At 50.5% G+C, this 121,735-nt stretch overlaps 8 protein-coding genes, 1 long non-coding RNA gene and 2 other non-coding genes across 25 annotated transcripts; 5 read left to right on the top strand and 6 right to left on the bottom strand.

Annotated features, from left to right (window-relative positions):
- Window positions 1-16,545: 16,545 nt before the first annotated feature.
- TBCB (tubulin folding cofactor B) lies at window positions 16,546-24,719 on the bottom strand. The gene is made up of 6 exons (XM_007165184.3): window positions 24,508-24,719; window positions 23,987-24,130; window positions 20,537-20,633; window positions 19,598-19,786; window positions 16,978-17,050; window positions 16,546-16,822 (listed from the first exon to the last, which is right to left on the bottom strand). The coding sequence occupies exons 1-6, from the start codon at window positions 24,619-24,621 to the stop codon at window positions 16,708-16,710; spliced, it is 732 nt and encodes a 243-aa protein (XP_007165246.1). The 5' UTR covers window positions 24,622-24,719; the 3' UTR covers window positions 16,546-16,707.
- A 342-nt stretch (window positions 24,720-25,061) lies between these two features.
- Window positions 25,062-26,506, top strand: POLR2I (RNA polymerase II subunit I). Its single transcript, XM_007165186.3, has 6 exons — window positions 25,062-25,356; window positions 25,434-25,488; window positions 25,781-25,854; window positions 25,942-26,016; window positions 26,124-26,175; window positions 26,407-26,506. Exons 1-6 carry the CDS (start codon window positions 25,298-25,300, stop codon window positions 26,467-26,469), a joined length of 378 nt encoding a protein of 125 aa, XP_007165248.1. The 5' UTR covers window positions 25,062-25,297; the 3' UTR covers window positions 26,470-26,506.
- Window positions 26,507-26,524: 18 nt separating this feature from the next.
- On the bottom strand, window positions 26,525-28,506 carry OVOL3 (ovo like zinc finger 3). Its single transcript, XM_028165255.2, has 4 exons — window positions 28,413-28,506; window positions 28,274-28,338; window positions 27,284-27,485; window positions 26,525-26,772 (listed from the first exon to the last, which is right to left on the bottom strand). Exons 1-4 carry the CDS (start codon window positions 28,504-28,506, stop codon window positions 26,525-26,527), a joined length of 609 nt encoding a protein of 202 aa, XP_028021056.1.
- Window positions 28,507-33,824: 5,318 nt separating this feature from the next.
- On the bottom strand, window positions 33,825-79,886 carry WDR62 (WD repeat domain 62). Of its 5 annotated transcripts, none has more exons than XM_007165183.2 (32): window positions 79,549-79,886; window positions 76,690-76,781; window positions 75,267-75,329; window positions 71,058-71,115; window positions 70,649-70,819; window positions 69,642-69,779; window positions 69,044-69,226; window positions 67,202-67,362; window positions 65,591-65,780; window positions 56,952-57,089; window positions 55,156-55,334; window positions 53,474-53,565; window positions 51,820-51,945; window positions 48,524-48,591; window positions 48,322-48,443; window positions 47,439-47,514; window positions 46,544-46,655; window positions 46,394-46,457; window positions 45,667-45,792; window positions 44,174-44,307; window positions 41,944-41,996; window positions 39,745-39,963; window positions 38,006-38,133; window positions 37,559-37,662; window positions 37,096-37,203; window positions 36,653-36,787; window positions 36,245-36,359; window positions 35,979-36,120; window positions 35,837-35,897; window positions 34,974-35,657; window positions 34,264-34,421; window positions 33,825-34,170 (listed from the first exon to the last, which is right to left on the bottom strand). In XM_007165183.2, exons 1-32 carry the CDS (start codon window positions 79,723-79,725, stop codon window positions 33,907-33,909), a joined length of 4,641 nt encoding a protein of 1,546 aa, XP_007165245.2. In that variant the 5' UTR covers window positions 79,726-79,886; the 3' UTR covers window positions 33,825-33,906. The 5 variants fall into 5 exon arrangements, with proteins under 5 accessions (XP_007165245.2, XP_057389251.1, XP_057389252.1 ...); XM_057533268.1 differs by having other exon boundaries at window positions 34,974-35,600; XM_057533269.1 differs by lacking the exon at window positions 56,952-57,089.
- Window positions 79,473-92,655, top strand: THAP8 (THAP domain containing 8). Of its 4 annotated transcripts, none has more exons than XM_057533411.1 (4): window positions 79,473-79,532; window positions 89,774-89,966; window positions 90,129-90,521; window positions 92,078-92,655. In XM_057533411.1, exons 2-4 carry the CDS (start codon window positions 89,820-89,822, stop codon window positions 92,216-92,218), a joined length of 681 nt encoding a protein of 226 aa, XP_057389394.1. In that variant the 5' UTR covers window positions 79,473-79,532; window positions 89,774-89,819; the 3' UTR covers window positions 92,219-92,655. The 4 variants fall into 4 exon arrangements, with proteins under 4 accessions (XP_057389394.1, XP_057389392.1, XP_057389393.1 ...); XM_057533409.1 differs by lacking the exon at window positions 79,473-79,532 and adding an exon at window positions 80,202-80,495; XM_057533410.1 differs by lacking the exon at window positions 79,473-79,532 and adding an exon at window positions 80,202-80,509 and having other exon boundaries at window positions 92,154-92,655.
- Window positions 92,656-94,165: 1,510 nt separating this feature from the next.
- Window positions 94,166-106,661, top strand: CLIP3 (CAP-Gly domain containing linker protein 3). Its single transcript, XM_007165181.3, has 14 exons — window positions 94,166-94,324; window positions 94,641-94,864; window positions 97,879-98,018; window positions 98,104-98,197; window positions 98,384-98,545; window positions 98,941-99,059; window positions 99,569-99,805; window positions 102,098-102,233; window positions 102,380-102,508; window positions 103,475-103,618; window positions 103,686-103,809; window positions 104,017-104,081; window positions 104,459-104,531; window positions 105,126-106,661. Exons 2-14 carry the CDS (start codon window positions 94,699-94,701, stop codon window positions 105,178-105,180), a joined length of 1,644 nt encoding a protein of 547 aa, XP_007165243.1. The 5' UTR covers window positions 94,166-94,324; window positions 94,641-94,698; the 3' UTR covers window positions 105,181-106,661.
- Window positions 96,768-96,840, bottom strand: TRNAR-CCU (transfer RNA arginine (anticodon CCU)). Its single transcript has one exon. It is a non-coding gene; the product is annotated as a tRNA-Arg (tRNA).
- LOC130705653 (uncharacterized) lies at window positions 101,783-105,128 on the bottom strand. Its single transcript, XR_009006006.1, has 3 exons — window positions 104,971-105,128; window positions 104,478-104,629; window positions 101,783-102,170 (listed from the first exon to the last, which is right to left on the bottom strand). It is a non-coding gene; the product is annotated as an uncharacterized LOC130705653 (long non-coding RNA).
- TRNAV-AAC (transfer RNA valine (anticodon AAC)) lies at window positions 104,848-104,920 on the bottom strand. The gene has a single exon. It is a non-coding gene; the product is annotated as a tRNA-Val (tRNA).
- A 376-nt stretch (window positions 106,662-107,037) lies between the features above and the next one.
- Window positions 107,038-112,146, top strand: ALKBH6 (alkB homolog 6). 4 transcript variants are annotated; one of them, XM_007165174.3, is made up of 7 exons: window positions 107,038-107,128; window positions 107,855-107,937; window positions 108,239-108,307; window positions 109,646-109,706; window positions 110,090-110,241; window positions 110,445-110,561; window positions 111,725-112,146. In XM_007165174.3, the coding sequence occupies exons 2-7, from the start codon at window positions 107,857-107,859 to the stop codon at window positions 111,986-111,988; spliced, it is 744 nt and encodes a 247-aa protein (XP_007165236.2). In that variant the 5' UTR covers window positions 107,038-107,128; window positions 107,855-107,856; the 3' UTR covers window positions 111,989-112,146. The 4 variants fall into 4 exon arrangements, with proteins under 4 accessions (XP_007165236.2, XP_028021009.1, XP_057389395.1 ...); XM_028165208.2 differs by having other exon boundaries at window positions 110,483-110,561; window positions 111,725-111,862; XM_057533412.1 differs by lacking the exon at window positions 110,445-110,561.
- Window positions 112,147-112,573: 427 nt separating this feature from the next.
- On the top strand, window positions 112,574-116,345 carry SYNE4 (spectrin repeat containing nuclear envelope family member 4). 5 transcript variants are annotated; one of them, XM_007165177.3, is made up of 8 exons: window positions 112,574-112,705; window positions 112,899-113,049; window positions 113,549-113,692; window positions 113,925-114,119; window positions 114,191-114,439; window positions 115,225-115,302; window positions 115,984-116,031; window positions 116,127-116,345. In XM_007165177.3, exons 1-8 carry the CDS (start codon window positions 112,578-112,580, stop codon window positions 116,325-116,327), a joined length of 1,194 nt encoding a protein of 397 aa, XP_007165239.2. In that variant the 5' UTR covers window positions 112,574-112,577; the 3' UTR covers window positions 116,328-116,345. The 5 variants fall into 5 exon arrangements, with proteins under 5 accessions (XP_007165239.2, XP_007165240.2, XP_007165242.2 ...); XM_007165178.3 differs by having other exon boundaries at window positions 115,984-116,042; XM_007165180.3 differs by having other exon boundaries at window positions 114,191-114,449; window positions 115,199-115,302; window positions 115,984-116,042.
- The last annotated feature ends 5,390 nt before the right edge of the window (window positions 116,346-121,735 follow it).

The raw sequence follows: 121,735 nt of genomic DNA, 5'->3' as shown, positions 1-121,735 counted from the left end.
CGGGTCATATGTCCTCATAACGGTCCTGTGGGATGGATGCTATACATTATCTCCATATTACAAATATGTAAACTGATTCTGAGGGTAAACTCCCAAGCCTGTACTCTTGAGCACTACTGAAACCGAGCAGGACCCTGTAGGGCTCCTGGGCAACGGAAGCCTTTCTGTGTCCCCCGTTTCTTGTTTGTAGGAAATAGGCTTCAGCCTCCATGACCTTCCTTGAGCTCCAGAGGGCAGGTTCAAACAGCTGCTAATCAGGGAAGGGAGGGGATGCAGAGACAAGGTAGGAGCAGTCAAGAAACAATAGTGCAGCCTTGGGACAGGATCCTGGTTGCACCTCAAGGAATACACATAACAATATCTTTGAGCTCTTCTGCAGAACTAAAACCCCCAACAAATGGAAGATGTTAACTATTTGATGAAGCATTCTTCATTCCAGAGAAGTGCATCAGGAGACCACCTGAGGCCAGATTAAAGAAGTACAGGCCCTGCACACACCCTGATCCTTATCACCAACCCTGCCCTTGAACCACTGCTATTAAACTCCTCACCAAATCCCCCGGGTTGGGACACAGTTTTTGAGGCCATGAGCCTGTTGTGTCCCCGTTTGCCTGGCAAAGCAATAAAACTCTTCTTTTCTACTTCACCCAAAACTCTTGTCTCCAAGATTTGATTTGGCACCAGTGCACAGAGGCTGAGTTTTCAGCATCATTACCCTAACGCATCATTGACTCTTCAATAATATAATTAATATGATAATAGCTCAAATAACAAGCACAACAGACAGAACCCCAGTCACAGCTATGCTTCCTGAAGGCTTGCTGGGGATGCTACCTAAGCCTTATCTATGAGGCAGGAACTAACAGGAGAGAAAATGGAATCTCTGAAGGCAGGGTCACTTGCCTGAGGTCACAGAGGGTGGCAGGACCAGGTCTGAACCTGGGCTTGGCTGATGCCAAAAACTTTTGGTGATGACTAATCTGGATTCCCTTCTGACCACGCCCCTCCCTGCCAGTCTGAGTAGCTTCCTTCTCTGCCCTCTCCAGGGCCCACTTGCTGACAGGCCTTTGCATGGGCTGTGCCCTCTATCTGTAACACTCCTTCTGCCTTTTTTGCCTGGTTTTTTAGCCACTCAGGTTTTGGTGTCAGCTCAGGAGTCACTTCTTCTAGGAAGCCCTCCCTGTCTGAACCTGAGACTGAAAATGAAGCTTGCAGTTACATGCTTGTAACATACTTTCTCATAGCACTCACTGCCAATTACAATCATATTGTCATCTAGGTCTGGCTCCCTGACCTCTTAACCCTGGCCAGCTCTAAATATTAGTCCTTCTCTCTAGTCTACTCATGCCATCATGGATCTCCCTCACATGCATGGCTAAAATTCTATCTCTAGGCAATTCCCTGGCGGTTCAGCGGTTAGGACTCCAAGCTTTCACTGCCAAAGGCATGGGTTCAATCCCTGGTGGGGAACTAGGATTCCCCCAAGGTGTGCGGTGCAGCCAAAAAAAAAAAAAAAAAAAGAAATCCATCTCTAGGTTATCAACACCCAAGTTTCTATCTTCAGCCCAGATAGTTCTATCTTCAGGATCCTACATTCTGCATCCTACTCAATATCTCCATGGGGGTCTTAGAGATGTCTCAAGCTTGACACATCTTAAACTGAGCTCCTGACCTTCCTCCCAAACCTGCTCCCTCCCCACCTTCCCCATCTAGGTTAAGGGCACCTCTATCCTTCCAGTGACTGAGACCAAATATCCTAGGTTCATCCTTGACCTCTGTTTCAGACGCACTCCAACTGTCAGCAAACCTTGGTGACTCTACCTACAGAATCTAAACTCTCCTCCCCTTCCCCTGCCCCCAGCCTGGCCCAGCCTCTACCCTCTCCTGCCTGGACAGTTAGAGCAGCCTCCTCCCTGATCCCCCCCACCACCCCCCACCCCCAACCCACCCCCCACCCCCACCCCCCCACCCCCACTCCTGAGCCCGCCCTCACAGTCTTTTCCCCAAACACAGCCAGAGGGAGCCTGTGAACACCTGAGGCAGATCAGAAACCTACTGGCTGAGCCCTCCCTTGGCTGCATCTCACCACAGTAAGAGTCAAAATCCTAACAAGGCCACCAAATCCCTCGTGATCTGCCCTGTCACCTCTCTGCCCTCATCTCCTCCCCCTTAAGAAAGTGAGAAGAAACCCTACAGGCAGCTTGACCTGGATGTTCCCAGTTGAACGAAGACAAGACATGGACGAGGAGGCTCTGCAAATGCAGCGATATCCAAAGAGCCCCTCTCTGGTCACGCTTGGGGGCCGATACTCCATTACCAAGGCCCTCTCTAGCCCCTCCTTAGCGCCTTACCTCTTACTGCCTCAAGACTACACACCTAGTGATCTCAGGAGGGTCCTCTCAGATCTCTGCTTTAACCCCACACTCCTCATCCCACCTGACACTGCTCTTACCATGTATCACCTGCTAACATAGTGTACAGTTTAGGGACTTCCCTGGCGGTCCAGTGGTTAAGACTCCGAGCTTCCACTGCAGGGGGTGCGGGTTCAATCCCTGGTCAGGGAACTAAGATCCTACATGCCATGTGTCATGGCCATACTGTACAGTTTATTTATTTACTCAGTTTCTTGTCTGTTTTCCCCACTGGAATGTGAGCTCCTCGAGCACAAGGATTTCTGTCTGTCTTGTTCACTGCTATCTACCCAGTTCCTAGAACAGTGCCTGGTTCATCTTAGGTACTCAGATATTTGTTGAAAGAATGAAATGTTTTGTGTGGATTTTCTCTTTGAATTTTCAGCACCATCCATGAGATAGTACAGCAAGCATTACTAAAGTCTCCCACCATCTTCCAGACTCCTTTGAACTCAGATATGGTTATGTGACTTGCTTTGGCCAATAAAAACGTGAATGGAAATGTTGGGGGTGTCACTTCCCAGTAGTAGCACTTAAAGGCCTGTGCAAGATGCTCCATGCTCTAATTCTTTAATGCCCTCAGGTTGCCTAGGCAACTCTTGAAGCTCTGCAAGCACAGAGGTGCCACGGGAAGGAAGCTAGCTAGATCCCTGAGCCGTGGCATGGAGGACATCTGCTAATTTCTGGAACAAGAAATCAATTTTGAGGTGTTAGTCCACTAAGGGTTAGAACTCATTTGTTACCTCCACATAACCTAGCCTATTCTGACTGATGGTAGAAGTTATTATCATGCCATGAGTTAACCGAGAGATGGGATTACTTGTCCAACATCACACAGCTAATAAGTTCCAGAGTCAAGATTCGAATCCAGGAAGGCTGACTTTGTAGCTTATGCCTCCCCCTCCCCCGGCCCGCCTCCTGGCATGTGGGACCTTAGTTCCCTGACCAGGGATTGAACTCACGCCCCCTGCAGTGGAAGCACTGGAAGTGCAGAGTCTTAACCACTTGACTGTCAGGGAAGTCCTGTAGCTTATGCTTTTAATTCTCACAATTTGCTGCCTCAACGATGTTAATGTTATAATGCCGCCACAAATTAATAAACTCAAAATAGTCATAACTCTCCTAGCTAATGCCGCCTGAGGGTTTGATGGGACCAGGCTGGAGTAACTGCATTACAGGCATGTCTTTCAAGGCCTCTCACAACCCTTTGAGAAAGGAACTAACATGAAAGGAAGTGGAGGTTCAGAGCAGTAGAGTCCTTTGCCTGAGGGGATGGCATAGCCAGTTTGAACCCAAGCATGGTTGATGCCAAATAGTTCTGTGATGACTACTCCAGTTTACTGTCCTTTCACTGTCCTCCCTTCACCAGTGTATTAGTCAGGGTTTTCCAGACGAGCAGAACCAATAGGATATATAGAGAGAGAGAGGAAGAAAAAGATTTATTATAAGGAAATGGCTCATGAATGATTATGGAGGCTGAGAAGTCACATGATCTGCTCTCTGCAAGCTGGAGGCCCAGGAAAGCCAATGGTTTAAGTCCTGGTACAAGTCTGAAGACTGGAGAACCAGGGGAGCCAATGGTGTAAGTCCCAGTCTGAGTGCAGGAGAAGTGGAGAAATCTGATGTTCCAGCTCAGTGGTCAGGCAGAACATGAATTATTCCTTCTGAAACTGAGCAGGATCTTGTGTGGCCTTCCTGGGGACAGACACCCTCCCCTCACCCGTGTCCCCTGCCTCATGTTTGCAGAAAAGCTTTAGCCTCCTAGGCCTTCCCCGAGTTCCAAAGAGCAAACTTAATCAGAGAAGTGAGAAAATGCAGAAACAAAGGAAAACAGTCAAGCAAGACAAAATAATAATAGTTTAGCCATAAAACAAAGTCAAGTACCTTTAGTTCCTCCTCAAGGGCTATAGATAATATCCTGGCCATATCCTTCAGTTGTTTTTCAGATACTACCCTCATCAGGTGGAAGAAGCTAACTGCATGATGACCATGAGCATGTAGTCCCCAGAATGGATGGAGCCTGAGAATTGATAATGCTGACGCCTGTGATCTCTTGTGGTTACCTCACCACCCACCAATCAGAGAATTGTGCACAAGCTGATTACCTACCTGGCAACCCTCTCCCTCACTGTGTCTTTAAAAACACTTCCCTGAAGGAGTTCGTGTCTGTTGTGCATAACCTACCCATTCTCCTTGCTTGGCCCTGCAATAAATGAATGCTGTACTTTCATTCTCCATAACTTGGCGTCAATAGACTGTCTTTGCTGTGTGTGGGGTGAACGGATCAGTTTGGTTCAGTAACACTTTTTGAGTCTTTTTGTTCTATTCAGGTCCTCAAAGGATTGGATGATGTTTCCCACCTTAGGGTGGGCAATCTGCTTTGCTTAGTCTGCCAATTCAAATGCTAATCTTATCTGGAAACACCCTCACAGACACACCCAGAAATAAAGTTTAGCCAAACAAATATCTGGACACCCTGCATCTCAGTTGAGTTGGTGCATAAAATTAGCTCAGCAGAGGGGAGTCTGAGGACCTAGAGGTGAGCAAAGCCCAAGGTGGAAGGAGCCTGGGTCTCTGAAAGACTCTGTGGAGCAGAATGACCCCACCAACTTGCATTGGACTATGGTGTGAATTTAAAAAATAGATTTATTAATGGGGAATTCCCAGGCAGTCCAGTGGTTAGAATTCCACGCTTTCACTGCCGAGGGCCTGGGTTTGATCCCTGGTCAGGGAACTGAGATCCCACAAGCCATGCAGCGCAGCCAAAAAAAAAATTAAGAAAAAAGATTTATTAAGCCACTGAATTTGGGGGGCAGGGTTATCTTCAGTTAACAGCAGCTAGCCTTATTTACTTTAACTAATACACTCCATGAAGAAAGAGCTCTGTGGTAGACTGATTGCAAAAATAGCTCTATTTTCCACCCCTCCATGTATCCTTGCCCTGTACAATCTGACTTTGCAGTTTCTCACATGAAGGGGTAGAGTCTATTTCCCTACTCTTTGAAGCCAGATTGGCCTTGTCATTAACCAACAGAATGAGGTGGAAGGACAGTGTAATACTTCCCAGCCCAGGCCTCAAGTGGCCTTATGTTCTTTTCTCTCTCTCCCCCCGTGCTCTCAGACAATGCCATCATAACTGTCCAGCACCAAGTTGACCCTCTAGCAAATGACAGATGCAAAAGTAAGCCCAACCAAGATCAGTCAAGCCTGGTCCAGATCAGCAGAACCATCCAGCGAATCCATACACTTTTTTTTTTTTAATGCAATGTTTTCTTTTATTAATATTTATTTATTTATTTTTGGCTGTGTTGGGTCTTAGCTGTGGCACGTGGGATCTTCGTTGAGGCGTGCAGGCTTCTCTCTAGTTGTGGTGCATGAGCTCAGTAGTTGTGGCACGCTGGCTTAGTTGCCCTCAGGGCATGTGGGATCTTACTTCCCCAACCAGGGATCAAACTTGTGTCCCCTGCATTGGAAGGCGGATTCTTTACCACTGGACCACCAGGGAAGTCCCTAATCCATAGACTTGTGAGAATAATAAATGATTATTTATTATTATTTTTTAAATTTATTTTTGCCTGCATTGGGTCTTCCTTGCCATGCGTGGGCTTCCTCTAGCTGCAGCGAGCGGGGCTGCTCTTCGTTGCGGTGTGCGGGCTCTAGGAGCGCGGGCTTCAGTAATCATGGCATGTGGGCTTAGTAGTTGTGGCTTGCAGGCTCAGTAGTTGTGGCTCACAGGCTTAGTTGCTCCACGGAATGTGGGATCTTCCCGGGCCAGGGCTCGAACCCATGTCCCCTGCGTTGGCAGGTGGATTCCTAACCACTGTGCCACCAGGGAAGCCCAACGACTATATTTTTGAGGCACTAAGTTTTGGTGTGGTTTGTCACATAGCAATAGCTATCTGATACAGGCTCCATGACCAAACAAATTCAGAAAATAATGCCTAGGAGATTCCCTCTTGTAGAGTTATCATGGACTCTAGCATGTTAATGAAAATTCCTGCAACGAAGCAGTTCATCTAACTTTGTTCAAGACAGCAAAGCCCACATTTCTTTTATCAAGGAACCCTTTTATCTTTGAGTATTCATTAACATCTCCTTGGAAATTTGTGAAGCTTTTTTTTGCTTTGTTTTTTCTTGTTATAATAATACAAAAAAAAAAAAAAAAGGTGCCATGGCAATCCTTTCACAAACCTTACCCACTTCCCTGATTATTTCCAGGGGGCCAATTCCTAGAAACATTAATGATGGGTCAACAGATGTGCACATTTTCAGGCTTTGGTCTCAGGCTGCACAGTCATTCTCCAGAAAGGTGGTTGCCATTCACATCTCAACCATGGTGGATGGGTCCCTTGTTGCCCTGAACGGTCCTCAGCTTTGGGAAACCAAAATTTAAACATCTTTGCTGATATGAGACAAAAGGAGTTATCTCAGTATTTTAAGTGACATTTTTCAAATACTAGTGGGGGTAAACTTGGCTTTCACATTTTGTTGGCCATTGGGATTTCTTCTATAAATTGTCTTCCTATTCTATGCTCATTTTTATTTATTAGCTTTTCATGTTAATTTCACATTACTCTATTAATATCTTCACTCCTTAAGGGTGTTAACCAAATTTCTATCATTTTTTTGGTTGCAAATATACTTCTCTAATGCATATTTACTTCAATGTTGGCCATACCTTTTTTTAAAAATTTATATCCATTATCTCTCTTTTTTTAATTAATTAATTAAATTTTTATTTTATTTTTGGCTGCATTGGGTCTTCATTGCAGCGCGTGGGCTTTTCTCTAGTTGCGGCAAGCAGGGGCTACTTTTCGTTGGGGTGCATGGGCTTCTCACTGCGGTGGCTTCTCTTGCTGTGGAGCACAGGCTCTAGATGCACGGGCTTCAGTAGTTGTGGCATGTGGGCTCAGTAGTTGTGGCACACGGGCTTAGTTGCTCTGTGGCCTGTGGGATCTTCCCGGACCAGGGCTCGAACCTGTGTCCCCTGCATCGGCAGGCGAATTCTTAACCACTGTGCCACCAGGGAAGCCCAGCCATGCCTTTTTTAGACATATAAAACATTCGGCTTTTTATACAGTTAAATTCATCTATCTTTTACTTGGTGGTTTGTTCCCCCACTACACTGAAGTTCTGAAAGTCTTTCCTCATACAGGGGTCATTTACTATTTGCTGGTGAAAATCTTTAGCTTTTCATGGTGTAATCTCCCCCCACCAAATAAAATACCTAATTGATATTTTTCCCCCAAAAGATGAGGGATCAACCCAATTGGTATGACATGATGCTTCTATTCTATTATAAATTCTTACATTCTCCAGTCTGGCCAATGATTCTTTTATATTACCCAATAGATTGTTTTTACACTAAAACCACACTTTAAATTATGTAAGCTCCATGAAGACAGGAGTTTTGTCTGTTTTGGTCACTGCTGTAGCCACAGAACCCAGAAAGGTGCCTGGCACGTGGCAGGATCTCAATAAATATCTGTTGAATGAATGAGTGAATGAATGAGTGGATTGATGGGTGAATGAATACATATTCCAGGCCCTGTGCTGGTATTGTGATTGTTTATATTGTGAAAAACATGTTATCCCTTCTTCTGCAAACCCAGAAAACACTTCCTTAATCCTGCATCAGTTAGCTTTTGCTCCATAACAAACCATACCAAAATTAGTAGCCTAAAGGAACAATAATTTTTATTACTTTTCATGATTCTGTGGCTCAGGAATTTAAACAGGCACAGCTTGGTCTTTAAGCAACATCTAAGACAGGAGCAGGGAGCTATCTGGTTGACAACCAATGTGTACATCAGGAAAGGGTCTGGGCTGGAGATAGGGCTGGGAATTGCATGTAGATGGTGATTAAAGTCACCAGAATAGATCAGAGGAGAATGTGTAGAATGAGGACAGAGAAGGACCCAAGCTAATGCTTTAAAGAATGTTCTTTACAGCAAGGTGGGACTGTTTGAAAAATGACCACCAGGGCTTTGGCATTCCTTGTAGCAAGAATTCAGATCTAGGGGGACTTCCTGGTGGCCCAGTGGTTAAGACTCCATGCTCCCAATGCAGGGGTCCAGGTTCAATCCCTGGTCAGGGAACTAGATGCTGCATGCCGCAACTAGAGATCCTGCACACCGCAACAAAGATCCCGCGTGCGGCAACTAAGACCCGGCACAGCCAAATAAATTAAAAGAAAAGAATTCAGGTCTATGTGGCCTCCTCTTGAGTCTGGGTGGTTTTGTAATCACTTTGATCAATAGACAGCAGCACAAGTGATACTATGTGACTTCTGAGGCTGGGTCCGAAAAGGCCATGCAGTTTTTGCCTGGTTCTCCTAGAACACTCGCTTTGGAGAAGCCAGCTATCATGTAAAAAGTCCAACTACCCTGGGAGAGCCATTATGGAAAAAACATGTGAGGTGCTCTACTTATCGTCCCCACTCAGCTCCCAGCCAACAGCCAGTGTCACTGCCAGCCAAGTTGCTGAGTCATTTTGGAAATCCTGCCTGGTCAAGCCTTGAGATGACTCCAGCCCCAGCCAACTTCTGATTCAAACACAGGAGAGATCTCAAGCCAAGCTCATCCCAAATTCCTGATCTACAAAAACAGAAAAACAGGAAAAATAAAGTGGCTGTTTAAACTTGCTGAAGTTTAGATAAAATTTAATGCAGTTACAGATAACTGGAACACAGATGCATTAGGTAGTTATTGCTGCTAACAAATTAAAACCAAAATTTAATAGCTTAAAACAATATTTATTATCTCACATTTTCTACAGGTCAGGAACTCAAGATTTTCCTATTCTTATTGGCCTACTCCTGGCCTATGCACAGGGCTGTTGGCAGGAGTTCTCAGTCAGTTCCTTGCTGACTCTTGGCAGGACTCAGTTTCTCATCTATAAGGATGCTTGAGTTTTATCACATATGGAAAGCTGCCTTCTTGCAGAGCCAGTGATCCCAGAGAGAGAGCAGGATGAAGATACAATGCTTTTTATGACCTGATCTTAGAAGTCCCACACCATTACTTCTGTTATGTTCTATTCCTTAGAAGGAAGGCACTAAGTCCAGCCCATGCACAATGGGAGGGCTCTTAGAGAAGTGTCAAAGAATTTGTGGACATATTTTATCTTTTATTTATTTATTTACTTGTTTCTCTTTTTTTAACTGAGTTGATGTACAATATTATGTTAGTTTTGGGTGTGTTGTGGACATATTTTAAAACCACCACCCATAATTCAAAAGGACACAGGTACCCCAGTGTTCACTGCAGCACTATTTACAATAGCCAGGGCATGGAAACAACCTAAATGTCCAACGACAGATGAATCGATAAAGAAGGTGTCGTACATATGTACAATGGAATATTACTCAGCCACAAAAAGGAATGAAACTGGGTCATTTGTAGAGACCTGGATGGACCTAGAGTCTGTCATACAGAATGAAGTAAGCCAGAAAGAGAAAAACAAATATCGTATATTAATGCATATATGTGGAATCTAGAAAAATGGTACAGATGAACTTATTTGTAGGGCAGGAATAGAGATGTAGACGTAGAGAACAGACATGTGGACACGGTGGTGGGGGGAAGGGTAGGGTGGGATGAACTGGGAGATTAGGTTTGACATAAATACACTACCATGGATATGGGAACATATGTATATGTATAACTGATTCACTTTGTTATAAAGCAGAAACTAACACACCATTGTAAAGCAATTATACTCTAATAAAGATGTTAAAAAAATATACACTACCATGTGTATTTATAGATAGCTATAAATAGATAGCTAGTGGGAACCTGCTGTATAGCACAGGGAGCTCAGCTCGGTGCTCTGTGATGACCTAGATGGGGGGGGGAGGGGGGAGGGAGGTCCAAGAGGGAGGGGATATAAGCATACATATAGCTGATTCACTTCATTGTACAGCAGAAACTAGCACAACATTGTAAAGCAATTTTACTCCAATAAAAATAAATAAATAAAACCATCACAACAGGGATTACAAATTTTTTTTTTTTTTTAAATTTTTTGGCTGCGCTGCACGTGGGATCTTGTTGGCCCCGACCAGGGAAGGAACCCGCGCTCCCTACATTGGAAGTGCGGAGTCTTAACCACTGGACCACCAGGGAAGTCCCAGCGATCACAAATTTAACCTCTAACTCTAATCCTAAAGCAGCCAGACACGTCATGTAAGTCAGTAAGCAGGGTCGGGTGTCAAACAACAAGTCATGGTGGGAACCCCGATGCAGAGGGGGTCCCATGCTGTGCTGCTCTGGGCTGTATATATCCCATCTGTTCCTTGCCCTCCCGTTTCTGTTCCAGGCCACAGTTCCCAGTCTCCCCTTCATCTAGACGCACCTGGGGTTCTGCCAATGGGAAATGTGGGCAGGAGACCAGAGAGAGGGAGGAGCTCTAGCAACTTCCTGCTGAGCTAATTTCCCATTGGTTTACTGGCTCCTGTTTGGCCCTTCATCTCCTCCAACGGCTGTATAACTATCTCCATGTGTTAATGTCCCTGTTTTTTCATATAGGAGTGGTTTCTGTGTCCCAGTTAGGTCCTGACAGCTACAGCAGATCCAATAGAGAAGTGGGCTCTGTGTTGTCAGATATCCCAGTGTGGAAGCCAGAAATCAGGATTGTCACGGGGAATGTTTGGATATTTCAAACACTGGGTACACCTGGGTGTCCTTGAGACCTTTTCAGGGGGTCTTTGAAGTTAAAACTACTTTCATAATAATACTAAGACTTTTTTTCCTTTTCCATTCGAATTCTTTCACGAGTGTACAGAGGAGTCTTCAGAGGTTATATGATAATATTCAACAGTTTGCATGCAAAAGCAGATATGAGAATCCAGCTATCTTCTCTTAAGCCTGACATTAAAAAGTTTTTGTTTGTTTGGCCGTGCGCGGCTTGCTGGATCTTTGTTCCCCGACCTGGCCCTCGGCGGTGAAAGCATGGAGTTCAAACCACTGGACCACCAGGGAGTTCCCTAAAAAAGATTTTCAAAATGTAAAACCATGCCACTCTTCTTGCTAGATTTTTCAAAAGTTACTTTTTATAAAAAATTAATAATGTTAACATGTAATCGTTTGTTACTTTTAAAATGAATGTTTAAACATTTTAATTTCCAAAGTGGTAAATAGCTACAGATATAAGCCTCATAAACAAAAGCTCTTTGAGGCCTCAACGATTTTTAAGAATGTAAAGAAGTCCTGAGACACAAAAGTTTGAGAACCACAGGTCTAAATGTCAGCTGTCATTGCAGGACCAGTAAGCTGAGGTGAAGAGTTGCCTCTTGAGTTTAGCAACAAGGAAGGGCTTTATTTTTCATTTATTTTAAATTTTATTTATTTATTTATTTATTTATGGCCGTGTTGGGTCTTCATTGCTGCATGCAGGCTTTTCTCTAATTGTGGTGAGCGGGGGCTACTCTTCGTTGCGGTGTGCAGGCTTCTCATTGCGGTGGCTTCTCTTGTTGTGGAGCATGGGCTCCAAGGAACGCGGGTTTCAGTAGTTGTGGCATGTGCGCTCAGTAGCTGTGGCGCATGGCTTAGTTGCTCCGCGGAATGTGGAATCTTCCCAGATCAGGGCTCAAACCCGTGTCCCCTGCATTGCCAGGCGGATTCTTAACCACTGCACCATCAGGGAAGTCCCAAGGAAGGGCTTTAGCAATAGAAAGAGTTTAGTTCTTGTGGAGTTAGGAGAGGGTTACAGGAAGGACCATGTAGACACCTCTTTCCTGAAGTCTGGCTGTGGTTTTATAAGGGATGGATCAGGCCGACAACACAAGAATCCAACATTGGATCTTAACATCACAAAAAGAGAGAGAACCTGATGGTATGTGCCTCCTGATGGAAAAACTCAACACCACCCATGAAGTATATTTATCCTAAAATCGAACCTGGATCTGACCCAGTTTTTGGATCTACAAGTTTGTAGAATACACAGGGATAGAGGAATATATTAAAGGACAACAGGGGGGTACAATCAGCCAAATCAGACAGTGGGAGATCCCACAGGGAAGTTGTAGAATAGAAGACTTAGAGCTCTATCAGCCAAATGCATTGCCTGAAACCTACTTGGATTCTGATTTGAACAAGCCAACAGTAAAAAGACAGTTATGAAACAAATGGGGACTTTGTTTCATATATAATAATATAACACTGACCGTATATTAAATCATATTAAAGAATTATTGCAATTAGGTGTGTTGAAGACCTCACACCTTTTAGAGATACATATAGAAACACATTTCTGGATGAGATGATATGTTGCCTGAGATTTTTTTTTAATTAATTAATTATTTATTTAGGCTGCACTGGGTCACGGTTGCCGCATGCGGGATCTTCTCATTATGGCATGCTTACGGGACCTAGCTCCCCAACCAGGGATCGAACCCGGACCCACTGTACTGGAAGCGGAGTCTTACCCGCTGGACCACCAGGGAAGTCCCTGTTGTCTGAGATTTAATGACGGGAGAAATAGGGGGAGGTCAGAAAAACTGAACACGATTGGCCAAATGCTGACAATTACTGAAGTTGGGTGACAGGTAAGAGGGGAAAAGGGATATTTTTTCCTTTAAGATGGGCGCGCCATGACCCAGCTTGAGAGTTAACCGGGACCCTGGAGAGTGACCGGTGGAGATGCAGGAAAGCGGGAGGGAGGGAAGAAAGCGCCAGCCAAGAAAACAGGTCACCTCGGTTCTTCTACTGCAGCCGGAAAGTCAGCTCTGGCGCCCCCGCCAGGACATTGGTTCTCACTCTCTGATTAAACCACGGCGGGTTCGGCAGGCCTCCTGCACCTGCGCAGCCCCATCCTCCGCGAGGGAGCCAAACTCCACAATTCCCCGCGCCGCAGGGCGGGAGCAAAACCTCCGCTTCCAGACTTGAACAAGGTTAGACCGAGGGTGTCGCATGCTTTTCTGGGAAATGTAGTTTGCCTGTTAGGTTGGGAGACACCTGTCAACGCCAGCGAGACTACGCATCCCACAATGCGCCGCGCGCACGGTGCGCGGAGCAGTGCGCTGCTGCCTCCACGTGGCGACTGAGAGGTTATTGCCCGAGCCTGGGACAGTGCAGAGGCTAGGGTTGCTGAGGCTGCATGGAGTTGGGAGGCGGGTGCCGTCCTGGGAACCGCTCTCGGGGAGGGTGGCCCCAGAATTGGGCCAGGAAAGATGGGGTGGGGAGGTGAAAACGGTGAAGAAATTGGGGACAGGACCCGCTGTGAGGATTAAATGAAGCCAGCATTGTAACTGTTGACTGTATATAGGCATTTTTATTCCTATAGCTTATACAGCACTTACCTGCGTGCCAGGCTCTGAATTTAAGTGCTTTACATGTACTAGCTCATTTAATGCTCACAGAATCGTTTGGTAGGTACTATTATCGGCCTCAATTAAGAAATGAGGCTGAAACCCAGGGAGAAGGACTTGTCCAGTGCCCAGCTGGTGACACAGCTGGGGTTTGAACCTAGGCTGTCTGGCTCTTCCTCACTAAGGTTGCACCACCTGTTAACCTACTGAATTATCCCAAGTTTGTAACTGGTACACGATTGAACTCAAGTGGGCCATTAGCATATTGAGTTAGCAATTCAGCTCAGTTCCAGGACAAAGGTTGTGTTCAGCCTAAATTTAGCACTGGGATCGTTTCTGATCAGCATGAATCACGGAAGGGATTACTTCAAGCCTACAAAGCCCAGTCCCCTTTTGTTCACATGACTCCTATTCGAATCTCCTCCATCCCATCCCTTCCCTCCTACCAGCACCACCTGGCAGATGTAGTGATTTTATTCTCCCTTCCCCTACTGCCAGCAACCTTATTCATAATGAAATATCACAGTCAAAAAGAAAAAGAAAAAAAAGAGGAAATGTTTGGTAATTAATTACCTGTTTGTCTGCCTTCAACTCCCAAGCCAGTACTGTGTTCATTTCATGAGTGTGTTTCCAGCATCAAGCCTGACATACAGTGGGGATGGGGAGGGCTCAAAACATGTGGGGAAAGAGTGCTGGACATTCACTGTCTTCCATCTGCATTGACCTGAGGATTAAGGGCAGGGTGGTGGATGGTGCAGGTCAGGCATGGGCAGTTGGTTGGGGGACAGGAGGATTTAATGGGCCTGGTGGGTCCCATAGCCCTTTCCTGCCGCTTCCCCTGAGGTTATGGATCTGGGGACCTGGTAAAGGGTGGTCAATGCTGGAGCCGCCAAAACCCACAGTCCATTTTCATAGTAGTGGCTGGGAGGGAGCTGCTCAGCCCAGGAGTATGTTCCAAAGCCCGCTCTGCATCTAGGGTGGCTGCATGACTGACACGTTCTCACCAATACAATATGAGCAGAAATGGAACACGTAGAACATGTTTTTAAAGAAAATGGTGAAACGTCCCCACACTGTCTTCTCCTATTTGCCACCTGGAAGCAGATAATTCCAAGCACATGGAGATGATGGAGCCCCAGTATGGAGTCTGGGTGTGTGAATCATAGAGATTGCTGTCAATCAACCAGAAACTCTGCACTGGACTGTGTGTGTAGGCGGATATTTGTTACAGCAGCTGGTATTGCCTTAACACATTGACCACTGTCCCCCTTCCCTTCTGGACCGCTTAAAGCTTAAGCACCAGGTCATTCTGTAAAATGTGTCTCCCCAATCCCTAACTGTGGTTGACTTTCACACAGCAAGTGTAGGTTTCCTAATTAGAAATTACCAGCATGATCCCTTCCATTGTCATCAAAAATTTTAATGTTTCCCCATGTTCTGATGGGGACAGCTTCTTCCACGCTGACAGCTGGAAGGCATTAAAGCACACCCTGGAAGTCTGTGCTTAGATCTTCCACTGCAGTTTGACAGATCCTCATATACACTGATGCTGTGACCCTTGCTTGGAGCTCGGAGGTATGATTTTGGGTGATCACTGTGTCCAGGAGGGCACGTGATTGTCTTCCTGCCCCTATTCTTTGGCCTCATCACATGGGGGTGCACACTGGGCCTGATCTTAAAGTGAGCCTCAGGTCCTCAATGCTCAGCTAATTCTGCTGAGCTCTGGCTGAACTAAGGTTGGTAGATTGTGGTTGAGAATTTGGGGACACCCCCTCTAATGCTCCTCACTCTGACAACTCCCTCATGTGAAAGGGATCTAAGCCTTGGAGCCCTTTTATAAAGTAACCAGTTTTGTTTTGTAGATTGACAACTTCATTGATGTGTGTGTGTGTGTGTGTGTGTGTGTAGGTGTATGTCTATCCTAGATGAGTGTTTGATGTGAATCTGAGTGTATCCTGTGTGTGACTCCCCTGTGTGTGGGGGACAGAATCTCTGTGCACTGACTATTTCTGCACATGTGACCTCTAGTGTCTGTGTTTTGGGCGTGTCTCCAGCGTTTGAGTGTGAGTCCAGGTGTGTGAATGTTCTGTGTATCTGAGTGGGTCCATGTACCTTACAGTGGGCATGAGAGGATGTATGCATCAGGCTGTATGTGCATGTGAGCAGCTTCCCCAAGGATCCCTTCAGCTCTCAAGCATTTCAACCTTATTCTGTACTGCGGTTGCTCCCACCAGAGCCAACTTCTTCTCCAGAAGCTATAATAAAGTAATTTTAACAATTAAGTAGAATCTCCCGAATAGTCATTCCATCAGGAATCCCTTCAAGGAGCTAATGAGGGGTTACTGCACATGCAGACATACACATGGTGGAACAGGCTCCCTAGAATGCCTGGGCTGCATGCACACGTCACATACCTGAGGGCACAGACCTCTTTGCCCAGCTCTACAATGCTGTGAGGGGCCTCATGCTACTTCTAAAGACTTGAAATGTCTTTCTTCTTTTAAATATTAAGTGAACAGGTCCCCCACCTAAAGGGACAGTGGTAGAACTACTTGTTGACCCCAATATCCCTTTTCCCCAGCTTCTGTAGCACAGGAACGTCTGATATTTGGCTAGGAAATGGCCACCCAGTATAAAAACTACATTTCCCAGCCACCTTTGCAACTACAAGTGGCCATGAGACAGAATTCTGGCCAATGAAATAGGAACAAGTTTTGAGTTGTATATACATATTCCTTAAAAACATGGGGTATCCCCTCTCCCTCCCCTCACCTACCCAGCTGTCCCCAGCCCCCCCTATAATCACTGAGTCTTCCAAACACTTCCCAGGTTTCCGGCAAATTTAATACATGTGTCTCAAAAGTCAATGGCGAGGGTCAAGTGAATAAAATAAAAACGGGGTCGTGGGGAGAGGGCCATGGACACACACAGGGAAGGGCAATAAGTAGGTGAGTTAGCTGGAGCAGGGGGGGTGCCCTTCCTTGGGCATCACATCTCGTCCAAACCGTAGTCCTCCTCGGGGAAGTCTCCCACTGTCACAACGGATGGCTTGACGAAGGCGCCGTACTTGGCCTGGCATTCAAAGTAGCGTTTCCCATTCACACTGCAGGGCATGATGGGGAAGGCAGTGTCAGAGGGCTCCTACTCCAGATGCTAGCATGGCTGGGCTCCCCCAGTAGTACATGCATGCACTTACACATAAATGCACACATACGCACACACAGGCACACACACAGACACTACAGTGGGGATCTCTACCTGCCATCGTTTTTCCCTAGCGGCTCATCATAGCGGACACCGATCCAGTAGCCAGGCTTGAAATCTGTAAGTCCTGCCCAGGGGAGAAATCCCAATGAAACCTCCTTAAGCAGCTCACTCCAGATTCGCACCTGCCCACTGAGTGTAAAGCCTGTCCTGGCAAAAACCACTCCTTGCTACCACCCAGGACAACCACCATCTCTTGCCCACATCAATATGGTAGCCCCCTTCACTCGTCTCCCTGTTCCTACCCTGACCCCCTATTCACTCAACACCCCTAGTCAAAGGGCGCTCTGTAAAAATCGAAGGGAAACAGCACCACTGCCTTGTCCCAAATTCCTCAAAAGCTGCCCATCCCAGTCAGCATAAAACCCATACTGCTTATGGCCAAATGATTTCTGACAAGGGTGCCAAGACAGTTCAATGAGAAGAGAACAGTCTTTCCAACAAATCGTATTGGGTCAACTAGATATCCACATGCAAGAGAATGAAGTTGGACTCCTACCTCACACCATAACCAAAAATTAACTCAAAATGGGTCAGAGACCTAAATGTAATATGTAACACTATAAAACCCTTAGAAGAAAACACAGGTTTAAATCTTTGTGACCTTCTATTAGGCATTGATCTCTTACATATAATGCCACATGTATAAGCAAAAAAAGAAAAAAAAATTGGACTTCATAAAAATCAAAAATGTTTGTGCTTCAAAGGACACTATCAAGACTGTAAAAAGACAACCAACCCACAGAATGGGAGAAAATATTTGCAGATCATATATTTGATAAGGGAATTGTATCAAGAGTATATAAAGGACTCTTACAACTTGTTATGGGCTGTACTGTGTCCCCGCCAAGTTCACATGTTGAAGCCCTAACCCCCAGTAGCTGAGAATGTGACTGTATTTGGAGACAGGGCCTTTAAAGAGATAACTAAGTTAAAATAAGGCCGTTAGGGTGGGATCTAATCCAGGCTGACTGACATCCTCATAAGAGGTTATCTGGACAAAGACTCCAGGGATGTGCTAGCCCACACAGGAAAGACAATGTGAGGACACACAGAGAGGGTGGCCATCTGCAAGCCAAGGAGAGAGGCCTAAGAAGAAATCAAACCTGCCAAAGCCTTAATCTTAGACTTCCCGCTTCCAGAACTGTGAGAAACAAATTTCTGTTTTTTAAGCCACCTGGTGTGTGGTACTTTGATATGGCAGCCCTAACACACCACTCAACAACAAAAAGACAAACCGCCCAATTAAAAAATGGGCAAAAGATCTGAATAAGCCATCTCTCTAAAGAAGATATGCAAATGGATGTTAAGCACCTAAAAAGAGGCTCAGTATCATTAGCCATCACAGAAATGCAAATCAAAACCGTAATGCTCTACCACTTCATACCCACTACAATGATTATAATCAAAAAGATACATAATAGTAAGTGCTGATGAGGACGTGGATTAATTGGAGCCCTCATACATTGCTGGTGGGAACGTAAAATGGTGCAGCCATTGTGGAAACAGTGTGGCAGTTCCTCAAAAAGTTAAACAGTTACTCTGTGACCCAGCAATTCCACTCCTAGGTACAAAGAAATGAAAACACATGTCCACACAAAAACTTAAACAAGGATACTCACAGCAACGTTATTTGTAATAGCCAAAAAGTGGGAAGGACCCAAATGTTCTTCAACTGATGAATGAATAAATAAAATGTGGTGTTGCATACAATGCAATATTATTTGGTAATAAAAAGAAATGAAATACTGCCACATACTACAACATGGATGATCCTTGAAATTATGGTTCTAGTGAAAGAAGCTAGTCTCAAAAGACCATATATTATATGATTCCATTTATATGAAACTTCCAGAATAGGCAAATCTACAGAGACATAACATAGATTAGTAGCCAGCTATGTGGACTGGGGGCGCTGGGGTTTCAGAAATGGGGAGTAGCTGCTAATGGTTACAGGGTTTCCTTTTAGGGTGATGAAAATGTAAAACCGACTGTGGTGATGGTTGCACGATTCCCGTGAACTAAAAGCTAATGAATGATACTCTTTAAATGGGTGATTTTTGTTTCTGGCTGCGTGGCGCAGCTAGCGGGATCTTAGTTCCCCAACCAGGGATTGAATGTGGGCCCTTGGCAGTGATAGTGTGGAGTCCTAACCACTGGACCGCCAGGGAGTTCCCTAAATGGGTGAATTTTATGGTATATAAGTTATATCTCAATAAAACTGTCATTAAAAAACCCAAAAAACCCCCACACTGCTCCCTCCTGTCTCCGAGGCCCAGCACAGTCCAGCCTTGCCCATGGCCCGGGCGTGCCCTGATCACTTCGGTCTGTGCTTCCCCCATCACAGGCCTAACAATTCTGCCTGTCTCCCCATCTCAGCTCTGACCACTGTGCCCCAGGCTTCCACCTCAGAATTGATCCCTCTGGCCTCCACTTCCTCCATCACAACTCAGGTCATATGGCCTCTGCTTCCCACTTCCCTGCCGTGAACATACCAGGCTGTCACAGTTAGCCCCTGGGTCCATCTCCCTTCCTGGACTAGATCCCCTTGAGGGCTGGGTCCCCAGCACTGCCCACCTCAAGGCAGGACACGAGGCCTCGGTGAGCCACGCACCTACATACATGACGGTGCCCCGGCGAGGGGGCTGCCCAGGCGCCTGCACCTCACAGCGGCTGCCCACGGGGATGGTACCGGCCTGGGCCTCCTCGGTAAGGCGCTGGGAACTCTCGGCCTCCTGCTGTGCCCGCTCTTCTTCACTGTATCGACCTAGCTTGTTGCGCTTCAGGAAGGAGCGGACTGAGTCTGTGGGTGGGGTAGGGGGTGAGGGTCAGACATGGGAGACCACCTGGGTCGACCTCTGGCCTAATGAGATAATCTGCCACCCTCACGGGGCCAACACTCCGAAGGAAACCCTTCCGTGCTGGGTGTTGAAGGACTGTCACCCAAACCCCCCAAGTCTCCCACCACAGCCCTGGCCTCTCCCCAGGACCCCTTGGCCTCCCCACAATCCCAAAACTAAAGGGAAGGTGCCTGCCTGCAGTCTTTTGCGGTTCCCCATCCTCCCGTCCCTTCAGTATCACGCTTGCCTCCACCCAGGCCCGGAAACCTTCATCTTCCCCACCACATATTCTCATCTGTCCTCACATGCCTGCACCTCACTGTCCTGTTGGTTCCACATATTCTACCATGCTCTGCCCCCTACACCGTGCCCCAGTGTGACCCTGACCGCCCCCCCATCTGACCCCACATACACATAGACACCCCAGACCTTCCTCTCAGGCCCCCTCTACTTTCTCATGGCCCTGTCTGCCTGCCCACAATCGGCCACACCCCCCAGCCTCCATTCACACCTCATGACCGTCCACCCGACTGTTCTCCCATGAGCTGTCTGTCCCCACGCCAACCTCACCCCACCCCCTCGACTCCCCCACGCTTGCCTGCCCCACTGCCCACACCACCGACTCGCCCTCAGTGTCCCCATCTATCCTGTCTGCTCCCCACCGCCTCCCCTAGCCCCCACGGGCCCCCACCCCCTCCTTGTGCACCCCGTACTTTGCCTCTGGTCGTAGGCTTCTTGTGAGAGCTCGTATTTCTCCACCTTGGACATGTCCTCATACTCCCCAAGACGGGCACCGCTGTGGTCAATGACCTGCAGTGAGGGGAGGGAGGTCAGGGGATCAGGGTCTGGGCAGGGAGGCCTGGGATGCTGCGGGGGGTCGAGTGTGGCTGCACGTTGGAGCATTCCGTAGATTTAAGTCTCTCCTGTCTCGGAAAAACCACATTCCTCTACCCTCACCTTTACTCCAGCCTTCTCGCCGGCCCGGAGCCCAGCCGAAGGGGTGAGAGCAGGTGTCTACAACGGCCATCTCCCTCTCCACCACCCATCCAAGGCCCTGGAGGCTGCATCTGCTTCCAGATGACCCCTACATACTGGCATCCACATCACTGATGGCCCCAGGACACTGGAACCGAAGGGCAGAACTCAGGCCTTGCTCATGAACCCTCTGGGCAGTGTGTCTATCCTCTCTGGACCTCTGGGACCCTCCTAGGCTGACCCCAACTTCCAGATCCTGGTGCATCTCTTCCTGTACCACCCCCAACATTTACTCACTCATCGCCTGCTCAGCTCCTCCAAGGCACCCAGCTGGGCCCCGTGCTGGGTACTAGGGACACGGTACAAAAATAGATCAATCCCTGCCCTCAAGGAGTGCTCATTCTGCTGGGAGGCCAACCAGAAACAAATGCACAGAGATGGGTGTTAAACACCAGATGACGACAAGGTTCTATGCAGACAAATACAACAAAGAGGCTTCTGGAAGGAGGGGATGTCTGAGACAGGCCTGAAGGAACAAGCACAAAGTCCCAGATGTAGAAATGTCTTTAGCCCCTTTGAGAAACAGCAGGGCCAGCACGGCGGCAGTGGAGTGAGCCAGGGGGAGAGTGGGAGACACAACAGATCACTGGAGACTTTGGCTTTTACCTAGAATGAGATGCAGCCAGGGAAGGGATCAGCCAGGAGGGCTCTGATCTGACACAGGTGTTTACACGCTCCCTCAGCTGAGTGTGGGAAGCAGACGGAGGGGCACAGGGATGGGAGCAGGGAGACGGCTTGTGTGATGGTCCAGGAGGGAGAGGATGGAGGCTGGGCCAGGGTAGGGGCAGTGAGGGAGAATCTGGATTCTGGATAGATTTTTGTGGGTGGAGCCCATGGATCTGTGGACAGATTAGATGTGGGTGTGAGGGAAAGACAGGGGTGAGGAACACCCTAAAGTGTTTGGCCTGAGCCACTGGGCAAAATAGAAATGGCCCTTATCTCTGGCTAACGATCACTAAGAATTTCCACTTTCTATATCAGGGGTTTTTCTAAGTTTGAGATTGCTGTCATTCATTGCTGCAAGAAATATGGGTGAGGGCTTCCCTGGTGGCACAGTGGTTAAGAATCCGCCTGCCAATGCAGGGGACACGGGTTTGAGCCCTGGTCCGGGAAGATCCCACATGCCGCAGAGCAACTAAGCCTGTGCGCCACAACTACTGAGCCTGTGCTCTAGAGCGCGCGAGCCACAACTACTGAAGCCCACACACCTAGAGCCTGTGCTCTGCAACAAGAGAAACCACCACAATAAGCCTGCGCACTGCAACGAAGAGTAGCCCCCGCTCGCCATAACTAGAGAAAGCCGCATGCAGCAACGAAGACCCAACACAGCCAAAAATAAATAAATAAATTTTAAAAAAAGAGAAAAAAAGAAATATGGGTGATATTTATAAACAGAAAAAGAATTTTAGAAAAAATACAAATTCTCCAGAGGCTCCACCTCTGGGAAACTTTCCTTGTATGGCCTCAGAAGTCAGCAGCCTGTCTATACCTGAATCCATGTGTGAAACCCTCCTGTTTGAGGACGCCACTGCCCTGCCTGACCCACCAGCATCCCAATGCTGAGACTGCCCAGGTCAGTCCAAAGTCAGTCCTATGGGCTCAGCACAGTCCCGACCTGCTCCCACAATGGTCCAGGACCCATCACCTCAACTGGACTATGGAAGCAGCCTCCTCCTTGGTTTTCCTACTCCTCTGTCCTCCACAGTCTGTTCCCCACACGCAGTCAGAGGGAGCCTGTGAACACCTGAGTCAGACCAGGACTCTCCTGGCTCAGAGTCCTCCCCTGGCTTCCACTTCCCACCAAAACAGGACAGGTCACTCTTCAGCCCCTGTACCCCACTCTGCTCCCTCCCACCTCAGAGTGTTTGCACATGCTGTGCCCTCCTCCTGGAGCACGCCTTCCCCTTCTTCAGTTAACTTCAGGTCTCTGTTCAGCAGCACCTCCTCCAGGAAGTCCTCCTGGATCTCATTGATGCGTCAGGCTCCCCAGTATAGGATCTCCCAGCTCTGTGATCTCCTCCTGCATGGCCCTCATCTCACCAACCCTTTACATTTGTTCCTGTGAATATTTAGCTAACGCCTACTGCACTCACTGGACAGAGCTAAAACACAGACCTTCTCAGACTTGATTCACAGCTATATCCCTGGCATAATGTGGATGCTCAATGAACAGTTATGAATAACTGAAAGAAACAAAAAAGACCTAGTTCTCTGGGTACACTAACTTCTGGAGCCATGCAGATTGAGGTAAAAATTCTAGCTATTTTTCTCCTCAGGAAAGTAAATTCCGTACTGAAACTAAGTTTTCTCTTCTGCAAAATAGGGCTAATTACGTCATTTTCCAAGTATTATTTTATACATTCAACTCATCATTCAACAATGTTTCACCGAGCATCCTCTCTGTGCCAGGCACTGTTCCAGGTATTGGAGAAAAATCCATAGTATGCCACAGGTGATTAGTGAGAAGGACAAAAATCAAAGAAAGTGGGAAAGGGAGGAGGTTTAAATTTTACACTGAGGGCAATGAAGCCCTCACACCCGGAAGGTGACATTTAAGTAAAGACTGGAAGAAAGGAGTGAGCCATGTGGGCATAGAAAAAAGAACCATTCAGGCACAGAGAATAGCACATGCAAAGTTCACCTGGGATGCTAGGATGTCTGCAGAGTTTTGGCGGGGCGGGGAAGACTGAGGACAGAGAGGATGATGTGAGCTGATGCATGCAGAGGTCCTCTGTGTTCTGGCTTCTCCCAACATGTGAGCCTCTTTGCTCACCCTGACCCAACTCACACTCTGTTCCCTCTGCCTGGCATGCCCCTCCCACCTCTTCTCTTAGGTCATCCTTCAGATCTCAACTCAGGCATCCCTAACTTCAGGAAGTCCCTTATGATACCCCGAGGTGGGGTCAGGCACCTCTTCTGGATGCCTCCAGTCCCCTAGGCTTTTCTCAGCCCAGTCCAGACCAATCTGGCTGCCAGTGTCTGGTGATGGGTCTGTCTCTCTCCCTGCTGGACTGGGAGCTCCATGCGGTTAGGGCCTATTTTGGTTATCACACAGCGCAAAGCACAGCAAGCATCTATTGAATAAATAAATGAATGGACGGAAGGGATCCCAGGTAGGGAGGCCTCACATGGATGCGACAGCCGTCATCTACGGGGTAAGAGCCCAGCAGTGCATCCTCCTGATCCAGCTTGCTGTAGAACTTGTCGTCAGGTCCATACAGCTCCAATTCCATGCAAGAAGCAGGGCTGCCCACAACCAGCTGTAGTTTACACTGTGAGGATACAAGATGGGGAGGCGGGGACGAGGTGCAAGGCTGTCAGTGGCCCCACTCTCTGCCCTGAGACTCCGCCCTTTGTATCAATAACCATCACCCCTTCCTCGCTCCTCCAAGAGACCTACCATTTAGGACCCACCTGGTTATCCCTGGCCCCACCTCCTCTGGTCTTGCCCCCACTCCCTGCAACCTCTGATTTTCTCTGGCCCCGCACCCATTCTCTGGAACCTCAGGTTCCCTGTGGCCCCGCCCCGCTGAGGTCCAGTCCCGAACCTCTGCAACCTCGTCTTATCTCTGGCCCCTTCCCTGCGCTGGGGAAGACCCTCCATTTCTTCTTGGCCCCGCCCCTCCGGACCCCGCCCCCACGGCCACACCTTGAACTCAGCTATGGTGAGGCTGCGACTGTACCGCTTCTGGGAGCGAAAGGTGTTGAGAGAGCTGCTGATGAAAACGTTCACTGTAGGCGCCGACAACCCCGTCACCTCCATCTCGCCGCGCCCTGCGGGGGCCCGCAACCCACTCGGCCTCCTCACACCAGCTCCGCAGCCGCCGCCGCCGCTTCTGGGATATCAGCCCCTCCCCCTGCTCCCGGACCTGGCCAATCCACGCCCTCCCGCCCGGGGGGGGGGGGGGTCCGCCAATCGCTGCGTCTCTTCGCCGCCGCCAGGAAGAAGTCCTGGGTAGGCCCAGCCAATCCTGAGAAGTCTTCCACGGTGCACAGTTCTTCCAATAGCGTCACGGGAAACGGCCTGGCGGGCGAAGGCTGAAGCCTAGAGGAAGGACTGGCAAGAGCTACCCCTGTCCGCGAAGGGTAAACTCGCGCATGTGCACTGGGCTTCAACCTGCAAAGGGCCGAGGCCTCTCCATTTACACTCAGCACTTTGCGGGTTACGTGACGCATCATTTTTCCCGGTTCTCGTACCACACTATTCTGTAAACTGGGGAAGAAAGGCCCAGAAGTTGGAAGCCATATTCTAGGATATCAAAAGATTGAAGCAAGTAATTAATCAAACCTCAGCTCACATCAGCGAGCACAAAGCCGCTGGGAGCCATTACATGTGCACAGCTCCTCCCCTCTTCTGGCGAAGCTAAGAGATCTGACCCTTCCCGCGACCTGTCGCGCGGCGGAGCAAGCGCTGAAGGCTAGGCGGGCAGTGAGTCGCCATGGAACCCGATGGGACCTACGAGCCGGGCTTCGTGGGTATTCGATTCTGTCAAGAATGGTGAGACCCGGCCAGCACTGTGGAAGGGGAGCAAGTAGTGGCCCCAGTACTGACCTCTGACCTCCCCCTCCCCACAGTAACAACATGCTTTACCCCAAGGAGGACAAGGAGAACCGCATTCTGCTGTACGCGGTGAGCGCGAGCCAGCCGGGCGCCCCGGTGTTCCGTGACCGGCCCACAGGTTCCCAACGTGGCCCGGCCCTACTCCCAGTGCCTCCCCGTCCTGGTCTAGCCTCCCAACTGTCCCCCTAGTGAACCCGACTTTCTCGCCTTGCTCCTCCGCGAGGTGATTCTCGATTACACCCAATGATCCCAATCTCAAGACTCCATCCCCTAGTCATCCCCTCGGGGGAAGACCATGCCCTCCCAGTCCCATCGGGGATCTCTTTGTGACCCCCTTCCCGCCACTCTCGCCCTCTCTCAGTGCCGGAATTGTGATTACCAGCAGGAAGCCGACAACAGCTGCATCTACGTCAACAAAATCACGCACGAAGTGGAGTGAGTGGCAGGGCCCGAGCTCGGGGACGGGGTTGTTGCCTTGGGAGGCCCGGTCTAAGCATACTTATTCACCCTCTATTCCCTCAGCGAACTGACCCAGATCATCGCTGACGTGTCCCAGGACCCCACGTTGCCGCGGACCGAAGACCACCCTTGCCAAAAGTGAGGGCGCAGCTGGTATTGGGGAGGGAAGGTGGCTCATCCTCACCAGACGGAGAAGTGAGGAGGGAAGGGTATGGCAGGCTCTGAGTGGCTGACTGTCCCCTCAGGTGCGGCCACAAGGAGGCGGTGTTCTTCCAGTCACACAGTGCCCGGGCCGAGGTGAGTGGTGAGAGCAAGGCTTTCGGAGTGACCTGGGCCTGGTCCTTCCCGGGGGTGGGGATACCAGTATTGGGGAGATCGTGCCCTTCTAGACATCCCGAGCTGGACCTTTAGTAGTGGGGAAAGCCCCCTAGTCTGTTCTTTTGGGGTGAGGCTTCTCTGGATGGAGGTTCGTGTTGTACCCTGCCCTGTGGATCCAGACCCTTCCTAACCATGCATCCTTTCTGCCAGGATGCCATGCGCTTGTATTACGTGTGCACGGCCCCACACTGCGGCCACCGCTGGACCGAGTGAACCACTCTCCCTCTTGTGTAATAAATGCTGTGTTCTATGCGTGCCTTTCCTCTGTTTATTTCCCTCTCATGGGTTGGACACGGGGTTCCCAGTCTGAAGCAGCGCAGTGCAGGGCGCGGTGCTGCACGTAGGCGTCAGGCCTCGAGCTGGTGAAGCCGCAGTCCTCACACACATGTAACTTCTCACGGCGCTCACGATAAGCGTAGCTGGCCGGCTGTCCGTGTACGTTGGCAAGATGCAATTCTAGTGAGCAGCGCTGCGTGAATGCTTTCCCACAAGCTCCGCAGCGGAATGGCCGGATCCCTGCGCAGGTGGGCCAGAGGGAGAGAGGACAGGCAGGGCAATGGCCCCCAGACCAGCACCCCCTGACCTCACCCTCCGTGAGCATTCCCCCTTTCCTACTCCAAGTTCGCCAGACCTCGGCCTGCTTCCCACCGTCTGCTACCTCCGCCCGGTGCAAACATGGGAGCTGTGTGTCCCCACCCTCCTCACCAGGATGTTCCTTCCCCTGGAGGAAAAGGAGGGAGGCTTTCCCTTGCACCCTTCAATATGGGACCTGAATCCTGTAACCAGTACTTGTTTTCTCTTTGTATCCCTCAGCAGGCCCCCACCCTGGCACCACCCCGACACCCATTGGCTGGGAGCTGAGGTGCATGGTATTCCCAGCCTCCTGAGGGCTGAGTCTCTGCCCCAGTAACACACGCCCCGCTTGTGCACGGAACTCAAGTGCACAGAAACTCCACATCCCATGCACCTCCCTCCAGTTCGTTCCATCTCCCCCCAGCAGCGCCTCCCAGTCCCTGCCACTGCTTACCCGTGTGAGTCCTCATGTGGCGCTTGAGGTCAAAGGTGTTGTGAAAGCCCTTGCCACAGCAGTGGCACACATGGCGGCGGGCAGGGCTGTGGCACTTGAGGTGCCGGGTCAGCATGCGCTGCAACGGGAAGGCCTTGGGGCAGAGCGGGCAGCCAAGCGTCCCAGGGCCCCTAGGAGTGGCAGTCAGAGTGCCCTGGGAGGGCTGTGGGAGGGACATGGGAGTTAGGACCCCACCCCATCCCTCCACTGGACCAAATGGAGTGCCTAGAACTGGGAACCAAGGAGGTCTGGGAAGGCCGGAGACTGCAGTCTGTGCGTGCTCATGCCACCCTCCCCCCAAGGCCTTCCCTGACCACCCTGCCCCCATCGCCCTTACTTTGCTTTCTATTTCTCCATAGTACATGCCATCTTCCAACATAATATCTTTTTTTCCTAATTTTATTATCTATACCTGCAGCTCCCACCAGATTATAAGCTTCAGGAAGGAGTGAGTTTTTGTCTTACTCCTAAACACACATTGCCTAGAACAGTCCTGGCTCCCAATAAAAACTGAAATAATCTCCAGCACATTTAGTCCTCCCTAGGGCTTTCCTTCTTCCACTGCACGCACAGCTGAGTATCCCTTCTGAGAGACCCCAAACCTCCTCCCCCATCCCCCATCCAGCTCCTGTTGCCTTGTCTGATTCTCTGACATAAAGCAAACCACCATCCACTTACTGGCTTGAATCCTGTTCTTCTGCCCCACTGGGCAGAGAATCCCTGGGGGCAGGGCCTGTGGCTGCCCACGCTGGGGAAAGGGTACTTGGGATGGGGGCTAACAATGAGCCCACTACTAAGAAAGAAAAGGCATTCCCAGCAGAGAGGACAATGGGTGGAAAGGTCCTGAGGCCAGAGTGGCATGAGGGGGTAAGGGGCAGGCAGGTTCTCTTGAGGCTGAGAGCGGGCAGGGGTGAAACTGAGCAGGGTCTTGTGGGCCAGCTGCACACTCACCGCTGCCCAAGAGTCCCCGAGGCCAGAAGACTGGTGTGCCGGTGGCCCTCCCAGGCTGCTGCAGTCTGAGGAGAGAAGCCAGATGGTGATGCTTTGTGTCTCCCCTGCCCCTCACCTCTAGGCCCAGTGAGGGGCCCACCTGGGACATAGGCATCTCCCCGGAGGTGGTCAGGCAGGTGGCCCCAGTCGGGTGGCTGTGGACGCCGACTCCTGACCAGGAAGGCACGGGGCATCACCACCGGGAACAGCTCCCCACACACAGGGCTGCTTCCTCCGCCTGCTGTCAGACCTCAGGCCCAGGAGGACTATTCCAGGTGGGAAGGGAGGGGGAAGCCACGGAGAGGTCTCATTCTCTCCATGCAAATTTTGTGACAGGCCCAGGGGGCAGACTTAGCTGGCTCCAGTTACCTCTGCCTTGGGCCCTGCCATTCCTCCCCCTTCTCCTCTGCCCGGTTCCTGAGGGTACTCTCCAGCCTCCAGGGGAAGACAAGCACTAGGGCCCCCAGGGAGGTCAAGCAAGGGCAAGACTGGAGCCTAAGCAGCTCTTGGGGGTGGAGAGAGGAAACAGAGACCCCAGTGGGGCTGAGTGTTTTTCCATAGTACCAGCAGGGCCAAGGACCTGAGGGTCTGTTTGTCAAGCAAATCAGTCACTACCGGACCTCCAACAGCCTGCTTGGTTATTCAAATCACAGCAGCCGTTCGAGGAAGCAGGGGAGGGGCTGACTGTGATTGCTTGCTCCAGAGGGTGGAGAGACAGCAGGGTCCAATTGGTAAGGTCAAAGTGAGGATCCAGCATGTGCATCTTCAAGCAGGAAACTCTACCTCTCTGATCCGCAGATGCCCCGAGCTGACGTCCAGCCGGAAGCACTGTTCAAGTGTACGGGGTATCACAATACTGGTTTGTTACTAGTCCAGCTCCTAGTAACTCCCTCACTCTCCTACGGTCCAGGAACTATAAGGGGTCACCTGACACAGCCAGGGGCTCCCAGGACCCTTACCCCAGGACTCTGGCTAGGCTCCGTTCTAGATTGGTCATTGGCTTCTTAGCCAGGGGTTAAGGATTTTGAATATTCCCCATGCAGTTACTTTCACTTAGTCACCCAATGATTTTCTGAGCTCCAACTATAGGCCAGGCCTAGCTCAGCACTGAAAATGAAGACATAAATGTCCGTGGGGGAGACACAGCAGTGACAGTCCAGCATGACCAAGGCTCTGATGGCGGAAGCACAGGCAGAGTGGCCCAAGCTTCAGTGGGGAAAAGCCAGGGGGCTCAGGGGACCCAGAAGAGGCTCCTGATCCAGTCTAAGGGTTCAGGGATGACTTCCTAGGTGTGAGCCTTGAAGGAAGAAGAGGTTTCTGGTAAACAGGGAGGGTTTTCCAGGCAGAGGAACAGTGTATAAAAGGCTTGATGGTGAAAGAAGCAATATTTATTCATTTCTTCACATTTCCTGAGAGTCAGTCCTGCTAATTCATTTGCGGAAGCAACAGAGGAAGGGCTGGAAGCCTGCTGGCCCAGAGCTTTGCCACTTTATCTCTGTAGGACCTGGGGCAAGTCACATCTTGTCTTGCTGAGCCTGTTTCTTTCTTTCTTTTTTTTTTTTAACATCTCTATTGGAATATAATTGCTTTACAATGGTGTGTTAATTTCTGCTTCATAACAAAGTGAATCAGTTATACATATACACATGTTCCCATATCTCTTCCCTCTTGCGTCTCCCTCCCTCCCACCCTCCCTATCCCACCCCTCTAGGTGGTCACAAAGCACCAAGCTGATCTCCCTGTGCTATACGGCTGCTTCCCACTAGCTATCTATTTTACATTTGGTAGTGTATATATGTCCATGCCACTCTCTCACCCTGTCACATCTTACCCTTCCCCCTCCCCATATCCTCAAGTCCATTCTCTAGTAGGTCTGTGTCTTTATTCCCGTCTTGCCCCTAGGTTCTTCATGACTTTTTTTTCCCCCTTAGATTCCATATATATGTGTTAGCATACTGTATTTCTTTTTCTCTTTCTGACTTACTTCACTATGTATGACAGACTCTAGGTCCATCCACCTCACTACAAATAGCTCAATTTCGTTTCTTTTTATGGCTAATATTCCATTGTATATATGTGCCGCATCTTCTTTATCCATTCATCTGTTGATGGACACTTAGGTTGCTTCCATGTCCTGGCTATTGTAAATAGTGCTGCAATGAACATTGTGGTACATGACTCTTTTTGAATTATGGTTTTCTCAGGGTATATGCCCAGTAGTGGGATTGCTGGGTCGTATGGTAGTTCTATTTTCAGTTTTTTAAGGAACCTCCATACTGTTCTCCATAGTAGCTGTATTCTGAGCCTGTTTCTTCATCTGGAAATGGGACTAATGAGTCTTCCTACCAATGGTTTGTGTTGAAAATCCATGTAGATCACCCAGGGAGAGGATCGCCATGGCATGCAGCAGACATAAATGCGAGTTGCTCAAAAGTCTTGAAGGGTGGGGTGGCTAGGCAAGCATCTGAGTTTCAATCACCCCATGTAAAATGGGATTTTTTTTTTTTTTTTTTTTTTTTGGCTGCACTGCACGGCTTGTGAGATCTTAGTTCCCTGACCAGGGATCGAACCTGTGCGCCCTGCAGTGGAAGGGCAGAGTCTCAACCTCTGGCCTGCCAGGGATGTCCCTGTAAAGTGGGATTTTAAGTGTCTCCATCTCCCAATTGTTGGACTTCACGCAGCTGTCACTGGTGTGCCTGGCCTGGGTCGGCAGCCCAGTATCTAGGACCTGACTGACGTAGGCCCAGATGCACTGGGGCCAGATGCGCTGAAGAACAAGCCAGTGAGCGGGTTATGGGAGCCATTTTGTTCGTCTCAGGTGCCCAGTTCTCCATGCCCAACACCATGTCTCTTGGAACAACTGGTTTCTGAGTTGTTGCTGAAAACACATTAGGGAAAAACCCTGGGGCTGGGTATCTTTACTTGCCCCCAAGTCCCTTTTCTGTCCTGCTCTGTGTCCTGGGAGGCTGACCTGGGTGGTCAGTATCACTTGGGCTCCTGGGCCCTCTGGCTTCCAGTGGGGTTTAGACAATGAGGAGCCCGGCAGAAGATGGGGGATGGGTTCCCCCAACTCCCTCCCTGTGGGGTTGCCAGGAATGCAACTCCCCTCAGGGCAGCTCTCTCCAGGATTCGCTTTTCTGGGTTCCACTTTGCTCCCTTGTGCCTTGTGTGGGGAGTAACACCTCTCCTCTGTTATCGGTCTAGGGTAATGCACTGGCCCTGAGGTTTCCCTGTTCCCTGTCCACTTCTCTGCAAATGATCCCTCTGCTAAACTCTCTTTCGAATATCCCACGTGAGCATGCTGTCCTCTTCCTGCTGGAACACTGTCGCATGCACACACATTCATCAGCAGTGGTTTCTTAACCAGTCGGTTTGTCTGAAGAAAGTCTGGTCCTTCCAGGGCTGAAGAGCTTGGCATTAGGAGGTGGAGACTGGCAGACACACTGGATCCTCTCTACCAGCCCACCTTCCTTTTGTGCTGAGAGAACCCAATTTTGTTGCGACAGTAACAGGCCCAAGACAGGGGAGGTGGCTGGTCCAAGCAAATTAAAGCCAACTCCATTCCTGTTGCCTGCAACTGCTCTGAAAGGGGAGGCATCTAAGAAGGCTTTGCACTTTTTCCCCACTATCCAGGTGGCTGCCCTGCTTTGTGTCTTTGCTCCTGGGTGGTTGAAGGTGTACTGCTGGGAGCTATGGCAGCCATGTTGCCACTGTGAGGGCCTAAGCTGGAGAGTGAAACTCAGACTCACAGAGGGTGAAATAGAGCAGGAACAGAATCAAGAGTAACAAATGTCTCTATAGCTTGGGGCCCCTTAAGCCAGGTGTTTGCTACCTGGAGTTGAAGACTTAACTATGATACAGGGTGGGAGGAGGGGTAAAATCCATGAGGGAGCGAGGCTCAAGGTGGTCCCCTGGGTGTCCATGGGCCTGGAAACCAATCGCCTCAGAGATCTTAGGCACCTGTGGCCGAGGCAGGCAGGGGCAGGGCAAGTGGGTCTCCAGTCTGCAGGGGTGGTCAGTGGGCCGGGGCAGGGAGAGGGAGCCTTGAGAAATAAACAATACTGGGCATCTTCCCAAACACCAAGATCAGGGATTTTATTTAGGGGAAAAAAACTGTATTGTGAATGTGTCTTGGATTTAAATGTCATGAAACAACAAGGCCCTGCCCAGTGGGACCCATTCTTCCTCCCACCTCCTCTCCTACCCTCACCCTGAGCTCACTCCATTCCAGCCTCCTGGCTTCACTGCTATTCCTTTCATGTACATCTGAGCTTGCCATGGGGCCTTTGCACTGGCCTTTGTCTGCCTGGATACTTGCCCGAGTGTCCACACGGCCTGTGCCCTCTATCAAGCCTCAGCTCCAACATCACCTAAGAAAGGCCTGCAACCAGCACAGGGAATGCCCTCAGTTTACCTACAGTTAGACAGTTATTTTAATTTCTGTCGTGTTTCACTTTCTAGAAGGTGAATGCCACGAGGGCAGATGCTTTGCTTGTCCTGTTCCTCGCTCTACCCCTACCGTGTAGAGCAGTGACTGCAGCTGGGACCAGCAATTCCTTGGGGCTGGTAGGATTTTTTTCAACAACTGCATAATTGGTTCAGTGTTTGCAGGGCCAACAGAGAGCCACGTCCTCACGTTGAAGTCTGGCTCTACCACTAGGCAAGCCTCATTTGACTCTCAACTCTATGGGACCCGAGGCAAGGCACTGGATCTCTCTGAGCCTGTTTCTGGTGGGCCGTGATCACCAAACAGAGGAGGGAGGAACTCACAGGCAAGTGGGGGTTCAGGCCAAGCAGGCTGCATGGTACGACTGTGCTCTAGGAGGGTCCTGCTCCTGCCGGCTTCCTTTTTACAGACTTGGGACAGTGAGGGCTTTTGTGGTCACAAGAGTGTCCTTCTTAGCAGACATGCCACGTGGCTAGATGCCTGCTGCCTAGGGAAGCTGGTACCAGTGCTGGGAGCTCACGGGATGTTGAAGCTGGACACAGTCTTGCTGGGAAAGGAATTACTGGTCCCAGTTGCTGGGTGGCCTGGGCATGCTCCCTGGATTTGTCCTTCCTCACTTTACCCTGCTGCAAATGGGAACAAAAGCCTGGAGCTCACAGGATCCAGCATGGGCCTGGCCCAGGAGCTGTAAGCCAGTGTTGTGGCAGTATGTGAACTGGTGGCCCGGGTCTGGGACATGGTGATCACAGAGGCTCCAGTGGGTTCTTGCGCATCAGTAGGGGGCAGGGAAGAAGGGCTGGCCCCTCCCTAGAGTACAGCTGGGCCCCACTGGGCAAGGACCACACGTGACTCCACAGCAGCTCAGTGGGCTGGGGACAAGTGACGTGGGAGCCAGGTGCTGGGGTCATCATTACTGCAGTTCCCCAACGGTCCTGTGTTCCCCACGACAGAGCCCTGGAACAGGGCCTGGCACTGGGGCATCTGTGAGTTCCCTGGGCTCTCTACCCTCTCTCCCTGCATCCATCTGAAGGGGGCTTTGTGGGTGCGCCAGAACAGGCACCAGGAACCACTCCTCCAAGCTGTCAGTTTATTTGCGTAAAATATTTCTTCAGAAGCAGCAGGGCTGCGGTGGAGGGGGTGCTGGCTCTCAGTCCCCCCGTGCCTTCCTCCGCACGGCCTGCACCAGCAGCTCTGAGTAGTGTTCCAGCAGGGCACGCAAATCTGGGCTGGCCAGGGGGCACAGTGTAGGTGGGGAGGGGGGGCCTGGGCTGGGCAGGGCCTGGGCTGGGGCCACATCGGTCCCAACCAGCCAGCCGCTGGCCTCTAACTGGCTGTGGATCCACAGGAAAGCGGAGGCCAGCTCAGTCCGTGCCTGCCGCTGCTCGGCGCTCACCTCGTCACTGGAGACCGTCTGCAAGGGGCGCCATCCTGTTAGGGGCCACCTGGGCCAGGCAGTGCCAGGGAGCCCCTCAGTCCTTCCCCCTGACCCTGGGGCTCGGCTCACCAGGTGGTAAAGGTCCAGGGCTTCTTGGAAGGTAGTCTGCAGTCTGTGCACGACGGTCCCCACATTGCTCAGCTCAAGGGGATGTGGGGGCAGGACCCTGGCTGGCCCCCTCGGTTCCCCGCAGTGTCCAGGGCAGCCCTGGACTGGACTGAGCACATCTGGGGGTGGAGGGGACGAAATGAGAAAGACACTTCTGCTTTTTAGCTGGTCTAAAGAGGCCAGTGTTGCTGGGCCGACCCCAACTGTTGTCCCTCTGCCTGGGACGCTTCCCTCAGTCCCCAAGGCTACCTTCCCACCCCTCTGGCAGGTGTCTCCTCAAATGCCACCTTCTCCCTGAAGCCTTTTCTCATCATCCTGTTTAAAACTAACCACTGCTCCCACCTGTCACTCCCTAAACCCTTTCTTTCTCTTCTTTGTCTCAGCACACATCGTTTTGTGATACACTTAACACTTTCCTTATAGATTTAGTCTGGGCGTCTCCCCCAGTTAAGGTGTCAATTCTCTGTAGTCTTGTTTACCACCAGGTCCCACGTCCCCAGGGCCCGGAACAAAGCCCAACACAAACGAGGTACTCACTAAATATGTAAGGCAATGAATGAAAGAGTGGCACAGCGCCTGTGGCCAGGTCAAGTGCCCACCTTCGGAGCTGAGCCAGCTGTTACATGGGATGAGCTTAGGGGACAATCCCTTGTCCCAAGGATGGTACTCACCAGGGGTGGGCTCCAGGAGGGAGGTGATGCTGCCAGGGACCCCAGGCCTGGCCTCTGGAAGTGGGGGGCTGTTGGGACGGGCAGGGGTATTGAGGGACTCAGGGGCCAGGAACCTTGGGAGAAAGGTGGCGTTGTGGAGCCTTGGGGCGCTCCCATCCACAGGGCTGGGGGCCAGGAAGCTGGCTGTTGTGACCATGACATTGGGCTGGGTGGCCACAGGCTCCTGGGACCAGACACACGTGCTGGGAGGCTCCAGTTGGGGTGGGGGCAACACGGGCCTGTCACAGATGCTTGACAGGGTGAGTTTCAGGCTGGCGCGGGCCTCATGGTTGCCCCGGGAGGGCAGGGCAGCTTCTTGGCCCTCACTGTCAGAACTGGGTGTCACTGTGGTGGTGATGACCTGGAGCTCCTGGCCCAGGGAGGCCAGCTCCCCCAGGGACGAGGACCTGCACAGAGGCCTGGCCGGCTCAGCCAGGACAGGGCCCTCACTGTCCTCAACGGAAATGCTGCGTGGTATCTTGGCACAGGAACTGGCAGTGGCCTCCACGCAGGAGCGGGCGGCGGGGGTGTGGACACCCTGAGCCAGGCCTGGAGTGGGTAGAGCTGCGGGTGTCGGAGGCTTCTTGTCTGTGGGCGGCACAGAGGAGGGCAGAATGCAGGGCGCCAGGCCCGTGAGGCAGGGGGCTGGAAAGGAAGGGGCAGCTTACTCTCACACCCCCGCTCAGAGCTGATGGACAGGGAGCCCCGGCCAGGGTGGCTGCAGGGTCAGTGGATCCTGTCCATCCCCACAGTGGCTCAGCTAGGCACCCAGGGCCATTTGCTGAGAAGGCTAGGGCTTTTCACCCGGGGGTGGGGACACTCACTCAGTGGGGACCAGGCTTCCAGGGTCTCGAGGGGCTCCTCAGCCTTCCCCCCAGAGATGACCTGCAAGCACAGCCTTGAGGTGAGGATGAGGCCACCAGGCTCCCAGCCCTATGTCTCGAGGGAAGCGGTCCCAGTACTCACGTTGGTCCTGCCTGGGCAGGTGTAGCCAGTACCTGCTCTCAGGGGCTCTGCTCTGGGCGGGCTCCCCCCGAGATCCGTGAGTTTGACCTCCGGGGATTTCACGAGGTGCAGGGGCAGCCGGGAAGGGAAGGTGTGGGTGAACCTGTAGGGGGGAAAACAGGTGGTTGTGGCTGCCCTAGGGGCGCCTGAGGGCACACAGCCCCACTCCTCGGGGAGACAGAGAGCTGGAAGGCGGGGTGGGGGTTCACTAGTTCACCAGCTCCCACCTGGATGTCTTCTGGAGGCGGGAGAGGAACTGGCCTGAGATGCTCAGCCGGGGATTGAAGAAGTCGTCCTCGGCCTCAGAGGCCTTCAGGTCTCTCAGGGATCCGTGGAAGAGCTCTAGGACAAGATGCCGAAGGCACCCTCAGAAGCCCTCCAACCAGCCAGCCGTGGCCCAGGCAGACCCCCAGACCAGCAGACAGATCCTCAGAAACCCTCATCAATAGACAACACACACTTTGGGAGCAAATGGAGCAGGCAGAAGAAACCATGCAGCTGGGCCCCTAAGTAAAACATACGCCCTCCCACCACCCTCGCCAGCCCTGCCAGGGAAAGCCTTACCCCAGAGGAGCCCACACTGAGCCCAGTCCTGGATGCCGCCCAGTCAGGGGTCAGAGAGGGGCATGGCCTACCCTCAGGGTGGGCGTCAGTAAGTGTCTCGAAGTGGTGGCGGAGGAACTTCTCTTGCTCAGGGGTCTGGGGCAGGGAGCCGTTGGATATGCTTGGCACCTCGGGCTGGGACAACTCTTCTGTGGTACCTGGGCATCCTGGGGAGAGGAGAAGGGGGTCAGGGAGAGGGAGTGGGCAGGAGAGAACCATCAACACCATGAATCATGGCAGACGCTCTGAAAAAGCCACTGGCCACTTAACAATGGAGAAAGCTGGACTTGCCCATCACACACCCTGTTGCCACCAGGCGGAGAAGGAAGGGCTAATGCGTCTGTCTTCCAGGGGAGGAAACTGGTGCTCAGTGGCCACCAAATGCAGGGTTGATGTTGGGCCAGTGGTTATATATCATGACCATCCCCTGGCCAGGCCCACGCGCTGCTCTTCCCCACATCTGGCCCCTACTTACCTGGTGTAGGGGGCGTCACATCAAACTGAGGGTCTGGGTCTGGCTGTGGAGGGGAGGAATGGATGGTGGTAAAGCTGCACTCCAAGTCGGCCTCTGACTCCCCTGAGTCTGGAAGACAGGGTGGGAGGGGTCAGGAGTCCAAAGGTGGGCCCTGACTGAGTCAGGTAAGGCGCCCTGGGTCTCAAGGCTTCAGTTTCCTCATCTGCAGAAGGGTGATGATAAGACCCACCCCCTATTTTTATGGACCAGCAAGGCTACACTTCGAGGAAGGTGCAGAGCTGGGCTCCCACTGGTGGCAAGTTGGGCTCCAGAATTCTAGAGTGACAATAGCAGGGACCATGTCTGTCTCTGTGACAGACTCTGGGCTTCAGGAAGACTTGGTCAAGGTCACCATCAGTGCCCAGAAAGGGACGTGGCCAGATGAACAGACTACTGCAGGGTGTACTGCCTGGTGCTCACTCACCCTCAGGTGGGCTCTGGTCCTTCGAGCCGATGGAGGGGGCCCTGAGGTAGGAGTCACCTTGCTGGTCTCCTGGCACCCTCTCTACCTCCTCCGCACAGTACTTGCTGCAGTGCCCGTGGGGGTGGGGAGAGGGAATGATAACGTACTGGTTAGTAAACAAGTGGCCCCCACCCGGAACGCCTAGACATCTGCACCTGCTCCTGCTGGGAGTACAGCCTCACCTCTCCTGCCGCCTCCAGGGGCCCCCGCACCTCCTCCTGGAACCAGGGAGACAGGCTGCAGCAGAGGCTGCAGGGCTGGGCTCCTGCGCCATCCGGGCTTCACCCCCCGCCCGCCTCCCTCCCACAGGCCCACTGGGAGAGCGGAGAGCAGTTCTTCCAGGATGTGCCTATCAGCTGAGGTTTCCTCTCTCCCACTAAGGTTCCCCTTGGTGCCAAGGACACCCACCTGTCTGTCCCTGTGACTGTCACCTCTGTCTCCAGAGGGTAGATGATGAGCTCGCTGGCCTCAGAAGACTCCCTCTGTAGGGGTGGTAAGGAGGGAGGCCCGCAGCCATTGTCCTGGGGACTCTCTGACTGTGGGGGAAGACAGCACAGCCATCAGAGGCAGCCGTGGCAACCAGGGCTCCCCAAGCTGCTAGGTGTTCCGCCAACACCGACGGTAATGGTAAAGATGTCGGTAGTGATGGCAGCCCTCACTGTTGGATGCTCCCTGTGAGCCAGGGCCTGGGCTGGGGCCATGACGAGCTCACTCTGTGCTGCCCCTGCATTATCATCAGCCCCTTTACAGATAAGGAATAGGTATGGCTCCAACCCTCTAAGAGTCTATTCATATGAAATTCAAGAACAGGCAAACCAATCCATGGTGAGAGAGGTCAGAATGCTGGTTACCAGGGCTTCCTTGGTGGCTCAGTGGTTAAGAATCCGCCTGCCAATGCAGGGGACACGGGTTAGAGCCCTGGTCCAGGAAGATCCCACATGCCGCGGAGCAACTAAGCTGGGCACCACAACTACTGAGCCTGCACTTTAGAGCCCGTGAGCCACAACTACTGAGCCTGCGTGCCACAACTACTGAAGCCCGCGCGCCTAGAGCCCGTGCTCCGCAACAAGAGAATCCACGGCAACGAGAAGCCCGTGCACCGCAACGATGAGTAGCCCCCACTCGCCGAATCTAGAGAAAGCCCGCGTGCAGCAACGAAGACCCAATGCAGCCAAAAATTAAAAAAAAAAAAAAAAAAAAAAAGAATGCTGGTTACCTCAGTGGGAGTACTGATTGGAAGAGACACAAGGGGGTCCTCCAAGATCCCCTTCCAAGAGGTAGAGAATGCTCTATATTTTGACTTGGGTGGTGGATACATCGGTGTGTACACAGGTAGCAATTCATCAAACTATATATTTATGATTTATGCACATAACTATTTATATTATGCCACATAAGCAAACTTATATAATAGAATAAAAAAGAATTTTGTTTGAAAAATAATAGAATAAGAGCTAAAGTTGCTTCAGCACCTTTTAGGGCCCAGACCCTGTTTCTAGAACTGGATTACTATAAAAGCCCCCTGTTCACTTTTTCTTTTATGACCATTTTTAAAAATGACCTTTTCTGAAATCTTTTTTCTTAGTCACCTTTCTTTTTAAAAAATATTTATTTATTTGGCTGCACCGGGTCTTAGTTGCCGTGTGCAGGATCTTTAGTTGTGGCATGCAGGCTCTTGGCTGCGGCATGACCAGGGATCGAACCCAGGCCCCCTGCATTGGGAGCACGGAGTCTTAACCACTGGACCACCAGGGAAGTCCCTTTTTTTTTTTTTAAATGACCATATTTTTGAAAATCAAAGCCCAGAGAATCAAGCTTTGCTGCAAGTTACAGAGTCGGGAAGGGGTAGGGCCAGGGCTCCACCTGCTCAAATGCCCCCCCACTCAGGCATAGGCCTGCCCTCAGGCCCAAGCTCTTAACCCCCAAGCGACCCCACCTCCCCGCTTTCCGGTCTGCCCTGGGAAGTTTCACTGTGCACCAGGTCCGAGGCTCACCCTCCTGCCCTCTACCATCTCATGTAACCCTCTCGCACCCCTCGAGTGGGACAGTCGGCTTTATTTTCAGAACGAGAGCACTGAGGCCCCAGGTCCTGCGCCAGCAGTCATGGGGCAGGGGCTGTAGGCTGGGCTGGGGCAGGCAGTCTATACCTCGCTCAGGAGGCCCGCCAGTCTCTGCGACTCCACTGTATCTAGAACAGAATCCTCTAGGTTCTCGGGCTTCATGGGGGTAAAGTAGCAATCCAGGTCCCGGGCATCCAGGATGGTCTTGAGAGGCTCCTGGTCAGCCCGCTCCGCCCAGCGGCCATGTGGCTGGTAGCTGCGCTTGGCGTGGAAGGCCGAGCTGTCTGCCACATCATCATCTCCTAGCTGAGGGTGACAGGGGACGGTCAGGCAGCTAGCCAAGTGCTCGCCGACTCCAGTGAGGGCCTGGGACACTGCACGGACCCGCATCCAGCCTCGTGGCTTTAAACATCAATCAGAAACAACTTCCAGATATTTGTTTCCAGCCTGAACCTTGTTCTTAAACTTCAGAAGTGCACATGCAACTGCTCCACGTCTCCACATGGATGTTTAGTGATCTTTCAAAGCAAACATGTTGAAGGCAACAACTGACCTTCCCCCTAAACCTACTCCTCCTAACGCCTTCCCTGTCTCAGTGATTCTTTGCAGCTGCTCAGGCCCCAAACCTTGAAGTTCTGCTTCATTCCTCTTATTCTGTCCCTCACACTTCACATTGTATTTCTTCAACTCTGCCACCCAAACACATCCAAGATATGGCCACTTCTCTTCCACGGTCCCCTAACCCTAACTCTGGTCCTGCCCACCACTGCCTCCTACCAAGACTTGCTTGAGAGACAGTGGAGGGTGGGTGCTTGAGAACGTAGGCTCTGGAGCCAGCCTTCTAGGGTCAACCCCACCTCCCCTAATTCCTAGCTTGACCCCAGATAAGTTACTTAACCTCTCTGGGCCTCAGTTCCCTATCTGTGAAATAACAAGGGATATGAAAAGCCCGTACATCCAGGAGGATTAAACAATACATATAAAAGACTCAATAGAACCTGTACAGAGTAAGTCTTCTGTGAATATTTGTTGGATGTAACTCCAATTGTAATATGCACTGATAAGGGAAAGCTTGGGGGCCTGAGAGAGCACAGCCACATGCCTGACCTGGTCAGCAGTGCAGGGGCTGATGACAGGGAGGATTTCCCTGAAGAGCTGACATTTAGGCTTTGATTTGAGGTCTGACATTGTTCCTGAAATAAACCCTTCAACCTGGGGTTTAGGATTCTGCTGCCAACTTCTAACCCACCAGCTCCTGGCCTGCCCCTCCCTCAATTAATGATCACTCATTCAATCCTACCTTCATCTTGGTCCCTCTCTTTCTCTCACATCCAGTTGTTTGGCTCCACCTTCAAAATCCATCCAGAATCCAACCACTTCTCCCCCCAGGTCCAGCCTCCAACCTCTCCTGCCAGGATTATCACAGCAGTCTCCTCCCTGGTCCCCCTGCTTGCCCCTCAGGGTCTGTTTTGCACAGGCAGCCACAGGGACCTGTTAACACCTGAGTTAGAGCACGACCCTCCTTGGCTCAGAGCTCTCCCTCCTGTCCATCTCACTCAGCGCTACAGGGGAAGAAATAAGTGGAGAAGGACAATAAGGGGTGTCGAGGGGACGCAGCAAGCCCACACGGTTCCTCACCACCTGGCCCCCACTGCTTCTCCGAGCCCTTCTCCGCCATTCTGCCCTCATTCACCCTCGACCCAGGCATCGGGCCTCCCTGAACTTCCTGGAACATGCTAATAAGCATGATCCTGCCTCACGGCCCTCACCCTTGCAGACTGGTCTCTCTGCCTGGAACATTCTTTCCCAGGATCTGTATTTCTCACTTGCTTTAATTCTGCTCAAATACGTGAAGGCCTCCCAGTGAAGCCTTTTCTTTTTACCCTAAAATTGTCACCACCCCCAACACTTTGTATTTTCCTTCTCAACTTTTTTGTCCTCCATAGCGCTGATTATCAGTTCCCCAAATACTATATAATTTACCTGTTTGATGTGGCTATTGTCCACCTCCCAAACTAGAGAATGAGCCTGTGAAGGCAGAGACTTCATCTGCCCTGCTGGTTGCTGTATCTAAGGGCCACAGCAAGGCCTAGCACAGGGTAGGCACTCAGTAAATATGTGTTGCATGAAAGAAGGACTGTCTAAGCGGAGAGTGGAAGGATGACAGGGGTTCTCCAGGGAAAGGAGACGTGGAGGGGAAAAGTGTTCCCAGAAGAATGAGGAACATGGAGGAGGGCACCCCTTCTTTGTCAGCTCCTAGGCGTCCCACTCTCCGGGCAGACTCACCAGCCGCTTTGCCCAGAGTGGCAGCTTGCCGTTGGTCAGCAGGCACCGAGGATCTGGAGAGACACATGGAATCCATGAAAAGAGAATAAGCAACCCAAGAGACAACAGGCAACATAAACAGCAGTTCTCCAGAGACAACACAGGAAATGACAGACATCCAAAGATGGTCAACCTCTCTAACTGTCAGGGAAGTGCAAATTTAAACAATGGGATATAATGTTTTACCCATAAGACTGACCAAAATTAAAATGCTTCAAACTATCAAAAGTTGGCAAAAGTGTGGGGAAACGGAGGGCTTAACACTGACTGCTGGGTGGGGCAGTAACTGGATTTGGAGGGCCCTCGGTGTTCTCTTTTAAAATAAAAAGTATATCCGACTTCCCTGGCAGTCCAGTGGTTAAGACTCTGTGCTCCCAATGCAGGAGGCACGGGTTCAATCCCTGGCTGGGGAATAAAAATCCCATATGCCACGTGGCACAGCCAAAAAAAATAAAACAAATCTTAAAAAAAAAAAAAAGTGTATTAACCCCAGGATCTAGCAATGCCAGTCCTCGGCCTGAGGCCGAGGAGTGGTCAGCACAGCGTCATTCACAACAGTGTAAAGTTAGAAAACACACAAATGCCCACCCAGAGCAAAATCACTGGTTATGCTGCTGGTTAAAAGAGGGAGGCCTCTGTTTTGTATTCACCAACCTACAGGTCAGTAAGATAGTTTTGAGAAGAAAAAGATACAGAATGATATCTGCAGTATAATACAATTTGCTGACACAGATGTTTCCTATGGATATGCACACATGTATATTAATGATCAGGAAAAGGCCTATAAGGATTCACACCAAACTCATTGAAGTGGCCACCTGGGAGAGGACGCTGGATTGGATGTGAGGGTGGTGACAAAGAGAATGAGCTTACTCTCTATTTGATTGCTTCCCAAGGCTGAATCCTCCCACTGCTGTTGCCTACCGGTCAGCCATCCAGTTGGCCCCTGCCTGTTTCCTCCTTCTTGGCAGCCCACTACCCTCGCTAAGAGCACCCAGTGCTGGTCACTGTTCCCAGCCTCTCTCACAGCTGGAGCAATCATGGCCAATGGGACCTGTGAGAAGCCTGCAGGGGCTTCTGGGAGAGAGTTTCCTCTCTACAGGAGATTCCAGGAGGGAATGTCCTCTTTCAACCATGTCTCTGAGGACACAGTGGGGGAAGGGGAAGCTGGGACAAAGTGAGAGACTAGCACTGACATATATACACTACCAAATGTAAAATGGATGGCTAGTGGGAAGCTGCTGCATAGCACAGGGAGATCAGCTCGAGGCTTTGTGATGACCTAGAAGGGTGGGATAGGGAGGGTGGGAGGGAGGCTCAAGAGGGAGGGGATATGGGGATATATGTATACATATAGCTGATTCACTTTGTTGTACAGCAAACTAACACAACACTGTAAAGCAATTATACTCCAATAAAGATGTGAAAAAAAAATGTCTCTGATGCCTGGAACTTAAGCAGCCATCTTGTAACATGAGGGCCTAAGCCAAGGCGATATGCGGAGGGGCAGAAATTTATAGAGGGCCTGGCCTCTCATAAAGTCGCTGAGCTACTACTCTCCCTTCTGCCTGAACAAGAGAATCTGGTCTGTATTCTGGTTAATATCACCCTGTTTTTCCCCTGGGACACCCCCTTACACCCACCCCTCGCCTTTGGTCAGGTGGTTCAAGTGGAGCTGACTAAAGCCTCCTACCCTCAGGGATGACCACATAACTCAGGCCTGGCCAATCCCAGTGACTCAGAAATGGGCAGGTGACTCACAGCAGGAACATGAGTCATGAACACAGTACTTTGAGCTACTGGGAAAGAAGTGCTCTCTTTTCTAGAGTGTTATAACCTTGAGCTGCTGGGGATACTTTGCCCCTTGTACAGGGAGACTCTGCCTGAGAGCAAAGTCAACATGGAGAAAAGCAGAGCCAGGAGATGGAGAAACATCTATTTCTTTAACATCACCTGACTACCTGGATCCAGCCATGCCTGAACCAATACTCTCAAATTTCCATTTACAAGAACCAATAAATTCTCTTTCTAAATTAAGCCAGTGAGAGTCTAGGTGCTATTACCCTGAAAAAGTCCTGACTGATGTGATTATTGAGCTTCAACATGTGCCAGGCTGTGAAAACAGAGTAGGTGGCCAAAACCCAGCAATGATCCCTACACTGAGAGGTCAAAATAGGGCCCCTTTCCCAACCTGGATCCAAACTCTCTTTTGATGGTGTCTTTAGCAACTCTTCAGGTTCACATTCTTCCTCCAGCTCATCCTCCGTCTGCTCTCCAGGGCTTAGGGAGCAAATCTCGTTGGGCATGGATGCATATGTCTCCTGCCTGAAGCCAGGAAAAAGGACGGCAAGGAGAGAAACATAGGTAAATGGGGTGGTAGAGGGGACCTGCCTAGGGCTGGGCCCTGTGCTGGGGTCCATGTGAACATACTCTTGGCTTCTGGTCAAGACGGTGCTGGAAGGTCTCACCTGCCACACCCCCTCTGCTAGAAACATATTGCCACAATAAATGAGATGTAACAAAGGCTGGGCTCAAGAAATAAGACAAACTCTTCAAGGGCCACAGCAATGGAACAAAAAGCAAAGCAGATGATAGTAGGGCATGAGTCCTAAGCTGCTGGCTTCTGTTCTGGGAAGTGGGGTTAGCAATGAGGTTTTAGCTCCACAAGCCAAAGAGCTGCCCACTCTCTTGGTGCCTAGATCTGCATTACCTCAAGATCACTGCAAAATATGGCCCATGCCAGGCCTGGTCCCCGTGGGGAAGCAATGCAAAGCCTCAAGACACAGAGAGAGATAGGGATAGCTCCGGAGGCGGGAGAGAAGAAAATTCAAAACCTCCCACTCCAACTGAAACTTCCAAACCAAAATCCCAAATCAAAAACCAGAACAGGAATTCGCTCCAAATAAAACTGGTCTTGCAATATAAAGACTTAAGAAATATGTTTAGGAAACTCAAAGATATAAGTGAAGGAATAACTTCCATTAAAAGATTAAGAAGATGGGACTTCCCTGGTGGCACAGTGGTTAAGAATCTGCCTGCCAATGCAGGGGACACGGGTTCAAGCCCTGGTCCGGGAAGATCCCACATACCACAGAGCAACTAAGCCCGTGCACCACAACTACTGAGCCCGTGTGCCACAACGACCGAAGCCCGCACACCTAGAGCCCATGCTGTGCAACGAGAAGCCACCGCAGTGAGAAGCCGGCGCACTGCAACGAAGAGTAGCCCCAGCTCACCGCAACTAGAAAAAGCGCGTGTGCAGCAATGAAGACCCAACGCAGCCAAAAATTAAAAACAAACAAAAAGAATACCTTAAAAAAAAAAAGATTAAGAAGACATCTCTGCTCCACTGGACCCTTCTCTGATCTCCTCCCTCCCCACCATGGGCTGGGTGGGCTGGGTTGGGGCCTCCTCTGGTCCGCACAGCCCCCTGGGGCTTCCCCACCAGAGTGCCCATGGGCTCTCCAAGCACTTTTGCTTTTACACTTCAAAACCCTTCTCATATGCATTATTGTAACTTCCTATTCAAAGTACATCTCCCTTCTAGGCCCCGAGGGCACAAAGGGCAGGGCCTAGGGCTGTCTGGGCCGTGGTTGTTTCCCCAGCCTCTCTCCTCCCGGGGCCCAGGGCAGGAAGACGGCCCTCTGGTGGACGGACAGGGGCTGGACAGGGGGTCGCCAGCACCTGGAGCGGCTGCTCCAGTTCCTGTCCTTCGTGTCCTGCTGCTGCTGCTCACAGCGGTCCATCTCCAGCAAGTGCTGCTTCATGCAGTTGGTGATCTCCGGGCCCAAGTGCCAGATGAACACGCAGCTGCAGAGGCCAAGGAGGGATGTAGAAGAGGGAGGAACAGTGAATATGGAAGCCATCTGACCCCAGAGCCACCTGGTTCATCACTGCCAAGACCTTATTTCCTGGCCCGGAAAACAGCCCTCGTCAGCTTAGCACAGGGCTTCGGACCAAGTCAGGTCTACACCCTGGGAGGGGTCCAGGGCATCCCAGCAAACCAAGGCTGCTCTGAAGACTTTGAGACCCAAGGAAGGGGGCTGTGAGGAAGGAGTGTAGTATTGATAAATTGAAGAGAGCGCCAAAAGGGACTTCCTTGGATACCAACCATGCGCTAAGAAACTTATGTCATCTCATTTGACTCTCACCATACGATTTTCAAGGTAGATGGGGTCATCTCTCTTTTACAGAGTCAGAGAGGGGATATTAAGTGGCAGAGCTAGGATTTGAACTCAGGGCTGGGCACACACTATCCGAGGAGAGTAAGCTGGCACACTCAGAGAGCTCTCTGCACAGGCAGGCTGTGGGCATGGGGTTCCAGTGTCTGAGCCCTTGCTCTCCCCGCAGGATAGGTCCCACCCACTCCCAGAGGGAGGCCCAGCCGGGGCAGCCTCCAGGCCTTTCCCACCTGTCTCCAGATACTGTGATCAAGTGACGACAATCGTAGGTGAACTTCATGCCGGTGACGATTTCTGCAAGCAGAGCAGAGAAACCGTGCTGGCCTTCTGAGCCAGAAGGCTGGGTTGGGGAGGTGTCCCAAGCAGGGAAGCACACCCACCTGAATGGCCAAACATCTTGGCAATGCACTCGCCGGAGTAAAAATCAATCACCGAGATGCTTTTGTCAGAGCAGCTTGTGGCCAGGAAGGTGCCTGAGGGGTCCACGTGGACCTGCCGAGAAGAACACCCACGTGACACTTGGGCTGCCTCCTTCTGGAATAGGCCTGGGTCTCAACACACAACCCCACTGACTGAGGAACGCCTCGTGCTGGGCGCTTGGCACATGGACTCAGGTAACCCTCACGACACACACCGTGGTAGGTAGAAGCTCCTGCTCCCATTTCACAGGTGAAGAAATCAACAACCACAACAATGGTACTAATGGCAGCCAGGCCCTGTGCTAAGAGCTGTACATGTGTGAACTTATTTCCCCCACAGAACCCTGTGATAGAGGCAATTTTTATTTGCATTTTACACATGATGAAACAGGTTGGAGAGGAGATGACATTTGCCCAAGGTCACAGTCAACCCGAGGCAGAGCTGTAAGAGGGTCTGACCCTGGAGCCTGAACTCATAACTCCCCTAGTCCAGAGCCTCTTGAGAAGGTCCCCACCTCATCCTGGATAACACAGGCGGGGGCAAGCCTGGAGAGGCCTCTCTGATTCCTCCCACCACACTCTATTGCCACTCACAATGGAAACCACTTAAATGTCCCCACTTGGGGAAGGATTCAGTAAATAACGGTAAGAGCAGTCAGGGCCAGCCCTGGGTCCCAAGCATCCTTGGTCAGCCAGGCCTGAGTAGATGCTGGCCAGCAGGGGATCCTTTGATCCCTCTGATCAGGTGCCAAGGAGGACCCAGGTGTCAGGAGGCCCAACAGGGCAGGAGACAGACAGGGGGGCCTTGTGTGTGGGTGTCTGTGGACAGTTTTCACCCGGGGCCCCAGCTCCTCACCTTCAGCAGGGACCCTTCGTCACCCTGGGAGCCCTTGTAGCACTTCTTCTGCTTCCCGTTCATGGTGTTGTAGACTCTGGGAAGGTGAGAGCAGAAGTGGCTAACATGGCCCTGCCCACTGCCCTCTCTTGCTCCCTTGTTCCAACCTTACCTGCTGCCCTCCTCTCCCCTGGAAGCCCCCAGTACCTCCTGTCCCCCATCCGATGCCTGGACTTAGACCCCGTATCAGGGAATGAGACCCTGTCTCAGGCTGAGGTCACAGAGGTTACGTCTTGGGGTGTCCACTGAGTTAATATCCATCTCCCTGCCACACAGCAAGCTGAGTGCCTGGCACCCAATTTGAATGAGCAAATGAAGGAGATGGAGAGCCTCTTTCACATGCTTATTCCTCCACATCCTTCCCAGTTTAAGCTCAGATGTCCCTTCCAGCGACCCCAGGTAGGGTCGGATGTCCTCCCAGGGCCCCCCCAAAGCCCCTGGGCTCCCCTCATCCCAGCCCTGACCACTCTGTGCTGTCACTGTCTGGTCAGTCTGTCTTCTCCTCCACTGCACTGTGAGCTCCACGAAGGCAGGGCCTGTGACTCCCCCACTGTCCCTCCCAGACAGGAGCTCAGGGAACGAGGATGAGTGAGTTTATGAGCCACATCAGCAGCTCTTAGTTGCCTCACACAGGCTCCTGAGATCTAGGAGAACCCTCTGTTTGACCTGGAGACTAGGCCTGGGTGAACCCAGCTCCTAAGAAACACCCACTGGGTCCCACCACTCCACCCAGCTTCTCAGGGACCAGGTGAGCAGGGGGAGGAAAGCAGAGCGCTCATGAGAAGACAGACCCAACCAGGCCCCACTTAGTCTGGCTGACTAAGAGTCCAGGGCAGTTCCTCACCTTACGTTGCGGTCCTGGCAGGCCACAGCCACATACTTTTGGGTAATGTCAATGTCCATGTCATACAAGGTGGTCTTCTCTGCCACGTGGTGGGTACGGACAAAGTGTAGTCCATCTGAGGCCTGGCAGGGCAGGCAGGGCCTTCAGAGGACACCCCTGACAAGCCCCCTACCCAGCCCCCAAGGAGGCTGCCCCACTCTACCCGCTGGGCACTGCGGAAGTAGATGCTCTTGTCGGCCCCACAGCTGATCATCTGGATGTCCCTGTGGCCTGGAGGAGGAAGCAGTGCCTTAGGCAGGGCTGGGCCACTGCTGGGCCCAACTGGGGCTGGGGATCCTAAGAAGGGAACTCTACTATCAGGGCATTCTGTTGCGGGTCAGAGAGGGCTTCCCGGAGGAGGTGAGGTGAGTGCTGGGTGCCAGTAGGACTCTGTAAACTGTGAGCTCTGTGTGAGGGGGGCACAGATGGTGCAGTGGGCAAGGCAGGAATCTGCAGAGCAAGAGCAGACAGGGTAACAGAAGCCAGGGACACAGCAGGGGCACCATGTTTAATTTGGGATTTGGAAAGGTGACTCTGGCCTCACAATGGAGGCGGGAGTGAAGCAGGGAGCAAGAGGAGACAGGCAGACCGCTGGGAGGCTCACGCCCTCAAGAATGATCAGAATATCCACACAGGGGCTTCCCTGGCAGCCCAGTGGTTGGGACTCTTCGCTTCCACTGCAGGGGGTACAGGCTCGATCCCTGGTCGGGGAACTAAGATCCTGCAAGCCATGCGGTGCAGCCAAAAAAAACAAGGAATATCCACAGACTTCGGGCCAGGTCCTGTGCCACGTGTGCCTCCCCTTCCTGACTGTCACCAGCCACTTGTACAAATGTGAACCCAGGGGCTCAGAGTCACACCGTCCTTGTCCCAGGGTGCAGAGAGTCAAGATGGGGCCAGGGCTGATCCCAGGCATTCTCTGGTTAAACACTGTGCTCTGAAGTCAGGCTTCCTCTCCGAGCCTCAGCTTCCTGTCTGTTCAATGAGCCTGTATCAGCCACCGCCCCGTGGAGTGGTATGAAGCCCTTGGGACAGTGGCTGCTACCTGGTAAGCACGATCGATGTTCTTACTTTTATTCTTCTTTCTTTATAGAATAAGAATAATCACAGCACAAATACCTTGCAGAGTTGTGGTGAGGATGAAAAGACAGAACGAATATAAAACATGTACAACCTTGGTACAACAGACACTGCTCCTTCATGACAGGACATTTGAGAGCACCCAGGCCCGACATACAAGTTAAGATGTTACTCGAGCAGAAGTCACTGGTTTATAGAAGGGAACAAGTCCTGTGTTGGGGAGGAATCCAGAGACGGCCTGCAAGTTACTACTGGTAATGTTTTGCTTCTTAACCTGGGGTGCTGAGTCCAAGTATTTAGCAATATTAGGACCAGGACCAATCAGAACAGTTGCTGGCTATAAACAATGGGTGTGTCTAGTTCAGACCTACTGACTATGAACCTTGATGTGGATATTCATTGTATTATTCTGTAAACTATTCACAGATTTTTCTGTTCACTTTTTTGGATATATGTTTCATAGAAAAGAATTAAAAGACTGATTCATCCTTTAGCTGGATAGCTTCAGACAGTTTCCGACTGGCTGGTGCCCAGTTTATACGAACTATCAATGTTTTGAGCATAACGCCCAGTTGAGCCAGCCCAGCCAGAGCAGGGCTCACAGGACTGGTTTTAGGATGTGCATCCTCTCAGACCGGCTGGGGCTTTAACAGAGGCCCATGCCTTCAGAAGGTGACCTAAAGGACCGACTCCTGGGCCACCCCCTTGGCCAGTTATCACCTCTCCTGGATCTAGACCATTCATTAAAGGTGAGGTCACTGCTAGCCAAACTGCTAGATTTACCGATCTATTCTAACTACCTCTACCCTGTGGAATGGGATGGTCTGAACAGTTTTTTACAGGTGTCTGAGAAGTTTGAGCTGATCAGCTTTTGTCAGGTCCTCATCAAGACATAGCAAACGTGTTAACCTGTTTTTGCCCAGCTCCCGACCACCTGAGTTAGACAGAGACAGGGCAGACAGTGGGAAAGACCAAGGACATTAATACATTCTCAGCCACAAGATTATATGTACAAAACTCTTCGTAGTCAAGAACCTGGAGTACGTGGACGTATTCCCTCCATGAATGGATTCTTCTTGAATATAGTTTTGAACATGTTCTTGGGTTCTGATCAGTTAAACCCCACAGGGCCTACTTCCCCTCCTCTTGGAGTCCCTTAGGGCCAGGGATCTCCATACTGGATCTTTCCAGTCTTGGAGGGATCCCTTCAGTTGCCTGGTTGAGCGAGGGCTGTAAAGGACAGCGTTATGCAAAATACCAGGCCTGCACCTACTGGCTGTGTGACTCTGGCTGTAAAGTACAGTAACTGCTGGGGCAGTGCAAGGATCACATCACCCAGCACAGAATTAGCCTCCAGCAATTGTCACTGTCACCTATTTTTCCGCCAAGGTCACCAGAACCCATCCCACCTTGGACTGGCATTCTGATTTCTTTCTGTGGACCAGCACTCACCTAATGTCAGTCCTCCTGGATCAGGGGTGGAGGCAGGTGGGGGCTGGGGGCACACGAGTCACACCCAGCCCAAGAGGATACTCCAAAGCTCTGGCACCAATAACTGTTCTGGAAAGGGCAGGTGCCTCAAGCCAGCACAAGGAAAGTCAGTTCCCAATTTCTGCCAAAATTGACAGGAAGAGGGGAAATCTCTTTCCAGCGGCACAGTGACCACTGAGATCCTGCCCACGAGAGAAAGGCACAGCTGACAGAGGGAGAGAGTCCAGGTAACTTCAAAAAAGTCAACCTTTGGGGACTTCCCTAGTGGTCCAGTGGTTACGACTCTGTGCTTCCACTGCAGGGGGAATGGGTTCAATCCCTGCTCTGGGAACTAAGATCCTGCATGCCACGTGGAACGGCCAAAATAAACGATACTCCAAAAGCATTAAAAAAAAAAATTAGGGGCTTCCCTGGTGGCGCAGTGGTTGAGAATCTGCCTGCCAATGCAGGGGACACGGGTTCGAGTCCTGGTCTGGGAGGATCCCACATGCCGCGGAGCAACTAGGCCCGTGAGCCACAACTACTGAGCCTGCGCGTCTGGATCCTGTGCTCCACAACAAGAGAGGCCACGATAGTGAGAGGCCCGCGCACCGCGATGAAGAGTGGCCCCCACTTGCCGCAACTGGAGAAAGCCCTCGCACAGAAATGAAGACCCAACACAGCCAAAAATAAATAAATACATTTAAAATAGAGGTTATTAAAAAAAAAAATTAGTCTAAAAAATTTTTTTTTAATAAATAAATAAAAATTCAATCTTTGGATCCAGCTGCGCCTGAATCCAGAGCTTGCCTCTCCCTTTTTTCTCTAAGCTAAAGGGGGCTTTTGCTGTTACGTGCAGTCAAAGGAGCCCATCTAATGAGGCGCAGGACGCAGAAGGGAAGGGCTCACCAGCAAACTTGATGGCGGTGATGGAGGAGGAGTGGTCGTCCAGGGTCTGCTCCAGGTTGTAGTTCTTCTCCACGTTCAGCACGTGGATCAGTCGGTCCCGACTGGCTGAGGCCAGCAAGGTCAACCCTGCGGATGGAAAGGGTGCCACTGGGTTTCTGGGAGGCTGCTTGATGGCTTGGCCTCCCAGAGAGCAATGTGACTGAGCTTTCCTGGCCTTGAAGAAGGAATCTTCGGTTTCTTAACTGCAGTCAACTTGCCACAAACCCAGAAAGGGGCCACTCCCCCACTCTGGGCAGTCTTTCCCCAGAGCCCCAAACCCTGGCATTTAACATCCCTTGCCACCAGTTCCTGCAGGATGACTCTTGATGTACATGCGGACACTCCTCCACTTGTGCCCACACCAGACATTCCAGCAGAGCCCAGCACTCCTCCCTACCAAGTCCAGCTACTTGGCAGCCATGTGAGGCCCTGCCAACTTCTCAGCCTCCCCAGAGCACTGCCCCCTCACTCTCTGAGCTCAGGCTACATGAGCCTCATATAGGCCCTACTGACCACATGCTGCCACCCTTCCTTCAGCCGCTGGACCTTCGTGCTGGCCCCCTCAGACAGTGCCTAGCCTGGGCACCTGCTATGTCTGAGGCCTAACACATGACCTGAGGTGGAGGGAAGCTCGGGAGAGGTGTACTGAATGAAAAGAAATTTAAAGAAAATTTGGTGGGGCAGAGGGTGTGGGGGAAGGAAGAGCAAGGGAAAGAACATTAACATTATCAGGACATAACTCCACCTACATTATATTCCTGCCAAAAATGCATCATTGGAATCAAATCATGAGGAGAACAACAAACCCAAATTGAAGGAAATTCTGTAAAATGACTGATCTATATTCTGCAGAAAGCCAAAGTCATAAAGACAAATTAAATAAGGCTGTGGAACTATTCCAAAACAAAGGTGACAAAAGAGCCACAACAACTGAAATGTGAACCTGGACTGGAAAAACAAAGGTGCTATAAAGGACAACATTGGGACAACTGGCAAAATGTGAATAAGAACCCAAGATAGATGACAGATTTGATAAGATGCACATTTGATAAGTGCACTGTGGTCATGTAAATAGATGTCCCCATTCCTAGGAAATGCTCACAGAAGCATTTAAGGGTGAAAGCGCAGCATGCCTGCAACTTACTCTCAAGTAGTTCAGCAAATAATAATAATAATATACATGCTTTAATAATAATACACATGCTATTATTTTATTACAAGTGTATATATACACAGGTGTGCAAATAGAAATGGAAAGAGGGGAAGCAGATAATTGTCACAGGTCAGACAGGATTTAAAAGAAAAAACTTGGGGAGCCTGGGTGAAGAGGCTACAGGTATTCATTATAATATTCTTGCAATTTTTCTGTAAGCATCAAACTTTTTCAAAAGAATATGTTTGACTATTGCTCCATCTTTATCTTCTCCAGCAGAGGAGGAGCTCATTCATATATTCACTCATTCAACCTTCACCTCTTTAGCCTGAGCTCTGTTCGGGGCACTGGGGACCAGGGTAAACAAGTCGAGTCTTGCCCTGTCATTCACGGTCCCACCAGACACCAACGACTCCTCCCTGTGGCTCTGCCAGGCAGGCTGCTCCCGTGCCATGGGCTCACCTGTCTCAGGCTTGGAGTACTCCAGGCACAGCACCTCAGCATCATGGGCCTCCACCTTGACCAGCTCGTCCATGAAGTGCAGCTCGTGGATCCTGGGAGATACACACTACCTGCTGTACCCTGCCTGGCGCCCCCACCCCTCAGCTCAGGTGCTCTGCCACTACTAGAAAAGGTCAGAGCAGCCACGTAGGTGACGTGGAGAACACCCTGCCCTGGCCAAGTAGTCTACAGGTGCCCAACCTGTTCCTCATCTAAAAACCTGCCAAGCCTGCGAGCACCTCAGCGGGCACCCCGCCCCTTGTGGTTCCATGGGTAACACCTAGGATGGTCTTCTGGGGGAACAAAGGTTAGGGTAGGGATATATCAGAGGTGATCCCTGGGGCTGGGGCAGGGGTCAGAGGTCATACTCAAGGATAGGACCTATGAGTGGGAACATTTGATTCCAATCTCTCATTCTTTTTTTCCTTTTTTCTTTTTTCTGGTTGCACAGTGTGGCTTGCAGGATCTTAGTTCCCTGACCAGGAATTGAACCCAGGCCCTCAGCAGTGAAAGCGTGGAGTCCTAACCACTGGACCCCCAGGGAACTCCCTCTCATTCTTAAAGAGTCTCAGATCCAGACTTTCCTCACATTCTTGCCAAATGAAATCAGACAACAGGTCATCCAGGACTGAAATAAGAGTCATTCCAGCTCCTCCACTCTCTACCCATGTGACCTTAGCCTAGCCACTTGGCCTCTCTTCCCTCAGTGAACCCATCTGAAAGTGGAGCGAATAACAGCACCTACACCAGAGGGTTGGTGAGAGGATTAAATCAGTCAACACCCATGGTACTCAGGCCAGCAGCCAGCCTGGGGGAAGATCGCTATGCCCATGTTACCTCTCCGTACTGTTTTCACCATTCACAGCAGAGTGCTGTCAACGGAAGCAGCCCCCTGACACGTTCAGTTTGCCTCATGCAGTGATTGACAACAGAACAGTTGCCAACATTTAAAAACCATGGAATTTCACAGAAAAAATCCGCACTTTAGGCTCTTCTTGGACAATGGGAAGATACGACAACTTGGAGCCTATACTACCGGTGCTGCGTGGTGGCTGCCCCTTTATGGGGCACGTGCTCTCCAGTGCCCGGTCCCTCCCATTCCGCAACAGCGCCACCACCCAGGTGGTCACAGCTGTCATTCGCCACCTTAAACCTGATCCCTGGGACAGGGCTCATATTCTCTCAGCACCTACTGGGCCTGTCACATCTTGAAAAACCTCTGCAGGGTGGTAAACAGCCCGAGCCCTCAGATGTCCCATCCTCTGGTCCCTCTCCCAGGGCCACCAGAAATGCCAAGCTCCAGCTGGCATCTTCTCTGACGGTTCAGCAGTGGTACCATGTGGCTGAGAAGGTGTCACCATGCCCGAGAGTCATGCAAGTTTGCCTGTCCACCCTGCAGGCAGAGCTCACATGGCCCAGCTGCTGAGGCCCCGGTAGCTACCCTGATCTACCCTGAGCTAGCCCTTCTGGAAGCCCCTTCTCAGCTTATGTTCCCAGGGGTGGCTGGCTACCAGATTGCTACTCACAGTCCCTCATTCCCAACAGGCAGCTGGAGGTGCCAAGGCCAGGGCTCCTCCCCACTGCCCTTAGTACCTGAGCCTAAGCTGGGAGATGTACACTAGACAACGCCAGGGCCCACTTGCCTCAGATTTCCACTTCGGTCGCCTGAAGCCAAGTGTTGGCCATCAGGACTGACCTGCATGACTCGTACCCCAGCTTTCATGTCCACAGGCATCCCATTCTCACTCCCCCGGTCTGGGAAGTGTGACATGTTCTGCAGGTGCTGGATGTCATTCTCCACATACACAACCTTCAGCAGGGTCTGCAAGCGGGAAAGGACTTAGGTCAGTGCTATGAGAAGCTCTGGAGCACCTCTGCAATTTTTTCTCCTGATAGTCAGTCTCCCATTCTTCATTAGTAACAGAACTCCAATTCTGACCTGGGAGCTTCATCACTCAGAATAATAACTATGTTTCCCAGACTCCCTTACATCTAGATGAAGCTGTGTCAATAAATTCTGGTCAATGAGGTGTAAAGCAAGTGAAAACTCTTCTGCTTCTTTCCCACTGTCCTGCTGCCTGGAACGTGGATGGGATGACTGGAGCACCAGCAGCCATCCTGGACCATGATGACAAGGGCCACTCCTTCAAAATGGGCAGAGTGGAGAGCTGGACGGCTCTTGGGCCTCTAAGGGTTTCCTACAGCTGCCAAAACAGCCTGGACTAGTTACCTCTAGACTATTTTTACAAGTCAGAAAATCAAACTTTTACCTCATTTTGGGTTTTTCTATTGTGTGCAACCAAATACAACATGGTTATCACAGATGCAGAAGAGAAGATGGCAGTATGGCAGGGGGACGTGGGGCGCTGGTGAGGGGAGTCGTAAAGGAACATTTGCTATACACACCCTGCATTAAGAGCCTTTTTTGTTCCAGCCACACTAACCTCTTTTGGGTTTTCCAACTCATCAAGCTCTTTTCAGCCATAAGGCCCTTTGTCCCTTGGTGTAGAACACTCTCCCCTCCCCTCTTTACTCCTCCCAATCCTCCATATCTCAGTTCAGTTATCTCCTCCTCCAGGAGGCTGCCCCTAATGCCACAGATAAAATCAGATGACTGATTTTAGATATATCTTACTCATACCTTATAACTTTCTTACATGGTGCTTATTATGCTTGTGATTATATCATAATTTGTGCAGTTATTGGCTGGCTGCCTCCCCCTACTAGACTGTAGGTGTCCCGGGGGCAGGAGAAGGGTCTGTCTTAGTCACTGATGTGTCCCCAGCATGCAGCACAGCACCTAGCACTGACCTTAATAACTATCTGTAGAATCAGTGAATGCATGATTCAGGCCTCAGCTCCTCAGAGAAGCTCCCTCACTGACCTAGCAACACCAACCATTTCTTCAGTAAAGTGTTTCTCCCCAGCCTCTCATCATGGCTCTCTTTGGGATCCTGCCAGCACCTCCACCTCAGGCTTCACTGCGTGGCAGCTAGCTAGATGGGAGACGCCCCTGCCTGGTTTGGCCCATCGGGTGCTCTCCAAGGGAGTTCTAACTCAAGACTTGGGGAGCAATTTCTTCTTTGTTGAGTATGTCAGGTTGCCTGGAGTGGCTGTGTCCACACACACCTAGAGAGCAGGAGCTGAGTGGTAAAGAAAAGCAGAGAGGACCACAACCAAGACCCGACACGGCTGAAAATGAAATTAAAAAAAAAAAAAAAAAAAAAGCAGAGAGGAAAGACCATGTCACCTAGAAAGAAAGAGAGGGAGAGAGAGAGAAATGAGATAGGAGACAGAGAGTGACCAGCCTTGGTTCCTGGTTCCTGTCCCTAGTGAAGCTTAACACTGAGGTTCCATAAAACTCCCTCCTACCCTCCTATCCTAGCTTCAAGTAGGCCTTTGTTCCTCCTAAAAGATGGCTCACAATGAAGCCCCTCACATTACTGAAGATGTTCTTCTGCCAGTGAGAGTCAGGGCTGCTGTCCATGTTCCAGAAGCGGATGGTATTGTCTGAGGAACAAGTCAGAAAAGATCCTGATGGCAGACAAGCTCTCTGATCTTCAAACTCAGGATACACCTACAGTCCCCAGAGAACAAGGCAAAGGGCGATTCATTACAACCACTTCAATGACAGCACTATGATATACTATTGCATGGTAAAAAAAAAGTAAGTTGCAGATAAACAGCCTTAGTGTAATGCCTTGCAAGAAAAAAAAGACACAAAATGCTACCATATATTACCCATGCTCCATCTTCAGTCCAGTCCATAAAACATCCCCACAAATAAATTTCTAAGGAAAATGGGTAGCGCAAATCACTAAGCACAAAAGGAAACAAGGTACCATGAGCAAGAAGCAGCAGAAACAACAGAGTCTAGCTTCAAATACTGGAATTATCTAACAGACTATAAAATAACTATGTTTAAAGAAATAAAAGAACTTTGACAAGATTAAAAGTATGAGTAGCCAACCAGAAACTATAAAGAACAACCAAGCAGAGCTGAAAAGGAACAAAATAGAACTACTTCTAGAAATGAAAAATAAAACATTAAAAACCAAAGATTTGACATAGTTGAAAAGAAAATTAACTGAATTGAAAGATAGAACTAAAGACGTTATTCAGAAAGCAAGTCAGAGAGACAAAGAGATAACATATAAAGAAATTTCAAAATATGGAAGCCTGGACTCTGAGATGATGATGACAGCAGCATCATAGGTTTTTAATCCAAAATTCCCACGTGAAAAAGAGAAACCTGAAAGCAAAAGCAAAACCCCATGGAAAATATTTATAACAAAAGTAGGTGAACAAGATATTCTCATAACTCCCCAAATACAAGCAGGTAGGAACAAATTACCTCCAGTCGTAAGACCTACATGTTCTCAACATGTATATGGGAGAAAGCAGAGAGGAGCAATGAGGTATTCTAACCTCAAAGTAGCCAGCAGGTATTCACTGGAAAGCACAACTGGCCAAACTGAACAGTAGTTGAACTTGGCAGGGTGCGGGTGGGGGGTTATCCACTCCAATAGTGGTTGAGTGCAGGGCTCGGCAGCAAGGCCTGAAGGGGCTGGAGAAATCAAGGCCTGGTGAGCTCTCAAAACTAACCTGCCAGGGCTCCTTTCAGGACAAAGGCCTATACTGAGGAGAAACTGCTGGGAATGGAAACAAAATTGATCAGGATAGGGACAAGAGAGACAAAGTAAGGAAGAAGTACAGATAAAAGTAAGGACATAACATATAAATAGGAACATAACAAGGAAATATCAGAAAGCAAGCTGCCATATTTTGAAACATAAAAAGCATTAGAAAATGGAGTTCTTTCTTGGCAAGTTAGCTGCCCTGAACCACACCAACTTCTAAAAATTCAGAAAAACCAGTATCACTTAAAAATGAACAACAAAAAAGGGACCCATGCCAAGCAAGCCCCAAACAAAGTTACTCTTTAAAATAAAAGGAAAAGTGCACAAAACTGTAAATCAACTATATTTCAATTAAAAAAAGATAAAAGGAAAAGAAAAAAAGCATACCAGAAGCCAAATGGCGCAGCCACAAAAAAAAAAGAAAAAAAAAAATCTACTATAAAAACCAATACCGGGGCTTCCCTGGTGGCGCAGTGGTTGAGAGTCCGCCCGCCAGTGCAGGGGACACGGGTTCGAGCCCTGGTCTGGGAGGATCCCACATGCCGCGGAGCAACTAAGCCCGTGAGCCACAACTACTGAGCCTGCGCGTCTGGAGCCTGTGCTCCGCAATGAGAGAGGCCGCGATAGTGAGAGGCCCGCGCACCGCGGTGAAGAGTGGCCCCCGCTCGCCGCAACTGGAGAGAGCCCTCGCACAGAAACGAAGACCCAACACAGCCAAAAATAAAATATAAAAAATAAATTAATTAATTAAAGAAACGTTTAAAAAACAAAAACAAAAACAAAAACAATAGCAAGACACACTCTTGAGTAAAATAACTAGGCTTAAAAAGAAAAAATTCTTTGGGCTTCTAGACAAAAGCAGCAAGTCACTTAAAAGGGAAAGAAAGACATCAGACATTTCAATAACCATAAGAAAATGGGCTAACATATTTAAGATAGACAAGGAAAGAAAATGTGAGCCAAGCATTTTCTATCCAGCAAAAGTGACTTTCAAGTATAAAGGGCAAAAACTGTTAGCAACATGCAAAAACTCAGGAAACATTGTCCCCACGAACTGTTCCTGACAAATCTTCTCAAGAATAAGCCATGACAACAAAAATAACTAGAGAGACGTCAACATAAGGATTAAATATATAGTTAACTGTAGAATGAAGAATAAATGAGGATCAAGTGACATCACTGAAAATGGCAGAGTAGTGAAATCCAAGAAGCCATACCTCCACCAAAGCAAACTTAAACTGGCATAAACTTTCAGAATCAACTTTTTCAGAACTCTGGAATCTAACTTACAACAACCAAGGGAGAGTTTAATGAAGAAAGAAGCTGCTGAATTTTGACATTCAAAGAAACTGCTGTCAAATCACTAGCTGACCACTAAGATAATGGAATAGAGACTTCAGTGACCACAGATGAAAAAGAATACAATCCTTACATAGTTTAGAAAAGTCACTAAACAATTACAACCCACAACAAGCCTTGGGGAGGGGGAGAATTTGATTTCCAAAGTTACCACATTATAACAATCAAAATATCCAGTTTTCAACAAAAAACTATGAGACAGGCATGCAAGAAAAGAAGAAAGTGGACTTCCCTGGTGGCGCAGTGGTTAAGAATCCGCCTGCCAATGCAGGGGACACGGGTTCCATTCACAGGAAAAAAGAAATTAACAGGAAGCCCAGATTGGACTCATTAGACAAAGACTTTAAATCAACTGTTTTAAATATACTGAAAGAGATCAAAGAAATTATGGACAAAAGAACTAAAGGAAACCAGGAGAATGATGTCTCATCAAACAGGGAATATCAATAAAGAGACAGAAATTATAAAAAGGAACCAAGTAGAAACATGGAGCTGAAAAGTATAATAACTAAAATAAAAAATTCAGGGACTTCCCTGGTGGCGCAGGGGTTAAGAATCTGCCTGCCAATGCAGTTCGATCCCTGGTTCAGGAAGATCCCACATGCCACAGAGCAACTAAGCCCATGCGCCACAACTACTTAGCCTGTGCTCTAGAGCCCACGAGCCACAACTACTGAACCCACATGCTGCAACTACTGAAGCCCGTGTGCTCTAGAGCCCATGTGCCGTGACTACTGAGCCCAAATGCTGCGGCTACTGAAGCCCATATGCCTAGAGCCCGTGCTCTGCAATGAGAAGCCACCACAATGAGAAGCCTGCGCACCACAACGAAGAGTAGCCCCCAGTCGACACAACTAGAGAAAGCCCGTGCACAGCAATGAAGACCCAACACAGCCATAAATAAATAAATAAATAAACATGTGGTATGCCTATATATATGGTATCCCTTTAAAATAAATAAATAAATAATTCACTAGGGTTCAACAGCAAATTTGACAGGCAAAGAAAAGAATCATTAAACCTGAAAAGAGGTCAATTGAAATTACCTAGTCTAAGGATCAGAAAGAAAAAAGTATAAAGAAAAATAAATAAAGTCCAAGGGATTTATGGAACACCATGGAGAATACCAACGTATACATTACAGGAGTACCAGAGAGAAAGGAGAACAGGAAAAGGGCATAAAAAATATTAAAAAAAATTATAGCCAAAAACTTCAAATTTGATAAAAGAATCAACACATTAAAGAAGCTTAAAAAACTCCAAGTAGGATAAACAAACTAAAAGAGATCCACATCAAGACATACCACAAAGTATTGAAAGCCAAATCCAAAAGAGAAAATCTTTTTTTTTTTTTTTTAAATAAATTTATTTATTTATTTATTTATTTTTGGCTGTGTTGGGTCTTCGTTTCTGTGCGAGGGCTTTCTCCAGTTGCGGTGAGCGGGGTCCGCTCTTCATCGCGGTGCACGGGCCTCTCACTGTCGCGGCCTCTCTTCTTGCGGAGCACAGGCTCCAGACGCGCAGGCTCAGTAGCTGTGGCTCACGGGCTTAGTTGCTCCGCGGCATGTGGGATCTTCCCAGACCAGGGCTCGAACCCGTGTCCCCTGCATTGGCAGGCAGATTCTCAACCGCTGCGCCACCAGGGAAGCCCCAAAAGAGAAAATCTTAAAAGCAACATGAGGCAAGTGATTTATCCCATAGAAAGGATCCTCAATAAAATTAACAGTTGATCTCTCATCAGAAATCATGGAAACCAGAAGGCAGTGAGACTACACATTTAAAGTACTATAAAGAAAAAATTGTCAACCAAGAATTCTATATCAAGCAAAATCATCCTTCAAAAATGGAGAAACTGGGGACTTCCCTGGTGGTCCAGTGGTTAAGACTCTGCATTTCCAATGCAGGGAGTGTGGGTTTGATCCCTGATCGGGAAACTAAGATCCCACATGTGGCATGGTGTGGCCAAATAAATAAATAAATAAAATAAAAATTAAAAAATGGGGAAATTGGGAGACTTCACATATAACAAAAGTTGACGGAATTTGTGGCCAGTAGACTTGCTCTACAAGAAATGCTAAAGAGAGTCCTTCAGGGTTAAGTGAAAAGACATGAGACAGGAACCTGAAGTCACATGAAGAAATGATGAACACTGGTAAAGGTAACTATATAAATAAATATAAAAGCCAGAATTATTGTATTTTTGGTTTGTAACTCCTCTTTTTTTCTATATGATTTAAAAGACAAAGGCATAAGACAATAATTTAAAATCAGTGTTAATGAGAATACAGTGTATAAAGACATAATTTGTGACAATTACAACATACAGGGGGAGGGACAGAGGTATATAAGGAGCAGAGTGTTTGCATACTACTGAAGCTAAACTGGTATTACTTCAAACTAGTTTGTTACTAATGTAAGATGTCACTTGTAACTTCCAGTAAAAAAATAACTTTAAAATATACAGAAGAGGAAATGAGAAGGAAATCAAAATGGAACATTACAAAAAATCAATTAAACACAAAAGAAGGTAGTGATAAAAGAATTAAGAAACATTAAAGATATCATATAGAAAGCAAATAGCAAAATGGCAAGAGGAAGACCTACTTTATGAACAATTGATTTACACGTAAATGGATTAAACTCTTCAATCAAAAGAAAATAAATGGCAGCATGCATTAAAAAAAAAAATCCAGGGCTTCCCTGGTGGCGCAGTGGTTGAGAGTCTGCCTGCCAATGCAGGGGACACAGGTTCGAGCCCTGGTCTGGGAGGATCCCACATGCCGCGGAGCAACTGAGCCCGTGAGCCACAATTGCTGAGCCTGCGCGTCTGGAGCCTGTGCTCCGCAACGGGAGAGGCCGCGATAGTGAGAGCCCTGCGCACTGCGATGAAGAGTGGCCCCCACTTGCCACAACTAGAGAAAGCCCTCGCACAAAAACGAAGACCCAACACAGCCATAAATAAAAAAAAAAAAAAAAAAAAAAATCCAACTATATGTTGTCCACAAGAGATTCACTTTATATCCAAAAATACATACAGGTTGAAAGTGAAGGTATGGAAAGATATTCCATACAAATAGTAACCAAAAGGGAGCTTTGCATGTCTATAGTAATGCCAGACAAAATAGACTTTAAGTAAAAAATTATTACAAGTGACAAAAAAGGGTCAATTATAAAGAAGATATAACAAATACAAACATACAACTAACACAGAGACCCAAAATATATGAAGAAAAAGTTGACAGAACTGAAGGAGGAAATATACAGTTCTACAATAATAGTTGGGGACTTCAATATTCCATTTTCAATAAAAGATAGATCTAGGGGACTTCCCTGGTGGTCCAAGGGTTAAGAATCCGCCTTCCAATGCAGGGGATGTGGGTTCGATCCCTGGTCAGGGAACTAAGATCCCACATGCCATGGGGCAACTAAGCCTGCGTGCTCTAGAGCCGGTGCACCACAACTAGAGAGCCCACGCATTGCAACTACTGGGCCCGCGCACCACACCTAGAGAGCCCACGTTCCACAACTACTGAGCCCGTGCACCACAAGAGAGAAGCCCGTGTGCCACAACAAAGAGCCCACGTGCTTCAACGAAAGATCCCACGTGCCGCAACTAGGACCCCACACTGCCAAATAATAAATAAATAAATAAATAAAATGAATGACTGCTTCAGCTTAAAATATATATATATATAGATCTAGAGAGATAAAGAACACCCAATAACAGCAAAACACATTTTTCTCAAATGAACATGGAACATTCTCCAGAATAGACCACATATAGGCCACAAAATAAGTCTCAATAAACTTTAGAGACTTTAATCATACAATCTTCTCCAACTACAGTGGAACGAAATTACAAATGAATAACAGGAAATATGGAGAATTAACAAATATGTGGATATTAACAGACCTTTACATAACCAATGGGTCAAAGTAGAAATCAAAAGAGAAATTAGAAAATACTTTGAGACCAATGAAAATGAAAACACAGTATACCAAAGCTTATGGGATGCAGCAAAAGCAATGCTCAGAGGGAAATTTACAGTTGTACATGCCTACAAAAAAAGATCTCAAATCAATTAACTTCTTACCTTAAGGAACTAGAAAAAGAAGAGCAAAATAAACCAAAGCTAGCAGAAGAAAGGAAATTATAAAGATTACAAAGGACATAAACAGTCTTTTTTGCAGAAATGGAAAAGCTGATCCTAAAATTCATATAGAATTGCAAAGGATCCCCAGATAGTCAAACCAAATCACTACAAAACTATAGTAATCAAAGCAATGTGGTACTGGCATAAAGACAGAAATATATCAGTAGAATAAAATTGAGAATTCAAAATTAAACCCATACATCTATGGCCAGTTGATTTTCAACAAGTGTGCCAAGATCACCTAAGGAGGAAAGAATAGTCTGCTCAACAAGTGGTGCTGGGATTATCCATTCACAAGCAAAATAATGAATTTGGACCCTTACTTCACCATATACAAAAATTAACTCGAAAGAGATCAAATACCTAAGTGGAAGAGCTAAAATAATAAAACTCTTAGAAGAAAACATAGGAGTAAATCTTCATGACTAGAATTTGGCAATGGTTTTTTAGATATGACACCAAAGACACAAGCAACAAATCAAAAAATAGAGAAATTGGACTTCATCAAAATTAAAAACCTTTGTTCATCAAAGGACACCATCAAGAAAGTGAAAAGACATAAAGAATGGAAGAAGGGCTTCCCTGGTGGCGCAGTGATTGAGAATCCGCCTGCCAATGCAGGGGACGTGGGTTTGAGCCCCGGTCTGGGAGGACCCCACATGCTGTGGAGTGGCTGAGCCCGTGCACCCCAGCTGCTGAGCCTGCAGTCTGGAGCCTGTGAGCCACAACTGCTGAAGCCTGTGCGCCTGGAGCTCGTGCTCCACAACAGGGGAGGCCATCACGATGAGAGGCCTGTGTGCTGCAGCGAAGAGTGGCCCCCACTTGACGCAACTGGAGAGAGCTGGCACACAGTGATGAAGACCCAACACAGCCATAAATAAATAAATAAATAAATAAATAAATAAATAAATAAATAAAATTAAACAAAGCTATAAAACTTCTAAAAAAAAAAAAAGAATGGAAGAAAATATTTGCAACTTATATACCTGTTAAGGGTCTAGTATCCAGGATATATAAAGAACTCTTACAACTCAAAAGTAAAAAGACAAACAGCCCAATTAAGAAACAGGCGGGGGGTGGGGGGGGCGGGCTTCCCTGGTGGCGCAGTGGTTAAGAATCCGCCTGCCAATGCAGGGGACACGGGTTCGAGCCCTGGTCCAGGAAGATCCCACGTGCCGTGGAGCAACTAAGCCCGTGTGCCACAACTACTGAGCCCGCACGCCACAACTACTGAAGCCCATGCGCCTAGAGCCCGTGCTCCGCAACAAGAGAAGCCACCACAATGAGAAGCCTGCGCACCGCAACAAAGAGTAGCCCCCGCTCGCCACAACTAGAGAAAGCCCATGCACAGCCATGGAGACCCAACACAGCCAAAAAATAAATAAATAAATAAATAAATAAATAAATTTATTTAAAAAAAAAAAAAGCCATGAATTACGTAAATGCCCTCGACAGAAAGCTCCCTGAGGTACACACGCTGCTGCTGTAGGACCTTTGCCCTTGCCGCACTCACAATGGTGGCGTGCCTCACCCCTGACTTCCTGCAGGTCCCCCCACTCGAATGTCACATCTTCAGAGAGGCTTGCCCTGGCCACTCTCCTTTCTAGAATAGCACCCTTGAACCCCTTTTCCCCTAGGCAGCTTTGTTTTTCTTCAGAGAAGTATTGTACTTGGCATGTTCCATATTGATATGTTTACAGGTTTACTCTACCACCCGGATGTGAGCTCCAGGAGATCAGGACTTGTGTCAGTTTCCTGCCCAGCTGTGTCCCCAGCACCCAGAACAGCACCTGGCACATAGTAGGGGTCCATTAGTATCTTTTGCAGGTATGGCTGAACGGGTTCCCCAAACTCTGCAGAAGCTTCCTCAGCTGAGCACCAGCTGGGGGCTGAGCAGGGGGAGGGGGAGGGAGAGAGGGGCTCACCTCCACGTTCCAGACGTAGGAGCTGTGGAAGAGCTCCGACCACACCTTGCCTACTTTGTTGATGTCTCTGACATCCCAGATGTAGATGCTGTGGTCCTTATACACACAGGACAGCCACTGGTGGATGGGGTCGAAGATCAGCGCCACTGTATCCGGGTAGATGGCTTCTGACTTCCTGCAGAAAAGGAAGCTGACAAGGCCACGTGAGTCATCAATGACCATCAATGTCACTGTGAGTAGTAACAGCTGCCTCTGATGATGCCTGAGCTGCCCCCTGCCTGGCAATGCCATCCCTTATGATCTTTGTGGTGACCCATCTCTCCTACTCCAACTCCACTTCTCACTCCTCCATCTTCTTTCTTTGCTTTGCTTCTAATACAGAGACTGTAAACTGGAAGCTTCTGCCTGGCCCCTAAGAGCGTTTGAATTTTCGACTCCTGTTCATATTTCTCTCCCCTTTTCACTCAGCCCAAGCTCCATCCTCTCTCTCTGAGCATAGGATAATGGGCACAAAGATCAGGCCTTCTCTCTCTCAGCCTCACAAACACATGATCAAAATTCCCTGTGTAAGGGGGCCCTGGCTTGGGGCCTTCCTACCAAGGCTACAGTTGACTGAGCACTTACTGTGTGCCGAGCCGAGAGCTTTAGTTGTGCTGAACTCCCACAATCTCCATGAGAGGTAGGTACTATATTTTACAGACGAGAAAACTGAAGCACTGGTTGATACAGTGACCTGCCCGAGGCCACACAGCACACGGTAGAAGGTGGCAGAGCTGGGCACCCCGGCCACTACAACACACTACTGTCTGTGGGTTGCTCACCCACCTTCTCTTTCCTTTGCGACATCCAGTAAGCCCCTCCACGCGCTCTCTTAGAAAAGACACACCCAGGAGGTAGTGTCCAGCAATCTACGAAGAGGCAGCCCCAGGCACCCAGAACCCTCTGGTTAGGTAGCCCCCCACCCCCACAAAACAGACTTACAACAAAGGGGAAGATAAGCCACAGCTCAGCCCCTCCACCCGCTCTCAACGTGGCAGCCAGAGGAGCTACTACTCAAGGCCTGACCAAGTAACACCAGTGCCTGAGGTCCTAGTGGCTGCCCAGTGACCTCAGAATAGGCTCCAAGCTCCTCTCAGCAGCTTCCATCAATGCTCGCACCTGTCTCCTACCACCCTCCCCCCAGCACACTGGGCTCCAGCCACACAGCCCCCAGCCGTTCCTGTGACACACCGAGCCCAGTGTGCTATCCCCTTAAGGCCTCTGCATTTGCTGTCGGGACCCAGCTCTCCACACAGCTGGCTTGTTCTCACCAGAGAGGCCTCCCCTGGCCACCCAGTCAACAGCCCCACCCCCAGACACTCTCCTTCTTGAGTCCCTGCTTTATTTCACCAAAGCATTTACGACTATCTGAAATGATCTTGTTTACGCACTCATTTATCATCCAGCACCCTCACTAGACTGCAGACTTCACGAGATCCTGCTGCCTCCTTAAAGCCTGTATCCTGCTTCCAGCCCAAGGCTGGCCAGTAGGTAGATGGGTCTGGAAGCATGGATGGATACCAGCAGACAGACTCTAGGCAGGCCCCTCTCCCTCCCCGTGCCAGGCAGTACCTGGGCTCCAGGCCCTGGGCCACATCCACTCCAAGGTAGTGCGGCTTGGGCAGGTTGGCGAGGTATTGCAGGCTGTGGGCTTGGAATATGCGGACTATCCCATCTGTGCAGCCGCAGAAGATGAGCTCCTGGCTGACACAGAGGCAGGAAGACAGCGAGACCTGTGGGGGCAAAGGGGACCAAAGTGGACTTAGTGTTTTGTGTGGCCCAGTTCAGGGATACGGGGGCTGACAGAACAGCCTTGGGCCTCCAGAAAAGCCTTACAGTTTTAGGGTCTAAGAAGTCCATTTTTGCAAATGTTAAGATTTTTGAAATCAGGATATAGTGCTCAGTCACTATTGAAGGAAAGGGGGCAGCAGGCAGACAGAGGCACAAATTGGGACAGAGTTATCATTGTTATAGAGGAATTCAGCTGTGTGTGGAAAATATCTCCTCAGCCGACTGTGAATTCAGATAGGTCACTTGCAGTAGCAGTGTTGAACTTTAGGCTTAAATTAAATTTTAGGCTTTATTCCTTATTGCTTAAAAATACCTTCATAGGGCTTCCCTGGTGGCACAGTGGTTGAGAATCTGCCTGCCAATGCAGGGGATAGGGGTTCGAGCCCTGGTCTGGGAGGATCCCACATGCCGTGGAGCAGCTGGGCCCGTGAGCCACAACTACTGAGCCTGCGCGTCTGGAGCCTGTGCTCCGCAACAAGAGAGGCCGCGACAGTGAGAGGCCCGCGCATCGCGATGAAGAGTGGCCCCCGCTCACCGCAATTGGAGAGCGCCTTCGTGCAGAAACGAAGACCCAACACAGCCAAATATATATATAAATAAATAAATGAATAAATTAAAAAAAAAAAAACCTTCATAGAGATTATACTTTAAAGCAGCATAGAAAAAAGTTATTATATATAGGAAGGACTGTCTCTTCTGCCAGGGCATGCAGATAGAAGGGGCAGGAACTGCCAGACCTCTGGATACAGCTTAGAGGAGTTTTTCCAAAACTAGAGGGACTAAGTTTATGGGTCATTTAAGACACCTGCTCAGGGGCTAAACACCTATCTATCCAAAGCTTCTGACTTGCTTAAAAGCTGCATGAGTTCTAGCAAGAGGATTCAAATGAGAGAAATAAATGACGTTTAACCAACTAGGAAAGACAGATAAAGCTTGGAATTCTTCCACACACCTCTTGCCATGCCATTAACCCTAAAGCTGAGCTCCAGAGGGGAGTCATAAGAGCAGGAATAGGACAAGGAGGAAAACTGTGACGCTCCTGCTAACAGCCAAACAGGCATCCAATCCCAGGACAGGAAGACAGCTTGGATGCAAACCCTCAGATCCTGAAGAAAAGTGGTTCTGTAATTTATTGATATATCACCTTTCAGTTTAAAATTTTATGTATTTTATATAGTCTTTAACTATAAAAGTAATATAAAAATTATTAAGTCAATGATACCTTAGATTAAAAAAGAAAAAAAAAGCGGTCCTCCCACCAGCTAAGAGTGCCCAGTGAAGAAAAGAAACGTTAACTGGGTCAAATGGTGATGGGAAGACAATTGTAACCCTGACCCCCATTACAGGGGAACCAGGCACTGTGCTAAGTGCCCTACATATATTATCTCGCATGACTCCCCTGTCAACTCTGTGAGGTAGGCAGAAGTAGTTCCATTTTACAGATAAGAAAACTGAGACTCAGAGAGGGAAAGTCACTCTCCCAGAGTTGTACAAGCAGAACAAGAAGTCAGACCCAGAGCTGGTGTGACCAACTATCACACAGGGGCACTGCTGAGTGTCCCTGGAGACACATGTCATGGGGAGTGTTTCCCCCACTGACAGCAGAGAGGGAGGCTGGGGTACCTTTAGGTTGATCCACTTCTCCAGCACCCTCTTCTCGTTGAACTGGCAGAGGAGGCCCGAGTAGGACACACAGAAGGTACTGCCTGTCATCTGGCCCCGGCCACAAGCCACACCACAGAAGACGTTGTTGTGCAGCTCACCCAGGATGCCTGAGCGCCCCACGAGGGGCACTGTGCCCGTCACCTGGAGGCAGAGCAGGGCACAGTGAGACACTGTCCACAGGGCCTAGCCCCCAGCAAGGTCACAGCGGGCCTCTCATGACCAGTGGATATGACACAGCTGAACAGGAGAACTCTCAGAAACTCCTCCGAATGGAGAAGGGAAGAACAAAGAGAACACACACTTCCAGGCAGAGCGGCTGGAGGCGGCAGGCCAGGGATGAAGTCTGGCCCCGGGGTCCAGCAGGGGAGGTTACCCGGCAGGGCCTACCAGTCAGTCAGCACCCGGAGAGCAGGCCCAGAAGCAGAAGGCAGACCCCTGAGAGGCTAGACAGCCTCTGAGACCACTGTCCCCGAATCTCAGGTAGAACCAGGAGTCCCGACTGCCCCTGACAGTTCCTCCCCTGGGCCCGGATGAGGTGGCAGGGACAGCAACTCACCTTTGCTTCAGTGGAGACTTCTAAGAACCAGAACCTCACATGCCGGTTCCCAACAGTGACAAAATAGCTGCTGTCCTCTGAGAAGGAGAGGGCGATGACCCTGCACGATACCTTGTTGGAGGCCACCACGATGTCTTTCTGGAAGAATCAGTGCAGAGAAGTTCACGCCAGCACCCACCTCATCAGCCTCTTTGAGCCTTTGCCCTCAGCCCTGCATCTCTCCACCCTCCCCTGCTCCAAGTCTGTTTTCCTTGGGCCCTCCTTTTTGGGGAAACCTACGTGTGACACTCTTATCATTCCCAACACAGAGGAGACTGAGGCCTGGAAAGGTTCCCATGTGAGAGTAAGTTCCAGAGCTCTCCTCAAGAGTCCAAGCCCTGCAGCTCACACGTGGTGTTGAGGACAGCCACAGCTGGAAGGTAAGGACAATACGACCCACGCTGCCGGATATCGGGCTCTTACTCTGGGCCCTGCTGAGCCCTTCACAGGATAACTCGTGGAATCCCCTCATCAGTCCGACAAGGGAGGTGCTTCTCCCCACCACCCTGTCATGCTCAGAGGGGGCTGTCACATGCTCAAGGTCACACAGCAGGTCATGAACAGAGGCAGGACTTGATACCCACTTCTCCCGACTCCAAGTCCTCCCCAAGCTGTTCCAAAGTCCAGCCTTCCAGAGCATATCAACTCACTGAATTCTCACAACTCAACAAAGCGGATACTATTATACCCATTTTACAGATGAGGAAACAGACTCACAGAGAGGTTAGGTCCCTTGCTCAAGGTCACAGCTGGTCAATATAAAAAGAATTATATGTTCCCTGGGTTGACAGCTTGTCACATGCCCTGCAACAGGTGCCTAGAACCGGGATTGGCATGTAGTAGATGCTCAACAAATATTTGCTGGTTAAACCCTTTACCAAGTTACCTCATTTAGTTCTCCCAATGCCCGAGACTCAGGGTGTTCTGGCAGCTGGCTGCCTGTCACACACCCACCAGTCAGCTCTTACCTTCCAGTCCCAGACGTTGAGTACCATGTCGTGCTGGTAGCCCATGGACACAATGTGCTTCATATTGGGGGAGAAGGCCACACAGGCCACACCGTACTTGTGGCCCAGCATCTCCGCCACCTGACTCTTCTCTTCCACGTCCCAGATGCGCACAGCGGGCCTGTGCCCGTTCTGGGGAAGATTGGGGCCATTTACTGCTGCCGGGTTCTGCACCCAGGTGGGGCTTGAGGGGCTTTCAGGGCTGAAGTTGGCATTGCCCCAGGGTGCACCCGAAAGCCACCTCCCCCATCTGTCACGGGGCTTTTCTAGCCCAGGAAGGAGCTATTCCAGGGATTCCTCAGGCCTCCTGGGAGCAGAAGGAATGGCCCCAAGGCCCCTCCCCACCCACTCAGTCATGATCACGACTCACCTCTCCCGTCACTATGTACTTTCCATCAGGGGAGAAGGCCAGGGCACTCAGAGACTTCCTGGGGGCAAGGAAAGGGGTTGATCACTGATTCCCCTGAGGATGGGCAGCCAGACCCCAGCCTGGCTGTGCTCACAGCACTTGGCCCACTCCTCACTCCCAAGAGGCTGGGACAGGTGAGCGCCTGCGGCTCCCCGAGAGCCAGGGCTGCGTGCTTGCCCAGCACAGCACCCAGTGCGTTCCCTGCTGCTGGAAGAAGCGGGGGCAGTGGCACAGGGAAATGGGGTTTTGTTAAAGCAAAGGCCCCTTCCTCCCCAAAACCCCAAACCCTGATGGGGTGGATGCTGTATGGAAACCCTCCTTCCCTCTCCCTCTGACAGGGTGGGCTCCCTAAGACCCCATCTACCCTGTAACCCTGAGAAATTCAGATGCAGGAAATGGTACAGATCTGGCCTAACTATGCAGGTGGTACTGATGGCGGACCCCGGCAGACATCACACTGAGACAGCCTGCAGCCTGTGCTCCACTGCTAAACGCTGAAGGTGTCCTGGAAAACCCGTAAACAACCAACACATTTCTCTTCGACACTCCCAGCTAGCCTGCAAGAGCCCTGAACGACCAGTCTAGTTTGCATGTTTTGTGGCAGCAAGTTTCACTGTTCCCAGACTGTGTTGTTTTTTCTCTCCTCTCTCTCTTTTAATCCTGTTTTTACCTCTGTTCCTTAGCAGTCTAGTAATTGTCCACCTCGAATGAGTAAACTGCTGTGCAGATAACTAAGTCGAGGGCTCTGACTCACTGAAAATCTCATAGAACATTTATCATCATCAACTCAACCCTCTGCAGCTTCCACTGCTCCTTAAGGTAACAGCCAAGGTGTGCTGCCTATCCAATATCCACTCGCCTCTCTTTCCTCACGAAGGGAAGCCCAGTTTTCATGGGGATGGCAACGGCCCCAGCTGGAGTGCATCTCCTCACCTCTCCTGCAGCCACACAGGCACAGCTACATGACGCAGTCTGGCCAATGAGAGGTAAGCTGAAGTGTTGTGTGGGACTTCCAGAAAAGCTTCTCAAAGGGAACTCTTGGCCCTGCTCCCCACTTGCTCCCACATGACAACCAGAATTTCACCTTGAGCCATGAGGTGATCTTAAGCCTCCCAATAAGCATGGTGAACAGAAAGACAGAAGGAGTGGGGTCCCTGATGCTGGCAGAGACACCAGCCCCTAAGTGCCTACTTCCTGGTTTTGTATGTGCAGGAAGAGCACGCCCTTGCGTTTTAAGCCATGCCTGTTGGGGGTGGGGAAGAGGGCGGGTCTGTCGTCTGCAGCTGCCCTAGCCTGGCCCTCTGCCAAATGGGCACCGCTACGCCGATTCCTCACGCACCCTTCCTAGCCAGTTTTGAGATGAGGAGACCTCAACACAAGGAAGTCGTGCCAAGGTTACCAAACCAGACAGGGCACATGAGAATTCTCCAGGGAGCTTTTGAAAAATATCACAGCCATGCTAAAACTAGTGAGTTAAAGTAAGGAACAGGGTAGTATCTGCCTAGTTTCAGAGAAGCTCCCCTCAAGATACTCACTAATCACAAAGGGGAAAAGGGAGGCTTCCCAGTGGAGAAGCTTGGCAGACGCCACCTTAACCAAGGGCTCAAGGTGATCACCACCAGCCACAGGAGAGAACGACATCACGCAGCTCCTGACAGAATGCGCTGAGCAGAACGCAGCATTCCTTCTGAGGTGTTCCTGCAGAACCTAACTCTATCTATGAGGAAACAGCACACAAACCCAAACGCTGGGACATTCTACAAAACACCTGGCCTGCAATCCTCAAAGGTATCAAGGTCATGAAAGTCAAGAAAAGATGGAGGAAACCTCTTTAGATTGAAGGAGACTGAAGAGACAACTGAAGGCAATGCGTGATTCTGGACAGAATCCTTTTTGCTGTAAAGGACATTCTTGGGACAAATGGTGAAGGCTGAACGAGGAGCAGATGGTAGTGATGTACCAATTTTAATTTCCTGATTTTGCTCAATCATTTGTGGTTCTGAAAGGTCATACTTTTTTTTTTTTTTGCAGTAAATTCACACTTAAGTATTTAGAGGTACAGAGGTATCAGGTATGCAACTTACTTTCAGATGGTTCAGAAAAAAATTACTATGTATATAGACAGAGAATCAGAGAATGATACTTTTTTTTTTGGGGGGCCGCAGAGTGCAGCTTGCGAGATCTTAGTTCCCCAACCAGGGATCGAAGCTGGGCCCTTGGCAGTGAAAGGACGGAGTCCTAACCACTGGACTGCCAGGGAATTCCTATAGACAGAGAATGATAAAGCAAATGTGGTAAAATGTTGGCATTTGGGAAATATGGGTGAAAGGTGTACAGGTGCTCTATGTACTATTCTTGTAGGTCTGAAATTATTTCAATATAAAAAGTTTAAAAATTGGCAGTCCTTAGGTCTTACTCCAGACTAACTGATTCAGCCTTCTCTGGGGCTGAAGCCTGGGATCAGGTGACTCTGAAATGCAGCCACAATGAAAACCTCCACTCTGGCCACACTGCCTCCTAAGACAGACCCATCTGTGACTGAGAGTGGACACTTCTATGCTATCTGCTTCGGATCAAGGTTACCTACTCTACCGCCTACAGGACTCAGGGAGGCAACAGGGAGGATGAAAAGAATTGGGCAAGGGGCATTCTGACAAATGCCACCAAGCTCCAGCCCATCCCTGCCATAGGAGAATGTGGGCCCCACAGATCTGAATCTCTCACATTTCTAAAACGAGAGGGCATCTGGATTTTTGTGTAGAAAACTTTAAATGTTGTCAAGTAAGTCCGATATTTAAGACATACTGTCAGACAAGTCTGTGGGCCTCTAGTTTGTGATTATTGACAAGAAGTATTTCACCTGAGATCACATAGTGAATAAACACTTAAGTCTGGATTGGAACCCATCTCTGCCCTCACCACCAGTGACAGAACCCACAGTCAGAGTCAAGGGTCCAAGAAGCCCCTTCTGAGAGGGAATCTGTATCTACCAAACCGTATCTTAGGGACCTTGCCTTAGGGATCGTAAGGGAAGAAGAAAACCCACAACTTATCCGTCCACCTGGAGAGCCAGGCCAAAGGAGCTAAGCTTGAGCTATTTGTGCAGTATTTGTGGAATAAAAAGTTGCAGTGAGGTGCCTCCCAAAGGTCACAACCCGGTTGGGACCAAAGTCCCAGGATGACACAGTGTTCAATCAGCCCCAAGGCAGACCCCGGGCATCATCTTGGGCCTGCTCAAAGCCAAGGGCCTTCCTCAATAAACTGGCAGCTGAAGGGATCTTCCTAAAACCCAAATCACACTCATTCATTCAGGAAACGATAAGTGTTATCAACGTGCTAGACACTGACTCAAGGTATAGGGACACAGAAATTAAGAGAAAGTCCCTGCCCTCAGAGAGCTCACACTGTTAAAAGAGACAGTAAATATCATCACTGAGGAAATTAGACAGCATATCAAAAAGGAGTGCATTTTGTGGAAAAAAGTAAAGCAAGGAGGGGAGATAGAGTGTACTAGAGGGCTGGGGTGCGTGAAGTATATCCTTAGCCTGCAAATGCCCTCTAGTAGCTTTTCTTTGCAATCAGCATGAGAGCCAACCCCTCCCCAAGGCCCCTGTGATGTGGCTTCTGCTGGCTCCAGCCTCATCTCCCCTCACCCCTGGAACCCTGACTGCTCCTCAAACATCCTGAGATCCTTAACCACTGCAGGGCCTTTGCTCTTGCTGTCCCCTCTGCCTGGAATGCTCTCCCCACACCTTCACATGGGTCACCCCCTCACTTTCTTCAGCTCTCAGCCTCAGGGAGGCTCTGATAACGACTCTGACGAGAGTCCTTTGCCTGCGAACCTGCCCTAACACATCCCCGTCATTTCCTCCATAGCAACAGTCATGGTCTCATGGTCGGCTAGGAATTGCCAACTAGTTTAGTCTGTCCCTCCCCCCACCACCCAAGCTGCCAGCTCTACGAGAGCAGATTCTCGTCTCTTTTGTTAACTTCCATGTCCCCAACACCTGGAACAGTACCTAGCACTGAGCAGACCCTTGGTGAATGTCACTGAACCACCAGGTGAATGAATGAGTCACCCACCCACAAGCACTTCCAGGCAGTGTGGGGAAGGAGGGATGTGCCAGGACCCTGGTCCCACCCCTACCCCATGCCCGGGTCCCAGCTTACCTGGCTGTATTAAAAAGGTGCTGCTGCTTGTTCTCCTTGGGGTTCAAAATCACCACCACACAGCTGGGGAGAAAGAGGAAAATGTGCCCAAACTAAGGGGAGTATTGGGGTCCAGGGATGATTCTACTCCCAACACAAGAGCCCACAGACAAACAAGGCTCTTTCTGAACAGATGCTTCTCTCTTCAGTCTCTTCCTCCCCCATTATCTATGCTGAGAATTCTGGGCACTTAACATTATTATTTTAAACATTTATTTATTTATTTATTTATGGCTGCATTGGGTCTTCGTTGCTGCACGCAGGCTTTCTCTAGTTGCAGCGAGCGGGGGCTACTCTTCATTGCAGTGCGTGGACTTCTCATTGCGATGGTTTCTCTTGCTGCGGAGCGCGGGCTCTAGGCACATGGGCTTCAGTAGTTGTGGCACGCAGGCTCATTAGTTGTGGCTTGTGGGCTCTAGAGCACAGGCTCAGTAGTTGTGGCACACGGGCCTAGTTGCTCCGCGGCATGTGGGATCTTCCCGGACCAGGGATCGAACCCGTGTCCCCTGCATTTGCAGGTGGATTCTCAACCACTGCGCCACCAGGGAAGTCCCAACATTATTATTAATATCAGTATAATCTTAAATAGAAGCCAACACTTCCTCTGTGGTAACTGTTAGGCTCTGGGCTAATAAAGACATACTGTGCACAATCTCTTTAAATCCTCACAACCGCCAGATGAGGTCAGGAATCTTTGTCGCTTTTCATAGATGATGAAACTAAAGTGCTTTACAGAGAGGGAAGTCCTTTACCCAGGACTCCCCAGCAGGTCAGGGACAGAGTGGGGAAGTGAATCCACACCTGTCAGATTCAAGAGCCCAACCCTGTCCTCTATTCTGGCTGCTTCCCAGAGACTCAGTAGCAGATACTGTTCATCAGGAATTACTATGGCCCTGCTCTGCCCTGCCCTGTGGGGGTGAGGGGTCCCTTCGGTGCCTAGAAGAGTGCCAGGCTAGACCAGTATTTGTGGAATAAACAGCTGCAAATGTCCTTCAGTCCTCTCAACTAACTACCCAAGAGGAGGGTATCACTAGTTCTGTTTTACAGAAGCAGAGGCTTGGAGAAGGGCATACACAGTGGAGCTGGGACACAAATCCAGATTGCCTGACACCAACCATGGCTTGGATCTTAACCACCTACCTTTCCCAGAATCACTGCCACCTCCTGCCTGCAGTCACAATAAGGCTTTCTTAGCACTCACGCATGCCAGGTACTGTTCTATACACAGAAGGGCCCATGGAATCCTTCCCACAGCCCTCAGAGGTAGGCAGCATTATCTGCATTCTACAGACGGAAAAGGCGAGGCCCAGAGAGATTCACTGAAGACTTCAGGCTCTGAACTCAGGATCAGTGATCAGAGGCCGAGGCCCACCGACTCACTCACCCTGCCAGGTAGGCCACGTGGCCTGTGCTGGGGTCACAGGTTAGGCCATTGCTGTTCTGGGCTGTGATGCCAAGCACCTTCTCAAGTGATACCTGCAGGGAAAAGGCCCAAATTAGAAGCAGCTGCCCCAGCAGGCCCCACGTGGCACAGTCACCTCAGCCACCCATTCAATCCCTGTCACTCCAACACATTCACTGAGCGTCTAGCGTCATCTACCTCCTCAAATGCTGCTTTGATAAATACAGTGCTAGGTGAAGGGCACAGAATGGTGAGGAAGATAGACAAAAAAAATCCCTGTCCTCCTGGAGCTCACATTCTGGGGGTGATGGGATGGTGGACATAGAAAATGAACAGAACAAATATGTAAAATAGATGTCAGGTGACGATGGGAGCATTAGAGAAAAATTAAGCAAGGAAGGAGATTGAGAGTACAGAGGAAGGGGAGAAGGCCTCACTGAGAAGGTGAATAAGACTCTAAGTATTCTATATGGATGAAAGACTTGACAGCCCACAACACGGCGAAGAAGGTGCTATTATCACCACTATTTTACAGATGAGGACAGAGGCCCAAGGTCCCACCCCTGTGGAGTGGCAAGGTTGGGATACAAACCCAGGTAGTCTCTGGCTTCAAAGCCAGCACTTTGTGCAGCACTTTGCTTACAGCAGTGAACAAAAGTGGACACTGTCCGTTCCCTCAATAAATTCACAGTCTAGAGGTTCAACGAGTAAAGAAACAAGTGAACTTGAACAATCGCATTTAAAATTTTAAAATTCTCTAAGCAAGATAAGTCAAATGAGCCAGTCCCCATCATGGTTGATTAAACAATTTAGAGTATGAACTAACAAACTGTGGTATTTTCATATTCTGAAGAGACTAGTTTCTAATTATTATAAAGTAAAACATTCTCAAGCAAGGTGGTGGGCCTCAGAAATGAAAGGCAAATAGAAGATAGTAATAACTAATATTTATTGAGCATCTAACCAGGAGACAGGCACTGTTTAAATACCTATAACTGTATTAACTTATTTAATGCTCACAATAACCCTGTGATGTGGTCACTATCATCATCATCATCTCCACCTTACAGATGAGGAAACAGAGGCCCATGAGAGTAATCCATCTGGAAGGAGCAGTGCCAGGACTAACCCAGGCAACAAGGCAATGGCAGTCACGTTTTTTTAATCTGTTAATCAGCATTACTGGGCATTAGCATAGCTGGTAATTTTTAGACTAGGTCTCTTGCAAGCTGGATGGACCCTACACCACCAAACAAGAAAAATAAATGACACCAATCACCCAAAATGTTGAATACACAATCACAGCAGTAACTAACACCAAGAGAGTACTTACAATGTGCCAGCTGTTGTTCTAAGCACTTAAGATATGTGAGCTTACTTAATCCTCACCAGTACCCTATAAGGGAACACTTATATTATTATCCTCATTTTACAGATGAGGAAACTGAGGCACAGAAAAGATCAGGAAAGGAAGAACAGAACTAAGGTTAAAGCCCAGGCAGTCTGGGTTCAGAGGCGGTGCCCTTAACCACCTTGTTATACTGCGTCTCTGAAATTACTATTGCTATTCCTCTCCTTTATACACTTTAGAGTCCACAAGGCACTTTCAGGAACATATAAGATAAGGGCTATGAAGTACAGGGTTCTGGGTGAGAGACTTAGGTGGGTGTCTGCTTTAGGCTGGGGTTCAAGAAGGCCTTTCACGGTAGGGATATTCAGGCTGAGACTCGAGGGATAGGAAACAGCCAGGTAGACTGTAGCAAAAAGCCCAGAGAGAGGACTCACCACACACAAAGGCTAAGAGGCGGAAAAGAGATTGGAGCCTCAGGAAAACAGAAAGCAGGCCACTGTGACTGAACCTTCATGAGAGGGAGGCCAAGGGAAGTATGGCGAGAGAAGTGGGCAGGGGCCACTTGCCTAGGCACCTTGCACCCAGGAGTGGGTGATATAATCAGAGTGTAGAAGAAAGCCACGGAGGAGGAACAAGATCCACAGCAGCTACCACGTACTGACCCTCTACCTGGACTTTGTGCCAAGTTGGTCATATTCACAATCTTGTCGCATCTCCCTGCAACACCATGGTTATTGTTATCTCCATTTTATAAAAACAGACTTTGCAGCTCGGGGAGTTGGAAAACAACTTTTTAAATTGCTGCTGTGCTACTGGAATTTCTTCTACCTACTCTAAAATCTTTGTTTCTGTGTCTCAGGATTTAAGGAACTGTTCTATACGCCGTCTCCCTACCTCCGGCAGAGCTGCTGAGATTTTACAAATATTACTCACATACCGTCCATAATTTAGGGTGGCAATATGGACTAAGAATCCCACCTTGGTAAAGGAGAAGGGAAGAGAAGGCAGGGGATGAAGGAAGGCAGGCTAGAGCTGAGGAAGAGTTGGAACAAGTAGGACACGGAACTGAACCCTGGTAGGGACCCTAAAGACCAAGAGGTGGGTGAGGTCAACAAAAGTGGAAGAGCCCAGAGATACGTCTAAAGGTAACTAAAGGGATAAACAGAACTAGGAGGTGATTAGCAAAACTAAAATGCGCTCCAAGGTACAGGGCCAGGGAGGAACCCCGGCAACGCTCCAAGGGCTAAGGGTGGGGCCAGGGTTTGAGAAGTGGGAGTAGGAACGACGGGCACTACCCGAGAGAGGAGGAGACAGGGCAGTGGGATGAGCCTTGGCTAAGGGGGCGGGGTTTAGAGGACTAGTCGGGTCAGAGAACAGCTAGAGGGTGTACCAACCGGGGGCTGAGAGGCGGGGCCAAAGATCTAAGGGCGGGACCAAGGGAGACCCAGGGGAACCTGGAACTGAGATGGGCAAGGTAAGCAGCTCCTCACCCGGTTCTGCACCGTGTCCTCTGGCGCCGCCGAGAGCCTCGTCCGCCGCCGGAGGCAGAGCGGTGGAACGGGGGGCGGGGAGGACTGGGCCCTCCGTGCCGGAACTCCCGCCATGATGGATGGCAACTTCTCGACTGCATCGTTCCGCGCGTAGCCTCCGGGCCCCAAGGCCGCCATCGTCGCTCCGGAGCCCGGCGACCGTTACCCTCCTCAACCGCCACCGAACAGCGAACGGCCGCGGGAAAGCCGGCGCCGCCGCCCATTGGATGCGGCCGGCTGCCGGTCTGGCCAATCTCAGGGTTGCCAGGCGGCGCTTTTGACCAATGAGAGCTAAGAGGCGGAGCGGAGTGTTTGGCAGGGTGGAGTCACGGCTCCTCAGTTTGATGCTTGATCGAGCGTTGAGGAGTTTGTTTTTGATGCCGTCTGTGTTTTCATCATTCACTAAATATCAGGTTTTAACTTTTACGAGGCTAATGCCAAAGCCTCCTCGCCTCGCTTTTTGCTGCCCCCCACCCCCACCCATGGGCGAATATGCGCGCAGTGGCAGTCGCCCGGATGTAAGCGTAGGGTGGAGCCGAAAAAAGACTGAAGAGTTGGCGCAGACTCAGAAACGCCTTGACGCCATCTCTCCCCCATCATGTGAGGGAAGCTAAGAGCCGGCTTTGCGCAGACATTCTCGCTTTTCTCCATTTGCCACGTGATGAGGGCGTAGCTGTGGTAACGCGGCCCAGCGCGCAGTACGCGGGCACGTGACGAGGCCCTAGGGGCCCTTACGTCAGGCACGCTGCAAGCGCGCGGGCTGGGCGGGGTTCGGCGGCGCCCGGTGAGGACCAAAGTGCGTCTGCAGGCCGGGCAAAACCCAGTTGGGTTGGACAGCCATGCCCAAGTACTGCCGGGCTCCGAACTGCTCCAACAATGCGGGCCAACTGGGCGCGGACAACCGCCCGGTGAGCTTCTACAAGTGAGCGCAAGCGAGGGGCGGGGCTTGCAGGGAGGCGGGGCCCTGTGGGGGCGGGCCCGAGGATAAATGCAGCAGTGCGGGGGACCTAGTCCAGCTTGGGGGTGTCTGGAAGCAGGGTTAGCAGGCTGAAGAGACCGTATTCCCAGTGTTTCACTAACAGTAAACACCGCACATGTAAAGGTGCAGATGTGTGAAACAGCAGGGGTAGACGATTAACTGCAGGTAGTGAACGGGGCGAGCGGAGGAATGGGAGGGCTGTGTAGACAGAAGTGAGGTTGGTGCAGGCTCAGAAAGAGCCTACAATTTCCCACTCGCCATCCCCATGGATTTGAGGCATCTCAAACTCAAAACATCCGAAACCAAGCTCCTGATTTTGTCTCTCCTAAAACCTCCCATAGCCTTTCTTATCCTAGTTAATAGCTTTGCATCCTTACCGTCTTTCAGGCTAGAAACCCTTAGAGTCATCTTTACTTCTTCTCTTATAGCTACTTTATTTATTTGTTTATTATTTATTTTTGGCTGTGTTGGGTCTTCAGTTCATGCGAGGGCTTTCTCTAGTTGCGGCAAGCGGGGGCCACTCTTCATCGCGGTGCGGGGACCGCTCTTCATCGCGGTGCGCGGGCCTCTCACTATCGCGGCCCCTCCCGTTGCGGGGCACAGGCTCCAGACGCGCAGGCTCAGTAGTTGTGGCTCACGGGCCCAGCTGCTCCGTGGCATGTGGGATCTTCCCAGACCAGGGCTCGAACCCGTGTCCCCTGCATTAGCAGGCAGACTCTCAACCACTGCGCCACCAGGGAAGCCCTACTTCTTCTCTTTTCTCACACTTGAGAAAGTAAAAATTAGCTTGAACTGTAAAACAAAAAAAACCCCCAATAACAACAAAAGACCTGCTTTCTTATTTATTTGGCTGGAATGACAGACACGGGAAAAGCTAGCTGAAGAGTTAATAGGAAAAAAATTTTCTATATTTTTCTCAGGGATGTGCTGCAGATGTAAAGTGACAAAACTCCCTTTCTTTTGAGTGACTGCTGCTTTCTTACTTGGAAGCTTTGTTCTCTAAAATCGTAGGCCATCACAAACTGCTGTTTGAAATTACATCAGTAAGAATGAAACATCTTACTTAAGGTTTGGAGAAGTTGAGTCACTTTGACACAGAGAAGCAACCTTGATTTACAATCCAGGTGCAGAGCTTCAGGTAGGGGGTTTCTGGACACAGTATTCCACATCTATCCAAACTTTATTGCTTCCAAGGAGACAGACCCTGGGCCCACTTTGTAATCCAGGTCTGATATTGATCCCTTTACACACATTTCTGCTTTGCTTTGAGGCTATCCAAACACTGTTTCACTTACCTTTCACCTAAATTTCACCCATTCACCAAACCCAAATAATAATTATTTTCCTCTGTTTGATGAAACTCCCCACAGTATCTCTGGTGTACAGTCCCCTTATTACTGTGGTAAATAAACCTGACTTCCCTAGACTACAGGTTTGTCCCTGGTGGCCTTAGTCTAAGTGGGCCAGGACACATTCCGCATCCAGTCCGTTAGCAAATCCTGCTGGCTCTCCCTTTAAAGTCTATCAAGAATTTACCACTTCTAACCCCCTTCCTTGCCCTCACCCTGCTGTTGGCCACTGTCACCTCCCAACTGCATGACTGCACTATTTTAGTAGTCTCTCCATTTGTCAGCCTGCTCCCACAGTCTGATCAGGGCTCAGATCCCCTCCCCAGCTCCCACCTGACTCTGTAAAGACAAGAAGATGAGGCTGGAGCAGGCAGAGAACAGGCCTACAAAGCCCTACAGGAGCTGGATCCCCACTCTCTGTCTGACCTCATCTCCTCCCTCCTGCCCCTTACTTACTCTGCTCCAGTGTCACTGGCTTATTCCATGTTCCTCTAGCATGCCAGGCACATTGTTGCCCCAGGGCCTTCCCCTGTTCTGAACAGCCTGTGCTGTTCCCTCTGCTTGGAAAGATCTTCCCTTTATGACCACCACTCTGTAAAATGATAACCGTCTCCCAGTACATACATATTCTCCCTATTCGCCTCCTGCTTTATTTTTCCCTTTAACATTTACCACTTTCTGGCATACCACATATTTGATATATTCATTTATTGGCTCCTCCACTAGAATGTCAGCTCCATGAAGGCAGGGATTTGTTTCTATCTCATTCCCTGTTGTGTCCCCACCATCTAGAACAGTGCCTGGCACATAGTGGGTGCTCAGTAAATATTTGTTGGATGAATTCGATGAATGCATTTCAGATGGGCTCCTCAGGAAACTCAGAATGCCATGTCCCAGCTATCCCTTGAGGGACCCTGGTTCAGGGTAGGAGGAGGGCAGAGGAGTCTTTGAACCTAAATCAGTATGTCCAGACTTGCTTTTTAAAATATATCACTCTGACATCGTTTATTAAGTCAGCAACTCCGAGTGTCTCCTGTAGTAAGTAAGCTCCTGCTGGACACAAAGGACCCTGACAGATCTTGTTCCTGCCCTGACGGAGCTCATGGATAGGTACGGGGTCAATCATTGAAGAACTGAGGACACAACTTGATCCTTTCTTTTCTTCAGCACCACTACCCCCAATCTAGTCCATTAATCCATCCTTTGACTCCACCCTCCAAAACAGTCCCATCCTGCAGCAATCACAACAAAAGCCCTAACTCCTTGGCAATACAGTTATAAATGCAAAGGGAAGAATCCTCACTAAACTATCAGGAAATAAGGAAAGAAAGAAAACCCACCACATTCCTAGTCTGACCACTTCTGATCACCTCTGCTGTCACAGCGTAGCCCAGGCTGCCATTATTTCTTTCTTTCTTCTTTTAATATTTCTTTCTTTCTTTCTTTCTTTCTTTATTTTGGCTGTGCTGGGTCTTAGTTGCGGCATGCGGGATATTTAGTTGTGGCATGTGGGATCTTTAGTTGTGGCACGTGGACTTCTTAGTTGCAGCATGTGGACTTCCTAATTGTGGCATGCGAACTCTTAGTTGTGGCATGCATGTGGGATCTAGTTCCCTGACCAGGGATCGAACCCGGGCCCCCTGTATTGGGAGTGCAGAGTCTTACCTGTTGGACCACCAGGGAAGTCCCCATCATTTCTTAATGAGATGCTGTGATAGGTGCTTGCTGGTCTCCCTACTTCTACGCTTGCTTCCCTTACAGCGATAACAATAATAACTTGTTTAAAGAGCACTTACTGTATACCAGGTACTGTTCTAAGTGCTTCACACATAATAATAAGGAGAACAGTGAGAACTGTGCATAGCAGCCAGGCGACCGTATAAAAATCAGTTCACGTCTGTGTTGTTAAAATCCCCCCAATGGCTGCCAGGCTGTTCCTCACACAGGCTGACCCATTCCCACCTCAAGGCCCATCCCTGAGTCACTCTTGAAGAAGCCATTTAGCTAAGAGTTTGGTGAGGAGCCGTCTCCAAAAGAGATTCAAGAGAGGGCATGGATGCTAGGAAGGAACAAGGTGAAACACTGAGGGAAGTGGCTGCTAGGAAGTAACTCGAAATTCCTGCCTGGGTGCAAAAGGAAACGTTCATTAGTTGTGATTTAGGCCCTTTCAGGAACAAATGACAGTCATCTCTCATGGCAGGGGGAGGTGTCTAACAGGTAGGAATTGCATCTGTCTGGCAGTAACAAAGTCCTGAAATAATAGTGGCTTTACCAAATTATGGGGTCTATAGGAATCAGCGTGGTTAGGTTATGCTACAGTGACAAACTCACAGAATCTCAGTGGCTTACCACAGCAAAGGTTTATTCCTCACTCATACTAATGTCCTTTGCAGGCCCTTTGTGGCCCTTCTCTACTGTATCTTAATTGGGGATTCAGGCTGAAGGAGCCTCCCCTACCTGGAATATTGATGGTCTTGTGGGAGGGGGAAAAGAGAAAGTGGGGAGGATCACCCAATGGCTCCTGGTAAATTGTATATTTAGAAGTGGCCCATATCACTTTTACTTCTTTGGCCACAGCAAGTCTATGGCAAGCGTCAGGTCAGTAGAGTGGAAATGTGTATCTTCGTGTGGGGAAGGGCAGCAAATGTTTTGAACAATAATACAATCTACCGCAAGGTTTATTTTTCTCTCGCATGAAACAAGTACAGAGGTTGGCAGACGAGCACTGGTGTGGCAGTTCCACAATCATCAGGGATGAGGGTCCCATCTTTCATATCCATCCAGTGGCTGCCAAGTACCTCAGCCATCATGCCCAACCATTTCTGGAGGGAGAAAAGAGAAGGGACGAAGAGCAAAAGAGACACAACTCTAAACTAAGCTGGTCTGCTTTACAAAGCCTTCTCAGAAATCCCACCCAATGGTAGGTTCTTCATCATTGGTCACCCCCCCCAACTGCAAAGGAGCCTGGGAAGTGTAGTCTTTTGCTGGGCAGTTAACCCCCTGAAGACATTTTGAGTTATGTTAGTAAGGAAGAAAAGAAGAACTCCTAGCAGTGCTGTGGATAGAATGGCCAACAAGACTAAAATATTCTATAAAAAAAGGAGGACACTGGCTGTGCACTTAAGGTAGAATCTTAGAGAGGGACATTTCCTATCATAAATGTTGCCATCTAGAGGAACAAAAGAGAATAAAAACAAGACCAAATTAGGAAGAGGTTTTCTATGATATTAATTTCCTCCTTTGCCTCTTGAGCTGCTTCTGATTCCATTTGAGAACCCTCTCACATTTAAGGTACCATCCTAGATGTCTCACCCAACATGATAGTATTGGCCAGAACTTAGTTACATGGCCCACCTACTGCAAAGGAACCTGGGAGACAGTCATCTAACAGGGTACGTTATGGCCTCAAAAAAGTTGGAGTTGGTTAATAAGGAAGAAGAAGAGAGTGGACATGGAGTAATCAGTTGGCAGTCTCTTCCCAGGAGTAGGTGGGAAGTGCTGGTACAAGGGATTTCATGTTCGTGTCCAGGCAGAAGGAGGCTGGTGAGAACATTTGGATCTCAGATTGAGGCTGAAGGAACTGCAGCAGCCAGAGTTTCTGGCTCTGTGCCCTGGGGTTCTGCTCTTTGGATGCCACGCTCTCCTCTGAGTCAGCCCTTCTGTCCTCATTCACCAGCTATCCCCCACTTCCCTCTCTGTCTGCCTTTTGCCTGAAAGCCTTCCTTTGCTCCCCACCAACAACCTCTGTCCATCCCATCCACCTCCTCCCCACTGGTGGCCTCTTTACTTTCTTATGTGTCTTTCCCAGTGTGTCTTTATGCAAATGCAAGCAAGTCTGAACATATGTTCTTGTTTCCCCCTTTATTACTTTGTTAGTTTCCTATGGCTGCTGTTACAAACTGCTGGTGGCTTAAAACAATAGGAATTATTCTCTCACGATCCAGATCGATTTTACTGGGCCCAAAATCAAGGTGTCAGCAGGGCTGCATTCCCCAGGAGGCTCTAGGAGAAAATCTGTTCCTTGCATCTTCCGGTTTCTGGTGTCCGCAGGCATTCCTTGGCTTTTGGCCACATCACTCCAATCTCTGCCTCTGTCGTCACATTGCGTCTCCTCTTTTATCTGTGGTAGTATGTTCTCCTGCTTCCCTCTTATAAGAATACTTGCAACTGCATTTAGGGCCAACCCGGATGATGTAGGATAATTTTCCCCATCTCAAGATCCTTAACTTAATCACATCTTTTGTCATGAAATGCAATATTCACAGGCTCCGGGGATTAGGACATGGATGTCTTTTGGGGGACCGTTATTCAGGCTGCCACAATGACTAAAAGCTGATATACTCTATTTGGATCCTTGCTTTTTTCACATAATATATGCCTGACAATAGCATATCATTTCATACAGTGCCTTCAGCCTATTTTAGAGCTGCGTGGTATTCTTTTGTGTGCATATGCCGGAGTTTATTTGTCCTGTCTCCTATGGATGGGATTGTCCCCCACTCTCTAACACTCCTTACTCTTCCTTTTTAACAAAGAGCAGGCCTTATAGCCCTCAGCAAGTAAAGGTATCAGGTGTTTTTATGGTTAACTCCTATTTATGGAATTGATACTGGTTTTCCATTTTCAATTGTTGTTTAAGTTTCTCTTTTAGGTATCTTCGTTTAATAAGTTGGTCAATTTTAAGAAAAATATTAAGTAAATAATGTCACAGATATGGAAGACATTGTGAAGGTGGGATGTGGATGAATGACTGTATTAGTTATCTAATGCTCCATAACAAACTATCCCAACATTTAGCAGCTTAAAATAAACCTTTAATGTCTCACAGTTTCTGGCAGCTCCCATAGAACAAACTGGCCGGAACTTAATCATGTGGCCACCTCTAGCTGCAAATGAAGCTGGGAAATGAGGTCTTTATTGTGGACAGTCTTGAGCCCAGGTCTAAATAGAAAGTGTATTGCTATAAAAGGGGGCAAAAAGAGACGTTGGGGACAGTGGCACCAGTTAACGGGTGGCACTACTTCTAATGGACACAGAAGTAGTTGGGCACCTGTAGAGGGTGCCTTATCAGATAACCCCTATCCACTCCCACTGGGAAAGCTTTTATTTAATTCATTAAAAAAAAACAACTTTAAAATTAAAAAAATTTTTAATTGTGGTAAAATACACATAACATAAAATCTCCCCTTAACCATTTTTTTTTTTTTTTTTTTTTAAATTATTAGCACCTTTAATTACTGTTTATTTATTTATTTGTTTGGCTGTGTTGGGTCTTCGTTTCTGTGTGAGGGCTTTCTCCAGTTGCGGCAAGCGGGGGCCACTCTTCATCGCAGTGCGTGGGCCTCTCACTATCATGGCCTCTCTTGTTGCAGATCACAGGCTCCAGACGCGCAGGCTCAGCAGCTGTGGCTCACGGGCCCAGCCGCTCCGCGGCATGTGGGATCTTCCCAGACCAGGGCTCGAACCCGTGTTGCCTGCATTAGCAGGCAGATTCTCAACCACTGCGCCACCAGGGAAGCCCTCCCCTTAACCATTTTTAAATTCAGTAGTATTAAGAATGTTCACATTGTTGAGCAACCAATCTCCAGAACTTTTTCTTTCTTTTTTTTTTAAATTTATTTATTTATTTTTGGCTGCATTGGGTCTTCGTTGCCGTGCGCGGGATTTCTGTAGCTGCGGTGAGTGGGGGCTACTCTTCGTTGCGATGTGCGGGCCTCTCATTGCAGTGGCTTCTCTTGTTGCAGAGCACGGGCTCTAGGCACGCGGGCTTCAGTAGTTGTAGCACGCAGGCTCAGTAGGTGTGGCTCGTGGGCTCTAGAGTGCAGGCTCAGTAGCTGTGGCGCACGCGCTTAGTTGCTCCGTGGCATGTGGGATCTTCCCGGACCAGGGATCGAAGCCATGTCCCCTGCATCGGTAGGCAGATTCTTAACCACTGCACCACCAGGGAAGTACCTCCAGAACTTCTTCATCTTGCCAAACTGAAACTCTATACCCATTGAACAAGAACTCCCAATTTCCCTCCCCCTCCCCCCAGCCCCTGGCAACCACCGTTCTACTTTCTGTTTCTCTGAATTTGACTACTTTAGATACCCCATATAAGTGGAATCATACAGTATTTGGGTTTTTTGTGACTGGTTTATTTCACTTACCGTAATGTACTCAAGATTCATGTTATAGTATGTGTCAGAATTTCTTTCCTTTTTAAGGCTGAATAATATTTCATTGTATGTATATACCACCTTTTGCTAATCCATTCATTTGTTGATGGACCCTTGGGTTTCTTCCCGCTTTTGGCTATTGTAAATAATGCTATTATGCACGTGAGTATGCGCATATCTCTTCGAGACTCTGCTTTCAATTTTTAGGGGGTCTGTATCCAGAAGAGGGATTGTTGGGTCATATGGTAATTCTATTTTCAATTTTTTGAGGAACAGCCATACTATTCATAGAGACTGCTCCATTTTACATTCCCACCAACAGTGCACAGGGTTCCAGTTTCTGCTCATCCTTGCCAACACTTGTTATTTTGTGTTTGTTTGTTTTTGTATAGTAGTCATTCTAATGGTTATGAGGTGATATCTTGTGGGGTTTTTTAAATAAATTTATTTATTTTATTTATTTATTTTTGGCTGTGTTGGGTCTTCGTTTCTGTGCGCAGGCTTTCTCTAGTTGCAGCGAGCGGGGACTACTCTTCATCGTGGTGCGCGGGCTTCTCATTGTCGTGGCCTCTCGTTGCGGAGCACAGGCTCTACATGCGCAGGCTCAGTAGTTGTGGCTCACGGGCTTAGTTGCTCCGCGGCATGTGGGATCTTCCCAGACCAGGGCTCGAACCTGTGTCCTCTGCATTGGCAGGCAGATTCTTAACCACTGCGCCACCAGGGAAGCCCAATCTTGTGGTTTTGATTGGCATTTTCCTAATGATAAATGATGTTGAGCATCTTTTCATATGCTGGTTGGCCATTTGTATCTTCTTTGGAGAAATGTCTATTCAAGTCCTTTGCCCATTTTTTAATCGGGTTATTTGTTGTTGTTAAGTTGTTTAAAAACTTTTTAACATGTTTTCAAGCATACACAAAAAATAGAGTTGTTTAAATGAATCCTCATGTATCTATCACTCAGTTATACCAGTTGTCAACATTTTGCTAATGTTTTTCATCCACCTTCCTCCCATGTACATCTTTAATGCAGTATTTTAAAGTAAATTCCAGACATTAGGTCTTTTATCCATAAATACTTCAGAATATTTTTCTAACAGATGACTATTTTAGAAGTTTAAACCAATATAATTATCACACCTAGCAAAATTAACTTCTTACAATTATCTAATACCCAATTCATGTTCAGTTTCCCCCAGTTGTATTAAAATGTCTTTTTACAGAATGGTTTGTTGCAGAGAAAGTCCACATCTGCCTTTGGACTGATGTTTCTTAAATCTCTTTTAATCTATAATCCCACCCCTACCCCCATGAATATGGGATCTCCCACATTCTAGATTTGTCCGATTTTGTAAACTGCCTCCTGAGATTCATATGGAGGAACAGACTTGGGGGGAAGGGAGAGTGACAGTGGGCAAAGAGACCAGGAAGGAGACTGTTGCAAAAACCCAGCCAGGGGAGGCTGGAGGCTGGAGGCTGGATAGGAGGGTCAATGGAGGTGGGAGAGGTGGGCTGATGCTGGGTGTTTAAAAGGTGAAGCCTGAAGAACTGGATGTGAGTAGGAGGTTGAGAACCTGGTTGGGAGGCAGGGCCAGATTCTGGCCCAGGGGAGGCAGAGGTTTGGAGCTCAGGGACCTCTGGGTGTGCGTATCCTCAGGGAGGGGTGGGGTTGGACCTGATCTCGCTGACCCCGCCCCCGGCAGGTTCCCCCTGAAGGATGGCCCCCGGCTGCAGGCCTGGCTGAGGCACATGGGGCGTGAGCACTGGGTGCCTAGCTGCTACCAGCACCTGTGCAGCGAGCACTTCGCCCCCTCTTGCTTCCAGTGGCGCTGGGGCGTGCGCTACCTGCGGCCGGATGCTGTGCCCTCCATCTTCTCCCGAGCGCTGCCCGCCAAGGTGAGCTCAGGAGAGTCCCATGGCTGGAGTCTGATCCCCCGCCCTCCCCTCTGAGGGAGGTCCCTCCTGCAGGCTGACTCTCAGCCCTCCACTCCTGAGGAATTTTCCCTTGGAGTCCGGCCCTGATGTCCTCCATCCCCCATCCCTTGCCTTGTCTTCCAGAGGCAGACGAATTCCCGAAGTACCGAGAAAGCAGTCGTGCCTCCGCCTCCGCAGGAGGCCAAGTCCCTGTCCCCTGGCCCAGCCGTCCCGGCCCCTGGCCCCGTACAGCTTGCGGTGCTGGGGCCAGCATCCGGGGGTCCCGAAGCCCCAGCCACCATGTTCCTGACTCCCCTGCCGCATCCGCCGGTTCCCACGGGGCCGCGCCCTGGAGTGTCGGCCCAGCACCCCCGGACCGGGCTGGGCGCGGCGCTGGGAGCGCTGCAGCGGCGGGTGCGGAGGCTCCAGCGGCGCCACGAGCGGCACCAGGCGCGGCTGCGGGCTCTGGAAGAGCTGGCGAAGCAGCTGCGCGCGGAGAGCCTGCTGGCGCCGGCGCACCGGGGCTGCCTGCGCGCGGTGAGTGCCCTGCCCGGCCCACACAGTTGGTGTGCTTTCGGCTAAACTAGAGTCCAGAGTTGAAAGTCAGAACATTTCACCCGTGTTTCCAAATTTCTGGCTTGAAAAAAAATCAGTCTGGCAATGCCAAGCAACTATCGGTGGGAGCTGAGTAGTGGCTGCTCCATTTAATAATATTATAATATTTAAGCAGCCCTTACTCTCTTCTAGACACAGAGTTAATAACTTATTGAAAACTCACTATGACCTTGATATTGAAACTGCTCTTGTCCCCATTTTCCATACGAAAAAACTGAAGCACAGAGTGGTCCAGTAACTTGCCCAAAGCCAGGCAGTCAGTAAGTTGCAGAGCCAGGATTCAAACCCAGGTGTCTGGCCCCAGAGGAGGCCTGTGTTCTGTGGGAGAGCTCCCTGCCTGGCCCCTATACAGCTTGAGTTTGCAACTCTATACTAGAGTCTCCCAGGCCCTATCTAAGGCCCTTTTGCCCCTATGTTTTACTGCTGAGTATTTTCTGGCGTGGGGAGTGGAGGGGATCATGTCTTTTTTTTTCGGCCACGCCACGCGGCTTGTGAGGTCTTAGTTCCCCGAGCAGGGATCGAATCCGTGCCCCCTGCAGTGGAAGCACAGAGTCCTAACCACTGCACCACCAAGGAATTCCCGAGGAGATCATGTCTTTAAAAATCAAAATTTGACCAGGCCTTTTTCCTGCTTAAAACCCCAGGGTCAAGCTTGAGGTCCCAGGACCCTTGTTCCTGCCTGGACAAGGGAGGTGGGAGGGGGTTTCAGAAAGCCCCTGAGGTACCTCTGTAGCTAAGGTGTCTCAACCTGACAGCCAGTGGGTTGGGCCTGGCCCACAGATATTATTCTTTTGGCCTCAGTAATGCTGTAAAATATTTTCTGGTCTTTCCTGAAGGCTCAGCAGATCTAGCAGCACTGGGTTCACATCCCCAGATAGTAGCAGTCAGCTAGAGCTGCAGTGGCCGTCCCCAGAGGCTTTATGTTTGAGACTGTGGCCTGAACCATGCTGGAGCACAAGAGGGACATACGGGGGGTTGGGGGGGGCAAGGACATAACTCAGACTCAGGCCTGGGGCTCTTCATGGAGCCTGCCAGGGCCTTTGGGCTGACAGTGTCTCTCTCTGCCTCCCCTGCCCCCATTCCATCCCTGCCTCTCAATCTCTTCCTCTTTCTCCCACATTCATCTTTGTCTTTCTGCCCCCTATGTCTCTGTCATCCCATCTATCTCCCCACTTCCCGTGTCTCTCTTCATCTGCATCTTTATCCCCCATATCCATGTCCCTGTCTCCCTGCCCCTACATTTCTCCCACCCCCCATATCTGTCTCTCCATGTCTCTCTTCCCCCACATCTCTCTCCTCACATCTCTCTCTGCCCGTATCTCTCTCTGTCTCCTGACACCCCCCTCCCACCTCCACCTCCCTGTTCCTCACCATTTCTCCCACTGCCCCCACTTTTTCCTTCCCTCCTTCCCTCCCCTCACTCCCCTCATTCCCCTGTGTCCTCCATCTCTACTACTTCTTTGCCTGGGACGGCCCAGCTCCCTGGACCTGAGGAATCCCAAGCCTTCACCATCATCTGTGGAGGGCCTGACATAGCTGTGGTTCTTGCCCAAGGTCCTGCACCTCCTACCCTGGACGCCAAGCCTGAGCTCCTGGACACTCAGACTCCCAGTGCATAAGGACCAGGACAGATGATAGAAGACAGAGGAAGAGAGACGCATCAAACGTGGGCTTGGCCCAGCCCCATGACCCATGCCCGGGGCATAGCAGTGGCTCCCTCAAGGGCCTGGCTCCCACCACCTCCTCCTAGGGACCCCTTGAACCTTAGGGCTGACCTGGGCCCAAGACCCCTGTCAGCAGTGATTACCCTGGGAACCAGGTCCCGACCCCACCTTCAATCTTTGCGGTCAGTAAAACATCCTCAGAGCAGAGCAAGGGTTGTTTGGAGAGAGTTGTACCTGGTTCTGAAGAGCCCCTCATACCCTTTGCCAAGCCTGGTGCCAAGCTGGGATACAGCAGTGAACACAGCTGACAAAAGTCCTGTCCTCGTGGTGCTCACTTTCTGCTTGAGCAGAAGATGAACTAGTAAACTAATAAACAGTATAATTTCAGGTTGTGATAAGTGTCAAAAAGACTGAATGAAAATGTAATGGGCTGGGTGGGAGGGAGGACTCTCTAAGGAGACAATGTTTGAGCAGACACCTGATGATGAGAAGGAGCTGGCCTGGAAGGCACGTGGACTGGATGTTCCAGGGAGAGGAACAGCCCCTGCACATGCCCTACCATCTAAGGTATAAGCCGGAGGAAGACGGTGTTGCTATGGCGAACACTGAAGCAGGGAAGGGAGTGAGTGTTTGTGTGTGAGGAGGGTGGGGGTGGGATGCAATGTTAGAGCAGAAAAGGTCTCATTGGAAAGGTACCAATAAGCGAAAGCCTAAAGGAGAGGAGTAAGGGAACCAGGTATCTGGGGAAAGAGCATTCCAGGCAGAAGGAAAGCCAGTGCAGAGGTCCTGGGGTGAGGAGGAACAAGGAGGCCAGGATGATTAGAGTGGAGTGACCGAGGGGGAGAGTGAGAGGAGGTGAGATTGGAGAGATGACAGGGAAGTTCACACAGGGACTTGTGGGTTGTGGTTGAGACATTGGCTGTTACCTGCAGTGAGGTGCAGCAAGCAGATGCCTTTAGGAAGGTCCTGATGTGATAGGTGTTAATAGGTCCCTCTGGCATATTGGGGTGTTGGGGGGAGCTGCCATAGTCCAGGTGGGAGAGGATGAAGGATGGACCAGGATGAGGGCCTGGGACTGGGGTCAGGGATGAAATTCTGGAAATATCTTGAATGGAGCTACTGGGCCTGCACATTAGAAGGATGAGAGGTGGAAGGCAAAGTCAGCCAGCCCTGTTCAGGCTGGGATGATTGTGGACAGTGCAGGCCACAACCAGTCAGGTGTGACAGCCCAGCCAGGATGATGGAGCCAGGAAGGCCTCATCCCTGGGCTGGCTCCTGGAGACCTTTCTGGGGGAGGAGTCCATTGGCGGCAGATCTATCCCCTAGACACTGCCAAAGCCATGTAGCACGGTGATTAAAAGCCCAGACTCTATAGCCCGGCCACTGGGATTCAAGTCTTAGCTCCATTACCTATTTGCTGTATGCCCTTGGGTAAACGGCTTAACTTCTCTGGGGAAGTGCTGTGTGAGCACTATGTGATAACGACAATGACAGTGATTATAGGAGTCTCCACAAAATCATCCCTCTGAGACATCCCTTGTCTAGGGCGGACATGGAGTAGAGGTCAGGTCTGATATGTCAGAGAGAGAAAACACCCACCACTACCACACATCGAGACCCCTGCCCAAACTGGTCTGGTTTGCAGTCCTTCGCAAAGGCACTATCACAGCGGGATGGACAATAAGAGCTGTGCCCGTTTTCCCATCCCTCTCTTTTTGCCCTTGTCCCTGCTTCATCTCTCTCCTGTCTCCATGCCTCACATCCTTCTTCGTGGCCATTTCTTCTTCTCCCCATCCTCGGTGTCTATACCCTTCCCACCGCTGCCTCCAGCCTTTTCATCAATGCAAGCAGCCTCGCAGTGTCTCCGCCCCCGCGCCTGGTTGGGGGTGACAGCGCATGCGCCATCAGCGCCCCTCCCTCTCCACCCCCATCCCCCGTCGGCGTCCGGGCCTCGTCCCCTTCTCTCTGTCTCCTTCTCCCCCATCACTTCCCCAGACACTGACACCCCATTACTCCAGTTTCCCCGGTTTCAGCTTTGGTCTCCAGCCCCAGCCACCCGAGGTAAGATGGGTAGAGGGGAGGCCCGCGGAGAAGGGGAGGGGCAAAGCATCCTGCATCCTGAGATAAACAAACCGGGGGAGGGGGCGGCCTAGACTGAGGGCCCTGACGCGGGAGGAGAAGAATGGGGGACTGGCCTGGGGGAAGTGGTAGGCGCTGGGCCCACAAACCAGCGTCCTCTGATGGGTGACTGGCGTCCCTATGATTGCCCAAAATCCAGAGCTGGGGGTGTGGGAGCCACCCGGAGGCCGGGGAGCGTCTGGGGGGCTGAGATTCCGGAGACTGTGGGGCACCCTCTCTAGCTGACCTCTGCCCCCAGGATTTGCCTGAAGGCCACCCCCAACTCTGCACCTGCCCCCTGAGGGCCACCAAGGACCATGACTAAGACAGATCCCGCCCCGATGGCCCCGCCGCTCAGGGCGGAGGGAGAAGAGGAGGAGGAGGAGGATGAGCCTGTCCCAGAGCCCCCCAGCCCCACCCAGGAGCGCCGGCAGAAGCCTGTTGTGCACCCCTCGGCACCTGCCCCCCTCCCCAAGGACTACGGTAACCACACTCCCCACTCTGCAATATGGCCTGGAGCCTTGGGTGGCCAGGGAGGTTTGGCTGAACTCTGCTGGTGGAGATGGTGGGAGGATTCTGGAGGATTTGAAGGTGTTCTGGAGGAGTCCTGGCCCTTGGATTCCACCCCCCCTTCATTAATTCATTCGCCCATTGGAGAATGGAATTGAGATAATCATAATATTTAATTCATGACACATCATTCAGTCATTTAGTCATTAAACAAGCATTTTTGGAAAGCCTGCTATGGACCTAGGAACTGGGGGCACAGCATGGAGCAAGACAGATCTCGTCTTTGCCTAAGAGAACTCACAGGCCTCAATGACAACCACACAAATAAGTATAAAAATATAAGTACATGATTACAAGACATGATGAGAATTGTGTTTGCTAAGAACCGAATTCTGTAAGAGCTTTTTAAGATATGCTTTCCCTGAGGAAATAACATTTGAGGGAGACCCAAGGATGAATTGAGGGTTAACAAGGGAAAAGATCAGGGGAAGGGGGTCCTAGGCAAGGTAACCGCAGGAGTAAAGGCTCTGAGGTAGGAAGATGTGGAGCTGAGAGGGTGGCCTCTTGGAGAAACGGGAAGTGTCTACTCATTCACCAAGCAGTATTTATCCATCACCACTACTCTGTGACAAGCCTTGTGCTAGGAGATGGAGATTTAATGGTGAGCAATCCAGGCATGATCCCTGCTCTCAGGAGAGAAGGCAAGACTAAGCAAGTAACAGGTATATAAATCGGATAAGTTCAGATTAGAGTGAGTGCTATGAAAGAAATAAAAGATGGAGATATAATAGAGAATGGCTAGGGGGCAGCACCTTGAGACAGAGTGGTCAGGGTGGGTCTTCTGACGAGGTGGCATTTAGGCTGAGACCCAGAGCATGAGGAGGAATCAGCCATAGGAGAGCTGGAGAAAGAGTGTTCCAGGCTGTAAGCAGCAAGTGCAAAAACCCTGAGGCAGGACTGAGCTTGGAGCAGAAGGAAAATCCCGGTGTTGCTGTTAGGGAGTGATCGGAGTTGAGATGAGAGGTTGGCAATGGCTAGATCTGGAAGGGCCTTAAAGGCTACTGTGAGAACTCTGGATATATTCTAAGTGTGATGGCGGGGGAGAGCAGTCTGGGGGGAGGGCAGGTCTGATTTATATTTTTAAAAGCTCCCTCTGGCTACTGGGTAGAGAGGGTGGAGCTCAGCCAGAATTAGATATAGGAGGAGGCTTTTAGAAGATGTTGGCTGGGAATCCCCAGCAGCTGTAAGTTCGGAAATGAGGTTCCAAGTTCAGAGAGTAGGCGTCATCAGGATAGGGCAGGAGGGGTGGCATCTGTGGACATGTCACACACTAGAGGTGGGTCAGAGAGGCCATAAGTTGCCTTCAGTCTGATGGAAAAATAAGAACGTTATCTGGGTGTCTAGGGCCGGTATCCACCCTGGGAAACTGGAAAATCTCCACTGGAAATGTGGCTGGTTGTGGCTGGGGCCTGTGGCCTGCTGGGAAGTCAAAGAGTCTAGGGTATCAGCACCCCCATCCCTAGGAATCCTGCTTGTAGAACAAGGAGGGTTTGGTCACAGAATATGAAGGAATCTGAAAATGTGGTCTAGGACAGAGAGAGGGCTAAGGTGGACTCCAAGAGGAACTCGTGTATTTATTAAATTTGTACATTAATTCAGCTAGACTGACAGAGCGCCTCCTGCATGGATAAGGGAGTGAACAAGGCAGCCTGGAAACGTCCTAGTGAGGGGGACAAGCAAGAAAGGAAGAGAATGAGGAAGAAGAGAAAGAGGAAAAGAGGGAGGGAGGAAGGAGTAAACAAGTAATGTTAAGTAGTGATTTTTTTCTTATTTTTTTTTTCTTTTGGCCACGCCGCGTGGCACGTGGGGATCTTAGTTCCCTGACCAGGGATCGAACCCGGGCCCCCTGCACAGGAAGCGCAGTGTCTTAACCGCTGGACCACCAGGGAAGTCCCTAAGTAGTGATATTTTTAAAGAAATGAAAAAGGGCAAGAGATAAAGAAGGGCAGAAGTGCTGATTTAGCCAGGGTGGTCTGGGGAGGCCTCTCTGAAGCCTTAGGAAGATCTCAGGGAAGACGGGCCCAGGCAAGAAAAACAGCAAGCACAAAGCCCCGAGAGAGGAATTTGCCTGGCGAGTTGGAAGGACAGAAGGAGGTCAGTGTGGCTGGAGGGGAATGAGTGAGTGGGAGAGGGTGGAGAACAGACGAGGCCAGTTTGTGCAGGGCCTGTGGGCCAGGGTGAGGATTTGGGTCTGTACTCTGAGTGTGATGGGAGCCAGGGCAGGCTTAGCCAAGGAGAGCTGTGCTGTGACTGGGGTTTTAAAAAGAGCACACAGGCTGCTTCCGGGAGACACCTTCTATGCGGTACTTCCCAGGGCTCTGTGTCATCTGGTCATTCATTTGCTCATCCATTCAGCACGCACTGGGCTCTTGCCTTGTGCCAGCGCTGTGCTGGGTGCTGACGTTACTACAGGGCAACACTCTAAAGGGGGGAGATGGAAGTTCCTCTGGGCACCCCCTGGCTGGCCACAGGTTGGATCCTGCCCATGGATCCATTTTATGTGCACTGCACAGTAATTGAAATTTGGGGAGATTTTTCTTAAAAACCGTGATCTCTGGCTTTCTAATTTCCTTTACCCTGGAGATTTGGCTAAACCATGCCCTGACAGGGCAACATGCGCTAGAGCAGTAGCAGCCCCCTTGGGCATGCAGACTCCTTACCACACTCTTGTTTCATGGGGTGGAGTTTGCTGCTATATGATCTTCCAATTTTTCAAGATACACCAGGCATCCACATTTTTATGTGAAACTTCCTGATTTTGAAACCTCACTCTGGCCACACAGAAAATGCCTGTGGCCCATGTGCCACCAGTTTGAGACTCTGCATTAGAAGGTTTTAAAGGTCTAGAGCTCCTCTGCCTTAGGATGGAAGGAAGGGGGTCAGTCCACAGTTTGCCTGGGGTGACCTTGGACCTCTCACCACCCTAGCCTTCACCTTCTTCGACCCCAACGACCCTGCCTGCCAGGAGATTCTGTTTGACCCGCAGACCACCATCCCTGAGCTGTTCGCCATTGTGCGCCAGTGGGTGCCCCAAGTCCAGCACAAGATTGATGTCATTGGCAATGAGGTGAGAGCGCTGGGGAAGTGAGGGGGGAGAGGAAGGGGTTCCTCATGTGTTTGGGTAACCCTCCCTGGTCCCCTGGTACTCCCAGATTCTGCGTCGAGGCTGCCATGTGAATGATCGTGATGGGCTGACCGACATGACACTGCTCCATTATGCGTGCAAGGCGGGGGCCCACGGAGTCGGTGAGGGTCCAAACCCCCAAACCTAACTCCCACGCCCAACACGCTCAGAACCCCAGCCCTCAGACCTCCATCCTGGACCCACAGCCTAAGATCCCAAAGTGTAGTCCCTGAAGCCCTGGGCCTTCCCCATGTCCTGGGCCCACACTCTGGAGGAGGGGACCCAAGCTGACCTGGGCTGTCGCGCAGGGGACCCTGCGGCGGCTGTACGCCTCTCGCAGCAGCTGCTGGCACTGGGCGCAGACGTGACCCTGCGCAGCCGCTGGACCAACATGAACGCGCTTCACTACGCGGCCTATTTTGACGTGCCGGATCTCGTGCGCGTGCTACTGAAGGGTGCACGGCCCCGAGGTGAGGAGGAGGGGCCGGGCTGGGAGGGGCAGGACCTAGGCGAGGAAGGAGGGCTGGAAGCAGAAGGAGGGTACCCAGGTGTGGGGGGAGGAGACGAGTGAGAAGGCGGGGAAGGCGACTGATGGGGCCTGGCATGGGAGGCCGGGGTGGGAGGCGGGAGGCGGGAGGCGGGAGGCGGGAGGCGCGGGAGAAGGAGTTCAGGGGTCCAAAACGTCAGGGCCTGGCGGGAGCTGGTTGAGAGGGGTGTGGCCGAGGAGGGGCGGGGCTCTGCATCAGAGGCTGCGGGAGGCCCTGGGGCCTGCGGGTTAAGAGATGGATGAAGAGGCTGGAAGGCAGCGGGAGGGCTGGGGTGCTGAGGGCGCTCACCCGGAACCCTCCTCTCACCCACTTCCCAGTGGTGAACTCCACGTGCAGTGACTTCAACCATGGCTCAGCCTTGCACATCGCTGCCTCCAACCTGTGCCTGGGCGCGGCCAAATGTTTGCTGGAACACGGCGCCAACCCGGCGCTTCGGGTACTGCCACCCTGGCCCAGTCCTGTTATCTTCCTTCTCCTTCCTCCCCAACCACTTTCTGGCCAGCAGGCCTCTGCAGAGGATGGGAGCGGGGGAGGGGGCGGGGCAGGACCACTTGAGTTTCTTGAAGCTCTCATTCCCCATTGGCCCAGTTGGACCCTTAACCCGGTACCACAGGAGCCCATTTTCAGTGTTTGTCCTTCACATGGCCCCATTCCGGGCTTGGGGTCTTGGCCCTGAGGGCATGACCTACAGCACTGAAGTGGGACCTTCATTCCCTATTGGCTCCATACTTGACATCCCCAGCCTGAGGTCTCAGGGGTGGACTTCCCTGGGGACCGTGGTCTGTACCTTAATGCCCCACCCCTTCCCATTTCCAAGTTGGCCCAGGGTATGACCTACTCCCACCTCTGCCTCACCTCCTCCCGGGGTCTCTGGGGGCATGGGCTCAGTGGGAGTGCAGCCTATGCTGCTGAGTCTTTGCTCCCTCTCTTCCTGTTGGCCCCCAGAACCGAAAGGGACAGGTGCCAGCGGAGGTGGTCCCAGACCCCATGGACATGTCCCTGGACAAGGCAGAGGCGGCGCTGGTGGCCAAGGAGCTGCGGACGCTACTGGAGGAGGCTGTGCCGCTCTCCTGCACCCTCCCCAAGGTCACGCTACCCAACTATGACAACGTCCCAGGCAATCTCATGCTCAGTGCACTGGGCCTGCGCCTGGGAGACCGCGTGCTACTGGATGGCCAGAAGGTCAGGGACTGGAGCAGGGAAGGGAGGGCAGGACTCAGCCCTCATCCCTCAGAGCTGGGTCTTTGGGCAGAGTGCAGACTCTCCCCTTTGCCTGCCCACCCTCGCAGTCATGCACACAGTATTCATTTCGTCTAACAGTTGTTCTGTGAGTGCCTCCTTTGTGCCCCACCCAAGCTGAGCTCTCAGTCCAAGGGGGAAGGCAGATCCATCTCCTGACAGTGACAACCCGGAGCCGTCGTGGCTCATGAGGAAGCACATGCAGAGTGATCAGTGCAACTCTGCCCCCTTTGGGTCCCCCTGGGCCTTGTGGTTCCCATCCAGGGGCCACTTGTGTTCCCAGAGTGATCAATACTTTGCTCACTTGAAGATGCTGAGGAGCGAGTCAGGAGAAGAGAGGGAGAAGGGGGCCTTAGGGAGGGGGAGCAGGTATAAAGTCCCAGAGGACAGAGAGAATCTTCATTCATCCAAGCATTCCAAGTTTGATTCATTTACCTGGTGTCCCTCAGGCTCCATGCTGGACCCAGCCTGTCCTTGGGGATAAAGGCCTGTGTTAGCCCCAGCCCTGCTCTCGCAGAACTCCATTTCTATTGAGGAAGAGACAGTCAATAAAGTATACCCATAGTTAAGATAATTTCCAGTAGCAACAAAGGCTTTGAAAACCATTAAATGCTTGGATTTAATAAATTGGCCCTGGCTGAGGGCCAAGGTGGTTTTAGCTAAGGTCTTCTGAGAAGGCTTCTCTGAGGAGGTGATATCTGAGCTGAGATGGGAAGGAGCTCACCTTGCAAAAATATGGAGACAGAGGAGACCGCAGGTACAAAGTCCCAGAGGAGGGGAGGGGTAGTGTGACTGGAGGGGAGTTATCTAGGGAGGGTGAAGTGGAGACGTTAGCAGGGGCTGGATCTCACCAAGCCTGCAGGCCACTGGAGTGAATTTGAATTTTGTTTCTTTGTACAGTGAGAAGCCATAAAAGTCACATTTTGTTTCGTAATCAAGAGTTTTGCATGCATCAGTCCCATCTGGAAAGTTTCTGTACATGATCTAATCAAATCAGTTTGACAGTTTTGAAAGCAGGATGGGTTGATTCTCTCCATTTTACAATATAGAAGAGTGTAAGAAGCCCAAGAGGTGAAACTCTTTGTCTGAAGACATGTAATAACAACCTCTGCCTGTAGAGAAGCAGCATAGCACAGTGGTTATGAACTCAGGCTCAGGGATTTGCTCAGGCAGATCTCAGCTTTGCCACTTACCAGCTGTGGGGCCAGTGATTTCACCTCTCTGGGCATCAGTTTCTTCATCTGTAAAATGGAGCTGATAGTACCCACTTGAGGGGGGTTGTTTGAGGTTTATTTTATTTTTTTTTTTAAATTAATTTTTATTGGCATATAGTTGATTTACAATGTTGTGTTAGTTTCTGCTGAACAGCAAAGTGAATCAGTTATGTATATACATATATCCACTCTCTTTTTAGATTATTTTCGAGGTTTAAATTAGTTAAAATGTGTAAAGCCCTTAGAATAGGGCTTGGCTCTTTGTGTGCCAGGCACTGTTCTGATCCCCACACCAACTCTCCAAAGTAGGCACTATTTAGCCCATTTTATAGATAAGGAACTGAGGCTTAGAGCAGTGCAGAAGCCTCACACCAACGATAATAACCACACTCACTGCAGCTAAGCAACTTCACATATATTAAAAATGTTTCCACCAGATAACCAGCCTCTGAGGTGGATTGTTATCCCCATTTTCCAAATGAAACCTAGGCCCCGTGAAGTCCCTTTACCAAAGTTACAGGATAATAATAGTCAACACTTACTGATCCCTTTCTCAGCACCAGGCCCTGTTCTGAGGGCTTTTATGTCTCTATAGCATTCATGTCCAATAGACCTTTTTGTGAGATTGGAAATGTTCTGTGTCTGTGTAGTCCAGTGAAGTAGCCATTAGCCACATGTGGCTATTAAGCACTTGAAATGTGGCTAGTGTGATTGGAGAAATGATATTTTAATTTAATTTTAGTTAATTTAAATTGTCATATGTGGCTAGTGGCCATTTACTGCATCGGACAGTGCAGCTCTGTAACAATCCTGTAAGGTGGGTGAGATTTCTGTTCCCATTTCGCAGATGAGGACGTTGAGGCACAGTACAGTTAAGTTATACAACCAGTGAATGGTGATGTCCAAGCTGAGATTTAAGCCTGGGGCTCCCTCATCCATCCCACCATGCTGCCTGTGTGCCGGTGATCTTATCATGGCCTCTCAAGGTGCACCCAAGCCATATCCTCCCTTGTTTCCTCAGACGGGCACGCTGCGGTTCTGCGGGACCACGGAGTTCGCCAGCGGCCAGTGGGTGGGCGTGGAACTGGATGAACCTGAGGGCAAGAATGATGGCAGTGTTGGGGGTGTCCGGTACTTCATCTGCCCTCCCAAGCAGGGTCAGTCCCACTGGGGCCCAGAAGGATGGTGGTGGGGTCCACTCAGTAGTTCTGATGCTGCTGCTGAGTGCTGGGGTTGGGAGGTGATGGGGGGCGTCAGAGGGCAGAGGCTTGGACAACTCCCAGCCCAGGCTCTGTCCCCCCAGGTCTCTTTGCCTCTGTCTCCAAGATCTCCAAGGCAGTGGACGCACCTCCCTCATCCGTCACCTCCACACCTCGGACTCCCCGGATGGACTTCTCCCGTGTCACTGGCAAAGGCCGCAGGGAACACAAAGGTCAGAGGGGGAGCCCTAAGAGTGATGAGAGCCATTCTTGAGGATATTCTGTGGGTAGCCCAGCTTCTGTGACTCAGTTTCTCCTCAGGCTCAAACTCCCATTTTAGAGGATGACCTCTGAGTTCCTGACTTTTGTGCCTCAGTTTCTCCTTTGACTCAGTACTGGTCCCACCCAGTTCTTGCAAGGACCTGTGTTTTCCCTGCCCCCTATGACTTAGTTTCCCAAACTTAGACCCAAAGGTTTTCTCCCAGTTTTAGGGAAGAATCTACAGGGTTCCTGGCTTTAGTGACTTGATTTATCCTCAGACCTAACTCCCCCCTTCATTTTATTTTTTTATTTTTTTATTTTTTTAAAATTTTATTATTATTTGTTTTTGGCTGCGTTGGGTCTCCATGACTGCGCACGGGCTTTCTCTAGTTGCGGCGAGCAGGGGCTACTCTTTGTCCTGGTGCGTGGGTTTCTCATTGCGGTGGCTTCTCTTGTTGCGGAGCATGGGCTCTAGGAGCGTGGGCTCAGTAGTTATGGCGCACGGGCTTAGTTGCTCCGCGGCATGTGGGATCTTCCTGGATCAGGGATTGAACCCGTGTCCCCTGCACTGGCAAGCGGATTCTTAACCACTGGGCCATCAGGGAATTCCCCCCCTTCATTTTAAAAGGACAGTTTCTGGGTTTCTGACTTCTGAGACTCAGTTTTTCCCTTGGCCCAAATATCCTCAACTTTGAGAAAGAGTTTTGAGGTTCTCTAGGTTCTTGACTTAGTTGTCCCTCAGGCCCAAAGCCCCCACCCCCAGTTCTCTGGCAGCTGGGATTGTTTCCTTTCAAGCCCACCCCCCAGCCCCATTTCAGAGGAAGGCTCATCTCGTTTGAGCCAGGACAGTTTCTACCTTGTGGCTTTCTGGGTGACACGGGGCCCCCAGGGCTGGCATCTGGAGGCCTCACCCTCACCCCTTGTCCCCTCCCCGCCAGGTAAGAAGAAGCCCCCATCATCCCCGTCTCTGGGCAGCCTGCAGCAGCGTGAAGGAGCTAAGGCTGAGGTTGGAGACCAAGTCCTCGTCGCAGGCCAGAAGCAAGGGATCGTGCGTTTCTATGGGAAGACAGACTTTGCCCCAGGTGAGGATAGCTATCTGGGCTGGGGGCAGGCAGGGCTTTGAGGCATCCTGACACTCTCCTGTTGCAGGTTACTGGTACGGCATAGAGCTAGACCAGCCCACCGGCAAGCATGATGGCTCTGTCTTTGGTGTCCGGTACTTCACCTGCCCCCAACGGCATGGAGTCTTTGCACCAGCATCTCGAATTCAGAGGTGAGCCCAAACTCTGGTCACAACTCAGGGCACCACCCAGAATCCTGATCCCCCGCTTGGATGTCTCCTCCTCTGGGACCAGGAGGACAGTGTGGATATCCACCCCCATACCCTAGCTCTTTCCTCGTAGGCCCCCCGGGGCTCCGCTCCTGGTCAGACCCTGGCCTCTTGTGGCTCTGACTCCTCCCACTCCTCGTGTCTCCCCAGGATTGGTGGATCCACTGACCCCCCTGGGGATAATGTTGGAGCCAAAAAAGTACATCAAGTGACAAGTGAGTTGGGGGCTGGCTGTGGGAGGAGTGTGGATTTGGGGATAGGAGGAAAGGTCTTGGGTCCTCAGGTATATGCTGGTGACAGAATCTCCAGTATTTAACTGGGGACACAGGGTCCAGGAAATGATGAGACAGGATCCCAAAAAGGATGGGTGCTATAGGGATGGGGATGTTAACAAGAAGGCTCTGAGCAGGCACCGGGGACGTGGGTAGGTCTTGGAGGACACAGAATATTATTGACAAGAGGTCTAGATGGCTATTGGGAATGGAGGATATTGGGGACGTGGATAAATATTAATGAAAAAGAGTCTGGGTGGATATTGAGGACAGAGGTGGATCTATCATCCCCTCACCTGAGACCTTGCCCTTCCCTTCAGTGACGCAGCCCAAACGCACCTTCACAACAGTCCGGACCCCAAAGGACATCGCATCAGAGAACTCCATCTCCAGGTACGTAGCAACCCTTGGCCCCTCCTCTCCTGTGGGATATTCAGGGAGAGCCATCCACCAGGCCATTGGACACAGGGGTCTGGAGTTCTGGGTTGGGGCTGGAAATAGAGGTTAGGAAAACATAGGACTAGTTAGCTTACCCAGAAACAGTCTTTAGGGAGTGAGGCCCCATAGTGAATTCTGGTGACTTCATATATATATATATATATATATATATATATATATATATATATATATATATATATATATATATATATGGCTGCGCTGGGTCTTAGTTGTGGCACACGGGATCTTCATCGCGGCATGTGGCATCTAGCTCCCTGACCAGGGATCGAACCTGGGCCCCCTGTGTTGTTAGCACAGAGTCTTAACCACTGGACCGCCAGGGATATCCCTGGTGACTTCAACTTTTAAGGGGCAGGTAAAGGAGGCAGAACACCTTCCGCTCCACGGGAGCCTGAGAGGGCACAGCTGGAGAGACAGAGGCAGAATCCAGAAAGGCCAAATCCCAGACACTTGGGGAAGAGCTGGGCGGTGACAGATCCAGATGCTCTCGCATCCTGCACCAGCGTGTGACACAGTTCTCTTCCCCAGGTTGCTCTTCTGTTGCTGGTTTCCCTGGATGCTGAGGGCGGAGATGCAGTCTTAGAGGCTCTGGACATCTGAGAGAGACACAGAGCCTCCTCTAGCATCTGCTGACACAAGGAGCCCCCGAGTCACCCTGAGATAGAGATTCCCAGTAACACATCCAGAATAGAGACCCCCATTAGCCAGCCCTCGATCACTGAGGCCCCATTATTAACAGATTCCCTCATGATAACCCCCCAAATACAGACCCTATGTTACCCAGAAAGATTCCCTAAGTGTAGTACCTTCAGGCTAGTCCCAACCCCTCAGAGCAGACCCCCCCAATAACAGATTTCCACATCACCCCAAATGACGGTGACTTTCTCTACATAATGCTCCACAGCAGAACATTCCTGAGTCACTAGTCACTGGATCAGAACCCTTCCCTGTTAACAAAGACCCCCCCTCCACCATCAAGTCCCCTTGAAAGAAACACCTCCAGAGCAAGAGTAACAAACCCACATTTAACATCAGTCCCCTCAAGATGTTGTGACCCCCATGGTCACCCCAAACCCCTTACACTGCAATCAGAGACTCCCTCCATTAATGAACCCCCCTGCTCTTACCCCTCAAGAAGAAACCCCCATTAACCAGCCCACTGTCACCCCCAATTTACAGATACCAAAACAGTACTGGAAGTGCTAATTACAGGACCCCCAAGTCTTCCTATCCTCTGCACCCTCAAGAAACCCCCAGTGCCTTGTACGAAGCCCACCCCATGTGGCCCACAGCACCTGTGCTGGCCAGGCTCCCAGAAAATTCTCTATTTTTAAAGTAATTATTTCCCCCTTTGGGGGGACTCCAAAATTTGGAGGTCCCATTCTGGGACTCTGAGGATCCCAAACCCCAGAGTACATGTCCTAAACTCCCCTGTGCCCCCAAGTCCTACAGCCCCTAGGAGACCCCAAAGCCCTTACTCCCAGGATCCCCAAATCATGGAATCCCCAAATCCCCAGGGAATCCCAAATTTAAAAAATCCAATCCCAAGCCCCCAGGAAACCTCAATCATGGAGGTTCTTGTGCCTGGGATGGAGGAGATATGCATCCCGGGCCCCCAGAGCACCTCAAGCCCTATTCATAGGCACCAGGAAACCCCAAACAGGAATTCTCATCCCTGGAAACCAGAGGACTTCAATGCCCTGAGTCCATGGATCTCAAGACACCCAAATTCCAAGAGCACCAGCCCCAAGGGAACCCCAAATCCTCAAGCCTCCATCTCATACATGAGGGGCATCAAGGCCTTGAGGGGATCCCAAATCCTGGAGTGTCCATTTCAATCTACATTCTGGTCACAGGTCCAAAACACCAAATCTAAGTTACTGGCCCTGAAGGACCTCAGAGCACCCTGGCCAGACTAACAGCCCGACGGAGACCCTGAAGGCCCAGGGGTCCAGGGCAGACCTGGGGCCCTGAAAACCAAGGACAGCTCACGACTGCCCCTTCACTGCATGTCCCCAAACTCAGCATGACCCCTACCCCCTTCAATAAAGACGTTTCTACGGCTCTCTGTGTTGGGTCGGTGTTTAGGGAGTTACGGCCCTGCCTCTGTACCCTTGCTGGGTACAGCAATCTCGTATCCCTGCGGCTTTATATAGGATGGCCTAACCTGCGGGGAGTCCTTCCAACCACCGCGTTTTTCCTGCGGCCGCCACGGCTGCCCCTCCTGTCTGGGCTCTCCGCAGCGTGGACAGGTTCCGTTCTGGAGCTCTGATTGGTCGATGCCAGACGAAGACCCGTCTCTGAAGGGGCCCCAGTGGCTCAGAGGCCGGGAGGCACAGCCTGTCACCGAACGAGGGTGAGGGGGCGGAACAATAGTGTGTGAGAGCGCCGATTGGGTGGAAGGAGGAGCCTTAAAGCCTTTGAGAATTCCCATTGGTCTGAGGATTCCTGCGTCGGCCATGTGGGTCGGAAGTGGCTGGGAAGGGAATGGGGGTGTTGAATTTGGATTTTGGAGGGGTCACTGGTGGACGGTCAGTTTGGGGCGCCGAGGGCGGAGATGGGGGTCCAAGAGGGCTGAGAGTGGGGATCCGGGGAAGCTCAGATGGGAGTCCGAGGAAGCTAAGAGTGTGGGGTTCTAGAAGACAGAGACGGGGGAACCAAGGGGTTCAGGGAGGGAAGGTGTGAGAGGGGTCAGGCTCAGGGTCAAAGGTCCAAGGGTGCTGCAGGGAAGGGGCGCTCGGGAAGAGAAGTCTGAGGGGAGTCTAGAGTGGGGAGGATACAAGGAGACTGAAAATGGATGTGTCTGAGGAAGCTTAGACTGGGGACCTCGAATATTGTTAGAGAGCCGGGCTCAGGATTGCAGGTCTGAAGTTTTTAGGATGAGGTTTCAAATCAAGGTGTTTAAAGGGGGTCTGGGGTGCAGCCCTGGGGGATAGGTGTGGAGCTCTTAAGAAAGGCTGCCAGTGGAGTCTGAGGTTGTTCTCTGTAGAGGCTTGAGAGGGCAAACATGTGTAGTTTGATGGGTATTTGGTGGATGGTTTGGGGGGAGTATTGTGGGTGCTCACTGTGTCTGGGCAGGGAGCCTAGGGGTGCATTGGGTAGCTTTTGAGATGCTGAGGACGTCTAGGTTTTAGAAACCAAGTGAATTTCACTAGAGGGCTGAGGTGAGGCCCTGGCCCATGATAAGAGCAGAAAGCTGGATCACAGTCTGAGGGTGGGAGGCTTGGTGACTTCAGCATGTTCTCCCCTCCCCACAGGAATGACCGGGTACACGGACTTGATGTCAATGGAGGATCAGGACGCCAGGGTTCCAGCTCTGGAACCATTCAGGGTGGAGCAGGTTGTCAGGACTGGGGGTGCAGAGGGTGAAGGTGGGGACTAGAGGGCGGGAGATAGAGTGGGGATAGGCAGGCTGACTCCTGGGTTTGTGGGCTGGGACTGCCCCCTTCCTCTCAGTTCATCCTTACCCTCAGGGTCTAGCCCTACCCTCACCCCCACCTCCCCATCCCCCAAATAGCCATTGGTCCCTCGCCTGTCTGGGGACATCCTGAACTATGCTCCAGAGGAGGGGCTGCTCATGGATGGTAGCACCCCTGTGTGGATGCAAAGGTCACACCTTCAGGGGGATCTCTCTATCCTAGGCACCACCTGTAATCTACTATGTCCCTGACTTCATCTCCAAGGAAGAGGAGGAGTATTTGCTTCGACAGGTGACCTGTTTTCCCCTCTTCCCAGAACCCTCTTCAACCCCCAGTTCTCGTGGGAGAGCCCGAAAGGTCACAGTGAAGATCCTGGCAGGAGGGAGAGTGCCACCTGGCACCCATCCCTCACCACCTTCCCTATTCCTTTCTCAGCACCTGCTGGGGCCTGTCAGAAAGGGCTTTTCCCAGGAAGCTTAGGGGAAACCAAACTGATTTTTGTTTTTTTTGGCTGCGCCATGCGGCTTGTGGGATCTCATTCCCCTAGGGATTGAACCTTGGCCATGGCAAGGAAAGCGCCGAATCCTAACCACTAGACCACCAGGGAACTCCCCAAACTGATTCTTAGAAAGATGGTGGTTATTATGGAGCTCAGACTCCCTGTGCTAAGACAGCCCTATCCGGCTACCTTAGAGAGAAGGAGGTTATAACATAGGCTGAGATATAGCCCAGTTAACTCCCTTGAGATTTGGGGAATGAAGAATTTACAGTGTTCAGATTTCTGTGCTGAGATAACCCAGGCCTCAGAATGTTAAACGCTTCCCTGTGCTGATAGCTCAGCATAGACCCAGAGTCTTGGGAACAAGGTTACCAAGCACAGACCACCTGTGTTAGATAGCCCAGTCTGAACTCTATTCTTAAGGTCTGGGGAAAGGAGAATTTTACAAAGCTCAGAGTCTGTGCACTGGGATAGCCCTTTGCAGCCCCAGAGCCTTGGTTATAGAGCACAGATCTTCCCTGCGCTATCCCAACTAGTCCTGTCTAGTTTGAGTCCCAGGAATGAGTTAGCTCCAAAACTCAGACTCTCATACTGAGACAGCCGATTCCAGCCCAATAACAATGAAGGAAATAAGGAGATTTCTTAGATTTCTTTGAGATAACCCTTTTTAGACCCTTGGGGTCTTGGCAGTGGAGAATTTTCAACGTACTCTCTTGGCTATACTGAATAGCCCAGTTTAGCACGTTTTCTCCCCCAGGCAAGAGGAACAGGAGGTTCCAGGACTCAGACTGTGCTGACATAGCCCAGGAATCAGGAAATTACAGACTGCAGACTGTTTGCTGGGCTGAAAGAGCCCAACCCAGCCCAGAGCTCTGAGTAGATTCAGACCCTGATTGTCACTGCCCTGGTTCCCTCCCTCAGTCCCTAGACACAGGGGGGCTTTGAGGCCAGTGGCGTCCACAGGGGGAAAGGGCAAAGAACAAAATCCTGGGAACACTATCTCAGAGAATGATCCCACAGACACTGAGATGACCCATTTCCACCCTAGGTGAAAACCCCTATGTTGGCCTGGGTGGGAGAATCAGAGAGGGTGGTCCTGGTAAAGGACTGACCCCCTTCCCACCTCCCAGGTCTTCAATGCCCCAAAACCAAAGTGGACCCAGCTCTCCGGGAGGAAGTTACAGAACTGGGGTAAGTGTCTCCGGCTGTGGGCTAAGTGTCTTTAGGGCTGGGGACTGGGGTAGGCAGCTCAGGTTGGATAGTCTCAGGACATTGAGGCGTTGGGGTGCGGGGGGGAGGTCCTTGAGGGTTCAAGGGGTCCCAAGGGCCAGGAGGATTCTGAGGGGTCAGTGGAGGTCCTGAGGGCTTAGGGATTTCCTGATGAGTTGGAGGGTATCTCTAGGGGTTTGGAGAAGTCAGGAAACCTTTGAGGGGTGGAGTGGTGATCTCCAAAGAGTTAGGGGTCCCCGAGGAGGTCAGAGTGCCACCAACCACTGGGATATCCCTAATGGGGGCTCCACATGCCAGAGCTCCTTGGTTGGGTGCCCTCAGCACCCCATTCCCCCCCCCCCCAGGTGGGCTCCCCCATCCCCGGGGGATGGTTCCTGAGCGGCTGCCACCGTGGCTCCAGCGTTACGTGGACAAAGTGTCTGACCTCAGCCTTTTTGGGGGTCTCCCAGCCAACCACGTCCTTGTGAACCAGTATCTGCCTGGGGAGGGCATCATGGTAACCACTCTCTCACCCCGACCCCCAGACCTCGGATCCACCATGGGGCAGGGCATCGTGTCGACCCACATCCACTCTTATTAAGCAGCCACATACCCCAACCAAACACTCACCTCCCTGTCCCCAGCTGGGAGCCCCGCTTTCACCTGAGGGTGGGGGGGTGTGGACTCCTGCCCTGTCCAGCCCTGGTACCCACTCCCCAGCCCCACGAGGATGGGCCACTGTACTACCCGACTGTCAGCACCATCAGCTTGGGCTCCCACACCATGCTGGACTTCTACGAGCCTCGGCAGCCAGAGGATGATGACCCGACAGAGCAGGTGGGCCCTGAGACGTTGCCCCAGCCGCCTGTGGGCACTCTGACACCCCATATCCTCTAAGAGGCCCCAATCCCACCTGCCTGCGGGGTACCCCTGATACCCTTCCAGACATCTTCCTCTGTCCCCTCATGGAGGGCACCCACATCCGCCCAGATGCCCAACCCATCTGCCTGCAGGGTGCCCTAGAAATCACTATATCCACGGATACCCCAATACCCCCATCTGCTGAGTGAATATCCTGACATCCTACAAATCCCCTGGCTCCACACATTCAGAGCGCTCCAATACCGCATGCAGGGCTCCCCAGTTCTCCAGTAGACACTGATATACTCAGATACCCCAACACCAGCCACTCAGGGTTGTCTCTGACATCCTTCCAGACACCCTGACTTTCAGTGGCCACTGCACAGGCACCCCAACACTGACTTCCTACCTCCCACTCCAATAATGTGATCTGTCATGCAGGACACCCCCAGATTCTCCTTGGCACCTCAACACATGACTCGCTGCTCGAGGGCCCCCAGATATCCTGCCTCCCCTCTGTGTTGCTCATGACAGCAGCTTCCCTGACCTCTTTCTTTGATGTATGTCTGACACCCCAGTGTGCACAGAAACTCCCCTGGACACCCTGACACCAGCTGCTCCTTACGGCTGCCCTTTTTAATCCTACATGCTCCTGGATGCACTGACACCCCCTCCCACTCTGCTGGTGTCCTCAAAACATCCTGATATCCGCACATCCTCCCAGACCACACCTGCTCATCTCTTCCTCCCTTCCTGGCTTCAGCCAAGTCCTCAGCCCAGTTCCACCCAGTTTCCTGGGACCACTGATCCCTCGGTCCCAGCCCCAGCCCCTTGCAGAGCCCAGCTGCAGTTCCCTTAGGCCCTTAGACGCCCCCATCTGCAGCCTAGTCCCCTGCCGAGGGACTGCTGACACCCCCTCACCACCCCGTCTCCACTTCCCTGCAAGCCTGGCCCTGGCCCTGGCCCTGGCCCCGCGGGATTTTCACTCCGAAGCCTCGATCCCTAGGAGCACACTTGCCCCTCAGCCTTCGCCCCTGGGACTCTCTGACCCTCGCCCCCTGAACCCCCAAACCCGCTGACCTCTCGCCCACCCCACTCCTAACTTCTGGGGACCCGCTAACCTTCAACCCGCCCCGCAGCCCCGGCCCCCGCCCCGGCCGGCCACCTCGCTGTTGCTTGAACCGCGCAGCCTGCTGGTGCTCCGTGGCACCGCCTACACGCGCCTCCTCCACGGCATCGCAGCCGCCAGCGTAGACGCGCTGGACGCCGCCTCCCTGCCGCGCAACGCAGCCGCCTGCCCCTCGGCGCAGGCTGGAGCCCGCCTGGTCCGCGGCACCCGCGTCTCGCTGACCATCCGCCGCGTACCCCGCGTGCTGCGCGCTGGCCTCCTGCTCAGCAAGTGACGCCTGGACCCAGGACCCGCTCGGATTCCCGAGCTCTCGCCTGCTCCGGACTGCTGGCGCCCTGTGGGCAGAGGGAGTTCCCCCCGGGTTATTTTCCCAGTACCTGTGAGGGAACCACAGGAAAAGGCCCCATTCCAAATAAACCACCAACAAAACAATCTTACTCTGGTTTTGGACATTTGGGGGTGGGGGCCCAGATGTTTGGGTTCCTGAGGGGCGCTGCGTCCGGGACCTTAGATGGATGGTGTGGGCTCCCGAGGTCAGATGTTTGGGTCACAGAGTGGAGAAGAATCCAGGGCTCTTGAGGGGCAGGGTTATATCTGGAAACCCCTTAGGTGGGTGGAGTGAGCTTGGGAGGTTCAGCTACTGGTCCGCTAGGGAGGAAGGAGTTAAGTGGTGCTACTGTCACCTGAGCTGGGCATCAAATTACCTGGGTCCAGGTTCCTCCTGGAAAGAGGTGGAGCTGAGCCTGGCCCTGGGCTTCGGGCTGCCTCAGGCCTGGGTGAGTCCAACTGAGGAAGTCTGGGAGGATAGGAAAAGGGCTCCTACTGGGGATCCTCACTGACTCTCTGTCCTCAGGCTCCCCAATATGGCCCTGCCCCCATGCCTGGGCCCTACACCCCCCTCAGAGCCCTTCAGCCACCCGCCTGGAGCCCCTAGGGAACTGAACGCATCTGGATGCACCATCTGCTCTGCCTCTGGAGAGGAGAGAATCAGGTACGGGCTGGGGCTTTTGAAACTGTGGTCCCAAAAGGGTGGGGGCAGTAGCAGGGGCCTTTTGAGGGTAGGAGGTATTGTAGCTAAGATCACCTGGGGACATGAGAGACGTAACTGGGGACAGGGGTAGGGTAGGGTGGATAGTGGGCACCTAGGCTCACCCAGGGGCCTGTCAATGCCGCCCCCATCCCAGGTCAGAACAGGCGCAGAAGCTGGGGCAGGACTCCTTGGACCCTCCCGAGCCCTTCCAGGGTGGGCCGAGGGGCACTGAGTCTGCTGCTGGCCTCCCCAGATTGCCAACGCCCCCTTCTCATGAGGACTCGGCTGGGGCCAAACACCGTGAGGTGAGCTGAGGTGAACTAGGCCCCTGTGCCAGCCCCTACCTCCTGTCTGTCTCCCAGGATCTGGCTTCCACACCGGGGATGAGGTGATGATTCTGGAAAAGTGTTGGGCATCTGTGTGGGGAGGGATGCTCTAGACAATGATTCTTTAACTATCACTATTCAGTATTTTACCAACTGAGAGAGAATTATTTTAGAATTGGCCCTGGTGTAGCCCCATTCCTTGTGGGGCTATCCAGCTCCATCACCCTCTCCCTCTCCAGATCCCCAGGCCCTATATGTACAAGTTTCTAGGAGCCTTGAAAACCTGGAGAATTTGAACTAGAGGTTCTCAGGCCTGGCTCCACTGGGAAGTTTCTCTAGGTGGGAGCAACCCTGGTGCAGACCCAGAGATGGACTCTGCTGCAGAGAAGCATCCAGAAGGCAGGAGCCTGGGTGCAGTGGGTGTGGGCCAGGTCTTGGTTGGCTCACTGGCTCTGACTCAGCCCCCTGTGTTCCCCAGCGCCCCATCTCTGGCCGGGAAGTATTGGAGGCTGAGCAGGACAGCCTGCATCTTTGCCTTTTGGGGCTGGGCCTCCGGCTGCAGGACCTGGAGCAAGGCCTGGGGCCCTGGGCATCAGCCCAGAGCAGGATGGTCCAGCTGCAGGTGGGCAGTGGGAAGCCAGGATGTGGGAGGGTGGGCAGGGCCTCAGGAGTGGGTGCCAGCTCCCCAGGGTGGGAAGTGGGTTTATTCCATGTTCCAGGTGTCTGGACGGCAGAGGGGGCGGGGACAGTGACTCCGGGTCTCAGGTCTCTGGTGCCCCTGCTGTGTGTGTATGGAGGTGGGGGGTGGGGATGGGCTGGTGTGGTGTTGGTGATGTCCAACCATGTGTACCCAGGCCCTACAGGCAGACCTGCACGGGGCAGCTGAACGTTTAGATGCACTGCTGGTGTTCGGTGAGGGGCTGGCACAGCGGAGTGAGCCTCAGGCCCGGGCGTCCCTGGAGCAGGTCCTGAGGGCCTTCAGAGCCCACCGAGACAGCATCTTCCGGCAGCTGTGGCGGCTGCAGGCCCAGCTGGTCAGCTACAGCCTGGTATGGCCCACCCTGGCGGTCCCTGGCGCAGGCGCCGATCCCAACCCTCATGACCTCTGTCCTCTGACCAGGTGTTTGAGGAGGCCAGCACACTGGAGCAGGACTTGGAGGCCGAGGGGGACTCAGACGGGACAGGACCTGGTGGGGTCTGGGGGCCCTGGGCACCCAGTAGCCTCCCCACTCCCGCAGAGTTGGAGTGGGACCCGGCGGGGGACGTTGGGGGCCTCGGGCCTTTGGGGCAAAGGACAACCTGGACACCAGGGACTCCCTGTGAGCTGTGTGGCCGCAGGGGCCCCCAGGGCAGGGGACAAAGCCTTGAGGTGAGAGCAGGTGGGGTCACCTCCCCCCAGGCACCCAAGGGACCCTCTGTGTGTCTCCTAGCAGGGCCCTTTTTCCCTTTCGAGGTCTTCATGGCTCTGTCTCTCCCGGTGTCTCTTTTGCTTTTGGTGTCTCAGTGGTCTCCTCCCTCCGTCCCTCTGCCTCTCTTGGCCTCCAGGTGTCTCTGTTGCACCTATATTTCCTCATTTCCTCTCACTCTCTCCCTCACTCACCTCACCACAGCCACACTAGCCTCCTGGCTCTTCAAATATTCCAAATACACTCCCATCTCAAAGCCCTCAGAGGCACACCGAGCTCACATCCTCACTTCATTCCATCCAGTCTCTCCTCAAATGTTACCTCTTCAGAGAGGCCTGCCCTGGCCTCCAAACATTATCACTCCTTATCCTCTTACTTTATTTCCTAACAGCACTTACCACATCTTGACATAATACATTTATTAACTTATGGTCTCTCTCTCTCCTGCTAGAATGTAAACTCAATGGACGCCAGGACTTTGCCTGTTTCCATGCTCACAGTGTCCCCAGCTCCTAGAACAGTACCTGGCATGTAACAGATGCTCATTAAATATTTGTTGAATGAATGAATAAATAATGTCTCTTCTCTTGGTTTCTTTGGATCTGCCCCTCTCTTCATCTCTCCCTGAGGTCTCTCTCTTCCCCCAGAATCTCATCTCTGTGACACTCCCCCTGTCTTGGCCCTTCCCCAACTTTGTGTCTCTTTGTCACTGATTCTCCAAGGACCCCACTTCTCTCTCTCCCCACAGGACATGCTCATGTCAGGCCTCAGCCACCGGAAACACTTAACAGGTCACCGAAGACGATCCCTGCTCCGGAAGTCTCAGGTGAGTTGGTCCTCGGCCAGGTGTATCACTCAGGAATGTTGATGGCAAGTGACAGCAACCCAACCCAAATTGAATTACACACAAAAAAGAGGATGCTATTTTTTTCATGTAACTGAAAAGTCCAGGTGGTGTTGAATTCAAGACCTCAAATACTGTCAGGGCTCAGTCCCTCCCTGTCTTGGGCTCTACTTCTCCAAGGTGGATTCCTTCTCAGCAAAATGGCTGCCCCAGCAGCTACACACTCAGTTCCCCCTGGCTTACCCACCCCAGGAGGCAGCCAAGTTCTAGGGCTGACTCCTGCTTCCCCAGCTTGGGTCATGGCCTACACCCTGAACCAATCACAGTAGCCAAGCTGATGGAGGGCTCTGGTTGGCCAGATCTGGGTCACATGCCTAACCATGGAGGTGGAGTTTTGAGTTCAGGAAAGTAGGGCGGTATGATACCCTTCTCCCCAAATTGAACCACTGTTACCAGGAAAAGGGGGACTGTTTGGAGGGCAGGCACTGACAGACATCCACTATACTTGGAGATATTCCAAGTCCATGCGGGGTCTTGGGGATGGAGGGGGTGCTAGGAAAGGAGGAGAAATAAGCCCAGCTCTGTAGGTCTATGGTAGTAAGGTAAAGACCACATTAAATATCACTTCCACCCATTCTGCTGCTGGCTGTTCTCTACCTTTAGGACAAGATGAGGCAAGTATCTCCCAATGTCCAGGATGTGATGCTGGAGGTAGACCCTGGGTGAGATGCCTGGGAGATGGGTCTGGGGGTAGGGCTCATGGTGGCAGCCCACCCATACATTGAACACTGCATTTCCCTTTGCAGAGCCCCAACTCCTGCATCCAGGCGGCCCCTGACCTTCCTCCTCCTCCTCTTTTTCCTTCTGCTGGTGGGTGCCACACTGCTCCTGCCCATGTCAGGGGGCTCCTGCTGCTCTCCTGCCCGACTGGCCAGGACACCTTACCTGGTGCTCAGCTATGTCAATGGTCCTCCCCCAGTCTGAGTACACAGTCCAGACATATGTAATAAATGGTCACTGTCAAAGGATGTGTCTTAGTCTGTTCGGGCTGCTATAACAAAATAACATAGACTGGTGGCTTATAAACAATAGAAATTGATTTTTCACAGTTCTAGAGGTTGTAAAGTCCAAGATCAAGGTGCCTGTAGATTCAGTGTCTGGTGAGGACCCACTTCCTGGTTCATAGACGGCTGTCTTCTCACTGTATCCGCACATAGAAGAAGGGGTGGAGAATCCTCTGGGGTCTCTTTTATAAGGGCACTAACCCCTTTCATGAGGGCTCCATCCTCATGACCTAATCACCTCCCAAAGGCCTCACCTCCTAATACTATCACTTTGGGGGTTAGGATTTCAACATATGAATTTTGAGGGGACACAAACATTCAGTCTATAGCAGGATGTGTGGGGATATTGGGTGCTTGAGTACTGAGAATCTTGGGTATGGCCCTGGTACATCTAGACAGCCCCGTCCACAGATCCCTTTGCCTTGAGCACAGAACATGGAACTGAATCAGCCCATCTTGGGTTGGGTTCCCCCAGACCCTGAGACAAAGATTCAAGCACAGGTCATTTTTTAGGGAGTTGATCCTAGGCAAATTGATAGGGGAATGGGAAGTGAGCCATGGAAAGGAGTTAATGAGCTGGTTGCTGCTCTGGGCACCTAGAGTGCCATCCCCCTAGGGACCTCTGGGAGACTGTGGGACACACTCAAAGTTGTTCCACCCAAGAGGTGAAGAAGTTGTGGCATATATGTACCAGCTCCCATCTCTCATTGGTTAAGTATTATTCCTGGAGATATTAACTCCCCAGCACTTCCAGCCTCTCCTGCCTGTAAAAGACCCTCAGGCAAAGAGGCACAGGTGCTTGCTACAGGATGCTAGAGTAGGGGTGCAGGTGTGCAGGAGGGGTGCAGGTGATGTTGGTGCTGGGTTGCCGACAGCACTTGCTATAGCCCCTGACCTGCATTCATCCACGTGCTCTGTTCAAACACTCCACATGGTGGGCTCCCAGGCTGGCCATCACTGATGCAGGACTGTGAAAGCCCCCTTCTCCCAGGTCACCATGCTGAATTGAATTGCCAGGGCTCAGTCCTGGAGTCCAGTCCCCAGCCCCAGGTGTCTAAGCTCATCCTCTCCCCAGAGCTTAAGGTATCAGGACAAGAGGTAGAGCAGAACCAGACTCAAGAACAGAGGCAGGAGCCCTGTGCTAGGCTCCTGGATGTGCACTTAAGACAGATCCCTTCTCCTTTAATTCTCACAACCACCCGATGATGTGGCCCCGCTTAACAGAATGGGAAACTGAGGCTCTAGACAGGAAGCCACCAGCCTGAGGCCACACAGGGAGCAAGTGCCTGAAGGCAAACCCACACTGATTTAAAAAGAAATGGGAATCTGTTTTCGTGGGTAACTGAAAAGTTCAGGACTGCAAGCACAGCTGGATCCAGAGGCTCAGTTCTTTCCTCTGTTTTGGCTTCACTCTTATGCGAGTGATCACCAGAGTGCCCCTCAAAACCTCCAAGCCTACATCCCACCAATTTAGCAGCCAATAGGAGAGTTACTCTTCCCTTACAGTTCCAACCAAAGACCCAAAGCCAGTGTCACATACTTCACTGGGGGCTGCAGTCAGCCTTGACTGAACCATGTGTACTGAAAACAGGGGGAGAAGTTCTCCAAAAAAAATCAGGAGCTGTTACCAGAAGGGGGAATGGACACTGAGGGAAGGGGGCAGGAAGCAGCAGATTCTGGGAGTGACTCCAAGTTCGGGGAGAAGTCAGGATGCAAACTTAGATCTGTTCTGTTTCAAATGCCAGGCCAGGTCCTGTCCCTGAGGAGGCATGGTGTTCCTGGGGTTACCAGCAAATGGGACAGGCAGAGTCTTGGGAATATCGACCCAACCGATTGGGTAATAGAGCAAATTCATGCCATTCATTCATTCATTTAATATTGACTGAGTCTGCTATGAACCAGGTCCTGGTCAAGTCAGGCTAAAATCCTGGTCCCTGTGGAGCCGACATTCTAGTGGGAGAAAGCAACAGTAAGTAAAAGAAACAGGTAAAATATGTAATAGGTCAGAGAGTGGTTAAGTGCTAAGGAGAAAACTAATGTGGGCAAGGGCAAAGGCAAAGGGGGAGGGGTACAATTAGGATGGTTAAAGAATCAGGGAGACAATTATATCATTATGCTATAATTAAGTCATTATACCAAATTGCAGTGAGAACACAAACCAGGGGGACTCCTAGAGGGGTGCTGTCCAACAGAAATATAATGTGAACCACAAATATAATTTAAAATTTCCTAGCTGTCACAGTAAAACCGTAGAAACAGGTGAAATTAATTTTAATTTAATTTATACTCTAACGCAACATATCCAAAACATTATCATTTCGATATGTAATCAATATAAAAATAATGAGGTATTTTACAATCCTTTTTTCTTACTAAGTCTTTGAAATTTGGTGTGTTTTATACTTTATAGCATATCTCAATTCAGATGCTTAATTTTCAATGCATAAAATGAAATGTAGTGCTACCAAAACAATACAGCTGTGTTTAATGACAAAATATTTTACACTGCTACAGTTTAAAATTTTAAGTTACTTAGAATTTATAAAGTTAAAAAAAATTCCCCAGTTGCACTAATCCCATTTCAAATGCTCAAGTCACAGGTACTTCCCAGATACCATACTGGACAGTACAGGCCTGGAGGAAGAGTATTCTAGGTAGAGGGGACAGCAAGTGCAAAGGCCCTGAAGTAGAAGTGTGCTTGGCACGTGGGAAAGCCAGTGTGGTTGGAGGGGGGGAATGGAAGGAGGTAAGGTGAGAGAGGCAGTAGGGCCAGATCAGGTGAGGCCTTGTGGACCACAGTGAGGACTTCTAGTCTGAGTGAGATGGGCACTGGAGGGGCTTTTGTTGTTGTTGTTTTCAGCTTTCATTCTGATAATTTTTGAACTTTTACAAAAGGAGAAGGAACAGCATTACAAGTCCTTGTGAACTCGTCACTGGCTCCAAATATTATCAACTCAGGGCCAATCCCGTTTAATGCTCCCAGGTGCTCACTCCCCTCTTCCTAGTTACTACTTTGAAGTCAATTCTAGACATCGTATCTTTTTTTTCACCAGCAATTCATGGACCATCTCCAGAAGATCGATTCTGTTTTAAAATTTAATCACGAAATTTCCTGGGGTCCAGTGGTTAAGACTCCACGCTTTCATTGCCGAGCTCACGGGTTCGATCTCCGGTCGGGGAACTTAAGATCCCGCAAGCTGTGCCGCGCGCGCAACCCCCCACCCCTGCAAAAAATCTAATCACAACGCTCTTACTACTATAAAAAAAATTCTAGTCATTCCTCCACATCATTTACACCTAGGATGTCACTATTTGAGGGAGGGAGCTGAGCAGGAGTGCTGGCAACTTGGGGGTGTGGCTGGCTCCTCATCCTCATCAGGTACTGTGAATTTCCCAGAATTCCCCAAGGCCCCACTGGGCCACCTCATGCACCTGGTCGCCCCTTTGGGACCACTGAGCTTGTGACCCAAGACAGGAACATATTCTAGTGACCCATCATTCCCAATAGGGTGGAGATCAGAATCTGTAAGGAAGAGCAGATATTATTTCAAAGGTCAGAAATTTAATTTAAATTGATTGCTAAATCTGTGAAGAAGGTATGCATGAGAGATTTATAAAGTCTCAGAAGATACAGGCTTTACTCTTCTCAAATCTCTTGTAAAAATGTATCCTCTGTGTTTAGATCTCTGGTGCCCAAAGAGGAATGACCAGTGATATGACCATTGTCTTTTTTGCAACTTTTTGTTTTGTTTCAAATTACTGAAAAGCTTTAAGATGAGTACAACAAACCCCCATATACCCTTTATCCACATTCACATAAAATGTTAACATTTTACCCCATGGGCTTCACCATTCACACTCTCACTAATATATATGTGCACATATTTTGGAACCATTTGAGAGTAAGTTGTAGACATGATACTCTTAATTCCTAAATACTTCAGTGTATAGTTCTTAGGATCAAGGACACTCTTATACAACTAGAGTACAGTTATTGGAATCAGGAAATTTAAAAACTCAATTCAAGTCTATTATTAACCCACAATCCATATTCCAAGCTCCTTAAGTCCTTTATAGCAATTTTCTTAGATCAGGAGATTCTTTAACAGACAGGTTGAGAAGCACTGACCCTGTGCCTTAGAAGAGAGAAAAACACAGCAGTAGACACAGAGATTACCAACGGGGGCGGGGGGGCTTTAATGTCAGCACATTCTGAGCCAAGGACTTCAGTGAGGTGGTTTATTTGGGATGTGACCCCAGGAGGAAGGAGTTAGGGAGTGGAGAGAGTGAGACAGGGCAGGGGAAAATCAAAAAACGTGCTCATGGAGTGATAGCCACTGTGAGCAACTGGGGCTCAGTCCCATGGGGGAAGCTCGTAGAACACATTTCACTTGTCCCACCAGACAACAGGCACTTATCCAGTGACTGCTGTCCCCCACAGGCTGTAGTTTGCTCCTAAGGGTATTAACCCACCCCCCATAATTCCCCGAAAGCCCTCAAGCAGAGGAGCAGAGATGCAGGGGCTCAGAGCAGGAAGCTGGCAGCCTTTTGGGAACCCTCCTCTGCAGCTACAAGTGGGGTTGGGACATCATCATCTGCTGCCACATGTATTTAATTCACTGTATCACTGTAACAGCCACAGGAGGGAGGCACTATTAGTATGCCCATTTTGCAGATAAGGGTGTTGAGGCACAAAGAGGTTAAATCACTTGCCTCCGATCACGTAATCAGTAAGCGTTGAAATTGCGATTCAAACCTAGGCATTCCAGTTCCAGGGTCCATGCTCTTAATCACTGCTCACTCACCTACAACCTCCTCCCTCAAATCAGGCAATCCCCTCCCTCATCCTCTCTACCAGACAAACTCCATTCCTCTGTAATACCCGAGTGAATGTCTCCCTTCCTGACCAGGATACCCAGCCCCAGTGAGAACTCGATCATTGCCTGCAGCCCTTCCAGAAGCTCCCATCCTGGAGCTTACTAAGGCTCAAGATCTTGGAGCCAGGAGTGAGCAAGAGGAAGAGGAGGGAGATGCAGGTGGAGATGTAATGGGGGCTGGATGGGTAGGACTTAACCCCTTAAGCCACTTTCAAGACTTTGGCTTTTACTCCGAAATGGAGTCAGGCCAGGATTAACAGCATCACCCTGGTGAAAGAAACTGAGGCACAGAAATGAACATGGCAGTGGAGGCCAAGTACCAACCAGAGACAAAGCTGAAGTAGAAGCCACTTGCGCGAACAGCACAGCCTGTGCTCTGGGGCACTCCAGGCCCCAGCATTTCTCCCCCTGCCCTCTCCAGGCCTTTACCCACACTGGTCCCCCTGCTTAGAAGCCTATCCCTACATTCTGGCA

The sequence above is a fragment of the Balaenoptera acutorostrata genome, chromosome 19 (genome assembly GCF_949987535.1).
Source record: "Balaenoptera acutorostrata chromosome 19, mBalAcu1.1, whole genome shotgun sequence".
NCBI classification, from domain to species: Eukaryota; Metazoa; Chordata; class Mammalia; order Artiodactyla; family Balaenopteridae; genus Balaenoptera; species Balaenoptera acutorostrata.
Note: the sequence above shows the minus strand (reverse complement) of the source record. Positions and strands in the feature narration are given on the sequence as shown.

Bases quoted from the DNA above. Each gene is read 5' to 3' on its own strand.
- POLR2I (XM_007165186.3), top strand. From the start codon at position 25,298: ATGGAACCCGATGGGACCTACGAGCCGGGCTTCGTGGGTATTCGATTC. The intron at 25,357-25,433 runs GTGAGACCCGGC...CCCTCCCCACAG, and splicing joins ATTCGATTCTGTCAAGAATG to TAACAACATGCTTTACCCCA. The intron at 25,489-25,780 runs GTGAGCGCGAGC...GCCCTCTCTCAG, and splicing joins ACCGCATTCTGCTGTACGCG to TGCCGGAATTGTGATTACCA.
- SYNE4 (XM_057533368.1), top strand. From the start codon at position 112,578: ATGGCCCTGCCCCCATGCCTGGGCCCTACACCCCCCTCAGAGCCCTTC. The intron at 112,706-112,898 runs GTACGGGCTGGG...CCCCCATCCCAG, and splicing joins TCTGGAGAGGAGAGAATCAG to GTCAGAACAGGCGCAGAAGC. The intron at 113,693-113,924 runs GTGGGCAGTGGG...ATGTGTACCCAG, and splicing joins GCAGGATGGTCCAGCTGCAG to GCCCTACAGGCAGACCTGCA.
- WDR62 (XM_007165183.2), bottom strand. From the start codon at position 79,725: ATGGCGGCCTTGGGGCCCGGAGGCTACGCGCGGAACGATGCAGTCGAG. The intron at 47,515-48,321 runs GTGAGGAACTGC...TCACCTTCCCAG, and splicing joins TGCCAGGACCGCAACGTAAG to AGTCTACAACACCATGAACG. The intron at 34,422-34,973 runs GTGAGTACCATC...CTCCACCCCCAG, and splicing joins CCTCCTGGAGCCCACCCCTG to ATGTGCTCAGTCCAGTCCAG.
- TBCB (XM_007165184.3), bottom strand. From the start codon at position 24,621: ATGGAGGTGACGGGGTTGTCGGCGCCTACAGTGAACGTTTTCATCAGC. The intron at 19,787-20,536 runs GTACGGGGTGCA...CCCCACCCACAG, and splicing joins AGCCTACGACCAGAGGCAAA to ACTCAGTCCGCTCCTTCCTG. The intron at 17,051-19,597 runs GTGCGTGGCTCA...TCCCCTGGGCAG, and splicing joins GGGCACCGTCATGTATGTAG to GACTTACAGATTTCAAGCCT.
- CLIP3 (XM_007165181.3), top strand. From the start codon at position 94,699: ATGACTAAGACAGATCCCGCCCCGATGGCCCCGCCGCTCAGGGCGGAG. The intron at 99,060-99,568 runs GTACTGCCACCC...GTTGGCCCCCAG, and splicing joins GCGCCAACCCGGCGCTTCGG to AACCGAAAGGGACAGGTGCC. The intron at 102,234-102,379 runs GTCAGTCCCACT...CTGTCCCCCCAG, and splicing joins CATCTGCCCTCCCAAGCAGG to GTCTCTTTGCCTCTGTCTCC.
- THAP8 (XM_057533408.1), top strand. From the start codon at position 80,427: ATGCCCAAGTACTGCCGGGCTCCGAACTGCTCCAACAATGCGGGCCAA. The intron at 80,510-89,773 runs GTGAGCGCAAGC...CGCCCCCGGCAG, and splicing joins CGCCCGGTGAGCTTCTACAA to GTTCCCCCTGAAGGATGGCC. The intron at 89,967-90,128 runs GTGAGCTCAGGA...CTTGTCTTCCAG, and splicing joins CCCGAGCGCTGCCCGCCAAG to AGGCAGACGAATTCCCGAAG.
- ALKBH6 (XM_007165174.3), top strand. From the start codon at position 107,857: ATGACCGGGTACACGGACTTGATGTCAATGGAGGATCAGGACGCCAGG. The intron at 107,938-108,238 runs GTTGTCAGGACT...TCTCTATCCTAG, and splicing joins AACCATTCAGGGTGGAGCAG to GCACCACCTGTAATCTACTA. The intron at 110,562-111,724 runs GTGGGCCCTGAG...CCCGCCCCGCAG, and splicing joins ATGATGACCCGACAGAGCAG to CCCCGGCCCCCGCCCCGGCC.
- OVOL3 (XM_028165255.2), bottom strand. From the start codon at position 28,506: ATGCCCCGTGCCTTCCTGGTCAGGAGTCGGCGTCCACAGCCACCCGAC. The intron at 28,339-28,412 runs GTGGGCCCCTCA...TTCTCTCCTCAG, and splicing joins GGGAGATGCCTATGTCCCAG to ACTGCAGCAGCCTGGGAGGG. The intron at 27,486-28,273 runs GTGAGTGTGCAG...TCCCTCCCACAG, and splicing joins TCGGGGACTCTTGGGCAGCG to CCCTCCCAGGGCACTCTGAC.